Genomic DNA, 120,826 nt, shown 5'->3' with positions numbered 1-120,826 from the left:
CAGGGATTAATAAAACAGGTCCTGCTTTTTTTTTTTAAACTTCTGCCTCTATTAGCATAGATAATAAATAATCAAGCTAATTAAAAATGCCAAATAGCAATGTGCACACCAAAAGGAAGCCACCACAACCAATCTGCTCAAAAGCTGTCCATTTGCTAGTAGAATTGTGTTTGAAATTTTTTGTTTTAAGAACGTTTGTATGATTTTTTTTTTTTTAGATCTTTAGTGGGGTCAAACCGATATTTGACGTTTTATTTGAGCAAAAAATATATATATATTAGGGGGGGCTACAGTTTCTTGACGTCTGACCACCGCCGGTGGCCATCCTGAATTCTGTATGGTCAGTGTTTTATTTTTATTTTCACCTATTTCATTTGTATTGATTTGTTACTCCTTGAAGCAATAAACTAGTATCACGCTATGTGGTGTCCCTTATTGGGCTCTCTTCACTGAGAGTCCCCACTCGCAGAACCTGTTTAAAGGGACCCCAGATGGTGATATGCAGTTAAGGCCCTTTGGAGTACCTTACCCTAGACGAGATTGGATGTTGTGTTACCGTGACCCTACCCTGGCAGCAGATGACCACTACCTGATGAGACAGGATAATCTCATATGCGCAATTTTGACGCACTTCTGGTGAGTGCGCATTCTTTATATCCTATATCCACTGTGTGGCACACTGGATTCCCCCCCCCCACGCACTCAATAGGATCTATCGGATCCCCACGTGGGCTTTCACTGTTTTGAGATACTTCACTCACTTATTTCACCGCAATGTGACATATGATTTTGCACTTGATTTTACAGCTTTTATAATTTTATGTTCATCTAATACACTGTTTTATTGTGTTTAGTTCTTCGTGTATATCTAGCGCTGCACCTTTTTATATGTATATATATTTCCATCACGTTAACTATAATTCTCTCTGATCTATAGAACAGCACAGCTCCACAACCCACACTCAGTTGTAGTAACAGTCTGCCTTAACGCGTTCGTAATCTTTCCCCATGGAAAAAAAAAAAAAAATCTCCCTGCAAGGTAATATAATGTGCTAGTATGCATTACATACTAGCACATTATGAAATACGTACCTTAGAACAAAGTCCTCTAGCGGAGTGCTGTCATTGCTGAAAGGGCTTCCATCTTCACCCAGTCTTCCTTCCAGGTTTGTAGGCTCTGGTCGTTTGAATGGCTGAGCCGCGATGATGTCACTCCCACGCATGTGCACGGGAGTGACGGCCATGAGTTCATGAGTATGCTGTCCCTTCAGAGGGCATGTGCTTGTGACGTTACTTGCTGCTGCTCACTGGAATATCTCCTAAACAGTGGACATTTAGGAGATATTCATTTTACTTACAGGTAAGCTTTATTATAAGCCTACCTGTAGGTAAAACTAGCAGAAAAGATTTTACTACCACTTTAAGTTGGTTCTTCCAGATCTTTCTCATCCAGGGTTCCTCCAAAGGTTGCCAGGGATTCCTTGAGTAATGAACAACTTTTACTTTTAAGATAAGTTACCACTGATCTTTTCAGTTATTTGTGTGGCTTTCTCACCTCCCATGAACCTCCAATGTAAGGGGCATTCTTCCCACTGACCACCAGTGTAATGGGGACCTTCTCCACTGTCCACCAATCATTTTCAAAAGACCACTAATTTATCACTTCACTGACCACCACTATCAGGGGTCAATTTTCTACTAACCTCCAAATATAAGGGAGCAGTACAATGTTTATGGTCCTCACTTTTTTTCTAGCTATTATTATTATTTATTTCAATACTCCATGTACTGTACACCATATTTCTTCTTTTATTCCTATGTTCACAACTTACAATTCACATTAATGTCCTGTGAGCTGTAGATATATTAGTAATTGACAAAGGTTTCCTGAGACCTGAAAGTTATTTCAAGGGTCCCTCTGTGTTAAAGTTGAGAAAGGCTGCTCCAGGCAAACTATAGAAGCGAACATCTCTCCCCAACTCTCTGTGGTGTCCTAATGTGCTTGGCACACTCAAAGCCCTATGCACTCTTTGCCAACCAATGCCATAAGAGGCCACCCTAAATAACACAAACTTCATACATTGTCACCCAGGGGGCATTCCTTTCTTCACAGCTTCACTTTTCAAATTCCTTTGTATGATAATCCCTCAGACTACTATGACACCATCCCCCAGGCATCTCTAGTCTTGGGAGACCGCGCTATACAAGTCCAATGGCAAGGAAGATTTCTACCTCAGGAGGTGAACATCTCACCAGCCCATATATGTGGTACTCACATAAGTAAGCAAAGTTTGTGGTGGTGGGGTGTTTGGGGGAGTTGGGTATATTTAATCACAGGAAAAAGAATGCTAGGTAGGGTGGGTAAGCTTACTTTGTCTGAAAGTGCAAATTATTCTTTAAATGCTCATATTGGTCCTATAACTTACAATTTGAAACTTCTTGCGGTGTAAAAAACTGTACAATGTCCTGGGCACTGCAGTCTTATATGAACCAAATCCAGTGGTGCACTTCCACAGTAGGCAAAGACAATGGTTGCATGCATACAGAACTGTTTTTACCTGCTGGTGCAGTCCACCCTCCTAACCACTTTTCCCATTCTGGACGTGCATTGCTGAAATTTGGTTTATATATCATGTGTCTGTTTACTCCATATGTCCAGGATCCTAAGTATTATATTTTAGCAAAGAGGAGGTCGACAATCTGCAAGATATCATAGGGACTGGCCAGAGAGGGATCACTTTGATACAGTTGGAACCTGTATTGCAATATTTGCAAACTAAGAATCTCCCTCTTCATAAACAAGAGTTACAACTCTTTAGTATCTCATGTGCTGCATATATGGAAACTATTAAGGACCTGAACACTTTATATCTGCATTTCTACCATATAGTGCACATCAGTAATTGAAACGGGCAGGGATACCTGAAGATGCAGCATTATTTTTTGATTGCGCAATATGTTAGGCTCACTGTGCTGTAACTCCCTTGTATTCTATTTTATTTTTATTTATTTTGGTGGTTTCCTTGGGGACACACCTGGTTGCATGCATAGTTTTTACCTGCTGGTGCTATCCACCCTCTAAACATTTTATATTCAGTATGTATATTAGACATATATAGGCTAGATCTGATATGTGCATATGGTTTACAGGTAAAGGAATGGATTATGTATCCAAATGTTCCCATCTTAGGTAACATGACATATAAAATGTCGCTATTCAGCTTGCAGGATAGAACTTAGCTGTCTGAAAATTAACCATGTAATATGCACAGTTGTTGGTAGAATACAACATTACAGATTGATATAAATATTTCTAAACAAGCCTTTAAACACTGCTCCAAAAAACTTGCAATGCAGCTCTGTGAAGCAAAAGCTCAGATAACTACAAAACATAAAAGGAGAACAAAGTAGAGCTTCATTTAATAAAGTAAAAACCAGTAATAAATATTGGTTGAACTAGATGGACTTGTGCCTTCTTTCAACCAGACTAACTACACTCACCGGCCACTTTGTTAGGTACACCTTGCTAGTACAGAGTTGGACCCCCTTTGCCTTCAGAGCTGCCTTAATTCTTCATAGCATAGATTCAATAAGGTGTTGGAAATGTTCCTCAGAGATTTTCTCCATATTAACATAGTTGCATCACACGGTTGCTGCAGATTTGTCAGCTACACATCCATGATGTGAATCTCCCGTTCCACCACATCCCAAAGGTGCTCTATTGGATTGAGATCTGCAGACTGTGGATTCCAGTGAACTCATTGTCCTGTTCATTTCAAGAAACAGTTTGAGATAAATTGAGCTTTGTGACATGGTGCATTATCCTGCTGGAAGTAGCCATCAGAATGTGGGTACACTGTAGTCAAAAAGGGATGGACATGGTCAACAATACTCAGGTAGGCAGTGGCATTTAAATGATGCTCAATTGGTACTAAGGAGCCCAAAGTGTGCCAAGAAAATATCCCCCACACCATTACACCGCCACCAGCCTGAACCATTGATACAAGGCAGGATGGATCCATGCTTTCATGTTGTTTACATCAAATTCTGACCCTACCATCTGAATGTTGCAGCTGAAATCGAGACTTATCAGACCAGGCAACGTTTTTCCAGCCTTCTATTGTCTAATTTTGGTGAGCCTGTGTGAATTGTAGCCTCTGTTTCTTGTTGTTAGCTAACAGAAGATGCACCTGGTTTGGTCTTCTGCTGCTGTAACCCATCTGCTTTAAGGGTCAACATTTTGTGCTTTCAGAGGTAGTGTCTGCAAACCTTGGTTGTAACGAGTGGTTATTTGAGTTACTGTTTCATCTCAAACCAGTCTGCCCTTTCTCCTCTGACCTTTGACATAAACAAGGCATTTTAGTCCACACAACTGCCACTCACTGGATATTTTCTCTTTTTTGGACCATTCTCTGTAAACCCTAGAGATGGTTGTGCATGAAAATCGCAGTAGATCAGCATTTTTTGAAAAATACTCAGACCAGCCGGTCTGGCGCCAACATCCATGCCACGTTCATAGTCACTTATTTCCCCTTCTCCATTCTGATGCTCAGTTTGAACTTCAACATCTCACCACGTCTAGATGCCTAAATGCATTGAGTTGCTGCCATGTGATTGGCTGATTAGCAATTTGTGTTACCAAGCAAATGAACAGGTGCACCTAATAAAGAGGCCGGTGAGTCTATATATGAACCTATAAACAAGAACAGTGATAGTAGACCTTCAGAGGTTTATGCTGCTTCTTCACGGTATTGTAGCTTATGGCTACCTGCATACAACCCCTCTGGTGTTAGCCGTTTCACCTACTGCTGCATCACGTAGACAAAACCAGGCTACTAGGAATGCTTTTTGAGGGTATAGCTGATGACGGGGAATGTCCCCATAATGCATCCCTAGCAATCAGGTTACATTATGTCCATGTGACACCAAAAGGGAAGGAAGCCATGTGATGCAGAGATGTTTTGTGGCTTTCTGCTTGTCATCCACTAGCCCACGTGGCTTGTATTCTAGCAATCAAGACCTGCAATATTGTGGATATTAAGCATGTAACACTACGTTCCATGCCATCAATTTTTATGATTGTGGGTGCATTACTGTTCTTATTTCTTTAACCATTTGCCCTCCAGAGGATTTACCCCCCCCCCCCTTCCGGACCAGGCCATATTTTGCAATATGGTGCTGCGTTACTTTAACTGACAATTGTGCATGCAACACTGCACCCAAATAAAATTTAAGTCCTTTTTTTTTACACAAATGAAGCTCTCTTTTGGTGGTATTTGATCACCTCTGCGGTTTTTATTTTTTGCGCTATAACCTAAAAAAACAAACCAACCATTTTGAGAAAAACAATATTTTTGACTTTATGCTATTAAACCTGTCCAGTAAAAAAAATTTACAAAATCAAATTTTGTCATAAATTTAAGCCAAAATATATTCTGCTACATGTCTTTGCTAAAAAAAAAATCCCAATATATGTAAATTAATTGGTTTACGTGAAAGTTATAGCATCTACAAATGGCGGTATATATACTGGAATTTTTATTTATTTATTTATACTAGTAATGGTGGCGATCAACAACTTATTGCAGGACTGCAGCAGGCATTCTGACACTGGGGGGGAACGGTCACTGACATCCCATAAAAAGCACTGACACTGTACTAATGAACAGGAAGGGGTTAACATATGCAGCGATCAAAGGGTTAACCGTGTACTGTTTTACTGTGTGCGCCGAGTGTTACGCTGTGTAAGCACATTGCTTTGTATTGCTCTGCTATGCAGAGCAATACAAAGCAGTATGCAGGAGTTGACAGGGGATAGATCTGTATTGTTTACCTCTCCCCAGACAGTGATACTCAGTGATACTCGGCGATCGCCAGGTGCCAGCGGGGAATCACAGCTGAGGCCGTCAATGGCCGCACAGGTAGGGCGCGCACGCCCCCTACCCGGAAATGCAATCAACCCTGCAAAAGTAAATCTGCTATAGGGCAGCGGAAAAGTGGTTAAATGAAGCACTACACTATGCTGGTGCACTTTATTTTCCTTTTTTTGTGTAGCACCCTCCTCAATAGGTGATAAGTTTTGAAAAGGTTTAGTGTGTATTTTGATAGGTAAATTTAGTTGTCATACTGAGGTCAGTGTGTTTATACAGTGCATATAAAATGTCAGGTTTCTTTGATGTAAAAAAAATGACACAGATAAATCATTTCAGAACTTTTTCCACTTTTACTTTTTTTAATGTAACCTATAAACTGTACAACTCAGTTGAACAACAAACTGAAATCTTTTAGGTGAAGTAAAAATAAAAAACTAAAATATGGTTGCATAAGTGTGCACACCCTTAAACTAATACTTTGTTGAAGCACTTTTGATGTGATTCCGGCACTGTCTTTTTGGATATGAGTCTATCAGCATGGCACACCTTGATTTGACAATATTTGGCCACTTTGCCTTGGAAAAACACTCCAAATCTTGCAAATTGCCAGGGCATCTCCTGTGCACAGCCCTCTTCACATCACCACACAGATTTTCGATCAGATTCAGGTCTGGGCTCTGGCTGGTCCATTTCAAAAGTTTAATCTTCTTCTAGTGAAGCCATTACTTTGTTGATTTGGATGTATGCTTTGGGTCCTTGCTATGCTGAAAGATGAAGTTCCTCTTCATGTTCAGCTTTCTAGCAGAAGTCTGAAGGTTTTGAGCCAATATTGACTAGTATTTGGAACTGTTCATAATTCCCTCTACCTTGAATAAGGCCCCAGTTCCAGCTGAAGAAAAACAGCCCCACAGCATGATGCTGCCACCACCATGCTTCACTATGGGTATGGTGTTATTTTGGTGATGTGCAGTGTTGTTTTTGCGCCAAAGATATCTTGGAATTATGGCCAAAAAGTTCAACCTTGGTTTCATCAGACCATAACACATTTTCACGCATGCTTTTGGGATACTTAAGATATGTTTTTGAAAAATTTAGCCAGGCTTGGATGTTTTTCTTTGTAAATCTTGCCACTCTACCCCATAGCCCAGACATATGAAGAATACGGGAGATTATGGTCACATGTACCACACAGTCAGTACTTGCCAGATATTCCTGCAGCTCCTTTAATTTTGCTGTAGGGCTCTTGGCAGCCTCCCAGACCAGTTTTTTTTTTTTCTCGTCTTATCAATTTTGGAGGATCGTCCAGTTCTTGGTAATGCCAATGTTGCGCAATATTTTCTCCACTTGATGATGCCTGTCTTCACTGTGTTCCATGGAATATCTAATATCTTGGAAATTGTTTTGTACCCTTCTCCTGACTGATACCTTTAACAATGAGATCCCTCTGATGCTTTGGAAGCTCTCTGCGGACCATGGCTTTTGCTGTAGGATGCAACTAAGAAAATGTCAGGAAAGACCTACTAGAACATCTGAACTTTATTTGGGGTTAATCAGAGGCACTTTAAATGATGGCAGGTGTGTACTGACTTCTATTTAACATGATTCTGAATGCGATTGCTTAATTCTGAACACAACTACATCCCCAGTTATAAGAGGGTGTGCACCCTTATGCAACCACATTATTTTAGTTTTTTATGTTCACTTCCCCCCCCTAAAAGATTTCAGTTTGTTTTTTAATTGAGTTGTACAGTTTATCGGTCACATTAAAGGTGGAAAAAGTTCTAAAATGATTCATCTTTGTCTACTTTTTTTTCATCGCAGAAACATGACATTTTAATAGGGGTGTGTAGACTTTTTATATCCACTGTATGTTAGGTAAAAAGAATAACTTGCACACTGTAATCAGAGCTACTGTGTTCTTCTAGTTAGGTCTGCACAGTGTAAAAACTTGAAGTGTCTGGATAGTAGGTGTTTAGCTATACAGATGGCAGCATGAATACAGCCACATCCTATCCCAGAAAGAGAGGCTCTGATGGCATACTGGATAACTGCATATATATATTCTGTGAGCACAGTGAGTTCTGGATCTCTTCCTGGAATAGGAATGGTTCAGCCTGGAGGAGGCATGCTGCCAAATCTAGGTCTCAAGTGGGCATCATGGAGGAAGGCAACCAGCTGTTTCTGGGCCTTGTGCGTAAAGACACCTCTAAAGGACTTTAGAGACTGTGTGCTACTTAAACCCCTCTGGTGCTAGGGAGGCAGCTGTGGGTCTAGCTAAAGGGGACACTGGCTGGTGTTCCAAAGAGCTTTGCCCACTTAAAGGCACTCTGCTCTAGTTTGCTACTACCCCTACTGCTGTCTTTTAGCTGAAGACTACTGTTTGTTTCAAGCACAGACTTCGTAATAGCTTATCTAAAAGAATACTGAAAGTTCTCAACTGTACATAGTTCTTGTTTTTGGAGTATCCCACCTAATTCCCTCAACCTTATCCAACTTCTTCTTCTTAAGAAAGAAAAAAACAAACAAAAAACCATTCCTAGTCTGGTCATTGACGAAATGTGTGAATAAGCCTATGTGAACCCTATGTAATATGATCTGGGATTAAAAATACAATTTCAGTCTTTGCAGATGACACCAAGCTGTGTAGTGGAATAACGTCCTTACAGGATGTCTCCAACTTACAAGCTGACCTCAATGCACTGTTTAATTGGGTAACTATGTGGCAAATGAGGTTTAATGTTGATAAATGTAAGGTTCTGCACTTGGGGGCTAAGAATATGCATGTATCATACATACTGGGGGGGGGGATACAACTGGGGGAATCAATGGTGGACAAGGATCTGGGAGTTCTGGTAGATCACAAGCTTAATAATAGCATGCAATGCCAAGCTGCGGGTTCTAAAGCAAGCAAAATCCTCTCTTGTATTAAAAGAGGTATAGACTCCACAGAGAGAGATATCATATTACCCCGGTACAAATCATTAGTAAGACCTCATCTGGAATATGCAGTTCAATTTTGGGCACCAACTCACAAAAAGAACATTGGGGAACTGGAGAAAGTACAGGGAAGGGCAAACAAACTGATAAGAGGCATGGAGGAGCTCAGCTATGAGGAAAGATTAGAGGAACTGAATTTATTCCCTCCTGAGAAGGGGAGATGAAGGGGAGATATGATCAAAATGTATAAATACATCAGTGGTTCATATAGTGAACTCGGTGTAGAGTTATTCACCCTGAGGTCATCACAAAGGACAAAGGGGCACTCTTTACATCTGGAGGAAAAGAAATTTAATCTCCAAACACAGAAAGGTTTCTTCACAGTAAGAGCTGTGAAAATGTGGAATAGACTCCCTCAAGAGTTGGTTCTGGCCAGCTCAGAGGATTGCTTTAAAAAAAGCCTAGATTCTTTCATGGATACACAGAATATAACTGGATACTATTATTTATAGGTAAAGTTGATCCAGGGAATATCCGATGGCTTCTTGGGGGATCAGGAAAGAGTTTTTTTTTTCTTTTCCCTGCAGGAACAAATTGCATCAACCTTTGCTGGGTTTTTTTTTTTGCCTTCCTCTGGATCAACTGAGGGTGTAGGATTATAATTTTTTTTTTGGTTGAACTGGATGGACTTTGTCTTTTTTCAGCCACACTATGTTACTATGAACGGCTGCAGGGTATAGCTTTTGGGGAAGACCTTGACAGTATTTCAGCAGCTCCTACAGGAGTAGAGCTACATTTGTTTTTGATGCTGACTAGCTGGAAAGTGTGCAGAGGAATTTTTGTATAGCAATGAAAACCTGACTTGTAAGCTTCCCCCACTCTACCCTAAAACAAAAAAAGGTTTGGTTAGAGTTGTCCGATTCATGCAGGTCCTGGTATAGCTGCAGTATTTACTAACACACAAATGGACCTCTTCAGTAACGTTAAGGACATTTTGCTGTTGATTCAAGAAGCTTCCCTAGTTCTAACATTGTCAGGAAATTATTTTCATATGCACAATTCGGTCACCCAAGCTAATCACCATGGAATGAGACATGGAAGATGTTCAAAAACAAGATGGGAGCAGTGAAATTCTGTAAAACCACCTTGATCTAATCTATAAAACCCAATGGCCAATTTGATTGGTGCTCCAATTTCACGTCAGTATTGTCACTAAGAAGAGACCAGTTGATCTGACAATCAGTAAAGCTGAGGAAACCAACTGCCACCGATCACTTCCTCGGTTCTATCAATTGCCACAAACATACCCCAAAATTTATGCTCACATGCACATTTGTCAACTAATCCAATACACCATGGAATGTGTCGAGGAAGATGTTCAAAAACAAAAGACAGGCGCAGTGAATGTTTGGAAAACCACCTTGGCCTAATCTTTATAATTCAATGACCAATTGGTTGGTGTTCCTCTTTCATGACAATAATGCCACTAAGAAGAGGCCGTTGGCAATTCTAATGGCCCACTTGAGGTCCTTGTATGAAGACTGAAGTCACTGAGAATTCTCCAGCTTAAGCTTGTGTCACTGTTTACTTTCTACGGTCATTACCTCTTTGGTGTGTAGCACAACTATTGCACGACAATGGAGGAACAGGTTTTTGTGCACCCTCAAAGCACTCGGATGAAAGACAAAGTATAGTGACCTTAAAGAGCTGCTGTGTCACCCATGTAACTATGTGTACAAGAAAACAAAGCCTTAGAGCTTTTATTCAAACTTTGCAAGTTAGGGAGGACTTTTCATTCTTCTCTACACACCAACAATAAATCACTTCAGTATAAAAGGCTGGTGCTCAGTGGCCTGTTCCTGCATACCAGTCAGCATTGCCCAGCTACAAACATTTTGTCACGGGGTATTACCTAACTATAAAGCCCATTGTCATCTTACAGCAACACACGCTTTGCTCCCTAGCTCTGCTTCTTACCAAGATGGTTGGGAGGCAGATATGAAGGGAACATGAGAAAAGAAAAGAGCCTCAGCATTTTAAACCAACCAGCTTAATCTCTGCTTAAATAGGAAAATAGCAGCTGAAATTTCAATGGTTGGAATGGGCAAAAACTTCACAATTTTGAAACGTGCCACCAGATGAGGCTTGGTTATATAAAACTGTGCATACCGGTATAGTGATGACTTACTTATACTTACTGTAATCTTCCTTTCGTGGCCCCTATCCATGGTAGCATACTACCACATGTATGCTGCCATGTTGGTGCAAGGAAAACATAAAATTTTGTCAAATTTATAGTAATTTTCCTTTCCTGGCACCAATTCATGGCAGCATACATGTGGTAGCATGCTGTCATGTTGGTGCCAGAAAAACCCTTTTAAAATTGAACCAGTTTCAATGCCCGCACTGCCTTTCCCTCCCCTGTTCTCTGAAAGTAAGGAAATGCAATAGTACTTCAGAAACAGGTTCACTGCAGAAAGACCTGCTCTGGGATTCCACAGTGGTCATATGACAAAAACATCTAGGTATTTGGTCATGTAATCTCTGCTAAAGGAAGGAAGAGGAATTCAGATTTAGCCGATATTCTTGAGCTCCAGAAGAAAAAAAAAAAATGTAAAAACAGGTGCTTCGTCCAAAAAAATAATTTAGCTGAAACAACATTTTACATAGCTATCACAAGCACACATGAAGCCTTATGATGTCTGCTGAACAGCAAGATCACAGAGTTCAGACTAAATGATCCTTCCCTTAGCAGGGATCACTCGGCCAGACATCTAGGTTTTTGGTTACATGACTGAAAGCTGTGGGATCCCAGACTGCTGGTTTGTGCAGCAAAGAAGATACATAGGTTCTATTTTAATATAGTACGGATTTCAAGCAGTGCATAGGTATGAGACAGCCATACCTGGTCATCTCAGACAATGATTTTATGTCTATGGGGGCTGGGAGATGCCTACAGGCCAAGATCTCTTGTGGAAGGAAAGTAAATCACACACCAGACATGCTGGAAAACCTGTCCTGATGGCTATTCTCCCCCTCCCACTTACTAGGTTAGCAGGCCTGCTGAATAAGTCTGCATTGCTCTACTATTCCCCTTGCTTCTGTAAATTAAATGTAAAACTTGTTTGGTCACTGAGTTAGTGGATCACTTTAAAGATTAGTTGCCCTAAGAGGCCATCGGGCAGTACATGCATGCCTGATCACTTTCTGCAGCCTAGTTCCTCTCGTGAACGGCCTGCACAGCCAATGTGCATGCCTCCTTCATTGTCTTGGAACAGAATCAAGGCACGGGCTGCACCCAGAAGTAAAAGGTTATCAAATATTAAAGAACAAAGGACTTTGTTATCTTGTGCACACCCTACAATGTGATCCTAATATAAATAAAGGACTGTTTCATTTACTCTCATTGTTTGGGTTGTGCTGTTTCCATGAAGTCTGACTGCTATTTTTATCAGTCCCTGCTCTGTAATTAGAAAGAATTAAAAAAAATGCAATAAGGCCACCAAGATGACTGAGCGCTATATTAAGTCTGTTTCAAAAGAAAAGTTTAAAGTTTGCCATAGACAAATAGATATGATGGATTGGGAAGGGGAAGTGGGGCATCTAGCGCCATGGTCCACTGCATTCTGGATAACATTTTTCAAGCGATATCTGTGCAGAAAAACAAAAAATGGTTTATCTTTCATATTTTGCTTTATGAAACTAACATTTTGAATGTTGACTGTACACTACCAAAAAGAAAGGCAATCTGTCATCAGAAAGAGTGCAACCGTTGTCTTAACCTCCCTAGCGGTCTGATTATGGCAGTATTTCTATGCTCAAAGCAGTACTTTTTTTGCATGGAAATATGTTGTTTTTTTAGTGTGGGCCTGTAATTTTTAGAAATAACTCACTGAACTCTGTCCAAACAAGAGTCTAGTAAACATCCCGGGTATGATAACATTTGAAACACAAAATCATAAATTATAATTTAATAATCATAAAAAAAAATATAATAATAAATTTAATTCAATAATATAAATCAAACCAGAAACACTGAAATTTTAAATGTAGCGCCAAGTTAACACATCACTGAGCTCAGTCGCAAAATTGTTTTCAGTGTCTGATGACGAATTTCCCCACGAATCATTATCACTCAAATCTGCAAGTGGTTCTGATTTACTATCGCTGTTCTCTAGCTGGTCTAAAACCGCTTTTGACCTAAAGGGACACTTTTTGGACGCCATGCACATTTCTTAGTTTCCAGGCAGAAAAAACAGTAAAAATGCAGGCAGGGCACAGGACAAAGCACTGGGAACAAAAATGTATGTGAAATAGTTTGATACAGTAATGTTTTACTATGTGATTTTAGTGTATTGAGTGAGTATCACTTTTTGACATTTTTAAATTTCCCGCCGTTCCGTTGGAACCTGGAAGACAGATGCTGGCATCAGCCGGAGGAGATGGCCGGGGACACTGCAGGGGACACATCGCGGAAGCGAAGGACAAGATAAGTGCAGAAGGGATCCCGGAGCAATGCTGCAAGGTATTCCCGAGTGTAGCTCGGGGTTACCACTTGTGGTACTGAAACTTTACCCCGAGCTACACTCGGGAATACCGCCAGGGGGGGTTAAAGTGCAAAGTCAAAATTCAATACGTGTTGCAGTATTCCATTTAAAGGTCTTTGGTCAGGATTTTTCAACATTATGTGTTTTAGTCCCCCCCAAATGCCTTCTGATAATACTAGAGAACCGCAAACAATTTCACTTCCTTTAGATCCTTTCTGAATGCTATCCAGAGAAATTTTTCAAAGAAAAGAAGTTGATTTTAATTACACAAACACAGCATTTTGTAAGACTGACAGAAGTTCTCTTTTATACCAAAACTATAGATCACCTTTACAGGGAGGTAAAAATTGTAGCAGGTGTATCTAAATACTGCAAAACAGTAAACTTAGTTTTAGTCATGAAGGGAGTAATCTGTATTTCTGCACAAAACATTTCTTGCTCTGAATAAAATAGGAAACTTGTTTTAGCAGTCTGTCACATCGCCACAAGGACAGGAAGTGAATTGAAAATCCTCTAATGGGGACTTCGAGGCAAACAATTTTTTTGCGATTTGCTCCTGTATCCAAACTGAAAAAAAAAAAACCAACCACTTTAAAGTATATGTAAACCCAATGTCCAACATCTCAGATGAACTTTTAACTTATTTGTTCCTTTTCATTTTTTTTTTTTTATTTTTTTTTAAATCTACAGTTTTTGTTGAATACTTCCATAGAAGTCTTTGTTCAGGCACTTGCTGTTAAAAAGGTGACAATGCTCTGAGATCATCTCCCAGCTTCTGCATGATCTGCTTGTCACCCAGGTTCTCAATGGAGACTACAGGCTGCTACCTTAAGGTTACCAGATTTTCAAAATGAAATCTGGGGTCAACCTACTTTACACCCCATTTGTAACTAAACCAACAAACTTATACCACTATTTCTAGCCACATCCACAATACCTATGCCCACAAAATCACACCTGAATTTTTTTATGCTTTATGAAATAATTTGTCACACTTTTGGAAAAAGAGGCAGACAGTCAAGGTATAAAAAGGCAAAAAAACTTCGGCATCACGTGCACAGAATTGATGCGGCATGCTGTTGCAAATTGTGGCTGAGGCCAAATTTCTGCAATTGAGGGACTTAAAGAACTATGCTTAAATCAAACCTGAACCTACTCTGGGTCAAGAGTGTGCAAAGCAAAGAGTGCAGGGATCAGGAGTAAGTAATGTACACAGTGCAGGGATTTGGAGTAAATAACACAGAGAGCAGGGGGTTAAGAGTGCGTAACATACGAAGTACAAAGCTCAGGAGTAAGTAATGCTAGAAAGTAGTGTATTTGCTATTTATATGTTTTGGACATAGCGTGTACTCACAGCTTGTCACTCAAAGAATACATACACAAACATAAATGTAGCCGCTTTTAAAAAATAAAAAACAAACACACACATGGCAGGGCATGGTAGAGGTTGGTGAACGAATGGCCAGGACAGCAGGAGCTTTAGAGAGGGAAAGTCCTAAATCTGGTTAAACTGATCCCCATGACTCACCAGTGCATCCAATTAAGAATGCCCGAGGTTCCCCAGTCCTGGCTACAACTTTGTTGTTAAACCTGAACACCAGATGGTCCAGGTCCAGTGTCCCCCTGCCTGCATCAGAGCTCATAACACATCCAGGTGATGAGACCATTCTCCGGATGTTGAGGGCTGAGAGTCTACCTGCTAATCTTCCAAGAACCAGCAAACACAAATGCTCCTGCGCTTGGGGATGGACTCGATGCTACAACCACATTAAGAATGTCCTGGAACATGCACACCTTGCTGCCCTCAAATGGACCGGGGGAATCCAAATATACTGAATGGGGAAAGAACAAAAAGAGGGCGCACAGGCCTAGTGCATTACCATAAAAAATGTTTAATAAAAAATAAAGTAGGTGTTGTACTCACAAACGACAATATAGTCAAGGCACATCATAGAAGAACAGCTGGATCAACACCGCGCTGAGTAACAGTCCACAATAGGGAGTTTAGACATCCAAAAGGCTGACGCGTTTCGAGGACTTGCCTCTTCCTCAGAGCCCTGAGGAAGAGGCAAGTCCTCGAAACGCGTCAGCCTTTTGGATGTCTAAACTCCCTATTGTGGACTGTTACTCAGCGCGGTGTTGATCCAGCTGTTCTTCTATGATGTGCCTTGACTATATTGTCGTTTGTGAGTACAACACCTACTTTATTTTTTATTAAACATTTTTTATGGTAATGCACTAGGCCTGTGCGCCCTCTTTTTGTTCTTTCCCCATTTGCTAATCTTCCAAGCCTGGGATACAAGTGGCAGTAAGGGCTGGAACTTCAAGTTCTGCCCATGCCGCAAACCGGTCCACGTCTCTTTGAGCAAGACTTCTGTTGCCTCCCTGATAGTTGGTGTGAGCCATTGTTGTGGTATGGTCTGACTGAATGGTGGTCTCAGAAGCAGGTTTACCTGCTGGAGTTTGTTTAATTTTAAAAAATCGGGCACAAGGGTTTTCTTTACCCCTCATGACTACCTTGAGCCAAAAGGACCATCCACCTATCAACAGGAAACCTGTCCTGGATATCTGGAGAAGTTTATACAGTTAGGTACATATACAGTTAGCTCCATATATATTTGGACACGGGCACAATTTTAAGTTTTTTAGGCATTTAATAAAATATATTCAAGCTATAGTTATATAATGGATATGGTCTGAAAGTGCACACTCTCAGGTTTAATTTGAGAGTATGCACATCCAAATTGGAGGAAGGGTTTAGGAATTACAGCACTTAAGAGTAGCCACCCCCCTTTTTTCAAGGGACCAAAAGGAATTGGACAATTGAATCAAAAGTCGTTTCATGGCCAAGTGTGGGCTACTCCATTACTTCTTCATAAATTAAGCAGGTAAGAGGTCTTGAGTTGATTCTAACTGTGGTATTTGTATTTAAAATCTATTTCTGTGAACCTACATCATGCGTTCAAAGGAGCTGTCCATGCAAGTGAAACAGTCCATTGTAAGGCTTCAAAAATGAAACAAATCCATCAGAGAGATAGCAGCAACATTAGGAGTGGCCAAATCAACAGTTTGGTACATTCTGAGGAAATAAGAATGCACTGGTGAGCTCAGGAACATAAAAAAGGCATGAACGTCCACGGAAGACAACAGTGGTGGATGATCGCAGGATCTGCTCTATGGTAAATAAAAACCCATTCACAACATCCAGACAAGTGAAGTACACTTTCCAGGAGGTGGGAGTATCAATGTCAAAGTCTACAATCAAGAGAAGACTTCACGAGAGCAAATACAGAGGGTTCACCACAAGGGGCATACCATTAATAAGCCTGAGAAATAGAAAAGTCAGATTAGACTTTGCCAAAAACCATCTAAAAAACCCAGACCAGTTCTGGAAAAGCATTCTTTGGATGGATGAAACTAAGATTAATCTGTACCAAAATGACGGGAAGAAAAAAGTATGGAGAACGCTTGGAACAGCTCATGATCCAAAACACACGTCATCTGTAAAACATGGTAGAGGCAGTGTGATGGCATGGGCATGCATGGCTTCCAGTGGCACTGTGTCATTGGTGTTTATTGATGATGTGACAGAAGACAGAAGCAGCCGGATGAATTCTGCAGTGTTTAGAGATATACTGTCAGCCCAGATTCAGCCAAATGCAGCAAAGTTGATTAGACAGTGCTTCACAGTACAGACGGACAATGATCCAAAACACACTGCAAAAGCAACCCAGGAGCTTTTGAAGGAAAAAAGTGGAATATTCTGCAATGGCCGAGTCAATCACCTGATCTCAACCCAATTGAACATGCATTTCACTTGCTGAAGGCAAAACTAAAGGCAGAAAGACCCACAAACAAAGAACAACTGAACACAGCTGCAGTTAGAAAAAAGCATCAGAAAGGAGGAAACCCAGTCTTTGGTAATGTCCATGGGTTCCAGACTTCATATATATTATATATATATATATATATATATATATATATTTTCATATAATATAAAAAAAATGAACATTTTATTTATGATTATATTGATTTGTCCAATTACATTTGAGCCCCTGAAAATGGAGGGTCTGTGTATAAAAGCTGCAGTTCCTAAAATTTGTACTTGACATTTATGTTCAACCCTTTAAATTAAAGCTGAAAGTCTGCACTTCAAATTTATTTGGATGGTTTCATTTTAATTTACTCTGGTGGCATACAGAGCCAAAAGCATGAAAATTGTGCCTGTGCCCAAATATATATGGACCCAACTGTATATGGCATCTGACTAACACAATTGCACAGAGCCACTGGCAAGAATTCCAGTCGTTGGAAGGGCATAAGGATCCATTTTATGAACCCAGCGTCACGATCCATGGTCTGACAAGACCGCTGCAGTCTAGCGCATGGCAGATTGCATAGCAGGGCCTGCAAGGGAGAGCAAGGCCTTAGAATGGGATTCTAACCTTTTATCCCCAGTGTCCTTGATTACTGCAACATCCTCAACAGGATAGTGAAGGTCTTGTAAAAGACAGAAAATGGCTGGGTATACAACATGGGACCATCTACTTTTTCAGAACCCCCCTTCAATAGGATATTGCGAAGCATGGGAGTTTTACCAGCATGATCCAGGGTGTTTGATTTTGCTGTTCTTTCTTCGTGTTCAGGTATGGGTTTTCTAGCCCAGTGTTTTTTCAACCTTTTTTCAGTCAAGACACACCTTTAAAACTATGCAGTCTTGAGGCATCCCACTATAAAAAGGTAAAAAAAGTAAACTAAATAGTTTTACATAACGCAGCAGCATCCACACACATGTACAGAGGGGATTCATTTTTACACATGATCTTTTTTATGGTATCTCTTCACTCTGGTACAGACTAGTTTTCCAGTGTTTCTCTTCTCGCTCAATTTCTCTCCCTTATGCAGATATGTGACTCCAGTGCTGATGGCAGGGGAGGGGAACCAAGGACACCGTGCAGGCACCCAATGTGCTCCTTATCAACCAACCAATGATGTCAATGGTTGTTAGGATACCGGGGGCTGGTCCTCACAATGCCCAAAGCCTGAACTACCCACCGGATTGTTGTCAATTTTTAGGCATTTTTCCACCACACCCCTGAAGATCCCTGACCGCACCCTGGATTAAACTGGTTGTTCTAATCTGCCCTGTTGACTGCTCCCATGGACAAGGACCTGCTAGGGGCAAAATGGATGGACCACAGACATGAGATCATAACCAATTCCAGGTAAAATGAGGCCATCTCATGAAGCAGTCATCTTGTGTCTATGGTTAACTTTACTCTCTGCAAACAAATCCGCTGCAAGTAATTAGCGAAGGAAGACCTTGTCAGCCTGAAAACGTCTGTAATTTGAATATGTTTTTACTTTTACTCCTGGAAATGACCACATCATACCACTTTTAAGAAAACTAGGCATTTAATTTTTCTTTTAAATATATTCCAGTGTACAAACTACCAAAACAACCATAGCAGGACATGAAGCGCATAGAGGTAAAGAACCTGTCTAGGAATTGTATACAGATAGAACCCGCAGGAATTGCAGCTAGATATTACATATCTACAGTGCCATTTCTAATGTAGAAGCCTCCCCGATCAAGCCTACAACCTACTTATATACAGTCAGTTAATGCTGCGTAAACGCAGCTATTCTTTTTAGAATATCTGCCAGGTCTATTGAAGCAATCCACAGATACAAATATACAAAATGAAAGCTCTACTTTATAAAATGTAACATCATAAAAATTATAACATGATAAAGAAACAAAACATATTGCTTGTATCCATCACCTACAGTGCATCCAGAAAGTATTCACAGAGCTTAACTTCTGCCACATTTTGTTATGTTACAGCCTTATTCCAAAATGTAGAATGTGGAGGAAAACAATTAATTTAATAATTTTGGAATAAGGCTGTAACATAACTAAATGGGGCAAAAGTTAAGCGCTGTGAATACTTTTTGGATGAACTGTACATAAAGAAGAGGGAACCATCTTGATGCTTACATCATTGTTCAGCCTATCACAGGTCTGAGTGGATAGACAGGCTGCATATTCCTGAACAGCATATTAAATGTTCACCTCTGCCAAATGCAGATTTTGGGCATACTTTAAAGGTCAGTCCACCCAAAAGTAATATTTCTAGGCAGATGCAGGAATGTAGATCCCTCACTAAATGTGTCTCCCAACTTTGAAAGCTACTCACAAAGTCTGCTGCACTTTCTTTAAAACATACCTGTCACCTTGACATTCCAACTTAAATCAGAGCTCCAGGCATATGCAGTGGATATAAAAAGTCTACACACTGTTAAAATGTCAGGTTTCTGTGATGTAAAAAAATGAGACAAAGATAAATCATTTCAGAACTTTTTCCACCTTTAATGTGACCTATAAACTGTGCAACTCAGTTGACAACAAACTGAAATCTTTTAGGTGGAGGGAAGTAAAAAATACCGAAAATAATATGGTTGCATAAGTGTGCACACCCTAAACGAATACTTTGTTGAAGCACCTTTTGATTTTATTACAGCTCTCAGTATATTTGGGCACGAGTCTATCAGCATGGCACATCTTGACTTGGATGTATGCTTTGGGTCATTGTCATGCTGAAAGATGAAGTTCCTCTTCATGTTCAGCTTTCTAGCACAAGCCTGACGGTATTGGGCCAATGTTGACTTGTATTTGGACCTGTTCATAATTCCCTCTACCTTGGCTAAGGCCCCAGTTCTAACTGAAGAAAAATAGCCCCAAAGCATGATGCTGCCACCACCATGCTTCACTGTTGGTATGGTGTTCTTTTGGTGATGTGTATGGTTGTTTTTGCGCCAAACATATCTTTTGGAATTATGGCCAAAAAGTTTAACCTTGGTTTCATCAGACCAGAACACATTTTCCCACATAATTTTGGGAGACTTAAGATATGTTTTTGCAAAATTTAGCCAGGCTTGGATGTTTCTCTTCATAAGAAAAGGCTTCTGTTTTGCCACTCTACCTCATAGCCCAGACATATGGAGAATACGGGAGATTGTTGTCACATGTACCACACAGCCAGTACTTGCCAGACCCTTTAATGTTGCTGTAGGTCTCTTGGCAGCCTCCCAGACCAGTTTTCTTCTAGTCTTTTCAGCAATTTTGGAGGGACGTCCAGTTCTTGGTAATGTCACTGTTGCCCCATATTTTCTCCACTTCACGGTGTGACTGTCTTCACGGTGTTCCATGGTATATCTAATGCCTTCAAAATTGTTTTTTACCCTTCTCCTGACTGATACCTTTTAACAATGAGATCCCTCTGATGCTCTGGAAGCTCTCTGTGGACCATGGCTTTTGCTGTAGGATGCAACTAAGAAAATGTTAGGAAAGACCTATTAGAACAGCTGAACTTTATTTGGGGTTAATCAGAGGCACTTTAAATGATGGCAAGTGTGTGCCGACTTCTATTTAACATGATTTTGGATGTGATTGCTTAATTCTGAACACAGTTACATCCCCAGTTAAAAGAGGATGTGTACACTTCTGTAACCACATTATTCTAGTTTATTATGTTTACTCCCCCCCCCCCCAAAAGATTTCAGTTTGTTTTTCAATTGAGTTGTACAGTTTATAGGTCACAATAAAGGTGGAAAAAGTTCTGAAATTATTCATCTTTGTCTCATTTTTTTAGATCACAGAAAACTGACATTTTAACTGAGGTGAGTAGACTTTTTATATCCACTGTACAAAAGGCCATGTTTAATCACAGGTCTGTATTCATTAATACATCAATTAATGTATTTTTTTAAATGCAACTAGTATCTGATTTTGACTATTTCAGGACTCGGGATGAAAGAGGGAGGAACAAATCTGGGAATCAACCAACTGTGCCGATTGCAAATATGCAGAAGAAGCTGACAGAAGGAGAGAGCAGAGTGATCACAGGAATGACCAGCCATAGATGGTCGAACCGCAGCGTTCTTAGCAGGAACCTGCTGAGATTCTAACCATCTATGAGTAGGCCAATTGTACCCAGGATGATCCATCGACTGACTTGGGTACAACCAGCATGTTGGATTTTTACATTCGATTATAGCCACTAGCAATATCACTGTGCTCTCCTGGCAGGGACAGCTACACGTGCCGCCCCCCCCCCCCACTGGAAGAACACAACATTGACTGTGTTGATGGGAAAATTGCATCATCTATGGCCTGCCTTACACAACTTCAATCATAGGTCCATGCAGAATATCTGCAGAACCAGGAGGTTTAATAGGGAACCATTAATCACATAGATAACATTGTATGTTGGTATGGGAGTAAGAACCCCCATGTTCAGTGTACAAACGGCAAGTCACTCCAGCCGAACCCAAAAGAGGAACAGCATTGACTGTGTGTAGCACAGACTACTACAGTGACTGTCATCATCCTTAACAGCCCTCCAGATGTGACATGAATAATTACACATAACCAAGCTGACCCAATGCAATTTTAGAAAATATATAGAGTTTAGCTTTATTCATGCAGCCCAAGCACAGTCACATGTGAGGGAGGGACGTGTTTTGCCATATGCTAATAAAGACATTCTGATCAAGAGTTGCAGAAACAGAGAGGTGAGCAGGAACATCAGGCTGACAGCCATTGTGACGGGCAAGTTTTAAAGGATATGCAGGAGCAGATATCTCTCCATTAGAGTCTTACAGAGATACAAGAGTGTGTCTGGCTACAACACCCCACGAGCTTCCCTCCAAACCAGAAATTGCAATTTTGGGTGGACTGACCGCTCTCAGTGGTATCCAGCTTTGGTTATGAAGTGCAAAAAAAAAGACTTTATAAAAAGTCCTGGCTAGCCGGTTAACAATACCGGCTAAAATATTATTTATTCAGGAATCCAAACAAGGTTATTTTATGCTGTTTGTCCATTGTGGCCGAACTCGTTTTTGAGGAGGGGTTCTGGAAGATTGGAGAGACCGGTATTCAGGGTGGTGTGAGAAGATCCTCGGTCTCGAAGTGAAGCTGGTTCAGTGAAGTCTTTTTCAATGTGTGAACTAGAAAAGGAGAACAGAAAAATGGATGATACAAGGTAGTTTATTTACTGCAAGCTATCAAAGAGTCCATCAACCAACCTTCTGTGAAAATGTACCTAAACAGGTATTAGAAGCTTAGAGTTTATTAAAATATTTAGAACCTGCCATACAAGCATCCCATTTTGCAAAATGACTGGATAGTGAAATTATAATTCAATTCATCCAGCAGAAAATTTGCTTTCTTAGCTCGGATATTTTTTCACAGTCTCAGGGCTAAGTGACAGGTGCTCTTGGTAGGTGCAGCCTCTTCCACTGACACCTTTCGCATGTCCCCCCCCACACCTCTATTAAAGAAATAGCCAGTATTTGTGAATACAAAAGCATGCGACTCCCCCCCCCCTTCCTTTCCTTCCATGATGGAGTGTTCGGGCCTCAGTGGCCAATCACCTGACTTGAACACATTGATGTTTGAGGGGGAGAAGCTCAATTACCTTGTGTAAGCTCTGAAACAGAACAATACTATCAAACTGATACTTGTTAAAGAAGTGATGCCTATTCACGGAGAATTATACTTGTGGTTTTTTTTTTTGATTGGTTTGTTCAGCTGGAAATGAAACAAATAGCACTTTTGATTTGTAATTGATCAAATAATGCCGGGATTTTGCCGATAGTTTTCTAGTACTGAAAAGGACTGATATGTGCTACTTTTGATTGAAACTCATCACGAGTCAATCAACATATGGCCATAAGATGGTCAAAATTTTTTTTTGTCTGATGGAAACATAGCCCACCATACTACGGATCAGAGAACTGTCCTGCTGTCATAATGCCACCTTATGTCAACCTTTTTATTATACTCGAAGTAAAAAAATACAAAAGGTAAGTACGAAAGAAAAAAAGGCCACAGCAGGCCCAAATGACATCATATAGGACCAGCAACACACCTGTATGAGCCCCGCCTCCAGGAGAACACAGTGGCTCCATGGGAGCGATTCCCACCCAACAACATTGACTGTGTTGGTGGGGGAATCATTCGATTTTCTTTCCCCTAATGTGAGAACACAATGGCTCTGTAGGAAGGGTTCCAGTGGTTGCAGAAAATGAAAGAGGCTAAAGACAGGATTAATCCTACATCAATATACCAAACATATTGGCCTTTCAGTAGGACTCAACAGCGTATTATCAGGCATAGATTTCAGAAGATAGGCAACCATACTATGATTACCAATAAGATAGAGGCCATCCATTTTTGGCTATTGTGGATATCCAGCTACTCCAGCCCTTTTTTAATTTTCGTGGGCAACCTCTACTCAGATATGTGGCTTTACAAAATGGTAGTGCTGCATTTACCAGACCTTTCCAATGTTGTAGAGAAGGGGGTGGTGATTGATTCCAAAGCAACAAGAGTGCCTTATGGGCGTAAAACAGAAGTATGTTCAAAAAGTGTTCTATACGCTACTGTGTTGCCTAGGCCCACCACCAAATCCAACAGACATGTCCAAAATATAAATAGTGACTTTAATCTAGGACTAATAGATACCCACTAGTCTGTCTTTGGCAGATATCAAAACACCAAAATGGACAGTCCCACATGTTGTCCCAGTCATCCACTTGCAGGGCAGCACATCAGCTATTGACTTTGTTCTACAATGCTCAACCGAGGGGGGTTCGAACAGGAACAACGCATTATAAATGACAGATAGCGGTTTACACAGAGTCCGAGCATACCAATGTTTCCAAACAGGATAGCGGAGTCCTCAATGTGAGCGATCCAAACTGCAGACCTTATGTCAACCTTAAAGTGGTTCTACAAGATAGAAAGTTTTTTACCTTAATGCATTCTCTGCAGTAAGGTAAAAACCTTCTGTATGCAGTCCCCCCCCACCCCCCCTTATACCCAAGCCTGATCTTGATCTAATGATGTTGAAGAGAGAGCAGCGTCTATCATGTCCCGCACCCTTCTCGTTGACTCAGACAGAAGTGGGAGTCATTGGTTCCTGCTGCTTTCAATCACAGCCAGGGAGAAGGAAGCGGGGGGCAGAGCTGAACCACTCTATGAGCCCAGAGTGCCGGCAGAGACCTGAAAGGAGGTCTGGGGCGTTGATAGATGTCAGTTGATGGCTACTCTATTCACCCACTGCTGTTAATTGAATACAAGGGCTGTCCAAAAATGTTCAAACTGGCTTCTTCGACAAAAGTCAATTGAAAAACTGACACTTGTCAAGCACAAGGGCAGAGGTAGCCAACAGGGCCACCCACAGCTTGATTTTGTCTGATTCAGCAGGAATTGGCCAAACTGTGAGCAGTGTTTGGCTAGCTTTACAAAGCAACTAACCCTTTTCTTTCCTTCAGTTTTTTTTTTTTTTTATTCTACCCTCACTAGTCTGACAGGATACAAAGAAACTTCACAGCCTGGAGACAAGAACACTGTGCTCTGTTCACACCAGCAGGGGGTAACAGCAGAAGCACCAAGTCTACTCCCTGGAGGGAAACATCACCCAGAAATATGGTTGTGCAACATTTTTGGGTGCCTGTGCTTTATTTAGAGTTCATCTCTTGTCTGTTAATTTTTTTATTTGAGGACAATCTAGTACATCTAATTCTGTCCGCATATAGCCCTAGACCAGGGGTGCATGGTTTATTCCCACTGACGCCAAGACAAATTTCTACTCCCACTGGCCACAGTCTGCCCCCCCTCCCCCTGACCTAATATACAAAGAGCAGTAAACTGGCTCTTTGTTTCAAAATGTGGAGACCCCTGCCCTAGAACTTAAACAGCATGAAGATCACCTACCAGTTATTGACTTCCCCTAGATAATTCAGTTTGTAGCAGATGCATCCTGCAAAGCAGGAATGCAGGGAAGAAACATTCTGACCTTGATCAATTAAGCTGTAAAGTTACTCACAGCATGCTATTACTGAAGACATGATTAAAGTGACATACAATATTAACTGGGTTGCTATTTTAGATAATTTTAGTTCCAGACAGGAGCTTTACACCACATTTAGAAGTGGAAATACACAAAAGGGTATTATTGTGTGAGTCATGAATGCCTACCTGCCCTCAATGAGTCTGTGTACACTTCCAGTTAAGCCATTGCCTCTCACTGTGCTAGGTACGTCATTGTGCTCCTCAGACTGTGTTGGGGGCTCACAGTTCTCCAGCAATGTTAGTATTGTCTCTTCTGCAGGGTGGTCCGCCCCTGCTTTCAGGATAGTGCTACTTGACTCTTTGTCTTCTTTTGGTGACAGGTCCCCTGTACTCCTGACATCCATTTTTGTCTCTTTGTCAAGGAAATCATGGCTGGTGTTGGCCATAGCAGACACACCATGGTTGGTTTTGGCTCCAGTGCTGGTTCCCATGGATTTGGAGAGGACTTTCAAGTTGTGGGAGCTAGACCTATGATGTTTCTTCTTGTGCTTCTGGTTGGAGTTCTGTTTGATAAAGAATTCACAGGACTCTTGCAGGACTCTTCTGCTCTCTGTAACTGGGCTACAAACACAAGAAATTGAAGCTTAGAACAGAAGAAACTAGGAAAACATAACTGACGGAGGCCAAAACCTGGTAATTTACATTCAGCTGAATAAGATACTGGTCCTTAACAGTCTTGGCCCTGAGAAAGGCATCCAGGCCTTTTCTTCTTATAGAAAAAGTAATATTTAATCAATAGGTCAACTTTGTTTAGGTTCATATTTAGAATGTCTGGTAAACTCTAGTAAAATATCAAATTAAATAATAGCTACTTGGTAAATCTAATACCAGTAAAGTAGAAAACTAGTTTGTTCAGTAAGACTGTCCTAGCTTCAGACATCTGTAACTGTCTCAAGGAACAGTGAAAAGAGCAACATACAAACAATAAATGTAAGAATTCTGCCGCCACCTCCGGGTAGGAGGATTAGGTTTCAGCAGAACATGGAGAGATGTCAGAGAAAAACAAAATATGTGCCGATTAGACAGAGCGGGTGCACACAACTACATGAGGTTTATCATTCCTGCTCTAGGCAGACATGTCCCCTGCTGACACTGCCTGGAAACCCAAGCACATGCCACAGAGGAGAGGAAATGCTGCCTGTCTCCATACAAACACCCATTCAAAGCAAATACGTACTGCAGGTCAGCTCTAAACCACAGATCTTGCCTGTATGCAGCCAGGGCTGCCGCGGTCTGGACATAATGTAATCAAAAGCAGGAGCAACAAGAGAGCATTGTCCCTCCACACCACCTGGGTGCTCACTCATTTCCTCCAACATGGCCACTAATAATAAAACTAGCAATCGCGTGTCTGGGATGGGAAGGCGACATGGAATTGTGAAGTCCACTGTGAAGGCAATCATATGACATCCACAGGAAATCTGGACATTTAGAGGCTTATTTACTAAAGCTGAAGTGTGCAAAATCAGGCTGACTTCTGCATATAAACCAATCAGCTCCCAGGTTTTATTGCCAAAGCTTAAATTGAACAAAGCAAGGTAAGAAGTTGATTGGCTACCATGCATAGCCACATCAGATTTTGAGTGCTCCAGTTTTAGTAAATCTACCTCTTAGTGTTTCCAACTGTCCCTAATTTGGAGGCATGCTTCTGCTTTCTGGAACCAAAGTCCATTTACTGGTCTGATGTACATGCCTGTATGTGGTAAACATAATATATATATATATATATATATATATATATATATATATATATATATATATATATATATTAGTATAGTGCACTCAACTAATCTTCATGTTATTGCATTGGTTTTTTATAAAACACTTATTACTACACAGGATTTATATAGCGCCAACAGTTTGTGCAGCGCTTTATAATATAAGGGAGACAGTACAATTACAATACATTTCAGTACAGAAGGAATAGGAGGGTCCTGCTCATGGAGCTTACAATCTAATGGGAGGTGGAGGTGGTACAAAAGGTGATAGCTGTAGGCGATGTTCTGATGAAAGTGGTTCAAGTACAGTTCTTAGGAGGGAGATGGGGTAGGTTTTTCTAAATAAGTGCGTTTTCAAAGATCCCCTAAAGGCCAACAGGGTGGGGGTTGACCGGACATACTGCGTAGGGAGTTCCAGAGGATGGGAAAGGCTCTGGAGAAGTCCTAGAGGCGAGCGTGGAAGGAGGTGACGAGGGAGCTAGAGAGCAAGACGTCTTGGGTGGAGAGGACAATTTGGACGATATCTGCAGATGAGGTTGGTGATGTAGCTTTGGGCAGTGTTGTGGATGGCTTTGTATGCTGTGGTTAGTATTTTGAATTTTATACATTGGGTTAGCGGAAGCCAATGAAGGGATTGGCAGAGAGGGGCAGCAGTCACTGATCGGTTGGTAAGGTGTATGAGTCTAGCAGAAGCATTCATAACAGACTGAAGGGGAGATAACCTGTGTAATGGTAGACCAGTGAGGAGGGAGTTGCAGTAATCAAAGCGGGATAAAACCAAGGCGTGGATAAGTTTTGTGGTGTCATTGGTCAGAAAGGGGCAGATTTTGGAAATGTTCCGGAGATTGAGGCGGCAGGATTTAACCAGTGATTGGATGTGGGAAAGGTCAGAGTCTAGGATTACACCTAGCACCCCGGCATGAGTGAAAGGATCAATAGTTGTGCTGTTGATCTTAATGGTAAAGTCATGAGTGGGGGATCGGGGAGAAAATATTACAAGCTTGGTTTTGGAAAGATTGAGTTTAAGGTAGTGGTGTGACATCCAGATTTGTGATATGTGAGGAGAATGAGGGGGTGATCTGGGGGGTGGAAAGGTAGATTTGGGTGTCATCAGCATGGAGGTGGTATCAGAAGCCATGGGAGGTTATCAACTGGCCCAGGGAGGAGGTGTAGATTATTATTATTATATCGAGTTTATATAGCGCCAAAGGGTTTGCTCAGCGCTGTACAATAGAGGGGGGACAATACATGAAACAGTACAGTAACAACAAACAGCACACAAGGGGTAAGAGGGCCCTACTCTTTCGAGCTTACAATCTAGGAGGGAGGGGGTAGCGGTACAGGAGGAAGTGGCTGTGGGGGATGGAGTGGTAGGAGGAGGGAAGGGAAGGGCAGCGGCTGTTAGGTGAGGGTGGGGTAGGCTTCCCTGAAGAGGTGGGTTTTCAGGGAGCGCCTGAAGGTGAGGAGGGAAGGCGACAGTCTGATGGATTGGGGTAGTGAGTTCCAGAGGATGGGGGAGGACCTGGAGAAGTCTTGCAGTCGTGCGTGGGAGGAGGAGACCAGGGAGCAAGATAAGAGGCGGTCCTGTGAAGAGCGAAGGGTACGGGTAGGGTGGTACCTGGGAATCAGGTCGGTGAGGTAGTTAGGGGCAGTGTTGTGAATGGCCTTATAGGTCAGAGTGAGCAGTTTGAATTGAATGCGTTGGGCAATGGGGAGCCAGTGGAGGGAGAGGCAGAGGGGGGTGGCAGAGGTGGAGCGGGTGGTGAGGTGGATGAGTCTGGCCGCTGAGTTCAGTATGGTCTGAAGCGGGGAGAGTTTGCACTGGGGTAGGCCGGTGAGGAGGGAGCTGCAGTAGTCAAGGCGTGAGATAATCAGGGAGCGTACGAGTAGTTTAGTGGTGTCTGGGGTGAGGAAGGAGCGTATCTTGGCGATGTTGCGTAGGTGGAGCCTGCATGTGTTTGTAAGTGATTTGACATGAGGTTGAAAGGAAAGGTTTGAGTCCAGAATGACGCCAAGGACCTTGGCTTGCGGGGCGGGATTGATGGTGGTGTTGTTGGTAGTGATGGAAAGGATGGGGGGGGGCGCGGGAAGGGGGAAAGACGAGAAGCTCGGTTTTGGAGAGGTTGAGCTTGAGGAAATGGAGTGACATCCAGTCAGAGATGTCGTTTTGGAGGTGAGTGATGCGGGCAGAGAATGTGGGGGTGAGGTGAGGGGTGGATAGGTAGATTTGAGTATCATCAGCGTAGAGGTGGTAGTTGAAGCTGTGGGAGTGTATGAGTTTGCCAAGGGAGGAGGTGTAGATGGAGAAGAGAAGGGGTCCAAGGACAGAGCCCTGGGGGACCCCAACAGAGAGGGGGAGGGAAGGGGAGGTGGTTCCGTTGTAGGAAACGCTGAAGGAGCGTTGGGATAGGTAGGACGAGAACCAAGAGAGAGCAGTGTCTCTGATGCCAAGGGAGAGTAGTTTATTAAGGAGGAGGGGGTAGTCGACTGTGTCAAAGGCCGCGGAGAGGTCTAGGAGGAGGACGACAGAGTAGTCGCCTTTGACTTTGGCGGTTAGTAGGTCGTTGGTGATTTTGAGGAGGGCAGTTTCGGTGGAGTGTAGGGGACAGAAGCCAGACTGAAGTGGATCAAGGAGGTTGCTGTCAGTTAGGTGAGCGCTTAGGCGATCGTAGGCCAAGCGCTCAAGGAGCTTGGAGGTGAGTGGCAGCAGGGAAATTGGTCTGAGGTTGTTGAGGTCAGTGGGGTCCAGGGAGAGCTTTTTGAGTATGGGGGTGATGTGCGCATGTTTTAGGGGGGAGGGGAATACGCCAGTTGAGAGCGAGAGATTGAAGATGTGGGTGAGGGAGCAGATGAGGGAAGAGGGGGGTGACCGGAGGAGTTGAGAGGGGATAGGGTCCAGGGGGCAGGTAGTGAGGCGGGCTTCTGAGAAGACTCTGGTGACTTCCTCAGTGGTAGTAGGGCTGAAGGAGTGCAGTGCTGGGGGGGGTTATGGTAGGCAGGGCCTTGGGTGTGGTGGGGGGCAGTGTCGTTGCGAGGTCAGAGGAGGGGAGAGATGAGGGGGTGATGGAAGGGGGGAGGCTAGATGGGGAGGTAGATTGCAAGTTGACTATGTCCTTGCGGATTGCGTCAATCTTGTTGTGAAGATGAGTGGCAATCTCGTGGGCGGTAAGTGAGGTACTGAGTGGAGGAGGGGGGGGAGAGAGCAGGGAGTTGAAGGTGGAGAAGAGATAGATAGAGAAAAGGAAGGGCCCAAGGACAGAGCCTTGGGATACCCCAAAGGAAAGAGGGAGAGGAGAAGGAGTTGTATGTGATACTAAAAGTGCGCTGAGAAAGGAAAGAAGAGAACCAGGAGAGAGCAGAGTCACGGAGGACAATGGAGTGGAGTTAACTGAGGAGGAATGGGTGGTCAACTGTGTCAAAAGCAGTGGAAAGGTCTAGGAGTATGAGTATGGAGTAATGGCCATTGGATTTAGCAATTAGTAGGTCATTAATGAGTTTTAGTAGGGCAGTTTCAGTGGAATGTTGTGGGCGGAAGCCAGACTGTAGGAGATCAAGACGGTTGTTGTCAGTAAGGTAGCAGTTGATACGGTTGTGAACAAGGCGTTCGAGACGCTTGGAGGAAAACGGGAGCAGGAAGATGGGTCTTAAGTTATTCAAACAGGTGGGGGTCCAACAAGGGTTTTTTTAATTTAAAGTATGGGGCAACCAGTGCATGTTTGAGCGGGGAGGGAAAGGTGCCCATAGAGAATGAGAGGTTGAAGATGTGGGTTAAAGCGTTTAGGATACAGCAGGAAGGAGGCTGCAATAATTGTGAGAGGACAGGGTCCACGGGACAGGTGGTGAAGTGAGCCTTGGAAAGGAGTTTGGTAACTTCCTTGGTGGTAACAGTGTCGAAGGAGGAGAGTGTTCAGTGTGTTGTTGGGCCTGGTATGTTGGTTGGAGGAGGAAGCTTGACACTGGAGATCTTATCGCAAATTGTGTTGATCTTGTTCTTGGAATGACTGGCAATCTCCTGTGCAGTAAGTTGGTGGGTGGAGGCAGTGGGGGGTGGAGTAAGGAAATAAGGGTAGAAAAGAGTTGAAGAGGATTGGATGAGAGAGTTTTGATGAGGGTGTTGTAGTAGGTTTGTTTAGCATCAAGGAGGCTGGAGTTGTATTTGAGAAGAGCGAATTTGTAGAGGGTAAAATCTTTCAGGGAGTTCATTTTACGCCATGCAACCTTCAGCATCAAAAAGGTATACATTTTGTGGGACAATTTGTCCCTAAATCATCGAGATCCCTGTCACTGAAACATTAGCGGAAACTTAAGGAGCTCTGGCTGGACACTGAATAGGTCATGTTGGGAGAGAATACTAGTTTTGACTGCTTCGATGCCCCCTAAAAGATGTCTATATAGTTTGCAAACTGACTGTGCAACCTTTTTTAGATTTTACAACTATTTAGGGTAGTGTAAGGCCTAGCTTGACTGCAGATACATGGAAAGGACTGTTTAGCAAGTTCCTCCCACTATATAGTCATTACCATATCTAGAGGCTCATGTTGAGGGGCTTTCTCCTAAGTGTTGTGTGTGCGTATGGAACACATGTCAAGGGTAGGTCAGCAAAATCCCACGGAGTTGAATCGATTTTGTTTTGCATGGGGTTGTGCTGTGCTTCATTGGACACAGCATGTCCTATTAAAAAGGTGCATGTCAAATGCAGGCAAAGTAGGTCAAATGCAGCAATTTCTTGATGAACATTGCGTTTTTCATTCAAATGCAACTGCCTGTGTATGATTGGAAAGTGCACCATTTGACAAATGTACAACCAGACTGAACTATATGTGGCCTGCTTTACTGGAATTGGCAAAGCCTTTTCTGCTAGCACATGAGAGTTATAAATCATTCTGTGGTGCAGCACTGTTGCCCGGTATATGAAAACAATCTGCCATAACCATAGAACTTTACAATAACTACAACAGCTTCACGTTTTATATTTAGGAGGCGTCATCTAAAATAAGTAAATGATCTTACTCTTTTTTGTGACTCCGGTTGAAAAAATTGGCCCACTCAGAGCAGGTTTTTTTACTTCCAACCCAGAAGATAGCGGAAATCCCAACAATTAACGTCATCACATACTTTGTTAGAAACAACCCCAGGTCTGGTCTGGCCATGTTCTTTAGCTGTAAAAAGAATTTCATTTTACAGTTTTGGATGACTAGAGAAATTACAGATCTAGCTATAGTTATGATCAGAAACATTTAAAAGCGGAGCTCTAGGCAAACCGCTAAACACACAGATGGAACGAATAACATGGGAGTGGTTTTTTACCTCCAAAAGGATTTCTGAGATTTACACACTACTCTGCCTGGCAGGGCAGGAGACCTACCTTTGCTCTGCTGTAGTTACTCAACACCTACAGGTCTTGTCCCTCCCCCACCCTATGACTGGATAATGAAATGACAAGCAGCGGACTGATTGGCTCATTACTCTGCTGTCTTCTCCCAGATAAATGAGCACAGGTACTAGAATTGCATAATATATGACTGAAATACTGATTTCACATCAGAAGAATAGCTTGGCAAAGGCTCTACATGTACAAAATTGTTCTGTCTACAATCTGTCAGCATGCAATCAACCATGCCAGACAGTAACAGAATACGTTTTAACTCCATTCATTAGAATGTATTTGTTTACAGTCAGATTATTTTTCACATAGAACTGCAGTATTTATGTAAATCTGTCTTGAGGTCCTCCTGTAATTCCCAGCACAGCAGCTCTCAGACCGGGAGGAGGGACAAGACTCTGGACCAATAAAGCTCTTTGCCCTTTCTGAACATGATCCCAATAAGTGAAAGCATAACAATTACCGTATTGGTGTGCTGCTATTCCCCCATTGTTCAAACAGCATCCTGGGGTATTGTAGTGATCAAGTTTTGTTACTTAAAAAGGACAGTTTCTTCTTTGGGAACAGGTTACATGTTCCACCCATTTTTGCCGATGTACCAGCTGTCACAAAAAAAAAAAAAAAAAAAAAAGGAGCATGGCTGTGTGGTGCTCCGCCCACCGGGCTGTGTCATTCATTCACAGAGTTCTGCGAATGAATCAACTATAAGTACTGACAATCTTTTGCAGCGGTCGGCTTGTAGTTCTCAATGAACTACCACGGAGCTGTTGAGAGCTCTGGTAGTTCATTGATTCTTCCTGTCGGTGTGAAACTGCCTGCCCGTACAATATAACGGACAGACGGCTCACACGGAAAGCCTGCAGGAGACCTGCATAGCACCAGCGATCTGCTGATCTTTGGTACAATGCTTTCCAGGCGTCCTAAAATAAATAAATAAGTGCACTTTTTTTTTGCACGTTAAAAAAAAAAGAAAGAAAGAAAGTGCATTAATTTATTTATTAAAAGGTGAACTTGTCCTTTAATTGTAGCTCACAAAATGAGGTTGTTGATCTCACAACAAAGTCTGGAAGAGGTTCCTGGATCACCACATCAAGAACAAGTCTAGTTTAATGTAACTAAAGACTACTCTTTTTATGTTTACCTGATATGGGCATGGAATATGAAATTGCTGGCAGTGGTCAGCTACCCACGTCAATTCCCATGAGGACCTTGATAATTGTTCATAGACATAACACACCAACAGTATTCCCAGGGGAACAAGATAAGTGCCGCTGAAAACTCCAATACGGATCATGAATTTTTTCAATTTCTTCTGGTTCCTTTCATCATGTTGGATAACTTGACGGACATTGTTTAAAGAGATAATCCCAGCCAAGAGTAAAGAAAGTCCAATAAAAACACTGAAGCACAAAGGTAACAGTACAAAAAATGTGGACACATTCTGGTCATAAAGTCCAACAAAACAGACCCCACTTATATTGTCTCCTTCTACTTTGTTCATGGCTAGAAGAATGATTGTAAGTATTCCAGGAATGCCCCAAGCCACAGTATGGAACCACATAGACTTCTGCTCTATGGCTTCAGAGCTCCACTTCTGACCCGCAGCCAAGTACCATGTGATGGTGAGCATGACCCACCATATTGTCCCAGCCATGGTGCAGAAATAAAGCAGCATAAAGATGACAGTGCAAGCTTTGTTCTGGGACCCAAGGACCACAGTGCTTGAAAGGTTTTCACTTGCCTCATGGCAAGAGACAGAGTTCCCCATAAGAAACCCGATAAAGTATATGAGTGAAACAATGCTGTAACAGACTGAATAGAAAATGATTGGCCTCTCGGGGTACCGGAACCTTTTCACATCAATCAGGAAGGTCAGGAATGTGAAGAGTGTGGCACAGAGGCAAATTATAGAAATTATGCCAATAAAGTTTTTGGCAAAATCCAAGTCTTCTTTTTTGAAGTACATGTTGGGGCAAGGTGGAGAACAGTGATCTACTCCCAAAAACCTATATCCTGCCACTTGAGAGGTTTTCAGTTGGCGTGGGCACCAAAATCCATAATCTCTTTTAACAGTGACTACAGGCTTGTTTGTGCCTTGTGAATTCTCCTTTTCATAGGTTTTTGATGCCGCGCAGTCTTCTAGCCTAATGGATGGAAACAATGGATACATCATTACATATTCATTTTTCAGAGCAATTCACGTATTTTCACAATGTAAGTTAGGAATTGACACCACAAACATAATTGTATCTATATAAAATGAACTGTGATGTAAATGAAAAATGTTAACAGCAAGCGCAAATCGGTCAGATGTTTGCCTTAACAGAAAATAAGCTGTACTTTGGATGCTATACTCAACTCAGCCATTTTTTCATGCAGAGGTTTACTAAAAAAAGCCACACGACTATTTCTAACATCAGAATAACCAGCTGGCATCTGCCAGAGTGAACCTATAATTGTCTCTGCTAAAGTGCATGTATAGCCATATTTTTATAGTTTAGATAGAATGTGGAAGCAGTGGAGCCCCTGTCAGGTTTTTATTGCTGTCTTCACTTTTATCCACATATCAGGGACAATGGTCACCAGATTAAGTAGTAAATGCTATTAGCTAGATACCTAGGAGGTGCCTACGAATACCTGCAGCACCCTGCAGCCCCTGTCACAATAGCCATTGTGATCAGATGGGCCATTTTGATTGGGCAAAAAGACAACATTTTCTGCTAGTGTCAAAACATGACAGTCCCATCCTGTCTTCTGTGCCATTGTATTGGCCAGTAAGGAACCCTACCATAGTAATGGGCCAATAGAAAGTCATGGGCAAGCTTCCACACTACCAAGAAGTTCGAGAGCTTTGGCTTATTAGAACACCCTGGGATTCAGCCATGTCAGAGGAGGTGCCTGCACTTCATATGCATTAACATCTTTAAAAGTTGTAAACTATAGTTTTATATGAAAGGAAGATGCTAATAAAATTACAGTTTTGGACTTTAAATATCCGTTTTTCTTCTGCTCCTATACAGTACTGTACTTTAAGGCTACATGCACATGGATGCATTTGCCCATGCGGCATAAAGAGGCTGTGTATTTTTCGCGCCCAGGATGTCCTAGAGCTGTGTACAGCTGCCCATGGACTTATAGGTGTAGGCAGCTGTACACAGCTATGCGCCACTATATGCGTAGAGTAGTGCATGCAAACACCTGTAATGTCCCGAATGCAGGTAGTGTGAATCTAGAACATTGTCTTTGTGTATACGCTACTTTATTCAAATAGGTGCGCACACAGCCTCCATTACACTACACAGTGCATGAAGTCTAATACTATCTAGCTCTGCTGTGTATTTGTAGATTTTTTTTTTTTTGTCAGAGGGGATAGTTACCTTTATAGCACCAACTTTCTTACTAAATATCACTCGCAAATTTGGTGAGCCCTGTTTTAAGTGTAACCAATGAATCGTTCTCTAAGCCAGTGTGTTTGTCAACCGGTGTGCCGCAGCAAAAAAAAAAAAAAAAGACAAATCTACCTATACAGTCCAATTTGAGTGTGTTCTGTCCTAACTCCTGTATACAAAGAGGTGGGAGAGAGCACAGCCTGCACCTCCTCCTGGCTTTCTCCTTCTCCCTGTTCCTATCTGCACTCCAGTGACAACCCCAGAAAGCTGTGTGGGCTGCCCGTATGTGTCCTATTAACCAATGACGCGCGTACCATGGATTTTACTGCGGTGCAATTTTAGAAATCACGCCAGCACTTTTTTGTGAGTTTCACACACACAGAGCAGCCCATTTAAACACACAATGTTTAAGAATGTTAAAAAAAAACAAAACAAAAAAGACAAAAAACCAACATGCATGCTTAGATGCATCGCCTGGTGTAAACGAGCCCTCAGACTGGTGTGCCCTAAGATTATGCACAGTTCTAAAAAGGGTTCCTTGACAGAGCCATCCCCCTGATTATGTATATACAGTGGGGATCGAAAGTTTGGGCACCCCAGCTAAAAATTTGTATTAATGTGCATAAAGAAGCCAAGGAAAGATGGAAAAAATTCCAAAAGGCATCAAATTACAGATTAGACATTCCTATAATATGTCAACAAAAGTTAGATTTTATTTCCATCATTTACACTTTCAAAATAACAGAAAACAAAAAAATGGCGTCTGCAAAAGTTTGGGCACCCTGCAGAGCTAATATCTTGTACTGCCCCCTTTGGCAAGTATCACAGCTTGTAAACGCTTTTTGTAGCCAGCCAAGAGTGTTTCAATTCTTGTTTGAGGTATCTTTGCCCATTCTTCCTTACAAAAGTCTTCCAGTTCTTTGAGATTTCTGGGCTGTCTGTCACGCACTGCTCTTTTAAGGTCTATCCATAGATTCAATTATGTTGAGGTCAGGAGATTGTGAAGGCCATGGCAAAACCTTCAGTTTACGCCTCTCGATGTAATCTCCCGTGGATTTCGAGGTGTGTTTAGGATCATTATCCATTTGTAGAAGCCATCCTCTCTTTAACTTCAGCTTTTTCACAGATGGCATCAAGTTACCATCCAAAATTTGCTGAAATTTTATTGAATCCATTTTTCCTTCTACTCGTGAGATGTTCCCTTTGCCACTGGCTGCAACACAACCCCAAAGCATGATTGATCCAACCCCATGCTTAACAGTTGGACAGAGGTTCTTTTCATTAAATTCTGTGCCCCTTCTTCTCCAAACGTACCTTTGCTCATTCCGGCCAAAAAGTTCAATTTTAACCTCATCGGTCCACAGAACTTGTTTCCAAAATGCATCAGGCTTGTCTATATGTTCATTTGCAAAGTTCAAACGATGATTTTTGTGGTGAGGACGTAGAAGAGGTTTTCTTCTGATGACTCTTCCTTGAAGACCATATTTGTACAAGTATCTCTTTATAGTGGAATAGTGTACCACAACTCCAGTGTCTGCCCGATCTTTTTGGAGTGATCGTGCAGTCAAACGTGGGTTTTGAATTGTTTTTCTCACAATCCTGCGAGCTGTTCTGTCTGATATTTTTCTTGGTCTTCCAGATCTTGCTTTAACTTCCACTGTTCCTGATGACTGCCATTTCTTAATTACATTCCGAACAGAGGATATTGACATCTGAAAACGCTTTGCTATCTTCTTATAGCCTTCTCCAGCTTTGTGAGCATCAACTATTTTCAGTTTCAGTTTTCTAGACAACTGCTTAGAAGAACCCATGGTGCTGATTGTTGGGGCAAGGTCAGATGAGTCTGGGCATTTAAAACCTTTGAGACTGACATCACCTGGTCTTCCCAGACGATGATTGAGAACAATCCATGACACTGGCAGGTCTCAGCTTGGCAAAGGGGGCAGTGCATGTTATAAATTCTGCAGGGTGCCCAAACTTTTGCAGACGCCATTTTTTAGTTTTCTGTTTTTTTGAAAGTGTAAATGATGGAAATAAAATCTAACTTTTGTTGACATATTATAAGAATGTCTAATCTGTAATTTGATGCCTTTTGGAGATTTTTCCATCTTTCCTTGGCTTCTTTATGCACATTAATACAAATGTTTAGCTGGGGTGCCCAAACTTTCGATCCCCACTGTATGTATATATATATATATATATATATATATATATATATATATATAAATAAAAAAATAAATAACACTGGACGCACCTATCACATTCCAATTCTTCAGGCCAGGTTATACCGAAGGTATTAGTGAGATTCTTGCATTCAGAGTAGACGATTTTACACATCTCCTTGCAGGGCAGCACAATGTTTCTGGGTTCGGTACAGGCTGGGAAGAAGGCCATACACATAAAATTATGAACTTCCGATGAACACTTAAGTTTCAGCAGAGGGAAAAAGGGCTGCAGAGACAAAAATAGAACAAAAAAAAACAAAACATTATTTCATTTTATTTGAATGACATTTTTAGATTCTATCTTTTTATAAGTAGTAACATAATCCAGCATTTTTTTTAATTTTTTTTTTTTTAAATACAGTCACCATTAGCCCATGTACAAGGCAACATCTGTTATACACCTGAAGCTAAAGCCATTTTGATGAAATGATGTATTTTAGCATCTTAAACGTTTGATGGAAACGCTACTAAAAATCAGAAAAATTCACAAGCTTTCAGGCAGAACCCAGTTTTTCTGGTGCATACACATGTACCTCTCCCACACAGCAGATACAACACGCAGTAATAGCTCATATTGAATGAGGTCAGACATTTCAGATGACAGAACTATACTTGAGTTATCTTCACCAATACGATATACTAAATATACAAAACCCAAGCTCTTGATAACATGTTATTTACACTGCAGCTGAATGTTGACTTCAGTATGTTCACTTCAAAAAGTCAGCAGGGTGTAGAACAAGATAGGAACCTAATTTCACGCATCAGCGATCTTATTTATAGCAAAGTACCTATGGGGCAGCCATCACTCCCAATGAAGGCAGTTTTTATGGGTAGACCAGTAGGGTTTGGCACAATAATTTAATAAACTGCCAGGTTTTTAAAAACACGTGGCCTAGTAAATCTGGCTCAGGATTTTCATTATAATTCAATAATTTCAGTGTAATTACTGGCACTATAGGATACATTTCATTGCAATAATACTTTGTCAAGATAATTATTGAGTTAAGGATTAGGGGGCTTAGAAGGACAATTTAAAACGTGTATGTATAGCAAAAATATTGAAGACATTTCACTGCTCACCCAAGCAGCAGCTTCAGATGTTTACAGAATATGTAAACCCAACATTTCATATCCTTAATATGTGCCTGCTATACCATGTACTTGTATGAAAGTATCCTGTTGTCTTTTCATTGCTTCCTTTGTGTGCAATACCTTGATCTAGCCAGTCCCTCTGCTTTTCTTTTTCAAACTGACGTTTGGCATAGAAGCACATCCATCCTCAGTTTTCTGGCTGTGTTTTCTGACCTGTCCTCCAATGATCAGACTTTTGGAGACACTTCACAAAGCAGTCAGGTGGGCTGGTATTTTCTTACAAAGTGTTGAGAATTTCTGGGTCTTATTCAGGGGACAAAAAGCTCCTAAGAGTGGAACCTTTGCTACTGATCATCTACAGCCATGTTTCTCAAGTAATGGGTCGTGACCAGGGGGAGACTGGGCCATGGGACAAATGCCCCCCAGGCCTCTCTAATGCCCCAAGAAAAAGGTCTGGTGCCTTTACAACAGAACTCAATAAAAAGCGCCGGCCACACGAATATAAATGTTAAGACGGTCGGGACCGCTACTACGGCTGGCATTAATAGCCGGTGCGTACGGTGCACTTACAAAGCGGTTCTATGACCCTCAAGCTCCACTAGTAGGTACTTTTCCTGGGTTGTGGCTGGGTGATGGAGAGCGTTTTTTGAAAGGAGTGAAAGAAAACAGGAAAGTGATGGGGAAAGGGGGATTGAGGAGGACTGAGAGTGTGCATGAAAGGGGAAGACTGATGGAAACCATGAAAGGGGAGGACTTGAAAAGTGGGTCAAGGTGGGTATTAAAAAGGAGGGTGTAAAAGGACGATAAGGAAAGAGCATAAAAAGCAGTACAGTGGCTAAATGGTTAGCACTTCCGCCTGGGAGCACTAGGGTTGTTCGTTCGAATCCCAACCACGGCACCACCTGCCTGGAGTTTGCATGTAATCCCTGTGTCTGCGTGGGTTTCCTCCGAGTACTCCGGTTTCCTCCCACACTCCAAAGACATGCTGGTAGGTGAACTGGCCCCGGTCTAAATTGGCCCTGGTATGTGTATGTATGAATGTGAGTTAAGGACTTTAGATTGTACACCCCTTGAGGGTTAGGGACTGATGTGAATGTACAATATATATATGTAAAGCGCTGCGTAAATTGACAGCGCTACATAAGTACCTGAAATAAATAAATAAAGAGGGGAAAGGAAGGGGGCATGAAAGGGTGGGCTAAAGAAGGGCATGGAAGGGGAGATTGAAGAAGTGCATGAAATGGGGGGGGGGGGGGGGGACTCAAACAAAATGCACAAACTATATTGTTTATTTAAAAAGTCACTGAAGACATTCATACTCTTAACTTAGTGTGCCTTTGAGAGAGTGAGAGGTAGAGGAGGCATGGCTCTGGTTAGGCTACTAGTGTGAGGTAGAAGGCACATTGCTTAAAGTTAGGGGGTTTTGCTGGATTTTTGTTATTTTATGTATGCTTATTAAAAAAAAAAAAAAAAAAAAGGAGGGTTTTATTCTGTAAAAGTATGTACATTGTAGAATACTGCATGAGTTGTTTTATGGAATAAATTAGGTTTCATCAATTAAAATTATTTTTGGGTCGTGACTTGATGACCAAGGACAAATGTGGGTCCTGAGGTTGCACAGGTTGAGAACCACTGATCTAGAGACCGATTATTCCAGAGGATGTACAGTCCAGGATCTACATTTTTGTATACATAGAGAAGGAAGTTTTCCTCAAGATGTCCTTTCAAGTCAAGTTGGACATGCCATAATCCTTTATCCCTATTCAAGTTGTTTCCACCTCCCCCCTCAATAAAACAAAAAACAAGCCCATGGACTGGATTTCGGTCTATGTGTGCCTGCTAAAAATGTGAGTTTCCTGGCTGTGCAGGAATTGAGGGACTCAAAAGTCCAGTGGCTTGTAAGGGCTGGTTCATATCATAGAAATGCAGTCCAGATGCGTTTCTGCTTGTGCGTTTTTGATGTGTTCCGGTGAGTTTTTGAAGCATTCCAGTTAATTTTTTCCCTTCAATTTAAAAAAGCACATTTGCAGTCCGGTGCAATTTTTATGTGCTTTACTGCATTCCAGTACAGAAAAAAAAAATGCAGCATGTTCTACTTTTTTCTGGAAAGCATTGGAACTGACTGCAGTAGTGTGAACTATGCCATTGGAAACCATGTAACCTACAATCAATGCGTTTTTTTTATGCAAAAAAAATGCACTGGACTGCATGTGCTGTGACCTGGCCCTAAGGGAGTTAGCGCTACGTATATAGACACCGCAAGGAATCTGCAAGTAAGCGCTGTCACAAACAGGGGTTCTCTGTCACAAACAGGGGTTGTTAGATTACAGACAAAAGTGAAGTAGACAAATGCTGAAATACCAAGTACAGATGCATCTCACAGTTCAATATTTATTTTGTCTGAAGTGCCCTTTAATAGGTTACTAACAAAGTGCCATTGCCAAAATCAGACAATACAACTATTGTGCGTATGGTACTAGAAATTTGGCGATGTGTCTAAACATTCTGAGCTGCCTGTAATTTTTTTCATCTGTAAGAAAAATGCATTGTGGCCACATAAGCTTGAGATGAAACAAATAATTCTAGTTACTATAACCAGCAGCTCCATGTATGCCACGTTTCCATTTTAGGCCCAGTGTATTCCTGGAAAGAGCGCACAGCCCTTCTCCATTACACACCAGTCTTTAATGGTACTTCATGAATAGGGCCAAAGTTTTATCATGAATAAAAAAAACATTGATCGGGCTCATATTGAGTCAAAACACCAAAATATTCAAACTTCCTCCTGTGCTTTGAATCTATGAAATGTGAGGGGAGCTCAGAGGGCCACCAAGGTGGACAAAACCGTCTTTATTTGAGCTGGAAACCGATCCAAGTGGCTGAACACACAAGTCTTTCATCGGTCACAGGCCTGCGCACTTACTGTGACTTCACCACAGTGATGCCGAGCATTTATAAGACACACATTAAAAGGAACAGAGAAACAGGAAGAACGAATACTGCTACATGGAGAATAAACACTGCAAAAGGAGGCCCCATGTGATGGGCTTTAAGAAGGCAGCATGATGTACAGGAGTGTAAAATAACAGCGGGATGGTGCTGTACACATGCCACATTGTTAACTTAATTCCGAAAGAATTTTAGTTCGAAATTCGCACCATTAGTGGGTCATAGAAACGGACGATTTTCATTTGACCATCGAATTTGAGCGATCGGGCATGTTGGAAATTTTTTGAAAAACAAATGAATTTAGAATCCATGATGGGAGAATTGTGCAGGAAATATAAAACAAAAAAGTAATGAGCATGAGCTGTGACCGGGAAAGAAAAGAAAGTTCTTGGCCATGAACATTCTTTTCTGTATCAACATGGAGTGAAATTGAAGGCTTGGTTAGTTGAATTTCGAAATCAATGGTGACACCATCGGATTACAAAATGCACAAAATTTCCGATTTTTTAAACAAAATTAGTTTGCAATTCAACCCAAGTATGGCCTCTGCATTAGGGTGCAGGGTTTGACGGGGCATCCTCCTATCAAACTTGCCTGAGTTCAGTGGGGCTGTGCTGCACTATCATGCAATGCAAACAAATGACATCTGAAAAGCTATCGCTGATTGCGCTTTGAAGAGAACTACACTCCACAAGTGTGAAAAAGACAGCTGTTGTAAACAGGATATACAGTTAGGTCTATATATATTTGGACACTGGCACAATTTTCAGATTTTTGGCTCAGTATGCCACCAGAATAAATTAAAACAAAACAATCCAAATTAATTTGAAGTGCAGACTTTCAGCTTTAATTCAATATATAGTCAAGTACAAATTTAACGAACGGCAACCATTTTTATACACAGTCCCTCCATTTTCAGGGGCTCAAATGTAATTGGAGAAATTAATATAATCATACATAAAATGCTCATATTTAATATTTGTTGAGAATCCTTTACTGGCAATGACTGCCTGAGGTCTGGAACCCATGGACACTACTAAAGACTGGGTTTCCTCCTTTCTGATGCTTTGCCAGGCTCTAACTGTAGCTGTGTTCAGTTGTTCTTTGTTTGTGGGTCTTTCTGTCTTTAGTTTTGCCTTCAGCAAGTGAAATGCATGCTCAATTGGGTTGAGATCAGGTGACTGACTTGCCCATTGCACAATATTCCACTTTTCCTTCAAAAGCTCCTGGGTTGCTTTTGCTGTGTGTTTTGGATCATTGTCCATCTGTACTGTGAAGCGCCGTCCAATCTACTTTGCTGCATTTGGCTGAATCTGGGCTGACAGTATATCTCTAATCACAGCAGAATTTATCTGGCGGCTTCTGTTTTCTGTCACATCATCAATAAACACCAATGACTCAGTGCCACTGGAAGCCATGCATGTCCATGCCATCACACTGCCTCCACCATGTTTTACAAATGACATTGTGTGCTTTGGATCATGAGCTGTTCCGAGCCTTCTCCACGCTTTTTTCTTCCAGTCATTTTGGTACAGATTAATCTTAGTATCATCCATCCAAAGAATGCTTTTCCAAAACTGGTCTGGCTTTTTTTTTGGTTCTGGTCTAATATGGCTTTTCTATTTTTTAGGCTTATAAATGGTTTTCACCTTGTGGTGAACCCTCTGCATTTGCTGTCTTAAAGTCTTCTCTTGATTGTAGACTTTGACAATGATACGCCCACCTCCTGGAGAGTGTCCTTTACTTGTCTGGATGTTGTGAATGGGTTTTTCTTTACCATAGAGAGGATCCTGCGATCATCCATCACTTTTGTCTTCTGTGGACGTCCATGCCTTTTTATGTTGCTGAGCTCACCATTGCTTTCTTCTGTCCCCAAAATGTACCAAACTGTTGATTTGGCCACTCCTAATGTTGCTGCTATCTCTCTGATGGATTTGTTTTGTTTTTGAAGCCTTACAATTGCCTGTTTCACTTGCATGGACAGCTCTTTTGAATGCATGATGTAGGTTCACAGCAATAGATTCCAAATGCAAATACCACACTTAGAATCAACTCCAGACCTTTTACCTGCTTAATTGATGAAGAAATAACGGAGTAGCCCACACCTGGCCATGAAACAGCTTTTGATTTAATTGTCCAATTACTTTTGGTCCCTTGAAAAAAGGGGGGATGGCTACTCTTAAGAGCTGTAATTCCTAAACCCTTCCTCCAATTTGGATGTACATACAGTTGCAAGAAAAAGTATGTGAACCCCTTGGGATTACGTGGAGTTTTGCATGAATTGAGCATAAAATGTGCTCTGAACGTCATCTAAGTCACAACAATAGAAGAACACAGTCTGCTGAACATAATACTACACAAACATTAGGTGTTGCCATGGTTTAATTGGACATAACATGTAAACATTCACAGTGCAGGGAGGAAAAAGTATGTGAACCTTTGGACCTAATAACTGGTTGACCCTCCTTTGGCAGCAATAACCTCAACCAAACGTTTCCTGTAGTTGCAGATCAGACCTGCACAACGATCTGGAGTAATTTTGGACCACTCCTCTTCACAAAACTGTTTCAGTGTAGCAATATTCTTGGGATGTCTGGTGTGAATCGCTCTCTTAAGGTCATGCCACAGCATTTCAATCGAGTTGAGGTCAGGACTCTGACTGGGCCACTCTAGAAGGCGTATTCTGTGCTGTTGCAGCCATTGTTTTGTTGAATTACTTGTATGCTTTGGGTCATTGTCCTGTTGCATCACCCATCCTCTGCGGAGCTTCAGTTGGCAGACAGATAGTCGTACGTTTTCCTGCAAAATGTCTTGATAAACTCTGGAATTCATTTTCCCATCAATGACAACAATCTGTCCAGGCCCTGAGGCAGCAAATCAGCCCCAAACCATGATGCTCCCTCCGCCATGTTTTACAGTGGGGATGAGGTTTTGATGTTGGTGTGCTGTGCCTTTTTTTCTCCACACATAGTGTTGTGTGTTCTTCCCAAACAACTCAATCTTGGTTTCATCTGTCCACAGTATATTATGCCAGTAGTGCTGTGGGACATCCAGGTGCTCTTTTGCAAACTTCAAACGTGCTGCAATATTCTTTTTGGACAGCAATGGCTTCCTCCGTGGTGTCCTCCCATGTACGCCATTCTTGTTTAATGTTTTCCTTATTGTAGATGTGTCAACAAAAATGTTAGCATGTGCCAGAGATTTCTGTAGGTCTTTAGCTGACACTCTGGGATTCTTCTTTACCTCATGCAGCATTCTGCGCTGTGCTCTTGCAGTCATTTTTACAGGACGACTACGCCTAGGGAGAGTAGCAACAGTGCTAAACTTTCTCCATTTGTAGACAGTCTGTCTTACCGTGGACACATGAACATCAAGGCTTTTCGAGATACTTTTGTAACCCTTTCCAGCTTCATGCAAGTCAACAATTCTTGATCGTAGGTCTTCTGAGAGCTCTTTTCTGCGAGGCATGGTTCACATCAGACAGTGCTTCTTGAAACCAGTAAACCCAAAACAGGTGTGTGTTTTTTAAGGGCAGGACAGCTGTCAGCAACACATCCAATATCATCACACTGATTGGAGTCAAGGTTGGCTCACTCCTGCCTCCAATTAGCTCTGGGAGAAGTCATTAAGCTAGGGACCCACATAATTTTTCCTCCCTGCAATGTGAATGTTTACATGTTATGTACAATTAAACCATGGCAACATCTAATGTTTGTCTAGTATTATGTTCAGCAGACTGTGTTCTTCTATTGTTGTGACTTAGATGACGTTCAGAGCACATTTTATGCCCAATGCATGCAAAACTCCACGTAATCCCAAGGGGTTCACATACTTTTTCTTGCAACTGTACCCTCAAATTAAACCTGAGAGTTTGCACTTTCAGCCCATATCCAGTATACAAGTATAGCTTAAATATGTTTTGGTAAATACCTGAAAAAAAACTAAAAATTGTGCCTGTGTCCAAATATATGTGGACTTAACTATACATAGCCAACTATATACCAAGCAGCTGAAATACATTGTGTACAAGGTATTCAATTAAATGAAAACTAAAAAAAAATAATGCTATATGTAACCATAAGCCCTGGTTCACACTGGATCAGACTTTGAAATCGTGCAACTTCAAGTGAAGTCACACGATTTAAAAGGTTGCATGTCAGTGCGACTTCAGGTGTGACTTGGCAGACATCTGTGCAACCTCATGTGAAAAATCACAAAAAAATACCATACCATCAGGGAAGTGTATGATTGGCCCCAAATGTATTCTGCAGCAGGACAAGGACCCCAAACATACAGCCAATGTCATTAAGAACTATCTTCAGTGTAAAGAAGAACAAGGAGTCCTGGAAGTGATGGTTTGGCCCACAGAGCTCTGATCTCAAGATCATGGAGTCTGTCTGTGATTACATGAAGAGACAGAAGGATGTGAGCTAGCACACATCCACAGAGGATCTGTGTGCAGAAAAACTGTATGCAAGTGTACGTAGAAGAACTGATGCTGTTTTGAAGGCAAAGGGTTGTCACATCAAATATTGATTTGATTTCTCTTCTGTTCATTACTTTCCATTTTGTTAACTGATTAAACAAAAAACAAGAAAAAACTATGAACACTTCTATTTCTGAAAGAATTCTTAATTTATGGCATTTTTTCACAACTGCCTAAATCTTTTGCACAGTACTGTATATGGACAGCACTCGATACAGTGCAACAGGAGATAAGTGGAGGCTAACACTGAACTTCACTGATTTCTCGGTTTTCTCCTAGAAATACCATTGAAAAAGGTTTTCTTAGATCTGTTAAATACCTGTTAAGTCTATCAGAAATTTAGGGAGCTCATAACTTGCTGCGTAGACTACTGTGTGCCCTTCCACGTTCACTTCTGGACTATAGAACACCTCTCCCTATGTTATGGGGATGAGGAGGGGCAGTGTTCTGAAGTCCTAACAACTACTGTTCTAGGGCAACAAGCCTGCTCCTCTATACAGTACTGTGACTGATCATTGTCACCCTAAGACAGCAAGTGTCTCACAGGCAGTATCACCAGGTGAAAAATAAGGAAAAAAAAAAAACTAAAATAAAAATAAAAAAACTATTACACACACACGAACTTTAATGACACCCCAGTCTTAGTCTGTAGGGTTCAATATTGAGTTGGCCCACCCTTTGCAGCTATAACAGCTTCAACTCTTTTTGGAAGGCTGTCCACAAGGTTTAGGAGTGTGTCTATGGGAATGTTTGACCATTCTTCCAGAAGCGCATTTGTCAGGTCAGGCACTGATGTCGGACGAGAAGGCCTGGCTTGCAGTCTCCACTCTAATTCATCCCAAAGGTGTTCTATCATGTGGAGGTCAGGACTCTGTAGGCCAGTCAAGTTCCTCTACCCCAAACTCGCTCATCCATGTCTTTATGAACCTTTCTTTGTGCATTGGTGCGTAGTCATGTTGGAACAGGAAGGGGCCATCCCCAAACTGTTCCCACAAAGTTGGGAGCATGAAATTGTCCAAAATGTGTTGGTATTCTGGATCCTTAAGAGTTCCCGTCACTGGAACTAAGAGGCCTGAAAAACAACCCCACACCATAATCCCCCCTCCACCAAACTGTAAACTTGGCACAATGCAGTCAGGCAAGTACATTATTATATGGCCGTATTGCAACAACCCATTCTTTCACAAATGTTTGTAGAAGCAGTCTGCATGCCTAGGCGCTTGATTTTTTACACCTGTGGCCATGGAGGTGATTGGAACACCTGAATCCAATGATTTGGAGGGGTGTCCCAATACGTTTGGCAATATAGTGTGTGTATATAAAAAAACAAAAAAAAAAACAAAAAAAACACACAAACACATTTCTGTCCAAGCATAAAAATTTAGTGCATCAGACCATCGCTGTGTATCTGGTCAGTAAATGGAGATTGTTAGTCCTCTGGTAGCCACTATGAATGCTCTCCCTCTTACAGTACAAGTTAACCTTAGAACCCACTATCTCCACCCATCAACCTAGAGACACATGTACTGTACACATAAGGAGAATATTGGATAAAAAGAAAAATGAAAAAAATTGCTTTCGGAAGGATTATACAATAATCTGATCATTATTATACAGGTTTCAAGAGCCGATCATGACAGTTCATGGGACAATATCTGAAGGGATAAGCACAAAAGTTTTTGTCATATGATAACAGAGTGAACGATTTCCGTTTAATTACAGAATTAGTCTGAAAAGAAAACCAAAATCGAGAGACCAAGAGCACACATACACAGAAGCGAAAGAATACAAATACATCACTTCTGAAGTATTTAACTTAAGTAACGTCTTTATTTTTTTATAGGAGACTAGAATGCAAAAAAAATGCTTAAATGTTCATCTAGCGTGTGACAAATAATTATAAAGAAAATATTTAATTACCTACACTAGCTGAGTTGAGAAATTATTCTATCGCTTGCCCTGCGGAGTACATTTTTGGGCTTAGCCTGCAAAGTAGTGTAGAACACAATGAGCACAGGCAAAGTACTAACTCAGTACAACCAGTCAGAATCTTGAATATGCTATGAATAGTGAACAGAAAAGAGATTTCAAACAGGTTACTGCACTACCTAAAAAAAAAAAAAAAAAAAAAAAAAAAAAAAAAAAGGTCCTGTGTATAGGATTAACAGCTAAGTAATAGATTAGTAATTTATTTTCCTGTGCATTGCTCTATGGCATTGATTGTATCCAAACTTTCCAGGGCCAGTTTACTGTCCTTCAGGTTTCAGTAGGTCTGGACTGTGGCCAGTGGAAGTAGAAAATTCCCCATGTCAGTGGCAGTAAACAATGCCTCATCGTTGGCATCAGTGGGAGAGATAATTTCTCATTGATGGTGTCAATGGGAGGTATGGTGCCCCATCATTGTCAGTTGGAGGAATGTTGCGCTTGTGATGGTGTCAGTGGAAGAAAGAGTGCCCCATCAAATGGTATCGGGGAGGGGGGGGGAGAATGGCGCCCAATCACTGATATCAGATAGAGGAATAATGCCTGAAGGGTCAGATAAGGCAAGCAAAAGGCCGCATCCAGCCCTTGTGCCACAGTTTTGAGAGTTATGTAGTACACAGTATGTAGAGCTGCGGTCTCTATTGTCCCAATTCGAAGTGGCAGATTTTACACATGTATGGTTGGACTGGGTTAAACATTAAACCACTTGCATCAAATTTTAAAGCAGAATGCCTTCCAGGGGTTTTGAAGAAGGGTCTTATATGAGGATGTGACAACAACCCTATTGCTGCAGTCCTTCGTTAGGCTTGTTCTGCCTATGCTATGTATGTCTGATGATTTTGTCATTCAAGTCTACAGAGAAATACATTAATACATACACAGCAAAGGAAGTAGCAATGATGGAAAAAAAAAAAACTGACTATAACTCTTCAGCTTTGGCAGAATTCAATCGATTACTATTCTTACATACTTGTAAAAAAACTAAAGCAAGCAAATAAACCATTTATTACTTTCTTGTAAAGGTTATAAAGATGCTCCTCTTTGTAGAAGTAATAGTACAGGGCTTACTGTGAATGGCTCAGCCAGCAGGCCTATTGTGTTTACTGCTACACATAACTGTACCATAAAGCTACTTACGGCCATTAGGTTGGATACAAACATAATCTGACTCACAAAGATCGTATGTGCAAAATATCTATCTACAGACATGCAAGTTTACTTTAGCCAAACATGTACGTTTGTGCTCATGCAGGCACTAATTTATTTTTTTCCAGCTAGAGACATAAGGGTTTTGAGTATACAGTCAAACAATTGTTGCCCGTTCTGACCATAGCTAGCAAAGTTGGGTAAAGACAATCTTATGTCTGTGGAACATGTGCAGTAGAGAAGACAATATTTTTAGGGTAAGTATCGCCTTTTGTCTGTAGGAGGACATGTGGAATAGGAGAAGACAATGGATTTGAAGGGTAAGGATCATCTTATGTCTGAAGGAGGGCACATAAAATAGGAGAAGACAATGGATTTGAAGGGTAAAGATCACCTTTTGTCTGAAGGAGGACATGTGGAATAGGAGAAGACAATGGATTTGAAGGGTAAAGACCACCTTATGTCTACAGCAGGACATATGGAATAGCGGAACATGAAGCGGTGAAGAGTCGGAGTGCTCCAACATACAAATTTTGGTTGAAACTTCAGTTAAATTTGAAGTCTTGGCCCACTCCTTTCTGAACGTCACTACTGGTCCATAACTATATCGGGTTGCCCCACTACATAATGATGCTCAGAAAAGTGGTAGTTTAGATTTGCAGGGTTCAGGGTTACCCAAGTACTATAAAAGTTGCTGTTTTTCATTTAGGTCACAATTTTATTATCTTTAACATAAGCACTAGTTAACTTTGAAGTCTCTCATTTTAGGGAAAACATATGATGTGTCTGTAAAACAAGAGTCAGATGGCAGTAGCTATTCTCTGACTCCTGGGATGCACATTGGTTCAATGGCACTTACATCAGGCCCCATATGGCTGTCAAGATTCAGATTCACTGCTCTGGAAAGGACTTTCTGGTGGGGGAAATGGTCTGCTTTCATTGCAGGCTTCCCACATAACTTTCTCTTTTGTGACAGACTCCCTTAAAACATAATGGTAGTGCAATGTTACAGATATTGTTTGAAACTCCTTTGCATGTATGTACATATCCCCACACCCCGCAATTCAAACATGGCGCATGAAAGGCCACAATGGTCATTGCAGGGAGAGACGATACTGAAAGCTCCGTGTGCAGAATGTGAGCTGCAGTCTGCTCTTTCTGCGCCATTCACAAGATGTTTGTCATGTGGGGAGGGTAACCCAATCTGATTACCTGTGATGGAGAGCAAACAGAAATGACTATTATACACAGGCCCATATCAACACATCCTTTGTCCATATGGACAATAGATTTCTGGGGATTCAGTATGGTAAACTATTTAAAATGAAAACCTAAAATTGTAAAGGAGTTTAAACTGAGCTTTTTTTTTTTTTTTTTTAAAGTTAAAAAAGGAGAAGTACAGCCAAAGCTCTTTTCTACTATAGATCGCAGGAGTGCAGTTCGTTCTGCGCTTCTGTGACCTGTTTTCAGCTGACAGCGGGCTGAAGCTTGCTGTCAGCTGATGTCACAGAGCCAGTCTGAGCTGGGGAAAGACCCCGACCATATGGACAGGATCCACCCCAGAGTCTGGAGCTACACCAGGCTCAGCCTCCCAGCAAGCCACCGAGAGCCTGAGCCAGCCACTCTCTCCACAGCTCAGCGCTCCAGTGAGGACAGGGAGGGGGGTTTATAGCAGATTGAAGTGACTGACTGTCACCGCTTTCTGCTCACAGTAAGAGCTCAGCAAACAGGGGTCATATGACCCTTAAAGACGGCAGGCTACTGATGCTGCATCCACCTAGGCAAGTATGATAAAAAAAAAAAAATTCCCCATACTTCTCTTTTAAGGATAGCTCAACTACAATCATTTATCACCGAGTGCCTCAACTGAATGATTTTTGTTGCCACTTCAATCTATTTTATTACCTCGCTGTCCATCACTGCAGCATCTTTTATTTCTATATATCTCCTCAATACTGCAACCCCAATCCCAAAAAAGTTGGGACGCTGTGTAAAATCTACATAAAAAGAGAATGCAATGCTTTGCAAATCTCATAAACCCATATTTTATTCACAAATTATTCCCGATTCTGGGATTCTGTTGATATTATGCACTGTAGAAGATTATAGATTTAAAGTCTTTGCAAATTTACATTAAAGTGGAGCTCCACCTAAAAAGGGAAGTTCCAATTTAAGGACTGCTCCCCCGCTCCCCATTAAGGATCAGCACCTTTGGGGGGTGGGGTACCCAAATTTGACAGGTACCCACTTCCACTTCTGGTCCGATCGCCTAGGCAATCAGAAGCGGAAGGTGTCCTTCTTCCCTCCCTTCCTGTAGTCTTTTGGGACACGTGACAGGTCCCAGAAGACTACAGGACCATTCGTAAATCGCAGCGATAATCGCGCATGTGCAGTGGGTACCTGGCTGTGAAGCCGCAAGCTGTACAGCCGGGTGCCTACACTGAAGATGTCGGCCTCCTGGAATATAGGACTGCCAGTGAAACGGGCTGCGGGGGACACACCACGGGACCAAGGCCAGGTAAGTGGCTGTTTTTTTAAAAGTCAGCAGCTACAGTTTTTGTAGCTGCGGATTTTATTTTTTGACAGGGTGAGCAGAACTCCGCTTTAAGGTACATTATTCTACAATTCTTCAACTTTTAGATGCCAGTCGCAGATTGGTGAACCTCTGTCCATCTTTACTTCTAACATACCCTGACTCTCTTTTTTTTTTTACCCAAACATGTTACTGACCTGTTGCCAATTAACTTACACTATGTACACAATTACTAGGAAAGTTGTATTTTTGAAGATTCATTTAAATTTTGAACTACAGTGCTCTCAGTGAATCCAAAAAGGTTAGTAAACCTCAAAGCTGAATATTTAAGAAAGTAAAAGTGAGGTTTTGGCTTTCTTATTAGAAAATCTATGTGTGAACAAATACTGGGCAACTATTAGTGTGCAGAATTATTATGCAGATAAATGAAAAATTTTTCATCTCATCTGTTTATTTTAATCTGATAACCGCTTTACCGCCGCCCTATAGCAGAAATACTGCTACAGAGCGGCAGCAGTGCATTTCCGGGTAGGGGCGACCGCGAGCCCTACCCGCACCGTCAGTCACGGCCTCAGCAGTCAAGCACCAGGATCGCCGCCATTACTAGTATAAAATAAATAAATTCCAGTATCTATACTGCCATTTGTAAACGCTATAACTTTCACGTAAACCAATTCATTTACACGTATTGTGTTTTTTTTTTTTTTAGCAAAGATGTAGCAAAATACATTTTGGCATACATTTATGATGAAATTTGATTTTTTTTAATTTTTTACTGGACATGTTTAATAGTAAAAAGGTCAAAAATATTTTTTCCCTTTTATTTTATAGCGCAAAGAATAAAAATATATAGGTGATCAAATACCACCAAAAGAAAGCACTATTCGTGGAAAAAAAAAAGGACGTAAATTTAATTTGGGTACAGCATTGCATGACCGCGCAATTGTCAATTACAGTAACAGCGCCGTAACACAAAAAAATGGCCTGGACAGCAAGGGGGGGGGGTTGGTAAATCCTGTGGAAGGCAAGTGGTTAAAGTGAGAATAATAAACAACTAAAAATTTACAAATCAACATTTCTGACATTTAATAATAAATGCAAAATATCAGCGACTAAAATAGCCACCCTTCTTTTCAATAACAGTCATAAGCCTTCCATTCATGGAGTGTCAGTTTCTTGATCTGTTGACGATCAACTTTTTGTGCAGCAGCAACCACAGCCTCCCAGATCCTGTTCAGATAGGTGTACAGCTTTCCTTCACCGTAAATCTCCCATTTAAGAAGGGCCCACAAGTTCTCAATAGGGTTTAGGTCAGGTGAGGAAGGGGGCCATGTCATCATTCTTTCATCTTTAAAAAGATAAGTTCACCTTTTGGAACAGGTTACACCCGTTTTTAGGGTGGAACATGTAACATGTTTCCATAGCCGCAGCAGTGCCTGTCGGCCCCCCTCCCTCTGACAGATAGTACGGGGAGAAGTTTCCGCGTACCGTCAGATTTTAAAACAGCACGGCAGCAGAGTTCTGTGAATGAATGCCTACAAGTTCCAGCAGCCTTAGCGGCTGTTGGATTGCAGGTTTCAATGAACTACCATGGCGCTGTGGAGTGCCGTGATAGTTCACTCAAGCTTCCTGTCAGAATATCTGCTTGACCGTACATCCCAAGCTTTACAGGCTCCTTTGGACAAAAATAATAAATGCACATTTTTTTTTACATGCACAAAATTGGGAAATTATTTTTGTCCAAAAGATGAACTTATCCTTTAAGTCCTTTACCAGTACTTTAAATGCATGCAATGGACCATTGTCCTGCATAAATAACATGGTCTTTTCCTGTACCACTGCTTGAAGAATGTCTTCTGAAAACTGGCAGTAGGTTTGGGAGTTGATTTTGAGTCCATCTTCAACCCAAAAAGGTCCACCTAACTCATCTTTAATAATACCAGAACATATCAGTACCTTCCTGGCGTCTGAGTTGAAGTGGAGCTCTGTGCCCATTACTGATCCAGCCACAGGCCCATCCATCTGGTCCATCAAGAGTCACTCATCTCATCAGTCCATTAAACCTTTGAAAAATCTGTCTTCAGATAATTCTTAGCCCAGTCTTGACATTTCAACTTATGTGGCTTGTTCAGTGGTAGTCGGGTTTCAGCCTCTCTTACCTTGGCCATATCTCTAAGCACTTAGCACCTTGTATTTCTGGGCACTCCAGGTAGGTTGCAGTTCTGGAATATGACAGTACTGGAAGATAATGTAAAAAATGTTTTGCACGCCTACTAGAAAAGATGGGACTATTGGGACAGCAGCACACACCTGGCTATACCACCCTGATGAAGTTACGTGACAGTGATGTAACACGTAGGTCGGAGAGCGAAATGTGGGGACACCATTTCCGACATGAACGGCCGCAGTCATATTGATACACCCAGTACACCCATATCAGCACGTTATTGATGCCTTGTTTGATCTGTTCCCATGAGTTCTGTGCGCTGGCTGATTTCCATGTCCAAAACTGAAAGATATATTACCACCACTGAACAGTTTGGTCCACCAGTGAGGGGGATATCATCTCTACATCGCTGTTTGGGATTCCACTTAAAGGGCCCCTGCAGCGAGTGTCCTGAAAGCCTTTTGGCCCCTTGGGGTCTGGGCATGGAGGTGAGGAGGCATTTTAACCAGTGTGGGATTCACCTATCCACGTTTTTTTTGCATGCATTTTTGTTGGATGTTTTTGTACATGGACCTTATGACACATTTACGCTTTTTTTTTTTTAGTCACATTATTTATTTCTTCATTGTGTTATTGTATTTTATGGTGCACAGTAATACATTCATTTGGTTTCACTGTGCGTTTGTATCACCATTTTCTATTTTATACTAGTTGCACTCTATATACAGTCATGGCCGAAATTGTTGGCACCCTTGATATTTCTCCAGGAAATCATGTATTTCTCACGAAACGTATTGCATTAACACATGTTTTGCTATACACATGTTTATTCCCTTTGTGTGTATTGGGACAAAACAAAAAAAGGGAGGAAAGAAAGCAAATTCGACATAATGTCACACAAACCTCCAAAAATGGGCTGGACAAAAGTATTGGCACCCTTTCACAACTGCGGATAAATAAGAATGTTACAAGCATGTGATGCTCCTGTAAACTCACCTGGGGCAAGTAACAGGTGTGGGCAATATAGAAATCACACCTGAAAGCAGATAAAAAGGAGAGACGTTCACTTAACCTTTGCATTGTGTGTCTGTCTGTGCCACACTAAGCATGGACAACAGAAAGAGGAGACGAGAACTGTCTGAGGACCTGAGAACCAAAATTGTGGCAAAATATCAACAATCTCAAGGTTACAAGTCCATCTCCAGAGAACTAGATTTGCCTTTGTCCACAGTGCGCAACATTATCAAGAAGTTTGCAACCCATGGCACTGTAGCTAATCTCCCTGGTCGTGGACGGATGAGGAAAATTGATGAAAGATTGCAACGCAGAATAGTCCGGATGGTGGATAAGCAGCCCCAAACATGTTCCAAAGACATTCAAGCTGTCCTGCAGGCTCAGGGAGCATCAGTGTCAGCGCGAACTATCCGTCGACATTTAAATGAAATGAAACGCTATGGCAGGAGACCCAGGAGGACCCCACTGCTGACACAGAGACATAAAAAAGCAAGACTACAGTTTGCCAAAATGTACTTGAGTAAGCCAAAAGCCTTCTGGGAAAACGTCTTGTGGACAGATGAGACCAAGATAGAGCTTTTCGGTAAAGCACATCATTCTACTGTTTACCGAAAACGGAATGAGGCCTACAAAGAACAAAACACAGTACCTACGGTAAAATATGGTGGAGGTTCAATGATGTTTTGGGGTTGTTTTGCTGCCTCTGGCACTGGGTGCCTTGACTGTGTGCAAGGCATCATGAAATCTGAGGATTACCAAAGGATTTTGGGTCGCACTGTAGGGCCCAGTGTCAGAAAGCTGGGTTTGCGTCCAAGATCCTGGGTCTTCCAGCAGGACAATGACCCCAAACATACGTCAAAAAGCACTCAGAAATGGATGGCAAAGAAGCGCTGGAGAGTTCTGAAGTGGCCAGCAATGAGCCCAGATCTAAATCCCATTGAACACCTGTGGAGAGATCTTAAAATTGCTGTTGGGAAAAGGTGTCCTTCCAATAAGAGAGACCTGGAGCTGTTTGCAAAGGAAGAGTGGTCCAAAATTCCGGGTGAGAGGTGTCAGAAGCTTATTGATGGTTATAGGAAGCGACTGATTTCAGTTATGTTTTCCAAAGGGTGTGCAACCAAATATTAAGTTAAGGGTGCCAATACTTTTGTCCAGCCCATTTTTGGGGTTTTGTGTGACATTATGTCATATTTGCTTTTCTGCCTCTGTTTTATATTTGTTCCAATACATACAAAGGGAATAAACATGTGTATAGCAAAACATGTGTTAATGCAATACCTTTTTTGTGTGAAATACTTGATTTTCAGGAAAAATATCAAGGGTGCCAACAATTTCGGCCATGACTGTATGTTTGCTACATTTATTTATGGTATTTATATGATCACTTATTAGTTGTTTTATGTCACATGGCCTTTTGATGCACATTGTGTTATGACCCTTTAGTTGCGTGGTCACATTTTTTGGCCTCACTGTGCATTGTTGATGTCATTCTTCTGTGATAAGTGGTTTGTCCACTTTTAAAATTTAAGCACTTCATTTTGTATTTTTCACATTTTGCTCCACTTTCTCATTAGTTGTATTCACGTTATTTCATTTATGTTATGACGGACTCATATGTCCCACTATTACTGTGATTTAATATTTTTTTTCCCTGATCATTTCCCTTGCATTTTGTCGGCTTCACCTTTTGGTCCTCATCTTGGACCTTTATTATTTCACCTTTCCCTTCACTCCCATATTCCTTCCATTTACTGATTATGTTATGGTGTATTATTTATTGTCTTCTCATCTCATTTGTTTTGGAACGTCTGTGGCATTATTGTGATTAGCGCAACATCAATTTTCTGTTTACTGGAGGATAATGGGTTCCTGGTAGCTTCACCTATGATTCTTCTCTTCTTGGCAGTTAATTTGCATCTTTTTTCTCAACACGTTACTTGAGACCCTGTAGACTATTTGCAACAATTGTTTGATGGTTCTGTGATCACGCCCTGATATTTTAGCAATTTCAACAGTGCTGCATCCCTCTGAAAGACAATTTTTGACTTTTCATAGTCAGTGAAATCTCTTTCTTGGCCCATTTTGCCTGGGGAAATAAAGCTGCGAATAACTAATCACACTTGATACAGGGTGTTGATCTCCTTGGGCCAAACCCTCATTACACAAGTACACCTGATATGCTTAAACCAATAAGCATTCAAGTTTATGCAGCTGGGAGATGGACAAGCATAAAAATGATGATTTGGCCAAAATATTCACTTGCCTAATAATTTTGCACACAGTGTAATTAGTTGCAAAATGCTCTTCCAGCTCTTCCTTGTTAGCACCACTTTGCCAGCTTTTTGTTGCCCTGCCCCAACTTTTTTGAGACTTGTTGCTGCCATCAATTTCAAAATTACCTTTATTTTTTTCCTAAATTAGTACATAAAATATTGATTTATGTTTTTATGTAGATTTTACACAGCATCCCAACTTTTGGAAATTGGGATTGTATTGTCTGTAAAGCAGAACTCGGAATAGGATAGAAGACAAGAAAATAGCATTGCATTCGGACTCCTAAAAGCTGAACTTTATTCCAATAAATTACAGCATTTTGGGTATAGACATAATTTGCACAGGAAAGCTGGAAAATATTTTCTGCAGTATTCGACTTGTTACGCAAGCCAATGTAGATTTTACAATTATTAAACAGCCTTGGTCTTTAATTTATCATTTTAAAACTGGCTGAATAGTGCAAAGAATGAGTTTGCTCTAAAAGAAGATACTCAAGTATGTGTGTTAAGAAGAAAACCCATCACAGTATTTAACAGGTCTAGTGTCAGAAGTGTTCATTAGAAATCCGGTGTATGTAATTACCTGAAGACAAGGTTTGAAGCAGCCTCTCTCAACCAGGGGTCTCCAGAGGTTGCTGGGGGTTCCTTGAGCACCAAGAATTTCTACATCACAGATAAATAACCACTGACAGCAATCATCTTAAGTATTCGTAAGGAGTCATTGTTCCTAGTGATCACCAGTGTCACAGGGCCCTTTTCCCACTGACCAACAGTATAATAGGGCCTTTTTTCCACTGACCACTAGTATGATAGGTATTTTCTCCCAACTACCATCACCACTAGTGTAATGGGTCCTTTCTCTAATTGCCCACCAATGTAAAATGGACCTTTTCCTCAGCACTAATGCATTTGGATCATTTCACTCACTACAGGTGTAAGCTGAGACTTTACTAACCCCCAATATTAGGGAACAATACAATTTTACTGCATACCTTTTCTGACATTTTATTTCTTTAACATTTATTACTGAAAATAAAAAGGCATACCTCATTCTTTTATTTATCCCTATATATTTCAAACTTATGGTTCAAGCATACATTATATAGGAATTATTCCCTGAGATTAGAAACCTATTTCTAGGGGTTCCTCTGTGTTAAAAAATAAAAACAACAAAAGCTGAAAAAAATGGTCTGGCCAAATTAGAGCCCATCTCTGCCATCTCCAGGTTGTGTTCTAATGAGAGCTAGTAGAGACAAAGTAAAACTGGCCATATACCTGTCAAATTTTGTTTGGACATTTGTATGGAAATAATATTAAAAAACAAAAACATAAACGCACACATCATCAGAGCATTCAGTTCATTGAGCCAACTAGTCCTTAAAATTTTGTCCCTACCATAATGTTTTTGGTTTATATCTTTTGTCTGTTTTGAGCATCAATATATATCACCTGCGTTGTAGGTTTACTATTTTCTTTACATATTCCAGCACGGTCATTTCTTTGTTAAAATTTAATAAACATATTGAAACAGAAAAGTTTGTCCAGACCTACTGATTGCCCAGAATCCCTGATGTAATAAACAGGTTTCTTTTGGTACTGGACCATGCACATTACAATATGTACAAATTTTCTTGAACAAAAACCACATTCAGAGTTTGTACAAGAAAAACATTTCCATCTTGCTCCTTCGAATTCCTGTCATTATGGTTGAAAATAGTTATCAATCTAACCCACCATTGGAAAACTCAAATTTGAAAACTATTAGAACACCAAAACAGAATTTTACTAGCGTATGGCCAGCTTTACACTAAAGTGAGAATATAGATTTTGTGTTTGGTTTCATTTGTTTTTTAGATGCTGAGGCCAGGTGAATTCAAAACAGAAATTGCACAACAATGTCTTTTTTGAAGAAGGAAGGACAGGAAGAATGAATGGACAGGAAGAATGAATGAAGGACAGGAAGGACGGATGAAGGAAGAAAGGACAGGAAGGACAGAAAGGAAGCATGAATGAAGGACAGAAAGGAAGAATAAATGAAGGACAGGAAGGACATAAAAAGGAAGAATGAATGAAGGACAGGAAGGACATAAAAAGGAAGAATGAAGGACAGGAAAGAATGAAGGACAGGAAGGAAGAATGAATGAACGAAGGAAGAAAGGACAGGAAGGAAGAATGAAGGAAAAAGGAGGAGAGACAAGTCAGACAATTACAAGACCTACAAAGCCACATACATGAATTCATCTAAAATTAGACGTGTGTGTTACAGAAAAATATTTTTATTTTCCTATACATCCGAATCTCTGAATGGACATAGTAACGAATGTCAACGAATCTGAAAAAAGTTATAATAAAATTAATGAATGCATTAGTTTCATTTGGATGACGTCACATGATTCAATAGTAGTCTGGGCCCATGGGAAATTAATTAAATTTTAAAATTTTTTCGATAATTTGGATAATGAATGGATCGGAATTTAGTTCTATTCGTTGATTCGGAAGTACATGATGCCAGTCGATATTGTTCAATCAGCTTATGTCATTACTCTTGGTGGGCTTGACTGGCAATAATATATCAAATATATAGTAATCTTCCAGAAAAAAAAAATGCAAAATAAGGATTCAAATCCACCCAGACCGACTAATATATGAAATGAATGCCAAAGATATGAAATTAATTCTGAAAACAAATTGGTTCAACATAAGGAACATGACAAAATTAAATTCTTCAATAAATTAATGCATCCAAAAACTAAATGAAAATTTCTGGCATGCACGTCTATTTATAAGCATATGTGATGAAAGGGAAGCTATCACGACAACTGTTAACCATCACAAATCCATCAGTTGAAGGTTATAGCTAAACTTCTGAAAGGAATCAAAAGTTTGGGGGCTCAGCAGACCAGTGCAGCACAATTCTCAGTAACACAGCTAGTACGGCTTCTTAAAGTCAGGCAATCCCAGCCTCTGACATGGATAATAAGGTTTCAAGGAATCAGGGAACCACAGCCCCCAGCAATGGATGGAAGTCATGACAGGTAGCCGACACCATGAAGGATGTGAAAAAAAAAGGGTAATGTTGTAGAGCTCTCCTCTATTCAGCATTCAAACTCAAGACAGAAAACAGCACAAAGGGTCTGAATAATTCAGACTTTGGTAACAAAAACTGTAGAAAAGTAGAGTGGTTTCCCATAGCAACAAGATTTGTTTTATTGAAGAGCTCAAACTTGATTGAAGGCCACTGGGAAGTTACGGTTCCTCTGCTTTCTTCAATCTCATTTTATAAAACTGCCCTCAGTGTTCTTAAATCACAAAGTGTGACGGTAAAGAAAATAGTTGATTGTCACATTGACACGGCACATTTCACAGTTGATTGCCCCTGGCTCTTTATTAACCACATCCAGGTCCAGTCAAAGCCAAAATTAAAGAAACTTTGTCAAAGTAAAAACACCTGAGTGATGAGCCCTGCATGATTGATCTTTAACTATGGTGGGAAGCCTTGGTGGCACAATAGTGAGGGAAGGTCAGGGTAAGGACTGTGACTGGCAAGGATATATTTGCTTGCTGTAGTATCCATGGCTGTGACTGGTAAGGATTTAATATTTGCTTGCTGGAGTATCTCTAGGATTGGATAGGTAAAGAAATTAGTTGCGAGAGCGGACTCCACCCTTGGCATCAATTTTCTGCCATGCAGACACCATAGTGGCAGGCAACACCAAGTGACAGCAACATCAAGAGAGGCTTGGGTTTGTGTCCCACTGTGCTGGAGGATGTGTTCTCAGCTGTGCCATAGGACTGACTGGGGGACAGATCACAATTTATAGAATGGGTGTTATTTTGATTATATGCAACACTGGTGGAATGAAGTATAGACCATGTATAACAAACAAAATAGGAGGTCCTGAAAACGCGGCGCTGCACTGACATGAAATGGGTCGACCCAAGTATACAAATCAAAAAGGTGGCTGGCACAGTTGTAAGAATAAAAATAAATTCAGCCCAGTATCCACATTAAATGCCAAGTTTACCTTTAAGAAAAAAAATAAAATAAATGCACATAATTTTGCATATTTATTTTTGATGTGCCCACCCGGGTGCAATGAAAGGCTCATGCAGACACTACCTCTAACTTACTTGCCTGCCTGTCCCTCTCTATCGATGGTTACAAACCTAGAGGTCACCTGAAGGGACATTGAACTACGACAGCGCTCACTAGCACCCTCGCAGTTAATTGAGAACTAAGAGCTGTCTGCTGTGGAGGCAGATGGTACTTGTAGTTGATTCATTCACAAATTGGGCACACATGAAAAATGTTACAAGGTTACACCATAAACATAAAAGTGTAATGTGTAGCATGCTCCAAAAAGGTGAACTTATCTTTAAAAAAAATAAATAATAATAATAAAAAAAAAAACCACTTCTGTTTACAGGTGAAGCTGACTTGCAGTACTCAACAATGCAAAACAAGATCATTGTAATCTTAGGGTCTATTCGCAAAAGATACTGAATTACAATGCAGTGGCTGGTGTGTCACAGAATGACCACAGTATAAATGCGCCTAAAGCGGCACATTGCACTATTCACCTTTTTGTTCCCCCAATAATTTTCTCAAAATGTCACACAGTGACATTTCATCAAGATCTACTGGCCGAGACAGTGGATTGCCTCACACTGCTCTGTGCCAGAAAAAAAAAAAAAAAAAAAAAAAAGAAGAAGTACAGTCCACAATGAGTGTGAACCAGCCAGAGAGGCGACGAGGCATGTTGCCTTATCTTGTGGTGGGACTGCCATGAGACTACACTGGAATCGCTGTCCAAATACAGTCCTACTGCACCCGGTGTATATACAGTAGACCCCTACACTGGTTTTGCACAAAATACAAAAATTGTATAGATTTAAAAGCAGTAGTAGATCCCAAAATATCAAAATACACAGAGACAAGGAAACATCACTACTAAACTTTTTGTTTAGCTCTTGTTATCTGAATAGTCTGGCAAGGTAAGCTAGCCTTCTGTATGGCAGACTGATACCCCAGGGCAGAATGACAACACCATTGTTCACCTGCAAAGGATGAGCGTTGTCATGCTTAAAGTGGTTACACAGCTTACCTTCATGCATTCTCTGCATTAAGATTACAAAAAAAAAACAAAAAAAACAAAAAAAAAAAAAAAACACACAACACACACACAAACCACACCTTTCAAAAGTTTCTACCCCCAGTCCCTCTTTAAAATCTTACCTGAGCCTGATCTCAATCCATTGGCTCCTGCAGCTGTCATTAAAATCCTCTGGAGGAGGGGGTGGGTCCGATATACTCCATGTGTGTCTATAGACGCACACAGCATGCCTCAGGATCAAGCTCGCACAACTGCCCCTATAGCAAGCGGTTTGCTATGGAGGCAGAGAGAGAAGAGGGGGAGCAGAAAGGGAACAGGGGCCATTCTGTGCAAAACCATACACAGAGCAGGTATGTATAACAAGTTTGCTATTTATAAAAATAATAACCTTCACAAATCACTTTAAAATATGTTTTTCAGCCTTGGCACTTTTTTTTTTTTTCTTTAAGAATAACTGAACCTAAAAACAACAAATTATACTGCAGCTTACCAGTCCTTAGATGTACTGGCTGCATTTGTTTTCATTTTTTCAGGCCAAGAATATATTTTTAGCAAGTATAGAAAAAGGCAGCCATGTTTGCAGACCAACCTGGGTGACAACCATGGCTCCCTCCATAGATAGTGGAGACAGTGGAGGAGTGGGTGCAGCCACTAGTAGGTAGGACATGTGTTATTCATTAGATTACCCGACAAAAAATTGTTTTTGTTTTAGGCTTTAACAGTTGAAAAATTGGGGGGAAAAAAAAAAAAAAAAAAAGGAAAGGAAGAAAAGGGAAAAAAAGGAAAAAGGGAAGAAAGGGAAAAAAAAGGAAGAAAGGGAAAAAAAAGGAAGAAAGGAAGAAAGGGAAAAAAAAGGAAGAAAGGAAGAAAGGGAAAAAAAGGAAGAAAGGAAGAAAGGGAAAAAAAGGAAGAAAGGAAGAAAGGGAAAAAAAGGAAAAAAGGAAGAAAGGGAAAAAAAGGAAAAAAGGAAGAAAGGGAAAAAAAGGAAAAAAGGAAGAAAGGGAAAAAAGGGAAAAAAGGAAGAAAGGGAAAAAAGGGAAAAAAAGGAAGAAAGGGGAAAAAAGGAAAAAGGAAGAAAGGGGAAAAAAGGAAAAAGGAAGAAAGGGAAAAAAAAGGAAAAGGAAGAAAGGGAAAAAAAGGAAAAGGAAGAAAGGGAAAAAAAGGAAAAGGAAGAGAGAGGAAAAAAAGGAAAAGGAAGAAAGGAAAAAAAGGAAAAGGAAGAAAGAGGAAAAAAAGGAAAAGGAAGAAAGAGGAAAAAAAGGAAAGGAAGAAAGAGGAAAAAAAGGAAAAGGAAGAAAGAGGAAAAAAAGGAAAGGAAGAAAAAAGGAAAAAAAGGAAAGGAGGAAAGAGGAAAAAAAGGAAAAGGAAGAAAGAGGAAAAAAAGGAAAAGGAAGAAAAAGGAAAAAAAGGAAAGGAGGAAAGAGGAAAGGAAGAAAGGGAAAAAAAGGAAAGGAGGAAAGAGGAAAGGAAGAAAGGGAATGGGAGAAAAGGAAAGGAAGAAAGGGAATGGGAGAAAAGGGAATGGGAGAAAAGGAAAGGAAGAAAGGGAATGGGAGAAAAGGGAAGGAAGAAAGGAAAGGAAGAAAGGGAAAAAAAGGAAAGGAAGAAAGAGGAAAAAAAAAAGGAAAGGAGGAAAGAGGAAAGGAAGAAAGGGAAAAAAAAAAGGAAAGGATGAAAGAGGAAAGGAAGAAAGGGAAAAAAAGGAAAGGAGGAAAGGAAGAAAGGGAATGGGAGAAAAGAAAAGGAAGAAAGGGAATGGGAGAAAAGGGAATGGGAGAAAAGGGAATGGGAGAAAAGGGAAGGAAGAAAGGGAATGGGAGAAAAGGGAAGGAAGAAAGGGAATGGGAGAAAAGGGAAGGAAGAAAGGGAATGGGAGAAAAGGGAAGGAAGAAAGGGAATGGGAGAAAAGGGAAGGAAGAAAGGGAATGGGAGAAAAGGAAAGGTAGAAAGGGAATGGGAGAAAAGGAAAGAAGGGTATTAGGCATGTGCAACAAACAAAAAAAAATAACAAAAAAAAAAAAGCTGGGTTTAGCATTTACATACACTTGACCATCTTTCTTTTTGGTAGCGGATGCCTTATGCCTATACATAGATGTAGTGGGTGTGATGTACAACAAAGAGGAAAAAAAGGAAAAAAAGGAAAAGGAAGAAAGAGGAAAAAAAGGAAAAGGAAGAAAAAGGGAAAAAAAGGAAAGGAGGAAAGAGGAAAGGAAGAAAGGGAAAAAAAGGAAAGGAGGAAAGAGGAAAGGAAGAAAGGGAATGGGAGAAAAGGAAAGGAAGAAAGGGAATGGGAGAAAAGGGAAGGAAGAAAGGGAATGGGAGAAAAGGGAAGGAAGAAAGGGAATGGGAGAAAAGGGAAGGAAGAAAGGGAATGGGAGAAAAGGGAAGGAAGAAAGGAAAGGAAGAAAGGGAAAAAAAGGAAAGGAAGAAAGAGGGAAAAAAAAGGAAAGGAGGAAAGAGGAAAGGAAGAAAGGGAAAAAAAAGGAAAGGATGAAAGAGGAAAGGAAGAAAGGGAAAAAAAGGAAAGGAGGAAAGAGGAAAGGAAGAAAGGGAATGGGAGAAAAGAAAAGGAAGAAAGGGAATGGGAGAAAAGGGAAGGAAGAAAGGGAATGGGAGAAAAGGGAAGGAAGAAAGGGAGGGAAGAAAGGGAATGGGAGAAAAGGGAGGGAAGAAAGGGAATGGGAGAAAAGGGAAGGAAGAAAGGGAATGGGAGAAAAGGGAAGGAAGAAAGGGAGGGAAGAAAGGGAATGGGAGAAAAGGGAGGGAAGAAAGGGAATGGGAGAAAAGGGAAGGAAGAAAGGGAGGGAAGAAAGGGAATGGGAGAAAAGGGAGGGAAGAAAGGGAATGGGAGAAAAGGGAAGGAAGAAAGGGAATGGGAGAAAAGGGAAGGAAGAAAGGGAATGGGAGAAAAGGGAAGGAAGAAAGGGAAAGGTAGAAAGGGAAAGGTAGAAAGGGAATGGGAGAAAAGGAAAGAAGGGTATTAGGCATGTGCAACAAACAAAAAAAAAAAAAAAAAAAAAAAAAAGCTGGGTTTAGCATTTACATACACTTGACCATCTTTCTTTTTGGTAGCGGATGCCTTATGCCTATACATAGATGTAGTGGGTGTGATGTACAACATACCTCCCCTATGTGGGTAGGAGTGTTACTATTTATTCTAGTCCTGAACTGTATATCAGGACTCAATCATATTAGCAGTGAAATCTGTTAAATTGCTGACAGCTTTCCCCTTGTTTGTGCAAAGCAACTAGAGCAGAAGATGTGAATTTTATAGCAACCTGTAGGCTCCCCTAATACTCTACACACACGTCTGACAGGTTCTGCCAGTAACTGAATAGCACAGTGATTATTTTTTCCATGAACACTGTTGCTGCAGGTAGCGTTCTGGTGTGAATTACAGAGTGTAGCTTCAGTGTTTTGAAATCGATCTCTTTTATATCCAGTGATGTTCGCATGAAGACATCGTAGATGCGACTCCTGGGATTGTGAGAACTTGCAAATATTCGGGCTTGCCCCCGGCGGTTATCATTTGATCTGGTCTATATTGTAGGGGCAGGTTTGTAAAATGTAATTTTTCTCATTTTATGAGTCACATATGATATGACACTTGATTTATAAATACTGTTATAACTTGCCCGGAATAATATGAACCCTTTTTTATTTGTTTTGTAAGGCTATAGCTTTGTGATAAGTTTCAGACCTGTGCGTGCCTGCTTTATGACCGCCGTCTTCTGCTGCTTGCCGTAAATCAGCTACAGTTTGTGTTTCATGCTCTTTCACGCCTTTTGGTTTGCATTGTTTAATTCTTTCTTTGATGCTTTTTGATATTTTAAATTTTTGTTTTACTCCATTTATCCTCCTGTTTTCTTTGACTTGTGTGCTCTTTTTTTTTTCCACACTTTTGCTTCTGTCTTTTTTGTTTAACCTTCAGCATGCTAGAAAAGCTGAAAGAAAATTAGCGTGCCACACCTAGCAATTACAGCAACTGATATGACAGTTCTATGCTCTTCTGGGTTACAAAGCCTCCACTTTGTAATTGAGGTGAATTTTCAGCCAAGACTTTGAAGGCAAAACTGAAATACGGATACAAGTATTTAAAGTGATTCTAAAGGTTGTAATTTAAACAAAAACACAAAAAAACAAACAAAAAAACCCCAAACATGTCATACTTACCTGCTTTTGCAATGGTTTTGCACAGCACAACCTCAATACTCTACTTTTTGGGTCCCTTGCCAGTGGTTCTGGCTCATCCCCCCTTCCGAGTGCCCCCAATAGCAAGCATCTTGCTATGGGGGCACTTCAGCAGACTCACTTCTGAGCCAGGCTCCTGTGAACGGACATTGTGTGTACACACACACACACACACACACACACACACACACACACACACACACACACACACACACACACACACACACACACACACACACACACACACACACACACACACACACACACACACACACACACACACACACACACACACACACACACACACACGCAAAACGGCCCTGCTCTCTCCTCATTGGCTCACTGGCTGTGATTGACAGCAGCAACCAATGGCTTCCACTGCTGTGTGAGCCAATGAGAAGAGAGAGACCCAGGAGAGTCGCTATCATGCACATCGCTACATCAAGGGGATTTTTTTACCTTCATGCATAGAATGCATGAAGGTTAAAAAAAAAAAAAAACAAATTCCAGCTTAACCAGCACAATAAAATCGGTCAGATCAACACCATGACTCAAATTTTTTTTTCTTGCCACTACATTCTTAAAGTGGTTCTATGCATGAAGGTAGAAAAAAAAATAAAATAAAAAAACTTCTGTGCAGCATCCCACCAGCCCTCCCTAATACTCACCTAAGCCCCCTCTCAATCCAGCGATGTGCATTGGAGTCTCAGCTATCCCGGGACTCCCTCCCCTCATTGGCGGAGACAATCACAGCCAATGAGAAGAGAGGGGCAGGGCCAAGCCATGGCTGTGTGTGTGAATGGACACACGGAGCAGTGGGTGCCCTCATTGCAAGCCGCTTGCTGTGGAGGCACCCAACAGAATGGCGAAGCCAGGAGCTCTGGCGGGGGACCTGAGGAAGATCAGGGCAGCTCTGTGCAAAACCACTGCACAGAGCAGGTAAGTATAACATGTTTGATCTTTATAGAAAAAACATTTTTGTATCACTTTAAAATGTGAGAGTCGTCAGGTAGTCAAGCTAAAAATCTATATAGGAATAGTAATGTCTGGTGCACACTACTGTGATTGTGGAGTCACCCAGAATCGCATGACAATTGTTTTTAGTGGTGCCCACATCAATGCCAATCAACACTAAGTGATTTTGGAAAAGGTACCTTTGCTATACTTTGGTGCGATTCCAGTGCAATTTTGATACCACGGAGTTCAATGGAATTGCACAGAAATCACATGAAAATGCGATTCTGATGCAATTTGAAAAGCAAATTTCATGTTTAGCCCTCAACTCTACTTCTATGCATAGCAGCAGAGCCTTGACTACTAGGAGATGAAATTGCATCAAAAATCGCACAGGAATAAAATCACGTCAAAACTGCTCCCGCATCTCACAACATAATCACACCACAAAAACGCACCACAAAATTACATCACAATTGTGTAAACCAGGGCTTAACATGGACCACAATGCTTAGGATTGGAGACAAGTGATCTCCTGAAAGCTACTGAATTGTTATGAAATAAACGCTGTCTTTTTTTAAATAAATGCTGCATATTTACCATTAGTAGCCAGCAAGTGGCCACTTACATTCACATACTGTGCTTTTTTTTTGGACTATTGGAGTAAAAATAGACAACTGCATGAGTCAGAGGAGCACCACTCCCTCCCTGCCCTCACAGAGAGAATACCCAGTCCTTTGCTCTGCCAAAAAATCAGGCAGACAGTGCTGGTCTTTCCTATGAAAAAAAATGACAGACTCAGTGCCACAGATGCAACCAGTAAAACATGTTTGTAAATGTGATAAAAAAAATAATAATAAAAAAAAAAATTAAAAACCATCTTATGTAAGTAACAGCTTACACCTTGCTTTTTTTTTTTTTTAAATGACTAAAAGCCATAAATAGTTTTAAAGTGGTTCTAAGGCCTGAAGGTTTTTTACCTTCATGAAGGTAAAAAACATTCAGGCCTTAAAACCAGAAGGCAAAAAACCTTCAGGCCTTGGCTTTTAGTAAAAAAAAACCCAAGAAAACCAAAAAAAATAAAATTAAAAAAACAAAAAAAAAAGTGTAAGATGTTACATAAGATGGTTTTTAATTTTGCTCTGGGGGCACTGAGGAAGGGGGAGGAGCCAGGAGTAAAGATGCGGATCGGGGCTGCTCTGTGGAAAACCTCTGCACAGAGCAGGCAAGTATATCATATTTGTTATTTAAAAAAAAAATATATATATATAAAATAAATCGGAACCTTTACAATCACTTTAATATAATGAAAAACAGCACAAACTGGAGACTTCAAGCTGGCAAAGCCAACTCCTATTCTTGTGGTAATGCATCAAATAATGATGAAGTTGACATAACTATGTGTATACCTAAATTAGAACTATAGGCAAAATGTTTTTTTTCCCCCCAATTTTGGATAGAGCAAGGGAGGGTTATAACCAGTCAGATTTTTTTTTTTCCCCCACCATCTGTGCCCCATTGCGGAGATTTCACTTCACTTCCCAAACAGGAAGTGAGAGGAAATCCCTGCACAATAAAGAAATTCCTTGGAGACCCCAGATCATCAGAACTATTGCCCCCATTGGAAGATTTCCCCTCTGTTACTTTTCTGGGGACAACCCAAAATTTGGGATTTTCTTTTACGTTCAAAGATAATGGTAAACAGGGCAAATAGAGAGGGTGAATATCCCTAACGGGCACAGACAATAAAACCTGACAGGTGTTCTAATCCCTCTAATGCCTTTAGTTATACTTTAGCTTTTTGGTTTTTTAAACTGATGTTGTGAGTGGCCATGTCCTAAGAAGATCAGTTCAATTTACTGCAGTCCTTCGGTGTGGTGGCTGCACTAGTTAGATTTTCAGAACTTTTTCCTTGATTTTTACCTGCCAGTAACACTATCCCACATTTTTTCCCACTCCACTTGCAGGCTACACATCTAACATAGGTTTTACTCTGGGGAAAATTAGTGCAACTTGCAAAGTGCACAGTCCTTTAGCCTTTAGTAAAACCAACCCCTATGCATTGCGAGGAGTATCACAAGTGTCTTCAACCCTTAAAATCAGTCACTTGTCCTATATAAATGTAGAATAGTACTCGTTCAGGTATTTCTGGGACACGTGTGTGCAGAGCAGTAAAGAGAAGTAAAATAAAGGCAGACATTTGTCTGGTAGACAAGCATGGTAAAGATATTACTTTCTTCCTTTACTCCTCAAAGAGTTACTTTGACTACAGACAATAATATTAACCATTAGTTTAAGATTCATGGGTCTTTAGCCAACCTCCCTGAACGTAGCCACAATAGGAACATGGACAGGAGAATAATACGTATGGTAGTGCCAAGGATACTTTCAAAACAAATCCTGGCTGATCTCCAAAATTAATGTACAACAATACCGAGTCCAATTATCTGTTGCTTTCTGAATGAAAGTGACCTTCATGATACAAGACCCAGGAAGATCCCACTCCTGAAGGACATAAAAAAAAAAAAATCTAGACTGGAGCTTGCTAAAATACATGTAACAGAAAGTTAAGGTCCTTCTGTGGCAATGTTCTAAGGGCAGAGGAAACAACATTAGAGATTTCTGAAAAGCCATAGCAACTATATGTTATTCATGAAGGAGGCTCCGTTATGTGTTCATGTGCTTCATCTGGCATTGGATGCCTTGAATCTGTGTAGGGCACCGACATAACAGAGGAAAACCAAAGCATTCAGCATAATGCCCAGTGCTGAAAAGGTCCATCTCAGTCCTAGGTTACTGGTTGTTCAGTACAACAAAAACTCAAAACATATCTAAAAAAGAACCCAAGAATGGCTTACAAGTAAACATTGGCTGGACTGTTCTGAAATGGCCTACTTACTCCTGGTTTGAGCTAAAATCAACTGTGAGTAAACTGCTAAAACAATTGGAATTGTTCATTCTTTGAACAAACAGTAGGAAAACCCACCAGTTGAGAAGTATAGAAGTCCAATTCTGAGCTACAGAAAGGGCTTGATTGTAAGGGCGTTGCCATGGGCAGACATCAACTGTGTCTAACACTACCTGGCAGTGCAGTTTATCTGGTGAGGTTTCCTACCTGATTTATGGCGTTTTACTTATATTTACATGTGAGTGGAATACCTAACATAATAAAAAGACACCCTTATTAGTACATACAGCACCCTTGAAGTGTCCTTTTATCTCCTTCATTAAGGGGGATTATCTCAGACCAACAACCCCCCCCCCCCCTTAAAAGGGACTGGATCCCATATCTGGCTTGATGCCGTTTTAAAGTACAAAGATGTTTGACCATGTCTACAAGGCTAATGTTCGGAAGAGTGAAGGAATCCTTACTAATGTTGCATTATTAAGCACAATTTGATATCTCTGAGGTGAGAGTTCTGTGAGCACTGTGGTGACACCGCCTGCATGGTTATAGCACTTATCTAATGGTGGATAAGTGCGGGTTTTGAGCACATGAAGCAAATGAGCTGTGAATAGTCAGATTTTTCACAATATCACTGATTATTTCACATAATATGGACTTGGCTTATGGACACTCATTTAACATTTAGTGTATATTACAATCTATACACCTTCATATATGCTTTTTGTTCATTTGTTTGCAGCACAGCTTTGTTTTATTTAAGTTTAAAGTGTCATTAAACCCATACAAAAATTCTCATTTCACTCTCTAGATGTGCAAAGCTGGTAGAGACATCCCCCAAAAAGACTTGCAGCTGTAATTGCAGTGAAAGGTGGTTCTACAAAGTATTGACTCCGGGGGGCTGAATACAAATGCACACCACACTTTTCACATATTTGTAAAAAATTTTGAAAACCATTTATCATTTTCTTTCTACTTCACAATTATGTGCCACATACAATACTTTTACGTTTTTGGTTGTAGCATGACAAAATTTCAAGGGGTATGAATACTTTTTCAAGGCACTGTAAATACCGTGTTTTTTTAATAATATCTGAAAGATTTATTCTGGATTTTGGGGCTAGAATACCGAATCTTCTAAAAAAGGGCTCTACAAAAGTTTTGAGATTGACACAAATGTTAATTGTTACAAAGGCTGCTGTCTGCTTTAATGGCAATTTGCATATACTCCAGAATATTATGAAGAGTGATCAGATGAACTGCAATTCGCAAAGTCCCTCTTTGCCATGAAAATGAACAGAAATTCCCAAATAAAAACCTTTCCACTGCATTTCAGCCCTGCTACAAAAAGGACCAGCTGACAGCTTGTCAGTGATTCTCTCATTAACACAGGCGTCAGTGTTGATGAGGACAAGGCTGGAGATCACTCAGTCATGCTGATTGATTTAGAATAACAGAGTGGAAGCTTTAAAAGGATGGTGGTGCTTGAAATCATTGTTCTTCCTCTGTTAACCATGGTTACCTGCAAGGAAACATTTCCAGTCATCATTGCTTTGGACAAAAAGGGACTCACAGGCAAGGATATTGCTGCTACTAAGATTGCACCTAAATCAACCATTTATCAGATCATCAAGAACTTCAGTTGTTGTGAAGAAGGTTTCCGGGAACCCAAGAAAAGTACAAGCATCAGGACTAAAGTTGATTCAGTTGTGGAATCGGGGCACCACCAGTGCAGAGCTTACTAAGGAATAGCAGCGAGTAGGTGTACGTGCATCTGTGAGGAAAAGACTGAGGATGGCCTGGTGTCAGGAAGGGCAGCAAAGAAGTAACTTCTCTCCAGGAAAAACACCAGGGACAGACTGATATTCTGCATAAGGTACAGGGATTGGACTGCTGAGGACTGGAGTAAAGTCATTTTCTCTAGTGAATCCCCTTTGATTGTTTGGGGCATCCAGAAGAAAAAAAAAACCTTGTCCCGAGAAGAAAAGGGGAGCACTACCGTCATGCCAACAGTACAGCATCCTGAGACCATTCATGTGTAGGGTTGCTTCTCAGACAAGGGAGTGGGCTCACTCACAATTTTGCTTAAGATCACAGCCATGAATAAAGAATGGAACATAAACATCCTACGAGAGGAACTTCTCCCAAAGATCCAAGAACAGTTTGGTGACAAACAATGCCTTTTCCAGCATAATAGAGCACATTGCCATAAAGGCAAAAGTGATAACCAAAGTGGCTTGGGGAACAAAACATCGAAATTCTGGGTCTATGGCCAGGAAACTCCCCAGACCTTAATCCCAATAAGAACTTGTGCTCAATCTTTAAGAGGTGGGTGAACAAGAAAAACCAAACAAATTCTGACAAACTCCAAGCATTAGTTATGCAAGAATGGGCTGCCATCAGTCAGGATGTGGCCCAGAAGTTAATTGACAGCATGCCAGAGCAAATTGCAGAGGCCTTAAAAAAAGAAAGGTCTAACTGCAAATATTGATTCTCTGCATAAACTTAATGTAATGGTCAATAAAAGCCTTTGACACTTATGAAATGATTGTAATTATACTTCAGTATACCTTATTAACATCTGACAAAAAGATCTAAAAACACTGAAGCAGACTTGGTCAAACAGAAACTTAATTGGATCATAATAAAAACTTACTAGTATCTTTAACAATAATACTTCTAAATTTGAGGTTACATGGGAACCATGGATTAGGTATATCTCTATTATTTAATGGACCTATGGCTGGCCCTCTTCTCTTTTCTTTCTTTCGTCTCTCCTTTTTTTCTTTTTCCTGATATATTCTTTATCCTCTTCTTCAACTCCATTTAATTTTTTTGGTCTCCTTATTTTTGTTAGATGGCTATATGAAGCGGCCCATGTTTACTGACCAATGAAATATTTGCTACCCTTCTGGGGTTGTGCTTTTTTGTTTACAAACATTATTGGTTGATGTATTCTTATGCGCCTATATATTCCATAAATGTTGGTTTGCCACAACTCACCATGTAGGTGGGCTATGTTTTCTGTATACCACTTTTTACAGATTTTCAATAAAAACATTGAAATATAAAACCACTGAAGCAGCAGACTTCATGAAAAATAATATTTGGGTCATTCTCAAAACTTTTGAACAGGGCTCTACATAATGGAACAGATTTGACATCGCCCTACTCCCGATGTACAGTATAACTATTTTCCCTCCCTGTGGGAGAGAGGGGGGGATGGTTTGTGGCCCTTTCTGACATATCGCCTATGGGATTGCACTTCCGCTGAAACCTTTTTTAGCAGTCCAAACTATGCTCATTTCTCTCTTGAAGAGAAAAATGCAAAACATGTCGAGCCTTACGTGAATGCATGATGGCAGTCATATTTTATACCATCATTTGGATAATGTGTACCTTTATATATAGCCACCACCCTAATTGATATAAGGGTGCAGGATGCTACTATGTTTTAGTGCAAACTGATGTTAATTGTGCATCAATAAAGACTTTATGATAACATGGTGTGGTGCCTATAAAGTCTATGGACTGCGGTCCAATGTCTGCCTTTTCAGCAAACTGATTTAGGAACGAGGCATCTTTGTATCTGTTAGGGCAACAAGCACTTAAACATCCCCCCCGTTGTGATCTCGTTCTCACTGATTTACCTATTTGCAATCATTGTTTTCTTATTAACAAGAATATTTTAAGTCATAAATGCAAAGTGTGTGTTTTTTGGCCATTGAAATAAAGAATGGTGGATGCGATTTACTTGTGTCAGTTTCAACTTTCTTAATATGAAATTGAGAATCCTTAGAGGAAAAAAAAAAAATGGAAGCTTATCAAAACGTTGGGCCACAACTGTATAGGATATCTGGTGAGCCTCAATTACCATCTGGGAAGGATGAGGCCTCTTGCAGAGCAAGCCTGGGCACTAGGGTGATGTTTGCAGGAGCAGTTACATTACTAAAGTCACCCGTCATTAATTGCTACACACGCAGTTACAATTTTGGAGGACTGTGTGAATGTTAGCAATCAATTGATACTAAATGCTAGCATTTAATTGCAAGCAATTTTAATCCACCGCGTGTGCCCAGCTTTTCTGTGCATTTAACTAGAGAAGAGCTGAAAAGCGTCATGGAAGGAGCAGGCACTAAACACCCAGATCAATGCTTGGCAGGATGGAATTAATCAGAACACACACTTATACATTCCTAACAATCCACTGCAATCGCACTGTACGTGAGAGCTTCCCGGATTCCTCTATTCTAATGTACAATTTGAAGAATGAGAGTTGTTGACTTTTAACTAAGCTCTGTGGTATTTAACAAGGCAAATTCAGATATCTGCCCTGCTATGTAAACATAGCCTAAGCTAAATAATAGAGGCTTAAGTTTCCTACAATAGTTTAAAAAACGGGTAATAACTGTAAGAATGTGCTTGTGTACAGAACAGACTGGGGAGACACGACATAATCTACCAGACCCTGCTATACAATACCTGCTAAAAACATCTGAAGTGACAGTCAGGTGTGACTCGCCATGATCAGGCCATGTGGGAGCAAGAACAAGTATTAGGATATAGAAGTGATGTGGAGGTCAGCAGGAGGAACCTGTATGAGGCATGGGGGACCCGGGACATTGACACTCCTAGAAAAGATTACCCAGCAGACTACGAAGAACCATTCTTTTCCAACAGAGCAAAATTAGGTGGTGTGGGCAGTAGAAGAGGCAAGCAAGTACACTCTTTGTCTGAAGGCATTTTTTTTTTTTTATATAGAGCACAGGGTCTCTTTAACCACTCACCAACCACCTCCTTTAGCTTTACTGCTACAGTGCAGCTTGGCTGCGCAGGATCATGTAAATATACTCAATTTGCATTTCCGGGTAGGGGGCGACGCACGCACCGCCCCAGCTGTGCAGTCATTTGCTACAGCACAAGCCTATCAGTGGGTCCTGGCCAATGATTTATGGTTGGAACCCGCTGATCAGCTGAGAGAATGACAATGTTAGTAAACACAGGGCTCTCTACAGACAGCAGTTATGTGCCATTTTTTTTTCTTCCTGCTAAGCAGAGAGTAAAAACTGGCACATTGCTTAGTAAAAACAGCAGACAGTACACACAGTAAACATTGTTAGGCACACATTTAACCCTTTGATTGCTCTAGATCAGGGGTGTCAAACTGGTGGCCCTCCAGCTGTTGTGAAACTACAAGTCCCATCATGCCTCTGCCTTTGGGAATCATGCTTGTAACTGTCAACCTTGCAATGCCTCCTGGGACTTGTAGTTTGGCAACAGCTGGAGGGCTGCCAGTTTGACACCTGTGCTCTAGATATTAACACCTTCCTAGCCAGTGCCATTAGTACAGTGAATTCTATTAGCACTGTTCACTGTATTAGTGTCACTGGTAATGTTAGTGTCAGATTGCCCACCGCACTATGGTAGTCCCACTATAAGTCATTGATCACCGCCATTACTAGTATAAAAAAAAAAAAATTCCAGTACATATACCATCATTTTTAGACGCTATAAAACTTTCACACAAACCAATCAATATACACTTATTGAAATTTTTTATACCAATGTAGCAGAATACATTTTGGTGTAAATTTAGGAAGAAATTTGATTTTGTTCATTGGCTAGGTTTTAGATCACAAAGTAAAAAAAAAACTTATATTTTTTCTAAATTTTTGGTCCTTTTTTATTTATATAATAAAATACAAGCAGTAATCAAATTCCATCAAAAGAAAGCTTCGTGTGTAGGGGAAAAAAAAAAAAATTATATTATATATATATATATATATATATATATATATAAATAAATTTTGTTTGAGTACAGTGTTGCATGACCGCGCAATTACCAGTTAAAGTAGTCCAGTGTTATACAGCAAAAAATGGCCTGGTCATGAAGACAGGTAAAATCTTCCAGAGCTGAAGTGGTTAAAGAAACACTCACCTATGCAGGCCAAAAAGGGGCAGGGTCTCTGCAAAGGGCACCCCTTGACCCCATTAAACTCACCGTTTTAGCCCTCTCTGTTGCCTCTTCCTTCTCCACAGCCGACTAAAAAAACCTGCACTTCCAGATATAAAAAGGAGCATGAGACCTTCCTCCCCCATAACAGTGCTTGGGCATAGCAGCCAATTGCTATGCTCAAGCACTGTCACATGACTGGAAGCGCAACATCAACACTCACCCAGGTTGCACCACCAGTCAGTTTAGTGTCGGCTGCAGAGAAGGAAGCGGTGAAGGATTCTTGGTAGGGGGAGTGGGGGTAAATCTTTGCAGAGACACTTTCACTTCGCACCGCATGGGCATCGTGACCATCTCTGCAGTTTTGTTGGTGAACATTTTTCGGGACAAAAAAAAAAAATTAAAAAAATAAGTGTTTATATAGGGAAGGGTATTAGACATTTACATGATTGTAGGAGACACCATACCTTCCAATATTAGTACTCTGTGCTGGACTCCTAATGACAAAAACTCTGACTCTTAGCACAAACAAATGCATTTTACAAGTTAAAATGTTTTTTTCCCCAAATAAACCTTTTTTATAATAAAAAACACATTTGTAGGGAATCTACCAAGACTGGATCAGCTATACTTGGCAACCAATCAACTTCTAGCTTTCATTTTCAAAGTTTAACAAGCAAAAGCTAACTGGTCATTAGGTACAGTTATTCCAGAGTCTGTCCATCCCAGATTTACTAAAATTCCCCCGATTGTGCTTTGCATGGCCTTTGAAAGTCTAAGAAATGAAAACTTACACATATTAATGATAAAACCAAAGTTTTGACACAAACTAGTCACATAGTGCCGTCACTGGATCTGCTATGGAGCTGAAAGCACAAATGTTTTATTGAATCATTTATCCTGACAACCGATTCCCTATCTTTGAGAGTTCCTGAGCCTGATGAAACCTGCGAGTTTTGTGCTGGAAATGCCATTGTTTTCTGTGGCTCTGTGCCAGATCTGGAGTGCTGTTTCATCTTGCAAGCGACAGAACAAAGCTCCAATCTGCCGAGCCAAACATTCCAAAACAAGACAAGCATTATAGGAGGGAAAAAAAAACTGCACCGAGAGATGAGAATAAAATTACTTCCAACAGCTTGGTGACACACAGGTCAAAATATTGACTCAAATAAAATGGGAAAGAGTAAATTTCCTCTTATTTATCACTCATTAGGAGACCAGACTATTTTGCAGAGGAATGTTGTCATCTGAGAACATTTGTGATCCCTAATCATTGCTCAGTACTTCTATAAACATAAAATGAAAGTAGAGGTAAGATTTCTACTACAATGTTGGAGTGAGGGTGACTGACATGTTGCCCTCATCTTTTCTGGCAAAAAGTAAGATTGACATGTTACCTTCATATTCTCTAGCAGAATAGCAGAAAACAAGACTGACATGTTACCATCATCTTACACAAAAAAACAAGACAGATATATGGCCCCTATATTTTCCAATATAAGACAATTGACATGTGACCCTCACTTTCTCCAGGAAAAAAAAAAAAAAAACCCAACAAACACAGAAAACCAACTTTCATCTTCTCCACAAAAACCAAGACTGACATGTGATCTCCAGGAAAAACAAGATGGACATATTGGACATGGGACTCTCACTTTTGTCAGAAAAAGCAAGACTGGCATGTTACATCTTCTCCAGAAAACCAAGAGTGGCATGTTACATCTTCTCCAGAAGACCACGACTGGCATGTTACCTTCTCCAGAAAACTGGCATGTTATCTTCACTAGAAAACCATGAATGACATGGATGGACTGGCAAGACTAACATGATCATCTTCTCCAGAAAAAAAGATGGACATGTGACCCTCATGCTTTACAGAAAACCAAGATTGGCATGTGACCCTCACCTTCTCCATAACATTTAACCATCAACTTCTACAGAAAAAACAGGACCGGCATGTGACCCTCAGGTTCTCCAGAAAAGCCAGTACTGAACCTTTATTCCTCTAAAGTGAGGCACTTACATGAAAGTTTATCCGAACCCAATAACATAAAAATAAATAAAAATTGTATAGAACTCCAATTTAATGAAGGTAGGGAAGGGAGGTGTTTGTAGCCCTGATCAGGAGAAAGCAGCCTAAAGTGGCAATGCTGCTCTACTAAATCTAAATACGGTGAGTGAGAAATGTCTCCCAAAAAGTAGTGTATCTTCACCTGTGGACCCTGGATAGTTAAAACAGGTGTTCAGGAAAAGACATATCTCCCACGAGACCCCTGCCAAATGCATCAAATGTGACCCATTCAAATGCATGGGACTGCACTCTTATGGTGTGTAATGAACACAGCAGTGCTGCTGGCCATAGACATAAGAATTTTTCATAATAAAAAAAGGTCTAGGAAAAAAAGCATAAGGATTCGAACAAAAACTATCAGAACCTTCAAATGCTGTTCCAAAGATTTTGCTTGCTTTTAACATTTGATTTTGGAATGAATGGTGGAACACTGCCACAAAATGTGTACAAGGTCTTATATTGTCCCCAATCTTCTCATACACAAGTAGCAGTGTAGTGTACAAGAGGGAAAATTCAAGGCTACCCTGCTCCAATGAACCTTAACAGCACAAATATTTGCAAGCAGTATAACAAAATAAATCTGCTGTGAGAGAAACAAAATTGCTAGCTATTGGTATTCTCCCTCTAACAATGCTAGTTGCTTGGCTTTTATGAAGGCTTTTTAGCTTTAACAGTTTTCAGGCCACTAACCCAGAACATGTACAAAGACCAAGAAATCTGGAGAGTCATGGAAACCCAGAACTCCTTATCTGTATTCTTGTTCTGGGGCAGCAACGCAAAGTATTAAAGTGGTTCTCAAACCTAAACATTTTTTCCTTAATGCATTCCTTGGGGGCATGAATACAGGCACACCCCCATAGCAAGTGGCTTGCTATAAGGGCACACCAATAAGGGGAGGAGACAGGAGCATAGGCGGGGGAACTGAGAAGAGGAGGTTCAGGGCCGCTCTGTGGAATTCTATAGCACAGAGCAGACAAATATTTTTATTATTATTATTATACAGGATTTATATAGCGCCAACAGTTTGCTCAGTGCTTTACAACATAATGGGAGACAATACAGCAACAATACAGTTCAGTACAAGAGGGTTAGGAGGGCCTGATCCTGGGAGCTTACAATCTAAGAGATCTAAGGGTTGGTATTTTAAAGTGGTTGTAAAGCTTTGTTCTTGGTAACAGAGCAGCCCTGATCCTCCTCTTCGAGTACCCCACTGATACTCCTGGCTCCCCCCCAACTAGTGTGTGCTCACTCCCAAGCTGGCCCTTTATATCCATAAGATATAGAGAGTGCAGCTCAGTCCCACCCCTGCTTTCTCCCCACTGGCTGCGATTGACAGCAGTGGGAGCCAATGAGCAGTGGAAGCCAAAGAGCAAGAGACCCTGGGGAGTGCCAATGCATGAAGGTTAAAAGGAATAGTTTACAATCACTTTAATGCATGTGTCTGCATGGTAGCCAGGGAACTAGCATTTTTTTCATAGAATCAGAGCTCAGTAATGGCAGCATCCACCTTTTCATAACAGGCTTCCTAAGGCTTGGTTCACACTTGTGTGGGTGGAAGCTGCTGCGGGACCTGCCCTCTCTAGCTGCAACCACCTACACACAAAACGCAGGACCCGACGGTGGGTGCCATTAATTTTAATGGCACATTGCCCACACTTGCAATCACACCTGCACTTGGAACCATACTGTACTGCAGTTCCCATGTGGGCTACAATTTCTGGAAAGGTGCAAGGACCTTTTCCCTGCGTTTTGCAAGGCACGGCAGCCCTTTCAAATGAATGGGCTGCCATTCCCGTACAAACGCAGCTCGCACAACACGCAAAGGTGTGAACTTAGGCTAAAGGAAAAAACATGCTAAAGTCTTTCCAATCTTAAAAGTAGACCAGCTGTCTGTCCAGAGCACCAGCTGTGTCCACTAAATAAAACAAGGTACTGGTCAGGCAGTGTGGCACAGCACACAATCCTACTTCCAGCACTAATCTGGTCCTGTGCTGTAAATAGGGTTTGGTTTATGATGGACAGGAGAGTTGTGAATGTGTGAGAGGGGGTTAAATCTATGTTTACAGGCTGATGAAACACTCAGGGGAATGTCTATATAAAACAAAAGCTTGGAAGATTTTCTCTTTCACTTCCACTCTTGGTGAAAATCGGTAAACAGGACAAATAGAGGGTGAATCTCCCTAACTGGGACACAGATGTCAATAAAAACCTGACAGGGGTTGTAATCTCTCTGCACTCTTTAATTATACTTTAAATAAAGTTACATTCATTTTAAAAGGAATTTTAATTTTCAGTAATAAAAAAAGCCAAGCCTTGCCTTTTCACCCTGCAAGCCCTTTTGTTGCTTAGGCTATTCTCTCTTACTATATATTACTAATTATTACATCACAGGGAAGAGGCTGAATTTTCCATTTGTTAGATTTACGATACTAAAGAATGGCTCACAAAGCAGTGATACATCCTCCTTATTTGTAAAAGTGCTAATGTGCATCTAAAGCTGGAAATAATTCCTATTTAGCTTTGTCTACATTGGTGAAAGGTTAGAACCTCTGCTAGTTATTCTTGGCTACCAATCCAGTTTAACCCATGTCTGAATTAGTCAGGCTAGATTGCGCCTTTTAACATATTGCCACAGCTGGGTTTTCTTATTGCAAAGCCAAGCATGCTTTGCAAACTGAATATTTTGGATGCATACTGTATATTAAAGCTGAACTTCGCTCTCTCAAATCAGCACTGACCATTTTTAAACATGATATACTTTCCTACGGGCTGGTTCACACCACAAAAAGGCACTCCAGATCCGTTCCGGATGGGTTTCCGAATGCAGGTTTTTAGAGCATTTTTGATGGGCTCCAGTGAGTTTTTTATGCATTTCCAGAGGCATTCCAAATGCTTCTTATTTTGCCTATTTTTCACTGTACAGGAGCGATGTTTTTTTTTTATACATTCTGGTGAGTTTTTACTGCATTCCAGTGCAGAAAAAATGCAGCATGTGCTACTTTTTTTTTCTGGAACTGGAATGCCCTGGAACGGACCACACTGGTGTGAACTATGTCATTGTAAACCATATAACCTACTTTCTATGAGTTTTTGGTGAAAAAAAACCCCCAAAAACCCTGGACTGCATGTGGTGTGAACTGGCCCTTAAACGTTCCCCCCGTCAACATTTCTTCAGTTACTTCCTGGTTTCCATGCCTAGGCATGTGTCTTACATCCCATGAGTCTTCAGGAGGGGAGGAGGGGGTTTTTCAGCTAAGTTCACCCTCCTGCCTGCATGCCTGAGCAAAGCGCAGATTATTATTATACAGGACTTATAACAGTTTGCTCAGCGCTTTACAATATAAAGGGAGACAATACAGCAATGATACAGTTCAATAGAAAAAGGGTTAGGAGGGCCCTGCTCCTTGGAGCTTACAATCTAAGAGGGAGAGGCTGTTGGTACAAAAGTTAATAACTGTGGGGGATGAACCGATAGGAGAAATAGAAGATTCGGTTATTAGCTGAAGGCAGGATAGGTTTTCAGAGATCGCCTAAAAGTAGGCAGAGTAGGCGATAGATAGGTTGCGGTAGAAAGTTCCAGGAGGATGTGGGAGGTTCTGCAGAAGTCTTGGAGACAAGCATGGGAGGAGAAGAGGGGTTTTTTCATAGTTCAGAGTTGAACTGGGCAAGACAGACACCACTGTTTGACATAATAGTGCAGAATGTACATGACAGTAATGCCCAAACATTTTAGGCCTCATGTACACTGCTGCTCCTAAATGTGAGTTTAGGAGCTTTTAGCATTTTTTTTTGCCAAAGCCCCTGAACTCAACTCAATAAAAGTCTATGTGTCCATGTACACATAGGCTTTTACTAGAGATTAGGAGCAGCAGAGTTTAGGGGCAGTTAAACGTCCTTCTCCTGAAAAACAGAAGGATCGCATTCAAGAGAAGAACATTTTGGCCCAAAAATAGTGTGGAAACACATCTAAACGCTAGCCATGTTTAGTGATTTGGTGTTTATTCATGTCAATGGAAAATACTCTGCCCAATTAAAGGAATTAATGTCCAAGCGCTAAATGCGGTATCGTGTTTTTGCTGAGTTTAGAATTTTTCTGCTGCCAGGAGAACTTCACGTCCAGGGGAGTTCATGTGTACATGAGGCCTTAATAGTATACTTAATAGAGCACAAATGAAGCAAATGAGACAGGTTGGTGTGCATTCAGAGGAGAGTGGCTGATGTGCCGATCCCAGTCCATCACAGTTTTTACTTTTTTTTGTTAGAACTATTGAAATTTCATTCAGTTTGATTCTCTGCAGTTGCGTTAGTTTTTGCCACAACACACTATGCTGGAAAAAAAGTTTTGCATACAGTATTGTTCAGCATAGACCACTCTACAATACATATGCAGCAAGAATTTCAGGATTTCTCACATTAAAAAAGAAAAAAAAAAAAAAAAAAAAAAGACTGAAATGAATAAAATAGTGAAAGAAAGTCCTGCTTACCTCCATTTGAGCAGCAGCAATCCTCTGGTCATAGTGGCCCAGAAGGTTTGGGAAAAAGGTCATATTGTAGTTCATTCCAATACATCTGGGCACTGTGATGGGTTCACAGGTGAATGAGTTGTGCCCATATATAAGAGGCAGCAGTAAAGTGCTTAGAATGATGATCCCACAACGCCACATCTTTGCACAGACGTCCACAGATATTGTATAAGGTGAAGTCTTGGCCGATTACGGCTTCATTGGTATTGTGAATGGAGCAGAGTTAGGAGCGGAGAAATGACCATTTACTTCTAAATCCAGCATTCCCAGGCAGCAATTCAATATCAGGCAGTGGAATTATACAGGAATTATTTTCCATGGGCATCCTGTTAGGAAAAACACACAAAGCACATCAGCTAAATGGCAGGTAGGATAATAAACACATTCATGGCCCTTATAACAAAGGCGTGTAATTTTGACATAATAGGGACTCTTACAAACAGGAAACACAATTGTAACTTCACATCAAGTAACATTTTCAAGTATCCCGGATAACGAAGTTACATATGACCCAAGTGTTTTCCACAGACAGAAAAACAGGAGCAGAAGAGAATGACTACCAAGATATCCGCTAGTCGGGCGGGAAAAGATCATTAGGCAATTGGCACTTTTCTCCACTGGTTAAAGAAAACCCATACCAAATGAAAATGGGGGTTACCACTGCTGACCTTTCCTTAAAGCGGAGTTCCACCCATTTTTCACAATTTACCGGATTATGTTGTCCCTGTGAAATAAAGATAGCATAAGCAATTTTAAAATCTAAAAAAAAGGAGACTTTAAAACCTTTTTGGGACACTGACTTTTTATGCATGTACAGGGACCATAGCTTAAAGCAGGGGTCTCCAAACTTTCTAAAGCAAAGAGCCATTTTACGGTCCTTCAGGCTTTAAAAAGGGCCATACTGCTGCCAGGGGGAGAACACAATACACGATTGTTGATTTTAGTAGAAGGAATAGTAGCCCATCATTGGTGTCAGTGGAAGGAATACTGCCCCATTATTTGTGTCAGCAGAAGGCATGGAATCCCATCACTTGAAGGAGTATTACCTCAAAGGCCGGATAAAGGCAAGCAAAGAGCCACATCTGGCCCTTGGGTGACAGTTTGGAGACCACTGGCTTAAAGGATCAAGTCAAACACAGCCAGGCAACTAGTGTTCTTAGAGGAGGGAAAGAAAAGACAGGCAGTACAGCAACAATACAACTGAAGACCGTTAGAGGTGTCCTGCTCGCAAGAGCTTACTATAGGCTTCCTTTAAAGCCCAATTGAAGCTTCAGTTTAATGTAGAATGCCAGGCAAAATAATATAAAAACTAATAGCTCATTAAAAAAGATAAAATAAACAAAACAACACCTTATGCTGCAATATTCACCTTCTAATCCCAGAATTTCCCCCAGAGTATTTTTTTTTTTGCCACAAGAGGTCCACGTCAGTCTGATGACCAGCATTATACAACCCATTTCCTCTCCTATCAAGTCAACCTGGACCCACCCCTAGCTTTTGACTGGACAGGGAAAGGAGAAGAAGCACAAATGATAAGCTCATCTCTCTGTCACTCTGCTCTCTCCTCCTAGTAGAATGCTTTTTGTCAGCACATCAACTGATTTGCTCCTTGTGCTGCTTCTTCCTCTTACACTCCAGCTTCTTCCTCTTACACTCCAGCTCTGTTGTACAGGTTCTGCAAAAGGCCAATACCAGGTCACATTTAGGTACTTAAAAGAAGAATTCTGGGCAAAAAAAGTATTTTCCCATGCAGTGGGGCTGTTCTAGAACTGCATAGGTTAAATGCTCATTTTTGTCTAGGCATTTGGAAAGGGGTGATATAGTTACCCAATTCGCTGATCCCCTGAATGCAAGACCGGTCCACACCACTCCTGGCTTTCCTGCTCGCTAACAGTCTTGTAAATTGGGTGTTCCTGACATTATTACATCCACAGACTGGGTCCAGATGTGAAGACGGCAGGAACAGCCCACAGTGGCGGAGTGCTGTTTTCAAAGGATGGGGTAAGTACAGCTTTTCCCTGAGCCCCTGGACAAAATGAGCAGTTAACTCATGCAGTTTAGGCACAGCCCCAATGCATGGGAACATAAAAACTTTGACTGGAGTTCTGATTTAAAGCGATTCTAAAAGCAGAATTTGTTTTTTTTTATTAAATAAACAAACACGTGCCTGCGCTGTGCGATGGTTTTGCAGATAATGAGCAACCCCGAAAATGTCTCCTCTCGGTGTTCAGTCTTACAATTAATCTTTTTTAGAAAACATCCACAGCCTGAGTAGAAAAGCTTGAACCCCACCCCCCCCCCCCCCGCCAGGAGTGGGACCCTTGCTCTCCTGAGAAGCAGTGGTCTCTCCACAGGGGTCTGACTCCCGACACCCCCCTTCCCTCTGCTGAGCTCTTCAATAAGCAAAATTTCAAAATACTGAAATCAGAAAATCTGCATGATTAGCTGGAAAAGGGCATTTTAAGAAAAGCAGATCAGCAAAAGCAGCCTTCATACTTCCTTGGGATTTGTGTTAAAGGGAGGCACTTACTAATTTGCATAATAATCGCTACAGAAAGCTGAAAGCAGCATGTAAGAATATGGAATTCATGTCTAAGGTAATTTTCAGGCATACGTTACACCAGCCTTTTCAACACAGAGAAACCCTTGAAATAACTTTCCAGTCTCCGGGAACTCCTGCTAAAAATTACTATATCTACAACTCATGATACATTAATGTGATGGTCATTGGGAAGAGTGCTCCTTACATTTGTGTTCATTGGGAAGATGACCCCCTTACAGACATCTGGAAAGATCAATGGTGTCAGCAGGAACTTATCTGAGAGGCAGAAATTGCTCATTGTTCATGGAACCCCTAGCAACTTCTGGAGGAACCCTAGAGTTCCTTGGAACCCTGGTTGAGAAACCCTGTGTTACACCAACAACAAAAACAAATAAGTAACATTTCTGGTATGCAATATCACCATGAAAGTCCACTGAGGATTAACCAACAGCACATAATGAGGAAGGCCATGATAGAGAACTACAGACATCAGGAACGTTATGCCCCCCCGGGGTAAGGCGTTGGGTGTACACCCCATCGTCCTGCTGTACTGGTTAATATACCTCATCAATGTCTTTTTAATATTCAAAGCTTTAGATTATTATATATACACACAGGTAAAAGATCCAAAATAGCCCCAGGAACCATGATAAACATCTGCTAAGCTTCCCGAAAACAACCAAGTAGCAGCAAATATTAAACACTTCAGTGTGACCTTCTCTACTAGGCTGAACCTGAAAACATAAAATGCAGCCAATTCACGTTAAACCTCAAGACTTGATGTTACACACAATCCGGTTATGGGTGACAGCTCACGAAAAACTGGAGAAAAATCTCACACTTCCTTAAGAAATATTTAGAATTAAAAAGGCTGCCCCGAGGGGTTTATGTATTAAAAAAAACCAGTGCAATTTTCTGGATAATGACCTTAAGGAAGACTGGGAGCAATTTGCAGAATTTTGCAATGCTAAATGGATCAATATTCTGGTCAAAACAGAGAGAAAGGAGATTAGCTATTGCCCAAAAACATGTCCTGGAAAAAGAAAAAATTACTTCAACAACTTAATTCTTGCCTCTACTCTCCTTGACGAGAAGTGTTAGAAAAAAAAAATATATTTATATACAAAAGTATGAAGACCATATAGTCAACAAAAAATTTGGCAAATCTGAACGCGATAGTGTGTGTGTGTGTGGTTTTTTTTTTGTTTTTTTTTGTTTTAAATAAATAAAAGACAGAGCAGTGGTTAATGATTCATACTCTGGTCTAGGGTTGTCAGTGGTGTACCCCAAGGTTCAGTGTTGGGACCCTTACTTTTTAACTACATGCCGCCCAGCCACTGTACATTTACGGCGGTACTCACAGGCAAAACCACGTCTTAAAACATGTGTTTTGTAAACAAATAGAGGGAGCGCGAGGCGCGCCGCCGCCCTATTTGTCCCGCCGATCACCGCCGCAGATGTCAGTCGCCGGGTCACAGCCGCTCATTAGCGGCTATCTCCCGGCGATCGGCGGCAAACAGTGACAGACAGCACAGCTGCAGTAGCTGTGCTGTCTGTCACTTCCCTGTCAGCTCGAGGATGAGCTGATCGAGAAAGAGAAACTGTTCTTTCTCGATCAGCCTGGTCCCGTCCAGTACACAACCCCGCCCCCTAGTAAAACACTCCCCTCACGCCTATAACCCTTCCCTGCAAAATAAAGTTAACCCCTTCCTCCCCATTGCCATTAGTACAGTGTCAGTGTTTTTTTTTTGCACTGATCACTGTATTTGTGTTTTTGGGGATGTCAGTGACCCCAAGTCAGTACCCCCCAATGTCAGAATGTCCACCGCAGTCCCACAGTCCCGCCATAAGTCGCTGCCATAAGTCCCTGATCGCCGCCATAATTCGCTGATCGCAGCTATTATTAGTATAAAAAAAAAAAAAAAACTAAAAATCCCAGTATCTTTCCCGCCATTTGTAAACGCTATAACTTTCACGTAAACCAATTAATTTACACGTATTGGGTTTTTTTTTTTTAGCAAAGATATGTCGCAGAATGCATTTTGGCAGAAATTTATGACTAAATTTTATTTTTGCATTTTTTTTTTTTACTGGACATGTTTTATAGCAAAAAGTCCAAAATAGTGTTTTTTTTTTCCCTCAAAATTGTCAGCCTTTTTTTTTTTATAGCGCAAAAAATAAAAACCGCACAGGCGATCAAATACCACCGAAAGAAAGCTCAATTTGTGGGAAAAAAAAAAAAAGGATGTAAATTTCATTTATGTACCGTATTGCATGACCGCGCAATCGTCCGTTAAACTAGCGCAGCGCTGTATAGCAGAAAAATGGCGTAAATTGCAGTATTTATACCATAGTTTGTAGACGCTATAATTTCCACACAAAGCAATCAATATACACTTATTGGGATTTTTTTTTACCAAAAACATATAGCAGAATACATTTTGGCCTAAATTTATAACCAACTTTGAGTTTACTATATATTTTTTTTATGGCTGAAAGTAAAAAATATTGTTTTTCTTCAAAATTTGTGATCAAATTACACCGAAAGAAAGCTCTATTTGTGTGAAAAAAAGGACGTAAATTTTGTTTGGGTGCAGCATTGCATGACCGCGCAATTATCAGTTGAATTAGTGCAGCGCCGAGTAGCAAAAAGAGGCCTGGTCATTAAGGGGGTAAATCCTCTGGAGCTCAAGTGGTTAATATAATTTATAAACAAGAGAGTCTGGGATTAAAAATCCCATTTCAGTCTTTGCAGATGACAACAAACTGTGCAGTGGAATAACGTCCTTACAGGATGTCTCCAATTTACAAGCCGACCTTAATGCACGGTTTAATTGGGCAACTATGTTGCCACTGAGGTTTAATGTTGATAAATGTAAGGTTCTGCACTTGGGGGCTAAGAATATGCATGCATCATACATACTGGGGGGGGGGGTACAATTGTGGAAATCATTGGTGGAGAAGGACCTGGGAGTTCTGGTAGATCACAAGCTTAATAATGGCATTCAATGCAAAGCTGCGGTTTCTAAAGCGAGCAAAATCCTCTCTTATATTAAGAGGTATAGACTCCAGAGAGAGAGATATCATTTTACCCCGGTACAAATTAGTAATACCTCATCGGGAATACACAGTTCAGTTTTGGGCACCAATTCACAAAAAGAACATTGGGGAACTGGAGAAAGTACAGAGAAGGGCAACCAAACTGATACGAGGCATGGAGGAGATCAGCGATGAGGAAAGATTAGAGGAACTGAATTTATTCTCTCTTGGGGAGATTAAGGGGGGATATGATCAACATGTATAAATACATGCCAAATTTAATTTCCAAAACATGGAAAGGTTTCTTCACAGTGAGAGCAGTGAAAATGTGGAATAGACTCCCTCAAGAGTTGGTTCTGGCCAGCTCAGTGGATTGCTTTAAAAAAAAAGTCCTGGATTCTTTCCTAGATACAGAGAATATAACTGGATACTAATATTTACAGGTAAAGTTGATCCAGGGAATATCAGATTGCCCCTTGGGGGATCAGGAAGGAATTTTTTTTCCCTGCAGTAGCAAATTGGATCAGGTTTTGCTGTTTTTTTTGGCTTCCTCTGGATCAACTATGGGTATAGGATTATAACTTTTTTTTTTTTTTAATGGTTGAACTGGATGGCCTTTTGTCTTTTTTCAGCCAGACTAACTATGCAACTATAAAAAATTGGCAGGTCTTCAATTGGAAACGCCCTAGGACAGTGAGGAATAGTCTATCAAATTCAATACGACCATCAATAGGCCCCAATAAAAACATAACAATGTTCCCCATAAAGAAATAAGGTAAATACTCATGTTCCCCCATATAAATTAAAGGTCATACCACCTGTATACAAAAAGCCATCAAAAGTACCTCTGTCAATCCTGTTACACCTATGCAAGTGCAAAATAAATCTACTGAAATATTCAGCCAAAAATTATGAACAGATATACAGAACCTACCTGGCCGCCAATTTGACTGGTTAATGAAAATTTACCCTCTACCATACCTTCTGTTAAATATAAATAAGTAGCAGTTTCCAGAATAAAGATAGTATTGAATGCCCTTGTTGAGGAGGCTTGGAAAAATGGGGTGCTGAACAAGAGAGAATCAGTTTTTACTGCTTTCAGAGTGCAGCACTCCATATTTATATCACCTTCCCAAGGTTCACAAATCGCTGATTAACCCTCCTCGAAGGCTCATTGTGGCAAGTACTAACAGTTTCCTCAGTGGACTTTCACAATACATTGACTTTTTTTTTTTCAGCTAATTGTGTCTAGATTACCATCTTACATTTGCAATTCGGGACACATTTTTGAGTTATTGAAATCTTATTCATGGGAAGGTGGTTACCATTGAGCTTCTTTGGACATTACATCATTGTATACGTCCATTCCCCATCAAGTTGGTCTGACTGCTTTGTGTTCTTTTTTTCTAGAGATCCTCTAATGAACAGTTCCTGTTAGAGGCCACCAGGTTCTGCCTAGAACATAATTATTTTTTGTTTGCAGATCAATTTTATTTACAAATCCACGGAACAGCCATGGGGGACAATTTTGCCCTGGTATATGCTAATATTGCTATGGGTTTATGGGAGAAAAAATATTTGGAACAATCCCTTTGCCCAACACATAATCTTCTATGGGAGGTATATGGATGACATTGTCATAATTTGGTGTGGTGTCCCAGACATTTTCCATCCTTTGTCTCCCATTGCAATAATAATCCATTGGGTTTCCAGTTCACTTCAGCGTTCAATTTTGATAAACTACCGGTAGTTTTTCTAGACCTGATAATAACCATGATAGTAACCAGCAATGGCAGGTAATTCGTATCTTCATTATAACAGTTGTCGTCACCCTACCTGGTAAGACAATATTCCTAGTGGACAGTTCCATCGGCTCAAGAGGACCTGTTCCAGAACTGAAGACCATCTTTTATAAGGCTAAAAAAATAAATTTAGAGAAAAGGGTTATCCTGATGACTTAATTTTGGAGGCACAAGATAAGCATCGGTGTGCCTTTCCAAAAACATACAAGTCACATATGAATGACCCCAAATCTGTTAGATTTATCACTGGCTTTACCAACAAATACAGAGCTATATATGGTATCATTTAAAAACACTAGAATGTTCTACAGCTTGATTCTAAGTTAGGCCCATCATTACCTACTGCTCCTACAAGAACTTTCAAATGAGCTTGTAAATTAAAAATTATCCTTGCACCCAGTAAATTGACATCTTATGCTGGAAAAATTAAAGTGTCTTCCGATATTTGCTGCTACAAGTATTTTCATAACAGAGTAGGCATCTACTAAATCCGCAAAAAGGGCTGTCTTATTCACCTTGGATGATCAAGTATTTCAGACAGTAAAGGCAACGAATATGCCATAAAACGGTTTATTACATGCTCATCTGATCATGGTATATATGTGTTACGTTGTCCTTGTAAATTGTTATATATGGGACACACAAAATTTACATTACGCAAATGAATAGGCGAGCACCGCCGACTGATTACAGATGGGTATGACAAACAGCGTTCTTGCCATTTTCATCATCATCACAATAAAGATTTTAAAGCTTTAGAGGTTACGGTCATAGAATGCATCAATGATAGATCTCTAATTCTGAATGAAAGAGTCTTCCCTCCTATGTAGGAGGGAAACCTTCTGGATTTTCAAATTGGGTTCTATGGCACCCAATGGACTCAATGAAGATCCAGAAGTACATGGTGTGATATAGTTTCAGGTATACTGGTAGAGATATGCATATATAATATACACACACAAATTATTTTGGATACTACTTTCCAGCTTCATGTGGCTTTATTGTGGGTATATGTGTTGCTGTATATGGTTTTTATTACACGTGTTGTCTTATTTTTATTCTATTTTGTAATTTTGAGATTATTGGCTGTCAACACCTCTAAAAGCGTGCTAATTTTTTTTAATTATTGCTATATCCATGTTTTTTTACTGTTCTACATAATTATACAGGTTGTTTATATACATTGTCTATAGGGGGCATATTGTGGCAGAGGTGACAATTTGTTCATTAATTTCTGAATCAAGTTCTTAATGCACGACTGGTAGACTAGTCTTGGCATTATGTGCCTTTAAGATCCTCCATTTTAATCCTCTATGCCTGCCCATTTCCAAATACAGCCCTTTAAACTCCAGTCCCCTGCAGTTGCCTTTTAACTTTTATAAAGCACTACCGAGCAAAATGCATCATCGTGGCAAGCATTCCTTTCTCCCCCACTCACTCTGGGCATCCAGCCTTAATCCACTGAAAGCCCGAGACTTTGTCTCTGCCTGTTTGCGGTCCATCTGACGCTACTTCCGGTGTGCAGTTAGGAGGTCACTTCTGATGCGTGACTCAAACCAGCAGAGCTGGAGACTCTGGAAGCCGGTATTCATATCCATTGCCTTTCCATCCACACCTTGGCAATCGGAAGGCCAAACATTTTAGAGGGGTACCTCCAGTGTCAGCAGCACATTGACCCTATGCCATCATACCAGTCTCTCCAGCAAGCATGACTACACAATGGTATGTGATTCTTAACAGCACGGTGCCATTTTTATCTCTGCCTACAACATGGTTCAGATGATATGAGTTGCCTTACCTTTCAGACAGTTTTTAATACGGTCTGTTGGATATAAAATATATTAAACTTATCTTCTATCACTACCTGGGACTACACGTGTTTTTGCTGAATATACCATGAATAGGTGTGGACACTCCAATGGACCCAGCACCATTGTGTGGCCTTTTCCATAGTGCACCTTGATATAAATTTGTTTGAAAAATCTCAATGGCTTCTATGTGTGGCTCCATTGCTGTTCAGATGAGTGATGGGATGTTTTCTCGCTGACAGAAACACGGTCTAACATCAGTTGCCAGCAAGGCAGCTACATTTCATTTATCCAGCCAGTAAGGGAGTGAAACATGGAAAAGGGAGATTATTTTACCCTGTTTAACTTTTTATAGAGATACTGTTGCCACAGGCTGTTATTCTGTCCATGTCCTAAAAACAGCAGTTACCTTGGACCAATGTGTACCAATTGGTTTACACACTCCTGGGTACAGCCATCCCAAAAAAACCCCAAAGAGGTATTATTGAACCTGAAACCCGCACATTGCACCGACTCGCAATTTCACCTCACATTCCTTTTTACTACGGATAAGCAGGTTCTTGCCAAAGCATGGTGCCCCCCCACCTCCAAGGGCTCACAGGTGAAACAAAAGACATCATGGTTTCTGTTGAATAAACATCATGGCCACAATCCCCAATGATTCAATGCACATACAGTTGTGACCAAAATTATTCAACCCCCAATGCTGTAAAGGGGTTTAGGGACTATAGTGTACATTTGGAATTGTATTCAGAATCAAATCCTACAAGGACGTTGTAACTACCCAAATGCAACTAAAATGACATCAATTGTTTATGTAATACAGTAGTAAATGGTTCTTATGTGGTTTCTTCATTGCCACAATTATTCAACCCCTTAAAGACTACCACTCTGAAGAACAGAGGTTCATACAGGTGCTTTCCATCAGGTATTGAAAACACCTGTGGATGTCACCGAGCAGCAATCAAGCATAATAAGCACCAATTAGGCAGCTTTAAAATGACTGTGATACTCAGCTCCTTCTAGACATTTACTGGTGTGGTTACAAACATGGTGAAGGCAAGAGAATGGTCCAGGAAGACAAGAGAAGAGGTGATTTCTCTTCACAGGAAGGGCAATGGCTATAAGAAGATTGCAAAGATGTTAAACATACCAAGAGACACCTTAGGAAGCATCATTCGCAAATTCAAGGCAAAGGGCACTGTTGAAACGCTACCTGGTCGTGGCAGAAAGAAGATGCTGACTTCGACTGCTGTGCGCTACCTGAAGCGTAGAGTGGAGAGAAGTCCCCGTGTGACTGCTGAGGAACTGAGAAAAGATTTGTCAGATGTGGGTACAGAAGTTTCAGCCCAGACAATAAGACGCACACTGCGTAATGAAGGCCTCCGTGCCAGAACTCCCAGGCGTACCCCCTTGCTGTCTCCAAAGAATAAGAAGAGTCGACTGCAGTATGCCAAAAGCCATGTGGACAAACCACAAAAGTTGTGGGATAGTGTTCTGTGGACTGATGAAACAAAATTAGAACTGTTTGGGCCCATGGATCAACGCTATGTTTGGAGGAGGAAGAACAAGGCCTATGATGAAAAGAACACCTTGCCTACTGTGAAGCATGGTGGAGGGTCAATCATGCTTTGGGGCTGTTTTGCTTCTGCAGGTACAGGGAAGCTTCAGCGTGTGCAAGGTACCATGAATTCTCTTCAGTACCAGGAGATATTGGATGGAAACGTGATGCAGTCCGTCACACACCTGAGGCTTGGGAGACGTTGGACCTTTCAACAGGACAATGATCCCAAGCATACCTCCAAGTCCACTAGAGCATGGTTGCAGAGGAAAGGCTGGAACATTTTGGAGTGGCCATCGCAGTCACCAGACTTAAATCCGATTGAGAACCTCTGGTGGGACTTAAAGAAAGCAGTTGCAGTGCGCAAGCCTAAGAATGTGACTGAACTGGAGGCCTTTGCCCACGAAGAATGGGCGAAGATACCCGTAGATCGCTGCAAGACACTTGTGTCAAGCTATGCTTCACGTTTAAAAGCTGTTATAACTGTAAAAGGATGCTGTACTAAGTACTAAGATTGAATGTCACTTGGGGGTTGAATAAAACTGATAATGCTGTGAGCACAGAAAAGACATTTGTGGTTATTTCATTATAACTGTTATGTTATATTTGTCTGACCTACAAGTGCCTCTTTAATGTAAATGTAAGCAAGATGACTGAATGATCAAAAGCAATGTCAAACTGGCCAAAACACTCAATTTCAGTGGGGGTTGAATAATTTTGGTCACAACTGTATATGAACAGATTTGGACCCTCTGGTCAAAACCATTAGGTAGGTAATATTTGCTCCACTCACTGCTAATCATATGGTATGCCAGACCAAAAGGACAACAAGAAACCAGGACCTACCCCCAGTTAACCCCCCCCCCCCGTCTCTACACCCAACTAGTCTCTCTCTCTCCCTCATTTTTCGGTTTTACCTGTGCATTTCTGGACCCCCTTCTCTACCCATCTTATCTCAGTCTGCAGGATTTCTGGTTCATGAGGTATGCTCAACACATGCCTTCTTCACCCTTATCTGCCTCCATTCCTCAACACAGCCATATCCCCTTCTACTGAACTATAGTGTTCTCCAGGGAAAGGGGGGAACACAATGACTACTGCTAGCAGCTATAGTTGCTGGTAATAATCTCATGAAAACTCTGACATGCTTGTTCTTCCAAAGTCATACAACAATCAAATTGGGTACAACAGCCTACCCATAGAAGGTTCGAATCGCAACCAGTCCCTGTTGAACTGGCCGAGATTTGAACCATCTATGGTTGACATTAGTCTTGCTTATCCAGTGGGCTACATTATTATGATTATACAGGATTTATATAGTGTCAACAGTTTGCGCAGCGCTTTAAAAAATGAAGGTAGACATTACAGTTGCAATACAATTTGGTACAAGAGGAAACAGAGGGCTCTGCTCGTTAGAGCTTACAATCTAGGAGGCTATGTGACTCAAAACATAACCATCCTTAGCTACAAGAGACTTAAAGAAGTTTGATCTGAGTGATCACATGACCACCGATCCCTCAGTTCTCTGTCTTCTTGGAGCGGAGAGCAGTGATTGTCAGTCACCACTCTGCCTTCCAGCACTCACTGGAGTGCAGGGCTGGAAAGGGGCGGGCACAGCTGGCCTCGGATCTCAAGATGCGCACTGAGAGCCACAGCCAGATATCAATCAGGCATCTGGGTGGAACCCAATATGGTCAGGATCCTTCCAGAGCTTGGAGAAGCCTTGTGATGTTGTCAGCTGACAGTGGCTATAGCCCACTATAAACCGATTCGGAGTCACAGGAGTGCAAAGATAAGTGCACTCCGGTGACCCACAGGAGAAATATGGCCAAAAAGAGCTTTGGCCATAGTTCTCTTTTAAATACCCTAAGAAAGAGGAGGAATTGTTTTCTGCAGGGTACACCCTCTGCTGTAGATTGGGTCTGCTGTAGGTTGGGTCTCCCACTCACATTGTTATATATTACCCTCTCTTCTGTTACCATATTTTTCGCCGTATAAGACGCACTTTTTCTTCCCCAAAACTGGGGGGGAAATGTCAGTGCGTCTTATGGGGCGAATATGGAGCGGCCGGTCCGGTATTTCCACCGCGGCCGTGTCAGAATACCGGGCCGGCCGCTCAGCTCTGCAGCGGGACCTTATCTGTTCCTCTATCCAGCGGCATGCTGTCTTCCCGGCTTCTGTAGTGTGGGCACTGGGCATGACAGCCGGGTGCCAAGTGCGCATGCGCAAGAAGCGGTGCTTTTTGTGAATGGTAAGGCGGTACCTGGGACACATGACAGATCCCAGAAGCCGCCGGACCAATCACAAAGCGTAAGTGCTTCTCACTCATGCGCACTGGGCACCCGGCTGTCATGCCGAGCGCCATTACAGAAGCCAGGAAGACAGCACGCAGCTGGATCGAGGAACAGGTAAGATCAAACAAAAACTCTGCGGAAGTAAGAGCGGGTACCTGTCAAATTCAGGTACCCGCTCCCCACCTCCCCAAAGGTCAGCAGTCATCTGTACTGTCCGCAGTCTCTGGTCATCCCCTGTGCTGTCCGCAGTCTCTGGTCATCCCCTGTGCTGTCCGCAGTCTCTGGTCATCCCCTGTGCTGTCCGCAGTCTCTGGTCATCCCCTGTGCTGTCCGCAGTCTCTGGTCATCCCCTGTGCTGTCCGCAGTCTCTGGTCATCCCCTGTGCTGTCCGCAGTCTCTGGTCATCCCCTGTGCTGTCCGCAGTCTCTGGTCATCCCCTGTGCTGTCCGCAGTCTCTGTGCTGTCCGCAGTCTCTGGTCATCCCTGTGCTGTCCGCAGTCTCTGGTCATCCCTGTGCTGTCCGCAGTCTCTGGTCATCCCTGTGCTGTGTCTGCAGTCCATTAGTTCAGAGTTTTTTTTTTCCTGTTTTCTGCCTCTAAAACTTAGGTGCGTCTTATGGTCAGGTGCATCTTATACGGCGAAAAATACGGTAATACTCTTGAATTACTAAATATTTGCAAATGTATGTTTGAAAACTTCAATAAAGATTTATATAACTGAAAAATAGCCACTGCCTCAGGCAACAATTTCCTTTCAACCCTTTCCTTTTGATACGGCTGATAAAGTCTGTTGTTCTAAGTGTTATTTATGCCCACAGCAACAAATTAGGTTTCAGAATGCTGAAAAGTACTGGATTTTGTAGATATTTCTCATAGTTCATGTATATGGGAAACTTTCTGGGTTTAGATTTTTCTAAGCAGCAAAAGGAACTTACACTTGTCATTTGAATTTGACATATTTCACCTTTTACCTACTGTATCAGCCTCCTTATGGTGACATAGGAATGTCTCTAGTGATTTATATTTCCTACCTACCTTCCTAGAGTGATATCTTGTATCCCAATCCCTTGGCTAGCCATAAGCTAACCATACACTTTTTTTTTTAAACTAAAATATAAAAAGGGAAGAAGAATGTTTTTTAAACATTTTCTCAGTTTTCAAAGTTGATGGGGATGAATCAGTGATCATTTGATGAGCCCATAAAAAAATAAAAAAATAAATAAATAATAATAATAAAAAAAAAGTTTTTTCCTTTTCTATGAAAGCAAAAGATTCTAGTAGCATGTATGGCCCTCACTCTCGAAAAATGAAAGGTTTTGCAATATATTGAGATAATGCTGGAATAAAAAAAACAAACAAACACTTTCATCTAGACAGAACTTTCATGGTCATGAACAATCGCTCATTTAAACAAATATGTATGGTATGGGAATGTACGAAAAAGATAAAGAAACATATGACTAAATTTATATTTTAAATGCATATTTAGATTTATAAATAAGTTCTAGTAGCTTGCAATATATCTAGTATAGCCACTATAACCCCAGGGTCACATTGCATTATCACATGCTCGAACTATTTTTCAGAAATCTGAATGAACGATAGATCGATATTCTAACAGTGTATGGCAAATTTAAAAAAAAAAAAAAAAAAAAAAAAAAAAAAAAAAAATCACACCAAGACGATATCGTAACCAAATAAAAAGGCACACTAAACCTAGAGGCAGAAAATCTGAAATAAACACTTCACCCACTCTGACAGTACTCCTAGCGCAGAGAATTAGTAAGGTGGGCCATACTGTCCTCTCATTCTAATGCTATTACTTTGGTTTTAGTTGTACAAACCCAGAGCGGGTGAACTATACAATACCACCTAGTAAAGTGCAAAATAAATGTGCATTCACTTTAACTGAATGCATCTTTATTTTGCACTTTACTAGATGGTTCATTCAGACTATTATTCATTATACATGCATGATGTTCATTGATTTATTATTTCTTTATATGCACCACTGGTTTCGTTTTTGAGTTATACTGTATATTGTTTTATGCGCAAACAGACATTCGATGCAAATTTCAGCCCAGTTTACACTTACGTGTAATTCTTTGTAAATGTGTTTTGTTATTTTCGGTGGAAGGCTTTGACACCAGGTTGGGAGCAGCAGCAGGAACACTGCTTATTGCACAGAAACAGTAGTTCTATAGCGCTGGTTTTTCACTTTTTTTTTTATACAATACCACTACCGAAACTCAACATACAAAAGGAAAAACAACAAAATAGACCTGACAGGATTGCAAGCTGGGTGGTGGTCTGGAAAGGTTTATTATAGATGAGAATATGTTGGTGACAGTCACATTTATGTGTGGGTGTCAATATTTTACTTCAAGTTGCCCTGGGCCATGACCTGTGTAGGATATGCAGAAGTCAGCCCTTGTTTTTAACACCAATGACTTACAGATTTACGAATTCTTTCTTCTACCAAGTCTATCATTTGGCACCCAGTGGCAAGCGTGATTAGTATGTAAATGTGACTACTTCAGCACAAACTACACCCAAAACTGCTGCGAGACTATTAAAAACTTGCTCAATATTTAAATTAAACCTACAGTTGTAGGATTCATCCTCTTCTTTTCTAGGGAGGAGTCCAAACCAGACAGAAATACATTTTATAATATATATATATATATATATATATATATATATATATATATATATATCTCTCTCTATCTATATATCTATATATATCTCCAATTAAACTCCTGGGATATTAATCTGGTCAGTTAAGTAGCAGAGGGGTAATCAGTTTCAGCTGCTTTGGTGTTAGTGAAATTAACAACAGGTGCACTAGATGGACAACAATGAGATGACCCCCAAAACAGGAATGGCTTTACAGGTGGAGGCCATTGACATTTTTTTCTCTACTCATCTTTTCTGACTGTTTTTCATTAGTTTTGCATTTGGCCAGGGTCAGTGTCACTACTGGTAGCATGAGGCGAAACCTGAACCCAACGGAGAAATAGTAAAGTACCTCCTGCGCTGGTACAGGTTAACTATAAGAAATGCTTTTGAATAAGCTGCCAGCACTAAAATGCCTCAACCTGGGCACAACAAAAATGTCAATATGTACCAGAGTAGTGCGGCGCTACTAATAACAATGTACCGACACAAACAAGTCACACATAAATACATGCAATGACAATAATGAATATGTTCACACTCCCCCTCCTAGCTGGGGTGCCCCCTCACCTTCCGGCCCTGTTTTTGCCGATCATCCATGCAGTACACCCATAGTGTGGTGTAAAAGCCTAATTACATCTTTTAAACATGAGTGGGCAATTTTATTTATGTAGCTTGTAGCAATAAAACGATTTTACACTATGTTGGCCATTCTCTGTCTTACTATCGGGACTGTGTAAGGAGAGGTACATGTGCAGGAGTAGCACGAGTGGCTGGAGGTGTAAGGCTACGGTCACACTAGCGTTGTGTGCAGGCGGCAGAGGCGTTTGGGAAGCGTTTTTACCGCTTCCCAAACGCTTCTGACAATTCTGCACATTACAGCACATGGTGCTGTTCTAACGGGAGCGTTAGCGTCGCGTCAAAACGGACGCCTCTGGTCGAGGGAGGAGTTGAAGCCTCCTATTCTAGTCTATAGTGCCGCTCCGCAAATGCCCGACCGGCGTTTGTGATGCGGTTGCGGGGCGTTTGCGGAGCGGTAACACCATTTAAAACTTCATTATAGGGGTTTGCGGAGTGTTTTTAAATGCTCGGCAAACACCTAGCAACCGCCGCTAAACCGCGCATGCGGCGTTTGCCGAGCATTAAAAAACGCTCCGCAAATGCCGGACCAACGCTTGCCAAACGCTATAGGGGCGTTTGGCAAGCTTTGGTAAAACAGTCAAGTGTGAACGAGCCCTAATACTACTAATGAGGAAAAGAGTACCACCACCATTGCTTAGAAGATTACCTAGGACTGGGAGGACCGTAGCATTGATTCATAAGGCTCATTGGTCCCACGGGGCCTGGGCCAGAAGGTGAGGGGGCACCCCAGCTTTTAAGGATTTGGCACAGTAGCTGCACAAGCACCAGAGAATCACCTGCATGCTATTTGATGTTAAGCCATCTGTGTGGACTGCTTATTCTGCAGCACGTAGCATATGATGAGATAATATGTACTAGTATTTTTTTGCATGTTTTTTTGCACAGTTCACTGAATTTCCACATCCCCCAGGGGATGCACATATTGTGTTTGCATGTTAATATGATCCCTCAGGTGAGGATCTAGGAGGGGGAGTGTGAACATATTAATTATTGTCATTGCATGTATTTGTGTGTGACTTATTTGTGTCGGTACATTGTTATTAGTAGTGACGCACTACTATATGGTATATATGGACCCAATGGAGGTTGCGTAGGCAGTCCAACTCCTCCAGGATGGCACATCAATACGTGCCATGGCCAGAAAGTTTGCTATGTCTCCCAGCACAGTCTCAAGAGCATGGAGGAAATTCCAGGAGACATGCAGTTACTCTAGGGGAGCTGGACAGGGCTGTAGAAGGTCCTTAACCCATCAGAAGGACCGGTATCTGCTCCTTTGTGCAAAGGATGAACAGGATGAGCACTGCCAGAGCCCTACAAAATGACCTCCAGCAGGCCACTGGTGTGAATGCCTTTGACCAAACAATCAGAAACAGACTTCATAAGGGTGGCCTGAGGGCCCAACATCCTCTAGTGGGCCCTGTGCTCACTGCCCGGCACATAAAGCTTGATTGGCATTTGCCATTGAACACCAGAATTGGCAGGTCCGCCACTGGTTCCTTCTGCATTTCACAGATGAGAGCAGGTTCACCCTGAGCACATGTGACAGACATGAAAGGGTCTGGAGAAGCCATGGAGAATGTTATGCTGCCTGTAACATCGTTCAGCATGACCGTTTTGGTGGTGGGTCAGTGATGGTTTGGGGAGGCATATCCATGGAGGGACGCACAGACCTCTACAGGCTAGACAATGGCACCTTGACTGCCATTAGGTATTGGGATGAAATCCTTGGACCCATTGTCAGACCCTACGCTGGTGCAGTGGGTTCCTCCTGCTGCACAATGCCCAGCCTCATGTGATGAGAGTATTCCGAAATTGTCAGGCATGCATACAAGCATGTGGGGGCCATACAAACTACTGAGCACCATTCTGAGTTGCTGCAATGAAATTTCAGCAAAATGGACTAGTCTGCAGCATAATTTTTTCACTTTGATTTTCAGGGCGTCTTTGAATTCAGTCCTCTGTAGGTTGATCATGTTCATTTCCATAAAATGATGGGGCATCCTGATGTTTCTAACACATTACCCATTTCATATCAGTATAGATATCCAGCATGATATTTTTACCTATTGAGATCTGTGTTTTTAAAAAGTATTCCTTTAATTTTTTTGAGCAGTGTATATACACACACAGTGTGTATATGTATATATATATATATGTGTGTGTGTATGTGTGTGTGTGTGTTAGTACACATTCGCACAACACACACACACACAGAAATACAGGCAGCTCTGGAAAAAAATAAGAAACAATGATTAAGTTGCCAGAAAGAAAGTCTTTATTGCAGCAATGCCACAAAAAGCCTGGTTACAATATACCCAACACCACCTTGACACACCTTAGCTCATAGCACACTGAAATCTGGAATGAAAAAAACAAAATACAGCTCTTTGATCACAATCATAAGCGCCATCTTTGGAAAGGGGTCACAAAGGTCTATAGCGACAAGAATACCATCCCCACTGTGAAGCATGGTGGTGGTTCACGGATGTTTTGCAGTGTGTGAGCTCTAAAGGTATTCGGAATCTTGGAAAATTGATAGCAAGATGAATGCAGAATGTTATCAGAGAATACTGGCAGATAATTTGCATTCTTCTGTACGAAAGCTATGCATGGGACAGTCTTGAACTTTCCAGCATAACAATGACTCTAAGCACAAGGCCAATTTGACCCTCCAGTGGTTACATCAGACAAAGCTGAAGGTTTTGGAGTGGCCATCACAGTCTTCTGTCCTGAATATCATTGAGCCACTCGAGAGATCTCAAACATGTGGTTCATGCAAGACAACCAAAGACTTTGTATGGCCTTGAGGCATTTTGCTAAGACGAATTGGCAGCTCTACCACCTGCAAGAATTTGGGGCCTCATAGACAACTATTACAAAAGACTGCACGCTATCATTGATGCTAAAGGGGGCAATTCACATTATTAATAACGAAGGGTATGCAGACTTTTGAACAGGGGGCATTTCATTTGTTTACTTGTTGCCATGTTTTGTTTTATGATTATGCCATTCTGCTATGACCTACAGCTGAATATGAATCACATAAATAAAAGTGTTTTTCCCGCTCACACTGGTTTTCTTTACAAATGGTACTATATTATATATATATATATATATATATATATATATATATATATATATATATATATATATATATATATATATATATATATAAACAAATTCTCTAAGGGTATGCAAACTACTACCACTGCAAATATTTTTTTTTTTTATAGGCAAGTACAAAATACTGTGTTATAAAATAGCAGCAGAGATAGACATGAACAAATATCATATTAAAGTGGAGTCAGAGCACCCAGTGCTGCAACCCCCCCCCCCCCAACCCCACCGATTGGGTGCTGGTGCCGCCATCTTGACTAAGGGAAACCAGCAGGTAGAAAAAAAAAAAAAAGGAAAGGAAAGAAAAAGGGAAAGAAAAGAAAAAAAGGAAAAAAATGAAAAAAAGGAAAGAAAAAAAAGGAAAGAAACAGGAAAGAAAGAAAAAAGGGAAAGAAAAGAAAGAAAAAAGGGAAAAAAAAAAAAAAAGGAAAGAAAAAAGAAAAAAAAAGAAGGAAAGAAAAAAAAAGAAGGAAAGAAAAAAAAAGAAGGAAAGAAAAAAAAAGAAGGAAAGAAAAAAAAAGAAGGAAAGAAAAAAGAAGGAAAGAAAAAAAAAGGAAAGAAAAAAAAAGGAAAGAAAAAAAAAGGAAAGAAAAAAAAAGGAAAGAAAAAAAAAGGAAAGAAAGAAAAAAAAAAGGAAAGAAAAAAAAAAGGAAAGAAAAAAAAAAGGAAAGAAAAAAACGAAAGAAAGAAAAGGAAAGAAAAAAACGAAAGAAAGAAAAAAGGAAAGAAAGAAAGAAAAGGAAAGCCATTTTACAATAAAAAAAACAAACAAAAAAACCACAACAATGTATATAAATAAATGCAAAGATTTGCAACTGTGATCAGTGGATTGTGCAGAGGCTTCTGCAGACTATTCCTCCAACTCCCAGGCAATATGGACCTAACGTATTACTGTGCTGGAAGAAGTAATCCTTTGACTATGAGTGAAGTGACATCACCACACTAGTGCCCCATTGAGATCCGCAATTCCCTCCACCAAAGTGGCAGATGAGACTTATTTTTTTCCTTCACAAGTCCCTGTGCAGCAACCAAGAATGAAAAAGGAAAAAAATAAAAAAAAAACCTCCAAATATGCTTTGGGAGAAGAACTCTGTAGGTCATGTAAGTGGGAGGCAGGCTGCGGAATGGCACCATTTTCCATGTTACAACCTAAATTTGGGTGTAACATGAAACACGGTGTGAAAGGTAGAATTAGCCTTTAAAATTACTTTCGGACAAACCCAGCAATTGAAAACAAATTGCAATTTTCTCTTTTAGGCCTCGGCATGCATTAAAGGACACACTTTTGTGAGCTAAAGTGCATTGTCTTAAGGCAGTCTATTCAGTTGGGAGGGAAGGGAAGCCATATTGAAAAAAAAAAATGCAAAGATTTGCAACTGTGATCAGTGGATCGTGAGTGCAGTGCAAAGGCTTCTGTAGACTATTCCTCCAGCTCCCAGTCAATACGGACCTACCGTATTACTGTTCTGGAAGAAGTAATCCTCTGACATCACCACACTAGTCCCCCATTGAGATCTGTGGTTACCTCCACAAAAGTGCGGATGAGACTTATAGTTTTTTCATTCACAAGTCTCTGTGCAGCTACCGAGAATGAAAAAAGGTAAAAATAATAATATAAAAAAAAAAAAAAAAAAAAAAAAAAAAAAAAGCGGAGTTCCATCTGAAAAAAGGAAAAAAAAAAAAGTCAGCCGTTATACGTAGCTGCTGACTTTTAAAATACAGGCAATTACCTGTACCTCGATCCAGCTGTGTTTTCTCTCCCTGTCGCCGGCATCTTCAGTGTGGGCACCCGGCTGTGACAGCTTTTGGCTTCATAGCCGGGTGCCCACTGTGCATGCGTGAGAAGCGCTGTGCTTTGTAAATGGCCCCGTAGTATTCTGGGACCTGTCACATGTCCCAGAAGACAACCGGGGGGGGGGGGGTACAATTTCTTCTTCCGATTGCCTAGGCAATCGCAGCAGAGGTGGGAGTGGGTACCTGTCGAATTTGGGTACCTGCTCCCCAAAAGGTGTCAATTCTTAATGGGGGGCAGGGGACAAAGGCTTAAAGCGGAACTTCCCCTTTTGGGTGTAGCTCTGCTTTAATTGAACAAGCTGAAGTTAGAAGCAGATTGGCTGCCATGCACAGCTGCACCAGATTGAGTGCTCCAGTTTTAGTAAATCTCCCCCAATATTTTTCACAGTAGCAGTTCTTCAAGAGTCCTCTCACATGGGCAGATCCGTTTAGCGGATCCACTTGCTCAGCGGGAAATCTCTCCACTGATCCCTGCTAAGCAAGTGGATGACAGTTCTGTGTCCCCTCCTCTGCTGCAGAGTGGAGACGGAGCTGCTCGCTCTCATCAATGGGAAGTCGGATGAAAACAGACCGCCTGTCCGGTTCCATCAGACCCGATCCGATGGACGAAAGGGGAATTGGATCCCAAACCGTCCCTTTTTTTGTGGGTCGGATCGGATGCCGGCTGGTGTAAACGGACAGGTCAGTTTACACCTGCGCTCCATAGAGGAGCATGGAGGTTCTGATCGGGTCCACCTGAAAAATGGACAGGAAGACCCAATCAGAACGTCCATGTAAAAGAGGCCTAAGCCTGTCCTGAATGAAAATTGAAGATATAACAAATAGAAACCTGATCATTATTGATCAAGGTCAGTATAGAAGCAACTGGATCAGTATGACAGCCAGGCAACAAGAGACTGCAATGGTAGCCTCCATATTCCTCTTATTAATACTATGGGGCATATTTATAAAGCAGTGAATGGGTCTGTCACCAAATTTTCACTGGTGGCAAATCAATCACTGTCATTTAAAAACAAATACTACAGGATGTTTCACTGCTTAATAAAAATAGGTGTCCAAGGCTGCCTATACCATCAAGGGCTTCCTGAACAAAAGAAATATAGCACACTCCTCCATCAATAATAAATTGTATAGATGGATGAATCTCCTGTGCTGGCTATTGTATTCCAACTGCTGTCACCCGTGGCTGTCAGAACACCCGCACAGTGGCTTCTTCCAAAGCTCTAACGAGTAGGGCCCGGTTTCATCTTGTACCAAATTGTATTGTAACTATTGTCTGCCTTCATTTTGTAAAGCGCTGCACAAACCGTTGGCGCGATATCGATCTATCCATCCATTAAGTCGTATCCGACCCTTGGCGATTGCATGGACCGTCACTCGTAAGACTTTTTCCATGAATTCTCTTAGCAATTATTTTACAGGGTAGGTTGCCAGGTCTTTCCCCAACCCCTACCATGCAGGAGATCCCACGTGGCCAGGGATGAAACTAGGGCAATTTAGACAGGAGCCAATTAACCTACCAGCATGTCTTTGGAGTGTGGGAGGAAACCGGAGTATCCGGAGGAAACCCACGCAAGCACAGGGAGAACATGCAAACTCCAAGCAGGAGGCGCCATGGTTGGGAATCAAACCCATGACCCATTTACTGCACGGCAGACGTGCTAACCACTAAGCCACTGCGCTGCCCCATATTGGTGTGATATAAATCCTGTATAATAATCCGATTGGATGCTGCTGTTCTGCCAACAATTTTCTGCCCGACTCCTTCAATAAACGTTGAACAATCAATTTTTGTTGAGCTGACAGAGGCACCCACAGCTCAAATTTTAGACAATTCAGCAGGAATTGCCCAAAATTCAAGTTGTATATGGCAGCTCTAAAGCAGTATAAAATCCAAAAATTATAATATATTGCAGCTTACCAATCACAGAAGTGGTGGCTGCATTTGTTTTCTTTTATTTGGATTTTACTTCTGTTTTCAACTGATGATCTGGCCAGTAACACACCTCGTGTGTTAGTGAGACACAACTCTGGATGAATGAGCATAGGAGGCACAGTAAATAGCAGCATTGTCAATCGGGGGGGAGGGGGCTGTTCAATGTATTAGCCGATTTAAAAACAGTAACTAATTGAAGCCAATCTGCAGCGAAAATGTACGTTACAGCAACAGCCCCCCCCTTTTGGGATAAAGGTTTTACATAAATAAAAGCTGATCATTTTAACCACCCCTGCCAGTGGTAAATGGATTATTTATCCATGTAAACTGATACAATCTGCTGGAGAGCGTGAGTGTTTGAGAAGAGCCTTCCTGGCAGGATTATCAGATGAAAATAGAAGACTGAAAAAAGAAAACAAATGCAGCCATCACATTTAAGAATTGGTAAGCTGCAATATAAAAAAAATGCTTGCTTTTGGGTTTAATATTGCCTTAAATCAGTTGTAAAGGCAGAAGTATTTTTTAGCTTCATGTATTCTATGCATAAACGTAAAAAACCTTGTGTGCAGCATCCCCGTACAGCCTCTCCCTTATACTAACCCGAGCCCCCTCACAATCCAGTGATGTGCTCATGAACCTTGGCAGTCCCGAGTCTCTCTTTCCTCATTGGCTGAGACACAGCAGCAGGAGCCATTGGTTCCTAATGATGTCAAGCACTATGGAAGAGAACAGGGCAAAACCGCTGCTATATGTGTCTTATGGAGCGGGGCTCAGGAGCAAGCATGCACCAGTGCCCCCATAGCAAGCAGCTTGCTATTAGGGCCACTGATCGGGGGGGGGGGGGGGGGGGGAGGAGCCAGGAGTGCCAACAGGGGACCAGAGAAGCAGATCAGGGCTGCTCTGTGCAAACCATTGCAGAGAGCAGGCAAGTATGACATGTTTGAAAAAAACAAAGAAAAAAAACCCAAAAAAAAACAACCAAAATGAACCTTTAGAATCACTTTAAGTTAACATGGGGTGTTATTATGAGGGCTGTACCAAAAGTAATAAAAAATGTGCATATTTATTAACTTACATAGGTCAATCAGATTTCACGTTGGTAGAACTCTTCTTTTTTTTTTTTCCTCATTGCAGGTAAATAATGGATTCCCAATGGAAATCTGCTGTCATTGAGTTCTTGATGGAGGGGTGCAGGCTGTACAATGTCTACAGAAAGTTTACGGAGAGGACACCATTGCCCAGAGCAATGCGCACAGATGGATGAAAGGGGAAACCAGCACTGAAGTCAAACCATGCAGTGGGAGACCCTCAATATTGAACAGCCTTCAACTTTCCTTTATCAAGAACTCAATTGCTCTGCCAACATGTGAAGTTTGAACAACCAATGGAAGTTAAAATTAAAAAATAAATAAATATTTGACCACTTTTGCATTGCTCTCGGCCAGGACACTAGGTCACAGAGCATGCATGTTCTCCGGTGATTACTTACCAATGTCCCTTTACTGGCACACAATCTGCGTTGCTGAACTGGTTCAGGGTTTTTCCGAGTATCTTCTCCCTTCTTTGTGATATGTAGACAAGCGTCAGGCAGGATTATGTGTAACATCTGTGTAAGTTACTCCCCTCAAGGTAGGGGAAGTTGTTTGTCAGCACTATCCCTTCTGACAGTTTGATACCATGTGTCGAAATTTCACACCAATGTTTAACAGGATTCTATAGGGAGCAAAGAAGCCTTCCATGCTTGCTTGTCAGGACATATTTTTTTTTCTCCTAACTAGCTACTAACAGGATTTATCAGTATATTAGACAGGATCACTTTTACTTAATGTCTGATAAAAAGAAATGTGTTGGGAATTTGTCAGCCTCGGCTTTGACACTTTTGGTGTGACGGGTTTGGGTGAACGGCCACACACATACACACCTGTTAGAACACCAAGGAAGAGCTGGCGGACATCAGAGAAAATATTTACACTCGATGGATTTTTCTTGTCACAAAGCAAACAGAAAAAAAAAAAAAATAATCAACTTTCACCTTGATAAAGTAAACCATTTTTGTAACACAAAGTGCACCTGTCACAAGAGTCTAAATCATGGACTTGTAGAAGGTGAAAAGCTGCTTCCAAAAAATTTGTAGGGGAAAAATTCACTTTTTGGCACTTTTCCACCCCATTTATCAGTCTGGTAGTTGCAGAAACTGGTGTCCTTAGTTTGAATCTTGGCCAGGACAGTATCCACATGGAGTTTGCCTGTTCTCTGGGGATTTCCTTTCATGTGTCAAATATACACAGATCAGCTATAACATTATGACCACCCACCTGATTCTGAAACAGTCCTGACCCGTCAAGTCATGGCCTCCACTAGATCTCTTAAGGTATGCTGTGGTATCTCACACCAAACTGTCAGTAGCAGATCCTCTAAGCCACCACCGATTGCCTTCTTCCCATAGCGCATCCTGGTGCCATCTCTTCCCCAGGATGGACACACACACACACACACACACACACACAAAATGGGATTCATCAGACTGGGCCACCTTTTTTCACTGCTCAGTCGTCCAGTTCTGATGCTCACGTGCCCATTGTAGGCATTTTTGGCTGTGGACACGGGTCAGTATGAGCACTAGGGGCATACGTACAGGGGTAGCAAATAAGACCCAGCCCCATGCCCTTGAGGGTCCCATGCAGCTCCCCTGGATAGGAAGGGTGGTGGGGGAGGCATATACACTATATTGCCAAAAGTATTAAGACACCCCTCCAAATCATTGGATTCAGGTGTTCCAATCACCTCCATGGCCACAGGTGTATAAAATCAAGTACCTGGGCATGCAGACTACTTCTACAAACATTTGTGATAGAATGGGTCACTCTCAGGAGCTCAGTGAATTCAAGCGTGGTACCGCGATAGGTTGCCACCTTTGCTATAAGTCCATCCATGAAATTTCCTTGCTACTAAATATTCCACGGTCAATGGTTAGTGATATTATAACAAGGTGGAAGTAACAGCAACTCAGCCACGAAGTGGTAGACCACGTAAAAATGACAGAGCGGGTCAGCGCATGCAGAAGAGCACAGTGTGCAGAAGTCGCCAACTGTCCGCACAGTTAATAGCTAAAGACCTCCAAATTTCATATGGCCTTCAGATTAGCACAACAGTGCATATAGAGCTCCATGGAATGAGTTTCTGTGGCCGAGCAGCTGCATCCAAGCTTTACATTACCAAGTACAATGCAAAGCGTCGGATGCAGTGGTGTAAAGCACACCGCCACTGGACTCTAAAGCAGTGGAGATGTGTTCTCTGGAGTGACCAATCACGCTTCTCGGTCTGGAAATTCCATGGATGTGTCTGGGTTTGGTGGTTGCCAGGAGAACGGAACTTGCCTGACTGCATTGTGCCAAGTGTAAAGTTGGGTGGAGGGGGGATTACGGTGGAGGGTTGTTTTTCAGGGGTTGGGTTTGGCCCCTTAGTTCCAGTGAAGGGAACTCTTAAGGCATCGGCATACCAAGACATTTTGGACAATTTCATGCTCCCAACTTTGTGGGAACAGTTTGGGGATGGCCCCTCCCTGTTCCAACATGACTGCGCACCAGTGCACAAAGCAAGGTTCAGAGAAACATGGATGAGCAAGTTTGGGGTGGAGAAACTTGACTGCCTACACAGAATCCTGACCTCAACCCGATAAAACACCTTTAGGATGAATTAGAGCAGAGACTGTGAGCCAGGCCTTCTCGTCTGACATCAGTGCCTGACCTCACAAATGCACTTCTGGAAGAATGGTCAAACATTCCCATAGACACACTACTAAACCTTGTGGACAGCCTTCCCAGAAGAGCTCAAGCTGTTATAACTGCAAAGTGTGAGCCAACTCAATATTGAACCCTACGGACTAAGACTGGGATGCCATTAAAGTTCATATGCGTGTAAAGGCAGGCGTCCCAATACTTTAGGCAATGTAGATGAACTGTTGCACTCCATTTTCTTCCTGCAGCTTTTCAGTGGCTGCAGATGGAAAAATGGAGAGAACCAGTTCCTCTAAATGCTGCCCTGCCACCCCTCCTATCCATCTCCTGTTGTGATCTGGCCTCGGTGTGATCCCCTGGTGTCCCACATTTCCTGCAGCGCTGTCTGGTTTCCCCCTACCCTCTCCCACTGGCTGCTGAGTAGGATGCTGGCTGGATGCAGATTCCTTCCTTGTCTTAACATCTTTATGAACAGAGGCAGTGATCGGTACCATGATTGCTTATTACAGCGATGATCATTGTACAGCTAAACTTTGCTTACTTCTGTCAGCTCATCTCCTGCAGTTATTACCTTTTGTACCACTTGCCCCACCATATTAGATTGTAAGCTCTTATGAGCAGGGCCCTCTTAATCCTCTTGTATTTTATTATATTGCAAATGCACTGTCTCTCTTTATACTGTAAAGCACTGTGAAAATCCTGTATAATAATAAGAAATCTCTAACACTGTTCACAGGTTTCATTCATGAAACCTTTACTACTATGATGCTGCGAGTGGCCACAGCTATGACATGGCACAAGTCCGCTTTGACTGGTCTCTGTACCAAGTTATCACTGTGCCCAATCACAGAGATCACAATAGTATACAACGGATTGAAAGCTATTAATGACAACAGACATGTGATTGCTGTGATTGGTACCAGGGCCGCGCACAGTGGGCCGGAACTATGATTGGTTGTGTTCAGTGATGAATGAGAAGACGTCATAGAACAGCCTCTCAGGATAACAGTGCAGCTAGTTAAGGATGGGTAGCTCAGAGTAGTTTTTCCAAGTGCCTGCATGTTTTCATCTTTATATAGCATCCAAAGAGAAGAATGGAATCAATTACAGAATAACTCTAAATTTAGGGGTGAAATTTATAAACAAGAGTTTGTATGTTTACTGTAGCTCCAGCCCTGTACCTTCCCGTTTACCACCAATGTGATAGGGGACCTCACCAGTGGTGTATTTAGATTTTGTGCTGCCCTAGGCAACACAAAAATTGAATGCTGCCCCCTTTTTCTGGGGTGCTGCCCCCTGAAAAATGCCGCCCTAGGCAAATGCCTTGTGATAAATATGCTCCTGGACCTCACTACTCAACAGGAATGCTTAGCCAATGGTACGGGGGGTGGATCTACATGGCAACCATGAACCCTCTAGATGAAATTAACCTTACAGAGCACCCCAGGATTTGCAGCTATCATGGTGCTCGGCCAGAGAAGATGAAAACACATATCCGATGGGCTGAAGATCCCTGTCCTAAAAGAAAGGAGTTAGCTTATTGTATCTAAACCAACCCATGGATTTGCTTTAAAGATCCAGTAAAATCACCCTTCTCACTCGGCTTCAATACACATTAGAGCTTTATTATGTAGACAATATGTAATTATTTTACAGGGATAATGGAAGGCTCAGCATCTGAATAATACGGAATATTATTACCTGTCAAAACAAAGTACAAGTTCTCTAATTACTGAAACAAAAACGCAGTTTACAGGGTGTGTCACTTCACCATCCTAAGTTGAAATTTTATATATATGTTTTGTTTTTTTTTATTTCAAGTGTAACACCACAATAGGTACCCCCTCCTTGATGGTAAAGTTAACTGTAAAGTAAATAGATTCAACCCCTGACTAAGGGGCTTAAAGTATATGACAGGAGGAAAAAAAAGGGATATGCAGTAAATACAGTATATGCAATACACATCAATTTCTATGTATTTGGTCAGAAATGCACCAAGATTTCCAGTCCTGTTGTGGGCTGACAACACACAGCATTTTATGTGGACTATGTGGTGTCAGCCCTGCCTAGTGTCTTTTGCTAAACTACTCAACCACTCCCACTGTCAGATCTCCACAACGTAAAGGCTAAACATTCTGTAGTACAAGATGAGAACTAGGAGTACTCTTGACACAACACAGGATGTCTGCAGCAAAAGACAGCTCTGGATTTCTGGTCTTTTTTTTCACCTATCAGAGATCTAAAAAAAAATGTGTCCAATGGTATATTCGACAGATGAAAAGGAAGCAAATAAGAGAAGTTTATGGTTAGAGTTTACATACATTTTAAAATATAACTAGAACCAAGGCAAAAAAGTATTGCTTAGGTTTCAATACTATTTGAAAAATGGTGCCCCTGCGACCAAGAGATATGGAGCCCCTGTATCTGTGGTAAGTGACAGGAATGGCACACCATTATTGGTGCTCAGTGGTCACTTACCTTGCATTGTCTCAAGTCATAGATATGTCATAGCTGGGATTATACAGGCACCTTCATGAAAAATATCACTCCAGGGTATCCAAGCTGGACACAATATATATACGAGGGGGTAAAGCTAGGGGAGGGTGAGGGGCAGGGGTGGACTGACCATTTGGAAACTCGGGCACTGCCCAAGGGCCCAGGGTCAGTAGGGGGTCCCCATGAGATGCCCCTGGTACCTTTTTCATAGGCTTTTTTGAGTTTGGGCAAGGACACAGGGGCCCCATGAGTTGTCAGTCCACCCCTGGTAAGGGGTACTGTAAGCATTAAGCTGCTGAAAAGAATATTTATTCTTTAAAGTGGTTGTAAACCTCAAACATGAAATATGAATAATGCATATCCCTCCATAGTATGTGCTGTCACAATCCTGAGCAATGTGTTATTTCTGCCTGCTGCCTCATTCCTCTGCTATCAGCCTTAGTTACTTCTGATGAGTTTTCCTCACACCAAGAGAAAAAATGGTGACAGGGTAGGGCACAGCCTGCGATTGACAACCTGAGGCCACTCACTTCACTGGGTATATGTTAGGGTTTACAACCACTTTAATGAAAACTCATAAGAGAAATAAGGAGGATGGCATTGCTGATCTCCTTCTGAAAATGCTAATAAAAGAAAAGGCTCCAGATTTTTATTTAGGCGTATTCGCGATCTGGTTACAGCAATTTCTCAAGCACTGACAAGTATATCACTCCAAAGATTTAAAATTATCCGATCATCTTCCATCTATAGAAAAAACAGTCCAATATTCACACCATACAGATGCATTGCATAAAAATGCAGTGTGTTTGCGATGCTCCTCCTTGCATGTCATCATAATCTGCTGCATTGCCTAGTATTGAATGAAATGTCAGTTGGAGAAAAAAAGAAAAGTGTGACGAGCTGCAATAATGCACCACACCATCCCTTCACAACGCACACCAGCCCAAATCAGTTTTATCGCATCACCTTTTCCTGGTGAACAATATTTGATTTGAAGGATTATAAAAATATCTGCACTGTAATTTAAAAGACAATCAAATCTGCAATTAAGCGACACAAAACAAAACAAAAAAAAAATGAAGTGTACTACTTAATTACTTATTTAGTTGCTAAATAAAAACCATGTAATTAAATAGTGATATTATTTTGTAAAGGTAAGTAAAAAAATTTTAAAAAGACAAATTTCCAGGCAACAAAGTGAAATTGGTTACTAATGCTAAGACACTTCCTGTTCTAGGGTGACAACACATACTGTACTATGTCTATGGGGGGGAGCAGTGTTGTCACCCTAGGACAGGAGCTGTGTTAGGACTTGTTGCAGTCCATTAAAAACATGTGGGTAAGCATTTTAAGCACCCCCAAAGCAAGTCTCTAAAGCTGCATAGGCAGCAGACAGTGGTGTTTACATGATGCAGCACAGTGGCGAAATGGTTAGTACTTCTGCCTGGCAGTACTAGGGTCACTGGTTTGAATCCCAGCCACGGCACCACCTGCCTGGAGTTTGCATGTTCTCCCTGTGACTGCATGGGTTTCCTCTGGGTATTCCGGTTTCCTCCCACGCTCCAAAGACATGCTGGTAGGTGAATTGGCTCCTGTCTAAATTGGCCTTAGTATGTTTATGCATGAATGTGAGTTAGGGACTTTAGATTGTACGCTTGAGATTTAGGGACTGATGTGAATGTACAATATATGTACGTAAAGCGCTGCGTAAATTGATAGCGCCATATAAGTACCTGAAATAAATAAAAATAAATGATGCAGGTGCAATGCTTTGAGCCTGCAGTAAAAATAATCGCTCCTGTTGTACTTGCTGGGCAGCACTGCTGCAAAACACAACACATTCAAGTGAATGTAGATGCATCACAAACATCCTGCAATTTTGCGAATTGCATGCATTTTCAACATTTATGGTGTTAAAATAGGCAATGAGAAGACATCAGAACGCCTCCTCAGCGTCTGTCAAACGCCTATGAAAAGTGATTCAAATGCAGATCACTTTTCAAAGGCCCAGCAGTTTAGCCAGAAGTCCAAACTTAGCCTTAGGACTAAAGAACACCTCCCTCTTGGATCGCCTTTAAAGGATGTTTAAAAACAGAATATGTATTCATGCTTGTAGCTATGGGTTAGCACACTTACCCACACCCCTAGTAAAGCCTGCCTCCCAGGCCTGCATGCATTTATTTAATGTATTGGATCTAACAAGGATATATATTAAGCCTATTGGGAAACAAATGACAAGAAAAGAACAAAACAATGAAACAAACAAACAAACAAAAAAAAAGGACGGAAGAAGAAAAGAAACTAAAACACAAACAAAAAGACAAAAAAAAAACAAAACACAAAAACACAAAGGCTGTAGGGCCATACACAAACTTATGTGTGAGCTCAACTCATGTGTAGTGGGAAGCCAGCTGTGGTTCCTTAGAAAGCCACAGCCAGCTTCCGTATCCAAGATGGCAGCGCCAGCAACCTACAATGGTGAGAAGAACCGGCTGTGGGAAGACAACACTGGACCCCGGCAGTATTTGTAAAAGAAAAAAAAAAAAATCAAGCTGAAGTTCCTCTTTAACACTTGTCTACCGGGCACTTTTACCCCCTTCCTGCCCAGGCCAATTGTCAGCTTTCAGCGCTGTCGCACTTCGAATGACAATTGTGCAGTCATGCAACATTGTACCCATATGACATTTGTAATCATTTTGTCCACACAAATAGAGCTTTCTTTTAGTGGTATTTAATCACCACTGGGTGTTTTATTGTTTGCTAAACAAAGGAAAAAAGCCCGATTTTTTAAAAAGTTTTTGTTACCAATATAAAATTTTGCAAACTGGTAATTGTTCTTCTTCACTGATGTATGTTGATGAAGCTGCAGTGATAGGCGGCATTGATAGGCAGCACTGATGGGCACAGGTTGGCATTTTTAGGCAGCACTGATAATCACAGGATGTTCGGTTTTTCAGAGGTGTTTGTGAACATTTTTACTATTTTTTAGCCAATGGAAAGCGTGTTACTAGGTGGAAAATATGTGATAAGCATGTTTTTCAGGTGTTCACATTTTAATCTAGAATGCCCAAAACATTTGTAGAGCTAAAATACACATAGTTAGTCTGGCTGAAAAAAAGACAAAAAAGTCCATCCAGTTCAACCATTAAAAAAAAGTTATAATCCTATGCCCACAGCTGATCCAGAGGAAGTACTCATGTACTTTTTTGAGCATCCAGCGGCACGACACTCGGGTGTGAACAGACACAACTGAACACCATGGGATTTGGAATGGAGATATGGAATGCTTAGGTTATGAATGGTGCTCTAGTACACAGCAACAAGCCCCTGGTCTACTTTAAATTGGCCAACAAATAAAAATGCATTTTAATCGGTATTAAACCCAAAAGCAAAAAATGTAATAGCTCGCTTGCCAATCATTAGATGAGGCAGTTGCTTTAGTTTTTTTTAGGCTTTTTTCCCCCCACCTGCCGTTTCACCCAGTGATTTGACCAGTAACACACTTCCTGTATTAGAGCGCCCCCACTCTGCATAAAGGAGCACAGGGGGGCAACTTTGTACAGCAGCATTATCAGTCTGGGGGTGGGAATTTTTAGATGTACTAGCAGATTTAAATACACTAACAAATTGAAGTCAAACTCCAGCTAACACTTTATAATCAGTTACAGCAAGCAGCTTTTTTTTCTTTTGGCATATAAATGAATGTCAAAAATGTAACATATTGCAGCTTACTAGTCATTAGATGTGGTGGTGGCTGCATCCAGGTTTCTTTTTTTTTTTTTTGTTAAAGCTTTTTCCCTCGCTTTTGATCTGGCCAGTAACACACCTGCTGTATAAGGCTTCATGTACACGAGCCTACCCTGGCCACAGGAAACCGCAATTCGCGGCAAAAAATGTGGCACATGCATTTTGCCATGGTCGGTGGTCACAACGTTCCCATCATGAATGCGATTCTTCTGTGTTTAGGAGAGGGAGGTTTAACCTCGCCTAAATGCGGCAGCTCCTAAACTCTGCTAAAAGCCTATATGTATTTTACCATGCTGCTGTTTATTTACTTGATTATTGGTTATGTTTGACTCATACACTGCCATTTGCTATGTAACTTTTCTATACTTCATATTGTACGTATTTTGGCTACTATGCAAAAAATGTATAAAATAAAATAAAAAAAAAAGCCTATATGTACATGGACACACAGACTTTTATGTAATGGAGTTTAGGAGCTTTGGCAAAAAACCCCCAAAAAAACCCCAAAAAAACTTGAGTTTAGCAGCTGCTCGTGTACATGCAGCCTTAGGCCGCGGTTTGGCCGCGGTTTGCGATTGCCGGAGGTCAGGGTAGGCTCATGTACATGAAGCCTTAGATGTACTGGCAGATTTAAATACACTAACAAACTGACGCAAAACTACAGATAACACTTTATAATTAGTCCCAGCAAACAGTTTTTCTCCTTTTGGGATAAAGGTTTTACATAAAGAATACAAACTGATCATTGTAAGCACCCCTGTCAGTGGTAATGGTATGTCACGGATACATTCTGCAGGAGAGCTTGTTCTTTTGAAAAACAACAGACTTTCTGAATGGATCACCAAATGAAAACAGAGGAAAGAAAGCCAAGAAAACCGAACGCAGGCGTGACATGTAAGAATTGGTAAGCTGCGATAATAGAAGGAATGAGTTTCCTACAACCTATAGAGAGATGAGAGGCAGGTGGGTGCAATGTACCCGGACACACAGCGCTACATCCACGTCCCGCACCTGCCGGGGAAGGAAGGCTCGCCCCCCATCCCACACCGCTCTCCTCTCCGTGCTTTGTCCCAGCAAGGGAGTCTCCTCCTATGCCGCCCCCCCCCCCCCCCCAGCACACACCAGGAGCGGCTCTTACCTGTACACGCCCGGCTCTGACCGATCCAGTCCCGGAGGAATCCCCCGCTACAGATCCCGATGACAGGTGACACCCCCCCTCCGGTCCCCGGTCCAGCCTTCCGCCGATCTCCGACACAGCCTGACCTGCGCTCACCCTGCCAAGTTCTACAAGTGGGATTGTAAAGCCGCCTCTGATTGGTTGCTCCGGCCTCCCCTTCTCCCTGGGCCGCCCTGCCTTCACTGCTGATTGGCTGGTGATTTACAACTCGGTTTATGGGAGGAAGACAATCTATTATATTGATTTATTGATCGCTGACCGGCAACACTGCCACTTCCAACTGTCCTTTCCTGTACGGTCCGCTGTCACCCTCACCTCACCCTGGAGATCCCCGACCTATGGTGGCTCCACCGTCTTCCCAGTCCCCGCAATGGAGCGCTTTATACCGAGATGTGCTTCTCTCACGTCTGTGTCATATGTGTACATTACATTCATACAATGTCTGTTCATAGTTTACATGGGGTTTGTGTTTTCATATATGTTCTTATTAAATTGGATGTGGGTTTGATTTTTTAATATAATCCAAATTGTGTATAGTATTAAATCTTGTATATTATGTGCTTCCTTATATTTGATATTTAAATATAGAGAGAAAATTCAATATACTGCAGGGGCATACTGACCATTTGGAAACTTGGGCACTGCCTGAGGGTCCGGGGTCAGTAGGGGGCCCCATGAGATGCCCCTGGTACCTTTTTCATAAGCTTTTTTGAGATTGGGTAAGGACACAGGGGCCCCATGAGTTGTCAGTCCACCCCTCCTATACTGTACAAGTACCAAATATTAAGACTTTTGAGCCCAGGTTCACACTGATGCGGTGCAGCATGTAATTCGTACAGGAACCGCACTGCATTCCAGTGCAAATCTCATGCGATTTGTGTACGGTGCGATCGGAGCCATACATTTTGTACGGTTCTAATCACACCTCACCCAAAAGGTGCAAGACCCTTTTTTTGGGTCTGCACTAGAATCAGAGTGCATGGGTATTCACACCTATGTGATACGATTCTGCACATCGCACATTTTGCCGACCAATTTCAGGGTGTTGTTAAAGCGGAGTTCCACTCACTCTGTAAAAAAATAAAAAAGTTAGCAGCTACAAAAACTGTAGCTGCGGACTTTTAAAAAATAGCCACTGACCTGTCCCATTATCCAGCATTGCCCCCGCCGCAGCCCGTTTCATCGGCCATCCTGTATTCCAGGCACCGGCATCTTCAGTGTGGGCACCCAGCTGTGACAGCTTGCGGCTTCAGCCAGGTACCCACTGCGCATGCACGAGTAGCACTGCACTTCCTGAATGGCCCCGTCGTCTTCTGGGACCTGTCACGTGTCCCACAAGACTTTGGGGAGGGAGGGTAGGAGGACAACTTCCACTTCCGATTGCCTAGGCGTTCGCAGCAGAAGTAGGAGCAGGTACCTGTCAAATGCGGGTACCCGCTCCCCCAAGGTGCCAATCCTTAATGGGGAGCAGGGGACCAATCTTTAAAGCAGAACTTCCCCTTTTGGGTGGAACTCCACTTTAACTTAACATACACACCCGCAGCGGTTCACATGAACGGGGGGCAATTGTGATGCGGTGCGGAATTCCCACAGAAAACGCTGCAAATTCTGAACCACATCGGTGTGAACCCAGCCTTAAACACACACACAATGTGTTTGCTTGTAATATATATATATACAGTATGTCACAGAAGTGAGTCCACCCCTCACATTTTAGTAAATATTTTATTCTATCTTTTCATGTGACAACACTGAAGAAATGACATTTTGCTGCAATATACCATAGTCAGTGTACAGCTTGTATAACAGTGTAAATTTGCTGTCCTCAAAATAACTCAACACACAGCCATTAATGTCTAAACCGCTGGCAACAAAAGTGAGTCCACCCCTAAGTGAAAATGTCCAAATTGGGCCCAAAGTCTCAATATTTTGTGTGGCCAGCATTATTTTCTAGCTCTGCCTTAATCCTCTTGGGCATGGAGTTCACCAGAGCTTCACAGGTTACAACTGGAGTCCTCTTCCACTCCTCCATGACGACATCATGGAGCTGGTGGATGTTAGAGACCTTGTGCTCCTCCACCTTCTGTTTGAGGATGCCCCACAGATGCTCAATAGGGTTTAGGTCTGGGATAAGCTGGGTCAGTCCATCACCTTTACCCTCAGCTTCTTTAGCAAGGCAGTGGTTGTCATGGAGGTGTGTTTGGGGTTGTTATGTTGGAATACTGCCCTGCGGCCCAGTTTCCGAAGGGAGGGGATCATGCTCTGCTTCAGTATGTCACAGTACATGTTGACATTCATGGTTCCCTCAATGAACTGTAGCTCCCCAGTGTTGGCAGAACTCATGCAGCCCCAGACCATGACACTCCCACCACAATGCTTGACTGTAGACAAGTCACACTTGTCTTTGTACTCCTCACCTGGTTGCCGCCACACACGCGTGACACCATCTGAACCAAATCAGTTTATCTTGGTCTCATCAGACCACAGGACATGGTTCCAGTAATCCGTGTCCTTAGTCTGCTTGGCTTCAGCAAACTGTTTGCCGTCTTTCTTGCGCATCATCTTTAGAAGAGGCTTCCTTCTGGGACAACAGCCATGCAGACCAATTTGATGCAATGTGTGGCGTATGGTCTGAGCACTGACAGACTGACCCCCTCCGCCCCTTCAACCTTTGCAACAATGCTGGCAGCACTCCTATGTCTATTTCCCAAAGACAACCTGTGGATATGACGCTGAGCACATGCACTCAACTTTGGTCAACCATGGTGAGGCCTGTTCTGAGTGGAACCTGTCCTGTTAAACCGCTGTATGGTCTTGGCCACCGTGCTACAGCTCAGTTTCAGGGTCTTGGCAATCTTCTAGGCCATCTCTATGTAGAGCAACAATTCTTTTTTTCAGATCCTCAGAGAGTTCTTTGCCATGATGTGCCATGTTGAACTTCCAGTGACCAGTATGAGAAAGTGAGAGCGATAACACCAAATTTAACACACCTGTTCCCCATTCACACCTGAGACCTTGTAACACTAACAAGTCACATGACACCGGGGAGGGAAATGGCTAATTGGGCCCAATTTGGACATTTTCACTTGAGTGTACTCACTGTTGTT

General features: G+C 41.4%; 1 protein-coding gene across 2 annotated transcripts; it reads right to left on the bottom strand.

Moving 5' to 3' along the window:
- Window positions 1–21,807: 21,807 nt before the first annotated feature.
- On the bottom strand, window positions 21,808–117,839 carry FZD6 (frizzled class receptor 6). 2 transcript variants are annotated; one of them, XM_089658291.1, is made up of 8 exons: window positions 117,681–117,839; window positions 90,770–90,850; window positions 83,314–83,678; window positions 38,025–38,221; window positions 33,523–34,525; window positions 32,009–32,157; window positions 25,407–25,841; window positions 21,808–22,369 (listed from the first exon to the last, which is right to left on the bottom strand). In XM_089658291.1, exons 3-8 carry the CDS (start codon window positions 83,491–83,493, stop codon window positions 22,228–22,230), a joined length of 2,106 nt encoding a protein of 701 aa, XP_089514417.1. In that variant the 5' UTR covers window positions 83,494–83,678; window positions 90,770–90,850; window positions 117,681–117,839; the 3' UTR covers window positions 21,808–22,227. The 2 variants fall into 2 exon arrangements, with proteins under 2 accessions (XP_089514417.1, XP_089514416.1); XM_089658290.1 differs by lacking the exon at window positions 90,770–90,850.
- Between the last annotated feature and the right edge of the window lie 2,987 nt (window positions 117,840–120,826).

Source organism: Staurois parvus, unplaced genomic scaffold (assembly GCF_062004578.1).
Source record: "Staurois parvus isolate SC_StPar_1 unplaced genomic scaffold, SC_StPar_1.0 ptg001062l, whole genome shotgun sequence".
NCBI classification, from domain to species: Eukaryota; Metazoa; Chordata; class Amphibia; order Anura; family Ranidae; genus Staurois; species Staurois parvus.
Note: the sequence above shows the minus strand (reverse complement) of the source record. Positions and strands in the feature narration are given on the sequence as shown.

Excerpts from the sequence above, each read along its gene's own strand:
- FZD6 (XM_089658291.1), bottom strand. The coding sequence starts at position 83,493 with ATGTGGCGTTGTGGGATCATCATTCTAAGCACTTTACTGCTGCCTCTT. Across the intron at positions 32,158-33,522 it reads ATATTCCATGCCCATATCAG|CTAAAGAACATGGCCAGACC; the intron begins GTAAACATAAAA and ends TTCTTTTTACAG. Across the intron at positions 25,842-32,008 it reads AACCGGAGTCACAAAAAAGA|CCCAGTTACAGAGAGCAGAA; the intron begins GTAAGATCATTT and ends TTGTGTTTGTAG.